Source organism: Oncorhynchus mykiss, chromosome 24, assembly GCF_013265735.2.
Source record: "Oncorhynchus mykiss isolate Arlee chromosome 24, USDA_OmykA_1.1, whole genome shotgun sequence".
NCBI lineage: Eukaryota > Metazoa > Chordata > Actinopteri > Salmoniformes > Salmonidae > Oncorhynchus > Oncorhynchus mykiss.
The window spans coordinates 4719648-4863826 of record NC_048588.1 but is presented as its reverse complement, the minus strand read 5'-3'; the positions used below and the strand labels follow the sequence as shown (position 1 = coordinate 4863826).

Sequence of the window (144179 nt, the reverse complement as noted above, 5' to 3'; positions counted from 1 at the left end):
GTAGATAATTGGCCCTCTTTCTGGGACTCACACACAAACAGGACCAAGCCTGGCCTGCTAAGGAGTGATGAACTCCATCCTGGCTGGAGGGGTGCTCTCATCCTATCTATGAACACAGACAGGGATCTAACTCCTCTAGCTCCACAATGAGATACAGCTGAAGTCTGAAGTTTACATACACTTAGGTTGGAGTCATTAAAACTTGTTTATCAACCACCCCACAAATTTCTTGTTAACAAACTATAGATTTGGCAAGTCGGTTAGGACATCTACTTTGTGCATGACAAGTAATTTTTCCAACAATTGTTTACAGACAGATTATTTCACTTACAATTCACTGTATCACAATTCCAGTGGGTCAGAAATTAACATACCCTAAGTTGACTGTGCCTTTAAACAGCTTGGAAAATTCCAGAAAATTATGTCATGGCTTTAGAAGCTACTGATAGCCTAATTGACATCATTTGAGTCGATGGGAGGTGTACCTGTGGGTGTATTTCAAAGCCTACCTTCAGACTCAGTGCCTCTTCGCTTGACATCATGGGAAAATCAAAAGAAATCAGCAACAACCTCAGAAAAAAAATTGTAGACCTCCACAAGTCTGTTTCATCCTTCGGAGCAATTTCCAACGCCTGAAGGTACCAGGTTCATCTGTACAAACAATAGTATGCAAGTATAAACACCATGGGACCACGCAGCCGTCATACCGCTCAGGAATGAGACGCGTTCTGTCTCCAAGAGATGAACATACTTTGGTGCGAAAAGTGCAAAACAATCCCAGAACAGCAGCAAAGGACCTTGTGAGATGCTGGAGGCAACAGGTACAAAAGTATCTATATCCACAGTAAAACAAGTCCTATATTGATATAACCTGAAAGGAGGCTTAGCAAGGAAGAAGCCAATGCTCCAAAACCGTCATAAAAAAGCCAGACTAACGGTTTGCAACTGCACATGGGGACAAAGATCGTACTTTGTGGAAAAATGTCCTCTGGTCTGATGAAACAAAAATAGAACTGTTTGCCCATAATGACCATTTATGTTTGGAGGAAAAAGGGGGAGGCTTGCAAGCCGAAGAACAGCATCCCAACCCGTGAAGCACGGAGGTGGCAGCATCATGTTGTGGGGGTGCTTTGCTCCAGGAGGGACTGGTGCACTTCACAAAATAGATGGCATCATTAGGGGGGGAATGATGTGGATATATTGAAGCAACATCTCAAGATATCAGTCAGGAAGTTAAAGCTTGGTCGCAAATGGGTCTTCCAAATGGACAATGACCCCAAGCATGCTTCCAAAGTTGTGGCAAAATGGCTTAAGGACAACAAAGTCAAGATATTGGTGTTGCCATCACAAAGCCCTGACCTCAATCCTATAGAGGGCGTGTGGGCAGAACTGAAAAAGTGTGAGCGAGCAAGGAGGCCAACAATCCTGACTCAGTTACACGAGCTCTGTCAGGAGGAATGGGCCAAAATTCCCAAAATAGCTTGACCCAAGCTAAACTGTTTAAAGGCAATGCTACCAAATACTAATTGAGTGTATGTAAACTTCTGACTGACTGGGAATGTGATGAAAGAAATCAAAAATGAAATAAATAATTTTCTCTACTATTATTCTGACATTTCACATTCTTAAAATAAAATGGTGATCCTAACTGACCTAACACAGGGAATTGTTACTAGGATTAAATGTCAGGAATTGTGAAAAACTGAGTTTAAATGTATTTGGCTAAGGTGTATGTAAACTTTCGACTTCAACTGAAGGGTGCAGGCCAGGCAGCAGGCTGTTAGCCAGCCTGCCAGCTTAGTGGAATCTTCCACTAGCACAGTTAGTATAGTCAGCTCAGCTATCCCCATCGAGACCGTGTCTGTGCTTCGACCTAGGTTGAGAAAAACAAAACATGGTAGTGTTCGCATTATAAATCTCACTGGAATAAAGACCTCCTCCATTACTGTCATTATTGAAAGAGATTGTCAGTGGTGTAAAGTACTTAACTAAAAATACTTTAAAGTACTACTTAAGTAGTTTTTTTTGCTATATGTACTTATGTACTATTTTTTATTTTTGACAACTTTTACTTTTACTTCAATACATTCCTAAAGAAAATAATGTACTTTTTACCCCCTACATTTTCCTGACACCTAAAAGTGCTTAGCAGGACAGTAACATTTTCCAATTTATGCACTTATCAAGAGAACAACCGTGGTCATCCCTACTACCTGCTCTGGCGCATTAACAAAAAATGCTTAGTTATTAAATAATGTCTGAGTGTTGGAGCGCGCACTTGGCTATCCATAAATTTAATAAACAAGAAAAGTGTCTGGTTTGCTTAATATAGATGCAGTCGCACCCATAAAAACAAAACACTTTTGGCACAAGAAATGTACTCCCTGGTATATAGAAAATACCTGAGCCCTGAAGGAAGTCCAGAAAATTGGAACGGAAATAGCATCCACCAAACTGGAAGTCTTCCAACTAGCTTGGAAAGACAGTACCATGTAATATTGAATAGCCCTCACTGCTGCTCAATCATTCTCTTTTTCCAACCTAATTGAGGAGAATAAGAACAACCAAAATGTATTTTTGATAGTCTTGCAAAGCTAACTAAAAAACAGCACTCAACAAGAGAGGATAGCTTTCACTTCAACAGTAACACGTTCATGAACTTCTTCGATAAAAAGATCATGATCATTAGAAAGAAAATTACGGACTCCACTTTGAATCTGCGTATTTCTCCAAAGCTCAGTTGTCCTGAGTCTGCACAGAACTGCCAGGACCTGAGATCAATGGAGACACTCAAGTTGTTTAATCCTATATCTCTTGACACATTCATGAAAATAGTCATGGCTTCTAAACCGTCAAGCTGCATTCTGGACACTATTCCAACTAAACTACTGAAAGAGCTACTTCCTGTGCTTGGCCCTCCTATGTTGAACATAATAAAATGCTCCTATTCACCGGATGTGTAATAAACTCACTAAAAGTGGCAGTAATAAAGCCTCTCTTAAAAAAGTTTTTTATATTTTCCTGGTCAAGGCTATCGGCCTCTATCGAATCTTCCATTCCTCTCAACATTTTTTGAAAAAGCTGCTGCGCAGTTCACTGCCTACATGAAGACGAATAATGTTGTATACAAAATGCCTCAGTCTGGTTTTAGACCCCATCATAGCACTGAGTCTGCACTCGTGATGGTGGTAAATGACATTTTATTTGTGCCAGACCAAGGCTCTGCATCTACCCTCGTGCTCCTAAACCTAAGTGCTGCTTATGACACCGTCGATCTCCACATTCTTTTGGAGATATTACAAACCCTAATTGGTCTACACAGACAAGTTCTGGCCTGGTTTAGATTTTATCTGTTGGAAAGATATCAGTTAGTCTCTGTAGATGGTTTGTCCTCTGACAAATCAATTTGAAGTTTCAGGGTTCCTCAAGGTTCCGTTTTAGGACCACTATTGTTTTCACATATTCCACCTCTTGGTTATGTTATTCGGAAACACAATGTCAACTTTCACTGCTATGCAGATGACACGCAGCTTTACATTTCAATGAAACATGGTGAAGCCCCAACATTGCCCTCCCTAGAAGCCTGTGTTTCAGACATGAGGAAGTGGATGGCGGCAAAACAAACAGATCTTCTGTTGGATCTGACAATTAATCTTGATGGTTGTACAGTCGTCTCAAATAAAACTGTGAAGGACGTCGGCGTTACTCTGGACCCTGATCTCTCTTTTGATGAAAATATCAAGAATATTTCAAGGACAGCTTTTTTCCATCTTCGTAACATTGCAAAAATCAGAAAATATCTGTCCTAAAATGATGCAGGCACGTTAATCCATGCTTTTGTCACTTCGAGATTAGACTAATGCAATGCTCCACTCGGGGTTCTAGAATCTTGACTAGAACCAAAAAATGTGATGATTTTACTCCAGTGCTAGCCTCTCTACATTGGCTTCCTGGGGCCGATTTCAAGGTTTTACTACTAACCTACGAAACATTTCATGGGCTTGCTCCAATCTATCTCTCTGATTTGACCTGCCGTACATAGCTACACTACGGTCACAAGACGAAGGCCTCCTTATTGTCCCTAGAATTTCTAAGCAAACAGCTGGAGGCAGGGCTTCCTCCTATAGAGCTTAATTTTCATGGAATTATCTGCCTATCCATGTGAGAGATGCAGACTTGGTCTCGACCTTTAAGTCTTTACTAGAGACGTATCTCTTCAGTAGGTCTTATGATTGAGTGTAGTCTGGCCCAGTGGTGCGAAGGTGAAGGGCAAGGCACTGGAGTGACGAACTTCCCTTGCTGTCTCTGCCTGGCCGGCTCAACTCTCTTCACTGGTATTCTCTGCCTCTGACCTTATTACGGGCTGAGTCACTGGCTTACTAGTGCTCTTCCATGGCATCCCTAGGAGGGGTGCGTCACTTGAGCGGGTTGAGTCACAGACGTGATCTTCCAGTCCGGTTTTGCCCCCTCATGCCTGTGCGGTGGAGGAGATCTTCGTGGGCTATACTCAACCTTGTCTCAGGGTATTAAGTTGGTGGTCTGTTGATATACCTCTAGTGGTGTGGGGGCTGTGCTTTGGCAAAGTAGATGGGGTTATATCCTGCATGGTTGGCCCTGTCCGGGGGTATCGTTGGACGGGGCCACAGTGTCCCCCAACCCAACCCACCCCTGTCTCAGTCTCCAGTATCTATGCTGCGTGCAGGGGGCTAGGGTCAGTCTGTTATGTCTGGTGTAATTATCCTGTCTTATCTGGTGTCCTGTGTGAATTTAAGTATGCTCCCACTAAGGATCTCTCTTTCCCTCTCTCTCTCCCTCCCAGAGGACCTGAGCCCTAGGATCATGCCTCAGGACTACCTGACCTGATGACTCCTGGCTGTCCCCAGTCCACCTGGTCGTGCTGCTGCTCCAGTTTCAACTGTTCTGCCTGCGGCAAGGGAACCCTGACCTGTTCACCGGACGTGCTACCTTGTCCCGGATCTGCTGTTTTCGACTCTCTCTCTCTGTTTACTGCACCTGCTGTCTCGACCTCTGAATACTCAGCGATGAAAAGCCAACTGACATTTACCCCTGAGGTACTGACCCTGCTGGTAATCTATGAACGTTTGAACATCTTGAAGAACAATCTGGCCTTAAATGGCCACCCCTCAGAGCCTGGTTCATCTCTAGGATTCTTCCTAGGTTTCTGCCTTTCTATGGAGTTTTTCCTAGCCACCTTGCTTCTACACCTGCATTGCTTGCAATTTGGGGTTTTAGGCTGTGTTTCTGTATAGCACTTTGTGACATCTGCTGATGTAAATAGGGCTTTATTAATATATTTGATTGATCGATTGATTGATCTGGTTGGATGCTCAGTGAGATGCTTCATCCATATTTAGTATTATGTAGTCATGAATTATAGAGAAGGAATATGGAGGTGAAATTAGAATGTTGCATCAAATTTAAGGGGTTGGGAATGTAAAAATGCGTATTTGATGTGTTGTCAATGGACATGTTGGAACCACCCTCCTACAATTGAAAGTATGTGGGTTTAATTTCACACATTTTCATGGGTAACTCAGTTTGTACATTTAAGTCGCTGACCTAAAGTTCTGTTTTTGTACTGCAGTCTACCGAGAGAAGTGAGGGATGGTCAATGGGCACAAACTAAGACCCAGTAGGGGGATGGATCGATATTGGAGGGTGTCCTACTGCTGGCTAGACACTCCGTGACGTTTTGACTCTCTGAGTGACTGAGAGTCCTTTTGCCCGATTAAAAGTATTGACATTGCACTGTTTGAATCCTTGATTGCTTACAGTCCCAACCTTGAGCCAACTCCTTCCTCAGCACCTCCCTCCGAGCAGCTTCAATATGTCTCTCACAGAGAGATAGAAGAAAAATCTATGCCATTGATCTTATCTCATTTCGTCCGTTATTTGGTACAGTGGAATTTAAATGACGAATCAATGTTTCATATGTCTAGCTGACCACATGGGGTACAATTGAACCTTTTCAGATGAATACTCATGACACCTCATACTATCAACCTTAGTTATACTTCCATTTCTTGTTTCCTGTATATGTTAAGGCATCAAATAGATTAGCATTTACATTGACATTTAAGTAATTTAGCAGACACTCTTATCAAGAGCAACTTGCAGTTAGTGCATTCATCTTAACTTAATTTTAAGGAACTGACAATTTTTTTCAATTTATCACCATAAAATAACCAAATTGAACTGCCTGTAGCACAGGACCTGAAGCAATGGTATGCATATTCGTAATACCATTTGAAAGGAAACACTTTGAACTTGTGAAATTAATGTTGGAGAATATAACACCTTAAATCTGGTAAAAGATAATAAAAACAAAAAACATACGTTTTCTATTTTTTTTAAATGCAAGAGTAAGGCCAGAGTACAATATTGTGGTTTAGGCGCAATTTAGTTTTGGCAACTAGATGGCAGCAGTGTGTGCGCAACGTTTCAGATTGATCTAATGAAGCATTGCAATACTGGACAATATTTTGTGTCAAGTCTGCCCAAATGTGCAGAATTGGTCAATTGATACATTTTCAAGTACATAACTATAGAGAACATACAAAAATGATATGGTAATACAAAATGCAAGTTTACACACTTCCAGGAATGTCATACATGATGGATCATTAGCTTATACACTAACTTTCACACATCTACATGACTGGGCAGGGTGGGTGTGGAGCCAGAGACAGCAGGAGTTCAAACTGCCGAACCCAGTTCCTATATTTGAAAACAAAACTATGCTACATTTTATCTCTGGATCCTCAGGATGACAAATCAGAGCAAGGTCACTGAATGTAAGTGCATTATTTATCTTCAGAGGTGAATGTAAAAGTTTTTTGTAGTTGTGCACACTCCTCAAACAATAACATGGTATTTTTTCACTTTAATAGCTACTGTAAATTGGACAGTGCAGTTAGATTAACAAAAATGTAAGCTTTCTGCCCATATAAGACATGTCTATGTCCTGGAAAGTTTGCTGTTACTTTTATATATTTTACTAGGCAAGTCGGTTAAGAACAAATTCTTATTTTCAATTACGGATTAGGAACAGTGGGTTACCTGCCTTGTTCAGGGGCAGAACGACAGATTTTTTACCTTGTCAGCTTGAGGATTCGATCTTGCAACCTTTCGGTTACGAGTCCAACGCTCGAATCACTAGGATACCTGCCGCACTTACAACTGTCATGCTAATCACATTAGCGCACGTCAGCTCAACCGTCCCGGTATATGGACACCGATCCCGTAGAAGTTAAAGAGATAGCTAGGTGGGACAACCACATATCACAGGCATAGAAATCACCTTTTTCCTCAGTAACATAGCTATCAGTAGAGTCAGAGCGCGGGGGGGGGGGGGGGGGGGGGGGGTGCTAGTATGAGAAAATTATACACAACCACACTACAGCTATTCCTACACTATACTATTGCTTCATTCTTAAAAGTGCTCAAAGTACAGTACTTCATCATGTACAGTAGGGGAGAACTCAACTCATCTATTGTGTAACCGCCCACCTGATTCATTATCAGTGAAGCGTTTGAATAATTGACCATTTCTTTGAAGGCCATGAGATTTGATTGAAAGTCTAGCAGCGTTGATGAAATTATATTACTTGATGGCTAGTTCCAATCGCTCCTTCATTCTCCTATATTCATTTCTTTCCATTTCCTTGGCTTATGTCTGGGAATGACATACAAAGCCAGCAGCACTCTTCTCATACACATATACACACACACACACACACACACACACACCCTTCCCTCCGCGTTCTACCATCCCCTACCCATACTTCATGGATACAGACACGTTCTTAAATTTGTCCAGACATCCGCTGAACAATGTGCAATAATTTGCCAGACAACCGCTTAATGTTAACCTATTATGACTTTGAATTAGTCCAAATTAATATTATTTGAACGCGGCCTGGTAATCCAGACAAGGGCAAAGTTTTCATTCACGTCCACCTCAAAGTGTTAATGTGATTTACATACACTTTTTTTTGATTCCCCATGCAAATTCTGCTGAATAATGTGGTGGGGAGATATCTAGAGAGTGAGCAGGAGGAAATAGGATGAGAACCAGTGTTTAGCAATAGGAAAGAAGAAGGGAAGAAGGCTGCCCTGACATTTTCCATTATGCCGTGTGATTCATTCCCTCTCCTTATTTACATCCCACGGTTTCCCTTTCCTTCCGCCTGCCTTGCAGACTCCACACACGCCTCCGCGCAGGGGAACCATACGCTAGGTGAGCAGATGCATTACATTAACCCCGTGGACCTATGGATTCAACATCTCAAGTGAAAAGCCATGGCTTTCAAAAGGATTGGCGCCAGTGACGGACAGTTACAGCGTGGATGCATTTCACCTTATTCTGTTTGAAGTAGTGGGTCAATATTCAGAGCATATTTGTCTCGTCTTCCATCCCCAAACGTCTGTATCAGCATGTCCAACCTGTTTACATCTACAAGTGACTCTCATCACCCTCACTAACCCCATTTATTTCAAGCTAACCTTTGAATCTTAGACCACATGATAATTATTGATGAACCATCAATGAGGTGTCTCCCTTTTTCCTCCTCTCAACCCCACTTGACAGTTATCACACAACAAAAGGGTTTGAGTGGTTAGCAATGCGCGTGCAGGCACGCATATTACACACGCACACAAATATACATACACACACACACACACACACAAGTATCCTTAGTGTTTAACATACAGTGTCTCTTCACTAGGTCATTATTCAATTAATCAGCTTATGTGTGGTTTATCTACACGTAACCATCTACGCTCAGGGCTGTAATTGACACGAGGCGTACAAGCTTTAAGGCGGTACACAGCTCTGCCGTAAGTCACGCGAGCGTGAGAGCAGAGGAGGACCGTGGGTGATGATGGATGGCTGGCCCTTCAGAGGACACTATCATCGCCTCTCTTATCTTTCTGGCGGCGAGGCTGAGGCACGGTGGCAGAAGCCAGAAATCATTACACAGGCTCATGTCTGGGCCAGGCACAAACACCAAGCCTCGTCCGGCCCGCCACAACCCTAATGCAAATATCTGTTCCTGAGTTGAGATCTTATTGGACAATGATGGCTTGTTTCCTATCAGGCTGCTTGATATGTGTTTAACATGGACTGTGAGAGGGCGTCTGCAGTGCATATTTTTAATGGAGCTGCAGTCCTGCATGGATTTCACCTGGTTAAGTCAAGGGCATTAGTTCATTGTCATTTGTGTTGCATTACGTTCATATTTAGAAATACAGGTCATTGCCAAAATAAAGAAAATACTTGCATTTTATAAACGACACAAAGTATGTTGAAAGGAGGTGCTTCCACACAGGTGGGGTTCCTGAGTTAATTAAGCAATTTAACATCCCGTCATGCTTAGGGTCATGTATAAAAATGCCCAGTTGCCCACTATTTTGTTTACCATGGTTAGAAGAAGAGATCTCAGTGACTTTGAAAGATGGGTCGCAAAGGAACATAGGGGGTTTAAAGCTACTGTGTGTGTGTGTGTGTGTGTGTCAGTCACCAGATCTCAACCTACTTGATGACTTATGGAAGATTCTGGAGCGGCACCTGAGACAGCGTTTTCCGCCACCATCAACAAAACACCAAATGATGGAATATCTCGTGGAAGAATGAGTTAATAATTGAGTTCCAGACACTTCCAGACTCTAATATAGTTCCAGACACTTGTAGAATCTATGCCAAGGCGCATTGAAGCTGTTCTGGCGACCCATGGTGGCCTAAAGCCCCATTAAGACATTTTATGTTGGTGTTTACTTTATATTGGCAGTTACCTGTACTTATTTAAGAAATATAACATTTTCAATCAGAGCCGTGTAATCACAAATTAATCGTAGAAACTTCAGGATAGATTTCTTAACGTTTCAGGATTTCTTAGCACATTTCATATTGTCACCTCAGACCTCCATTTATTGAAGAAAAGCGATGAAATAGAGACAGATGAAGAAGAGACTGTGATAACTGCTCCAAAGTGGAACCATGAAGGTGTACATTACGTCTGAGAAAGACCGCAGTGGGTGTGAATGGGTTCAAAATAAACTTTCCGTTTAAAATAAGTACGATGAAATTCCCTCAAATACTGCTCATCCACATATACCCATCCAACGTAACAGGAACTCCAAAACACAACACTGCATTAATAACATAACCAGACTACCTGTTTTGATTTGAAAAGCAATGTCTTCCAGACACCCACGGCAGTTGTCATTAGATCCATGCCAGCGCTCTCCATACTTCCTTCACATTATCATCCCTCCTCTCTCTGGGTTGTCTCAAAATTAATTTATTCCGCTCCTCGACCTTATCCAAGACTCATTAACATTTGAACGCTCTCGGACGGTGTTCCAAAATGCGGGTCACCAACCTGTGCATTCCTAACGAACTGGGACGTCTCGAAACGGAGAGCTGCCATTGCCACCTCATCAGTGCCCGTTTACATGGCATCGCCCAGCGCCCATTGCCGCTGTGCACACTGTTCTGACTGGAGAGTATGTTGACCTATCTCTAATACCCAGAGGAAAAGGACCAGTGACTTAGGAGAAAACTGTTGATGTTACTCTTGCAAGCTGAGCAGTCAAAGTAAGAAAATCTATTCTTCCTCTGAGACCGGATTTGTGTCCTCCAGATGAGATTTGGGTTAATTTACAAGAAGTCTTTAGTCATTTTAGGTGTTAACACGACAGTGATCTCATGTCCTGATGCCTCCACCAATCGTATCACTTTGCTAATCACTAAGGATAAGGATGATTTAGTATCCATTCAATAAATTACTAATCTTGGTCAGAGGCAAGTGCCTGAGGCTTTTCTGTTGTTCTCGCAGGACTGATTATTCAAAACCAGAACAATGCCACGGCCCAGAGTGACTTAGAGTCACAGCTAGCTTAGTTGTTCACGGATGGTACAGTAGGTCCATGTCCCACAGGACAACAGTGTCTGGAGGGCTCTGGGCTCTCATTAATTACTACACTATTGCTGCTGTTATCATTTGGGGCCAGTTACATTGAAACAATGTTTTCAACTCCAGTTTCCACCGGAATGCTTTGCGATTGAGTTGGACAGGTTACGAAACCAAACCTACTTTGGTACTTACATCACATCCTAATCACGGAGCAATGTAGATAGATAACTGAGGAGTCTGTAGTGGGCTGGTGTGGCTCGCAGTTAGTGCTTTGAAGGCTAGCTAGCTGCAGTGGAGGAGTATATCACAGGCTCGCAATTGCAGACTGCACCTCTGTGAAGCCGGCATCAGACGCTGGATTTTACATTAGAACATCCATCCCCCTTTTCCAGACCATCCTGGGGCGAGAGAAATTGAGAGCCTCCGCATTGACATATAGGTCACATTAAGGTTACATATTTGAAGCAAGTCTTGACATTCAAAGTACTGGTATCTGTAGCAATGTGTAGAAGAAACCTGTTTTTAGATGAATCATAAAACAAAATGTCCTGTCTTTGGTTTAATCGCAACAGTAATACTTACCAGTATCGTTATTATACAGCACATGAAGTTCAACAGACTGTCAAAAAGCTTCAAATAACACGGGAAGAGAATTGAAAGAAGGGAAGAAAAAAACCGAATGGTTCTTTTTCATAAAATTAAGATGGCCTTTGGAACTCTCAGGAGCTTGTCTCTCACTTCCATCAAAGACGTTCTCATATGCAAATGAACATAACTTCTCAGTCAGTTCAAACACCGTCAGACAAGTCAGAAGTTTGTCATATTTCTTCATAAGTAGAGTATCTTTTCGCCTCCGGGAAAGAGTGGGGAAAACTCCCAAGATTAAATATGTGGACAAAAGTTGTGCTGTCGTCAGGATTAAATGTGAATGTTATTTGTATCTGATAGCCTCTCGTCCGCTGTGCAGAGCGAGACACTGGGTGTTGAAGAGTTGAGTCAGATAGTCGGCTCGTTGAGATTGCTTTTCGCCCTGTTCAACAAGATCACAACCGGCAATAACTGCCTACGTTAGTGGATTTCAAATTTCCGCTACTACTCATCAACGGAAGTATTCTGCCTTTACCATCAGATCCTAATCTGCAGAAAGGTAATGAAAATATGTTGAGGCTTGCAATCGATCTACAAAACAAACCGTAACTGCCAGCAACGCCATTATCATTTTGAATTGCTTGAACACATACATGCTCTGTTTTAGTCATTAAATAATGAGTGACTCAATGTGCCCGCCCATTGTGAACAGCATATGTCCTTTCTGACCCCCACCATGAGTTCAGGCATCTCCCTGGTCATCTGTTAGGACCATAAATGTCACCTGTCACCATCGAATACATACTGAACAAAAATGTAAGCACAACATGTAAAGTGTTGGTCCCATGTTTCGTTAGCTAAAAAGAAAGATCCCAGAAATGTTCCGTACGCACAAAAAGCGTATTTTTGTGCACAAATGTATTTACATCCCTGATAGTGAGCATTTCTCCTTGGCCAAGTTAATCCATCGACCTGACAGGTCGATACCAAGAATCTGATTAAGCAGCATGATCATTACACAGGTGCACATTGTACTGGGGACAATAAAAGGCCACTCTAAAATGTGCAGTTTTGTCACACAACACAATGCCACAGATGTCTTAAGTTTTGAGGGAGCATGCAGTTGACATGCTGACTGCAGGAATATTGCACAATAATTTAAAGTTAATTTCTCCACCATAAGCTGCCTCCAAAGTCGTTTTAGAGAATTTGGCAGTACGTCCAACCGGCCTTACAACCTCAGACCACGTGTAACCACTCCAGCCCAGGACCTCTACATCTGGCTTCTTCACCTGCAGGATCGTCTGAGACCAGCCACCAAGACAACTGATGAAACTGAGGAGTATTTAGGTCTGTAATAAAGCCATTTTGTTGGGAAAAACTCCTTCTGATTGGCCTGGTCTGGCTCCCCAGTGGGCGTGCCTGACTCCCAAGTGGATGGGCCTACACCCATGGCTGCGCCCCTGCCCAGTCATGTGAAATCCATGGATTAGAGTCTAATTAATGTTTTTAAATTGAATCATTTCCTTATATGAACTGTAACACAGTAAAATTGTAGAAGCTGTTGTGTTTATATTTTTTGTTCAGTATAGACAGAGGACTCTAGTGCCAAAAAGCAAATTTTAGCATGGGCAGAGCAATTGAGGACTTTCATCATTGTGAAGTAGACAACTGGGTGGGACTTCCTATAGGTTAAGGAAGGATCACATGATTCCATCCAGGTAATCAGGAGGGATCAGTCAATGAATTATGCTCGTGAGCAAACATTCCATAAGCAACCTTGGCTTTATACCTGTTCAAACAACACACTCCAAGTGGCAGTATGCATCCTTTCAGTTTGTTTGCCAACTTTGCCAACTGAAAATGAACTACTTCAAAATGGAGATGGTCCCAATGGTGCTGCCCATGTTCTCACAGATGCCAAAAGGGAAAGATACAATGCAATGTCTGTCTACGTCTATGCCTGTCACTGACTTGTCACATCCTGTCACCCCAGTCAGGAACCCTCTAATGGTGCTTACAAGACAACTTGTGCCACGTCACAAGTTGACTTGCTAACTGGTTAAACATGGCACGTGTATAACAACAACCAGTTAACAAGTCTGACATTTTCTAGTTTCCTTGTTCCGACTACCAAGTGAACGCAGCATTGGAACTTGGGGAAAAAATGAATGGCGTCAGTGATCTTCAGGTCAGAGAGTCAGAGCCCTAGGAAGATGACAGAGTTTCAACTTGGGATTCCGAGTTGGATAATTTTTTTCCCCGAGTTCCAAGGTGCCTTGAAAGCACTGAAGTCGGAAGTCGGAAATTCACAAGTTCCCAGTTGTTTTGAACAAAGCATAATACCTGAGAGATGTCTGATGTCCTTTCCTGCCATTAATGCTTGACGACCGGCGACCACTCCAGAGAAACCTCACAACGTCCTTGTATGTAGAGAGTCTGGAGATACGATATCTATTTGTCCTCCGGTTTATTGACTGTGAAATGGTGAAACTGAGAAAAATAGATAATCACTGAAATGTAAGTTCACCAAAATAACCATGCGGTAAGTAATTAAACAAAGAATATGTTACATACCAACGACGCTATGAAAGGCACAAGAAACTTGCAGATTAATGGAGATTACAAAGGTCATGTAAATATAACACAAGTATCATCTCCCATTACTGAAAAAAAAATCATGTTTACTAAGGTCACATGACAGGTATCGTCAAGGTCACTAAATGAAGAAACTGCTTACATAAAATCACCAGCAGGGGGAGACAAGCATGTGCCAAAAAGTAACAGAACAATAGACGTGCCATTGCGTCACATGCACATAGAGACAGATGAAGGGAATAAGAGATTTATGGGCGTCTTGATTGGCACCATAACTAAATCCCTGGATAGACGGTAGTTAAAGAATTTGTTTGAAACTCTGTCTTAGTGCTAAAACTTTGGCATTTCACATGATGTGTGGGTAGAGTATGGTTATGCTGAGAGTGGAAGATTATTTGAAATTAATTCCCTGCGAATGGGCAGTGGCAACCAGATTTAAATAACGGTGAGGATGATGACGCTGAATGATGACAGTGTAACAATGACGATGATGAAGGTGATTCTTATTTATTTTGATGGAAAAGAGGAAATGGTGCGGATGCTAGTGTTGATGTCAAAGACCAAGACGACACAAACAACAACATTCCCTTTCCCTGCTCAGAAAAACAACTCGGCCCCCATTTCTCAGCCCCAATTTCCTTTGAGAGGGGTAGAGGATGTGTCTGACACATTCCCTGTGTCTTGTATAATAGATGAATCTGTTACGTTTTGTAGGAAAGGGGGGTGTGACAAACACTCTGATGACATTCCCAGACTTCCCTCTTCTGTGGAGCCAAAAGGACCTGGGCTTGATGTCAGTGATCCTTCACATAGACGAGGGAGAGACGGCTCACACCGGCATCCAGCCGGACCAGGTGACAACTGCTTGCTGCCCATCCAGGAGGCTGTTCATAAAGGATGTTCCTTTCTCACGTTTGACCATCACATTCTCGATTTGTCGATAAGGTGTTTGGTTACAGTTGTTAAACCATATAGCCGGAGGGAGAACAAAAAAGCTCACTGCACTTATTGATGCTCTCTTCTCTTGGCTGAATGGTCTCCAGTCATTACTTCGCTTTGTGATGTTACACACAGCAGCGTTCACATTTTGTGAAGCACGGCTACTATGCCCACCACCAGCTGAGACCAAAGCTGACAGAGGAAATGCACGTAAATCACTTTTCTCTTCTCATTTGTTTTCATCATCTAGGGTTAATTCGGAAGTTTGTCAGATGTTTTTACCATAGTGTATGGGCGAGTCATTAATGGGCTAAGTTTGTGAAGCAGTCATTACTACCAGTCGTTTCAATATTCTGCAGATTGCCGATGTGTGGAACTATATTCTAAAATACAGTCTGGCAGACGACTGAGCAGCAAGCGCATGTGCCGATCAGTGGAAGCTGATGGGAGGAGCAATAGGAGGACTGGCTCATTGGAATGGTTAGAATTGAATTAATGGAACGGAGTCAAACGTGGTTTCCATATGTTTGATGTGTTTGATACCATTCCATTCATTCCATTCCAGCCATTACATTGGGCCTGTCCTCCTATAGCTCCTCCCACCAGCATCCTCTGGTGCCAATAAACATGAAATGTCTGAGTATAATCCAATGCAGAACTGACAATCAGCGTTAGTGCAGAAACTGTCCAAATCTATTCCACTACATAGTAGAGAAGGACTCATTGTATCAAAAAACTGCTAAATAATCCCTCGACTGGGCCTCTCCGCAAGCCTATAAGCCCCGGTGTTTTGTGCATGTACAGAACGATGATGAGCCTGAAACTACGGAAATGGATGGCACTGAACAAGTACAGTCAGAGTAAGCAAGATAAGGAGGAAGGAAGGGAGAGATTTGCAGAGAGAGAAGATGAGAGCAGTGAGTGAATCAGAGGAGGACAGTTTAGAGGAGTTAAGCAGAAATATAGCACATTGAACCAATGGAAAAAGAAGAGAGTGCGAGAAGGGGAGGTAGGGAGTAGAGAGAGAGGGCTGGAGATGGATGAAGTGAGAGGCATGACTTGCACAGTGAATGATTTTTCTCTGCACAGGGGGCGGGAGAGTGAGTGATTCGATGAGGAATAGATTTGCATAGAGAGCATGAGAGGAGAGAAGGAGAGCAGAAGATGTGTATCCTCATTTCACTGAGGATACAATCAACATCACAAGCCTTTTTTGGGTTGGAGGGTTTGTATTTTGTCCTGTAGTTCATTTCATGTAATTGGTCTATCCAGTGGGTTCTGGTAATATTTAATATTTGATTCTAAGATTTGTATTTGATCATGCATTTTATTTTTGCTGTTTGCTCTTTGTTACAGTGGCTTGCGAAAGTATTCACCCCCCTTGGCATTTTTCCTATTTTGTTGCCTTTGTAACAGTATAGCTTCCGTCCCTCTCCTCACCCCTACCTGGGCTCGAACCAGGGACCCTCTGCACACATCGATAACAGCCACCCTCAAAGCATCGTTACCCATCGCTCCACAAAAGCCATGGCGCTTGCAGAGCAAGGGGAACAACTACTTCAAGGTTTCAGAGCGAGTGACGTCACCCCGATTGTCACGCTATTGGTATGCACCCCGCTGGATTTAAGATTGTAATGATTTTGGGGGGGTTTGTATCATTTGATTTACACAACATGCCTACCACTTTGAAGATGCAAAATATTTTGTATTGTGAAACAACCAAGAAATAAGACAAATAAACAGAAAACTTGAGCGTGCATAACTATTCACCCCCCCTCCCCCCAAAGTCAATACTTTGTAGAGCCACCTTTTGCAGCAATTACAGCTGCAAGTCTCTTGGGGTATGTCTCTATAAGCTTGGCACATCTAGACACTGGGATTTTGGTCCATTCTTCAAGGCAAAACTGCTCTAGCTCCTTCAAGTTGGATGGGTTCCGTTGGTGTACAGCACTCTTTAAGTCATACCACAGATTCTCAATTGGATTGAGGTCTGGGCTTTGACCTAGGCCATTCAAAGACATTTAAATGTTTCCCCTTAAACCACTCAAGTGTTGCTTTAGTAGTATGCTTGGGAACATTGTCCTGCTGGAAAGTGATCATCTGTTCCAGTCTCGTATCTCTGGAAGACTGAAACAGGTTTCTCTCAATAATTTCCCTGTATTTAGCCCCATCCATCATTCCTTCAATTCTGACCAGTTTCCCAGTCCCTGCCGATGTAAAACATCCCCACAGCATGTTGCTGCCACCACCATGCTTCACTATGGGGATGTGTTCTTGGGGTGATGAGAGGTGTTGGGTTTGCGCCAGACAGAGTGTTTTCCTTGATGGCCAAAAAGCTACATTTTAGTCTCATCTGACCAGAGTACATTCTTCCATATGTTTGGAGAGTCTCCCACATGCCTTTTGGTGAACACCAAATGTGGTTGCCTATTTTTTCTTGAAGAAATGCTTATTTTTTTCTTTGAGCAATGGCTATTTTTCTGGCCACTCTTCCGTAAAACCCAGCTCTGTGGAGTGCACAGCTTAAAGTGGTCCTCTTGACAGATGCTCCAATCTCCACTGTGGAGCTTTGCAGCTCCTTCAGGGTTATTTTTGGTCTCTTTGTTGTCTCTCTGATTAATGCTCTCCTTGCCTGGTCTGTGAGTTTTGGTGGGCGGCATTCTCTTGGCAGGTTTGTTGTGGTGCCATATTCTTTCTTTTTTTAAATAATGGATTTAATGGTGCTCCATGGGATGTTCATAGTTTGGGATATTTTTTTTAACCCAACCCTGATCTGTACTTCTCCACAACTTTCTCCGTGACCTGTTTGGAGAGCTCCTTGGTCTTCATGATGCCGCGTGCTTGGTGGTGCCCCTTGCTTAGTGGAGTTGCAGACTCTGGGACCTTTCAGAACAGATACTAAGATCATGTGACAGATCATGTGACAGTTAGATTGCACACAGGTGGATGTTCTTTAACTAATTATGTGACTTCTGAAGGTAATTGGTTGCACCAGATGTTATTTAGGGGCTTCATAGCGAAGAGGGTGAATACATATACATGCACCACTTTTCCATTTATTATTTATTATCATTTTTGAAACAAGTTCTTTTTTTCATTTCACTTCACCAATTTGGACTATTTTATGTATGTCCATTATATGTAATCCAAATAAAAATCCATTCAAATTACAGGTTGTAATGCAACAAAATAGGAAAAATGCCAAAGGAGATGAATTATTTGGCAAGGCACTGTATTGGGCCAAAAAGATTGGAGAAGGGGTTTACCCATACGTCTCTGTTTTGGATAGATAACTCTTCGTTTTGTTGTTTGTTTAGTGTTTTTCAATTTTCCCAGACGTGGTTAGAGTCTATGGATTCTTCCAATACATTGAGCTGATTGAGCTGACGTGCTGTTCCTTCTTTTTCTGTGGTGTATCTCTGTATTGTTTTAGTGATTCACCATAGTGAAGGCGTAGGCTCAGGGTTTGTGGGTCTCTATGTTTTTGGTTGGACAGGATTCTCAATTTCTTTCTAAGGTTTTTAGCATTCTTCATCAAACCATTTGGTATTGCTGTTGATATGTTTAGATTTGAAAAGGAAGCTGAGAGATCAAATATACTGTTTATGTTTTCTACTGCAAAGTTTACACCTTTACTATTACAGTGCAATGTTTTGTCCAGGAAGTTGTCTAAAAGGGGTTGAATTTGTTGTTGCCTAATTGTTTTTCGGTAGGTTTCCAAACGACTTTCCTTCCATCTATAGCATTTCTTAACATTATTCAGGTCCTTTGGATGTGACGCCTCATGACTGAGTATTGCTCAGTTCAAATAGACTGGGATTTTGCTGTGATCTGATAGGGTTGTCAGTGGGTTCACTGTGAGTGCTCTGAGAGACTCTGGGTTGAGGTCAGTAACAAAGTCATCTACAGTACTACTGCCAGATTAGCTATGCGTGTAACTACCATAGGAGTCCCCTCGAAGCCTAACATTGACTATGTACATACCGTGAGACAGAGCTGCAGGAGTTGTAAACCGTTTCTCTTGGTTATGTTGTTTTAAATGTGGGGGAGGGAATGCTGTCATCTCCCAGGTAGGTTTTTGTTCCTCTGTGTGCTGAGTGTGTCAAGTTCTTGTCCAGTTCTGGCATTTAGGTCGCCACAGACTAGTATGTGTCTCTGGGCCTGGAAATGATTGATTTCCCACTCAAGGATGGAGAAGCTGTCTTCATTAAAGTATGGGGATTCTAGTGGGGGGGATATAGGTAGCACACAGGAGGACATTTTTCTCTTTTGAGATCATTTCCTTTTTGAATTTCTAGTGAGTTAGGTCTGCTCTTTAACAAATTAGCATAGCCCCTGAGTCCCTTCCCTGTTTCACACCTGGTAGTGTGGTGGATGGGACTACCAGCTCTCTCTGCCCTCTGTACCATGGAAGGTCGGAGGAGATAAAAAAAAAAAAAAGCTGATAGTGTGATCTTTATCCTTGATGCCAACATTGTGCCCATGACAAGCCAGGATCAAACCTTACCTTGAGGCTATACTTAGAGACATGTAGTCAGGAGAGGGATTATGGGTACATTTATAAAGTGGGATGGGCCCGATTTACAGGTTCTCCCTGTGGCCAATCACAGATTTCATGAGTGTGTGTGGTCTCAATATTCATGACGTGATTAGAGGAAGGTGTATTAATCCTTGATAAATTATTAACAAATTGCCGACACATATGGTCAAGCTCTTATGGTAGTTAATCCCTTGCAGAGGCATTTGATATAATACTGTACTGACATCTAGTGGAATTAAATCAGTCCTACACCTCCAAAAAGGGAAGGAATATACTGTGATGGACAGATACAGTCCCTTTGATAACCTTATCAATACCCTTCCTCATTATGCTTTTATTGTTGGCTCATGATTCAGAGTTACCTTTTCTTTACAGTGTTGTTTCTATGATGTGTCCAGTCCTTTGGATCCTGTTGTTTTTCTGTCACTGCCTGGTAAGTTTTGACCAGTTAATGTAATTAATTAATTTCAGGGTTGGGGAGTAACGGATTAAATGTAATCCGTTATATGTAAGGGATTACAAAAAAACGGTAACTGTAATCCGTTAAGGTACCAGCAAAAATATCAGATTACAGATACTTTTGAATAACTAGATGGTTACCTCTTGGATTACTTTTTAATTCAGAAAGGCTTTTTGCGGGGGAAAAAAATCTGTGACACTTCTCTGTTTTCTCAATGACATTCAAATTAGCGTTGAAAAAAGGAGCAAGTTTGAGTTTGTTCCACCTGAGCGAGTCTGACCAGAAGTCAGAGACCACTATGATCAATCGTGGGAAAAGAGCAAGAATAGGCTTTCGTAGACGACAGTCCAAGCTATGTCTTCCAATGATGTGACTACTGTTGGCATCCAAAAATTATCCAACATGAATAAACGCTTGGAGGTAAGGATGTCAGAAGTAGTGTAGTCTACAGCGATACGGATATCACTTATTGTTAACATCTACACAGCGTGTTGAAGTGAATCACATTGCTGCTCTCTCATTTAGCTATTTGCGCCTTACAGATTGTGGTTGTTGTTCACAAATCTAAATGTGTATTAGAACTCAATAACGGTTGAATTCAAGAAGCTTAAGCCGCCTATTAATAACTGTTTTTGAAACCAGTGGACAGCCAGTGACAAATGTGCTCTTGCAAGAGTTTGAATCTCAGCCTATAGAATAAAAGTGGGGCTTTTATTGCTCAATCTAATTAATTCTGATAAAATATATAAATCCATAGGCCTAGTGGATACATGCTCAAACCAGCACACTTTTGATAGCCTTAAAGGGGCAAGCTGAAGTTGCTACATCCAATATACAGTGCCTTGCGGAAGTATTGAACTTTGCGACCTTTTGCCACATTTCAGGCTTCTAACATAAAGATATAAAACTGTATTTTTTTGTGAAGAATCAACAACAAGTGGGACACAATCATGAAGTGGAACGACATTTATTGGATATTTCAAACTTTTTTAACAAATCAAAAGCTGAAAGACTGGGTGTGCAAAATTATTCAGCCCCTTTACTTTCAGTGCAGCAAACTCTCTCCAGAAGTTCAGTGAGGATCTCTGAATGATCCAATGTTGACCTAAATGACTAATGATGATAAATACAATCCACCTGTGTGTAATCAAGTCTCCGTATAAATGCACCTGCACTGTGATAGTCTCAGAGGTCCGTTAAAAGCGCAGAGAGCATCATGAAGAACAAGAAACACACCAGGCAGGTCCGAGATACTGTTGTGAAGAAGTTTAAAGACGGATTTGGATACAAAAAGATTTCCCAAGCTTTAAATATCCCAAGGAGCACTGTGCAAGCAATAATATTGAAATGGAAGGAGTATCAGACCACTGCAAATCTACCAAGACCTGGCCGTCCCTCTAAACTTTCAGCTAATACAAGGAGAAGACTGATCAGAGATGCAGCCAAGAGGCCCATGATCACTCTGGATGAACTGCAGAGATCTACAGCTGAGGTGGGAGACTCTGTCCATAGGACAACAATCAGTCATATATTGCACAAATCTGGCCTTTATGGAAGAGTGGCAAGAAGAAAGCCATTTCTTAAAGATATCCATAAAAAGTGTCGTTTAAAGTTTGCCACAAGCCACCTGGGAGACACACCAAACATGTGGAAGAAGGTGCGCTGGTCAGATGAAACCAAAATTGAACTTTTTGGCAACAATGCAAAACGTTATGTTTGGCGTAAAAGCAACACAGCTGAACACACCATCCCCACTGTCAAACATGGTGGTGGCAGCATCATGGTTTGGGCCTGCTTTTCTTCAGCAGGGACAGGGAAGATGGTTAAAATTGATGGGAAGATGGATGGAGCCAAATACAGGACCATTCTGGAAGAAAACCTGATGGAGTCTGCAAAAGACCTGAGACTGGGACGGAGATTTGTCTTCCAACAAGACAATGATCCAAAACATAAAGCAAAATCTACAATGGAATGGTTCAAAAATAAACATATCCAGGTGTTAGAATGGCCAAGTCAAAGTCCAGACCTGAATCCAATCGAGAATCTGTGGAAAGAACTGAAAACTGCTGTTCACAAATGCTCTCCATCCAACCTCACTGAGCTCGAGCTGTTTTGCAAGGAGGAATGGGAAAAAATGTCAGTCTCTCGATGTGCAAAACTGATAGAGACATACCCCAAGCGACTTACAGCTGTAATCGCAGCAAAAGGTGGCGCTACAAGGTATTAACTTAAGGGGGCTGAATAATTTTGCATGCCCAATTTTTCAGTTTTTGATTTGTTAAAAAAGTTTGAAATATCCAATAAATGTCGTTCCACTTCATGATTGTGTCCCACTTGTTGTTGATTCTTCACAAAAAAATACAGTTTTATATCTTTATGTTTGAAGCCTGAAATGTGGCAAAAGGTCGCAAAGTTCAAGGGGGCCGAATACTTTCGCAAAGCACTGTATATATATATAGTGGTTCCCCTTGCCCTGCAAGGGCTTTTGTGGAGCGATGGGTAACGATGCTTCGTGGGTGACTGTTGTTGATGTGTACAGAGGGTCCCTGGTTCGCGCCCCGGGTATGGGCGAGAGGACGGTCCAAAGTTTTACTCAGCTTCAAAAGTTTCAACTCACTAGCGCACATACGTGACACACAATATATCTGGATTATCTCCTGAAGTCTCACCACAGTTTATTACCACTTAGCTGACTGTTCCAGTCCCCCCCAGATACGGAAAACCTGGAGGGGCTCTCGCTGTCTTATTTTATGTCCACAGAGTTATAGCCGGGTCGGTTCAAACATAGGTTAATGATCCTCTTTGCTTACTTTAAACACACACACATACATTCCTTCTTCCACAATGGTTATAATTTCCAATTACCCCTTGTCCATGCTACATAACCTCTTTCTTAGGAACGAACATTAATCAGATATTGTAAAACAAGGTAGAGTTTAATTAGTTATAGTTCTATTTAAATGTACACATTGTTTAGTCATTATTCATAAAAATTCCTAACAGCTTGAGATCTCAGGTCCCATGTGCTATATTGGTTGAAAATGAGGCAGCCATGTATTTGCAGCGAGTGAAAGGGTGAGAAGAGGAACCCTCCTACCTCATTGTGGTGGGTGGGTGCACTGGTTGACCCTGTGCTGAGGGAAAGGATGGATTGGCACATGGCGTAAGACCTCCACTCCACAAAAGGCCTCAGAGGAGGACCACTGATACTGTATCTGTTTGATGTATGAGAGCAGGTTGTGGGTGTTCAGCGCAGAGGGAGATAGAGCAAGGGATTGTGGGATTTCCTTCCACTTCCTTGTCTAGTTTAACCGATTGGATCAAAGCACTGCAGTTATTTTTTCTTTGCAATTTGCAAGGTGTCTGTCTTCAAGTCCTCCGTAAGACTTTAGAAATCCTGTTAAGGCGACAAATCTGAGGATGAAACTTTCAAAGAGCTTTGGCACTATGGGCAAGCTATCTTATAGCCGACCATGTCTTTGCCTGGAAACCCAACCAGTGGTGATTTCAGCATGTACAGTGGGGAGAACAAGTATTTGATACACTGCCGATTTTGCAGGTTTTCCTACTTACAAAGCATGTAGAGCTCTGTAATTTTTTATCATAGGTACACTTCAACTGTGAGAGATGGAATCTAAAACAAAAATCCAGAAAATCACATTGTATGATTTTTAAGTAAATAATTTGCATTTTTATTGCATGACATAAGTATTTGATCACCTACCAACCAGTAAGAATTCCGGCTCTCACAGACCTGTTAGTTATTCTTTAAGAAGCCCTCCTGTTCTCCACTCATTACCTGTAGTAACTGCACCTGTTTGAACTTGTTACCTGTATAAAAGACACATGTCCACACACTCAATCAAACAGACTCCAACCTCTCCACAATGGCCAAGACCAGAGCTGTGTAAGGACATCAGGGATAAAATTGTAGACCTGCACAAGGCTGGGATGGGCTACAGGACAATAGGCAAGCAGCTTGGTGATGAGGCAGCAACTGTTGGTGCAATTATTAGTAAATGGAAGAAGTTCAAGATGAGGGTCAATCACCCTCGGTCTGGGGCTCCATGAAAGACTTCACCTCGTGGGGCATCAATGATCATGAGGATGGTGAGGGATCAGCCCAGAACTACACGGCAGGACCTGGTCAATGACCTGAAGAGAGCTTGGACCACAGTCTCAAATCCTGCAGCACACGCAAGGTCCCCCTGCTCAAGCCAGCGCATGTCCAGGCCCATCTGAAGTTTGCCAATGACCATCTGGATGATCCAGAGGAGGAATGGGAGAAGGTCATGTGGTCTGATGAGACAAAAATAGAGCTTTTTGGTCTAAACTCCACTCGCCGTGTTTGGAGGAAGAAGAAGGATGAGGTCAACCCCAAGAACACCATCCCAACCGTGATGCATGGAGGTGGAAACATAATTATTTGGGGATGCTTTTCTGCAAAGGGGACAGGACGACTGCACCGTATTGAGGGGAGGACGGATGGGGACATGTATCTCGAGATCTTGGCCAACAATCTCCTTTCCTCAGTAAGAGCATTGAAGATGGGTCGTGGCTGGGTCTTCCAGCATGACAACGACCAGAAACACACAGCCAGGGAAACTAAGGAGTGACTCCGTAAGAAGCATCTCAAGGTCCTGGAGTGGCCTAGCCAGTCTCCAGACCTGAACCCAATCGAAAATCTTTGGAGGGAGCTGAAAGTCAGTATTGCCCAGCGACAGCCCCGAAACCGGAAGGATCTGGAGAAGGTCTGTATGGAGGAGTGGGCCAAAATCCCTGCTGCAGTGTGTGGAAACCTGGCCAAGAACTACAGGAAATGTATGATCTCTGTAATTGCAAACAAAGGTTTCTGTACCAAGTTCTGCTTTTCTGATGTATCAAATACTTATGTCATGCAATAAAATGCAAATTAATTACTTAAAAATCATACAATGTGAATTTCTGGATTTTTGTTTTAGATTCCGTCTCTTACAGTTGAAGTGTACCTATGATAAAAATTACAGACCCGTACATGCTTTGTAAGTAGGAAAACCTGCGAAATCGGCAGTGTATCAAATACTTGTTCTCCCCACTGTATATGAATGGCTTTTCTTTTACAATCCTATCATAATCTAGGGTTCACTTGGAGGTTTTACAGATAGTTTACCATAGTGTACGGGCAAGGGATGATACCGTTTGCGCAGCTGTCGTTACTAACAGTCGTTGCAAAAGTGCAGATTGCTGCAGTGTGGAAACATATTCTAAAATAAATCTGTGAGTCTCTGAAAGCCAACAGCAGCAAGCAGTTCATGTTCCCAATAAACCTGAAAAAAATCTGAGTATAATCCGATGCAGACACTTTCCAAAAGTACTCCACCACAGAGTAGAGGTGGACTCATTGTATCAATAAAATGCTAAATAATCCCTTGACTGGGCCTCTCAGCAATCCTATAAGCCCCTGTGTTCTGTGCGTGCACAATATTTAGCCTTTACGATGGTGAGCCTGACACTACGGGAATGGATGGCACTGAACAAGTACAGTCAGAGTGAGCCAGACAAGGGGGAAGGAAGGGAGAGATTTACAGAGAGAGAAGATGAGAGCAGTGAGTGAATCAGAGGGGGACAGTTTAGAGGAGTTAAGCAGAAATATAGCACATGGAACCAGAGGAGAGAGGAGAGAGTGTGAGAAGGGGAGGTAGGGTGTAGAGAGAGAGGGCTGGAGATGGATGGAGTGAGAGGCATGACTTGCACAGTGAAAGGTTTTGACAGCACAAAGGGTGAGAGAGTGAGTGATTCGACGAGAAAGAGACTTGCATAGAGAGCTTGAGAGGAGACGAGAGGAGGGAAGGAGAGTAGAGGGAGAAGGAAGGCTGTAATGATCGTCATGGGTTGAAGAAGGTGAGGACCAAGGTGCAGCGTGGTAATTGTTCATGTTATTTTTATTAGAACAGAAACACTAAACAAAATAACAACGAGAGGCAAACGAAGCAGTCCTGTAAGGTGCAGCAACACAAAACAGAAAACAACTACCCACAAACCCAGGTGGGAACAGGCTAACTAAGTATGGTTCTCAATCAGAGACAACGATAAACAGCTGCCTCTGATTGGGAACCATACCAGGCCAAACACATAGAAATACGACACTCAGAACAAATAGAAAGAAAAACATAGAATGCCCACCCCATCTCACGCCCTGACCAAACCAAAATAGAGACACAAAAAAGGAACTAAGGTCAGAACGTGACAAAGGCGGTGGGGTGAAAGATGACATGTAGGCCCGAGACAGATTATGGGAGGGGAACAAAGGATAGTTTGGGAGTTGCAGATAAGCAATTAAACATCCTGAACAGACAAGCGGTTGCATTCACCAATGGGTGTATTCATGAGGTGGTATACTGCTATGATCAAACATATCCCTTGTCAGCATTCTCTCTTTCTTTCTTTCTTTTTTTTCTCTCTCTCTCTCTCTCTCTCTCTCTCTCTCTCTCTCTCTCTCTCATTTCAATTCAAAGGGCTTTATTGTCATGGGAAACATATATTTACATTTCCAAAGCAAATGGCATAGATAATAAACAAAAGGGAAATAAACAAGGGAAAAATGTGTAAACATTACACTCAATAAAGTTTTGAAAGAATGTGGCTGTGGGCTTAGGGTCGTTGTCCTGTTGAAATGTGAACCTTCGCCTCAGTCTGAGTTCCTGTGCGCTCTGGAGCAGGTTTTCATCAAGGATCTCTCTGTACTTTGCTCAGTTCATCTGTCCCTCGATCCAGACTAGTCTCCCAGTCCCTGCCGCTGAAAAACATCCGCACAGCATGATGCTGCCACCACCATGCTTCACCTTCGGGATGGTGCCAGGTTTCCTCCAGACGTGAAGCTTGGCAGAGTTCAATCTTTGTTTCATTTGACCAGAGAATCTTGTTTCTCATGTTCTGAGAGTCCTTTAGGTGCCTTTTGGCAAACTCCAAGCGGGCTGTCATGTGCCTTTTACTGAGGAGTGGCTTTTGTCTGGCCACTCTACCATAAAGGACAGATTGGTACAGTGCTGCAGAGATGATTGTTATTCAGGAATCTTCTCCCATCTCCACAGAAGAACTCTCCACAGAGGAACTCTCCACAGAGGAACTCTACTCCCCCGATTGCTCAGTTTGGCTGTGCTGCCAGCTCTAGAAAGAGTATTGGTGTTTCCAAACTTCATCCATTTAAGAATGATGGAGGCCACTGTGTTCTTGGGGACCTTCAATGATGCAGCATTCATTTGGTACCCCCAAATCAGCCCCTCGACACAATCCTGTCTCGGAGCTCTACGGACAATTCCTTTGAACTCATTGCATGGTTTTTGCTCTGACATGCACTGTCAACTGTGCTACCTTATATAGACAGGTGTGTGTCTTTCCAAATCATGTCCAATCAATTGCTTTTACCATGTGTGGACTCCAATCAAGTTGTAGGATCTTCTCAAGGATGATGAATGGAAACAGGAGGCACCGGAGCTCAATTTCCAGTCTCATACCAAAGGGTCTGAATACTTACATAAATAAGGTATTTCTGTTGTTTTATTTGAATATATATGCAAACATGTCTAAAAACCTGTTTTCGCTTTGTCATTATGGGGTATTGTGTGTAGATTGATGAGGGAAAAAAATAATTCATTCATTTTAGAACAAGGCTGTAACATAACAAAATGTGGAAAAAGTCGAGGGGTCTGAGTACTTTCCAAGTGCACTGTAGTCAAGGATTTTCTGTATTTTGGGTCAGTCAGTGGTCAGGTATTCTGCCACTGTGTACTTTATGTTCAGGGCCAGATAGCATTCTAAATTGCTCTGTTTTTTTGTCGATTTTTTTTCCAGTGTGTCAATGATACTGATCAAAAATATAAACGCAACATGTGAAGTATCTGTCCCATGTTTTATGAGCTGAAATAAAAGATCCCAGAAATGTTCAACATGCATAAAATCTCATTTTTTTCTTTCTCATTTTGTGCAGAAATGTGTTTACATCCCTGTTAGTGAGCATTTCTCCTTTACCAAGTTAATCCATCCACCTGACAGGTGTGGCATATGATATAGAAAGTTTGTAATCAATAAATTTCAATTATCTTAATCGGTCTGCAACCCAGAGGTTGTAAAGTTCTGCTTTTAAATGAAACAGACAGAATTCCCAGCTCACAATTGATCAAATCCAAGTTTATTTGCGAGGCCTCTCCTGTGCATATACAAAGACGTTCCTTTTATAACAATCTCTTATCAACCTACGCACATACATACACACTAACATTTTGGATTCTCTCTTTTTCTCCTGAAGTCTCGCCACAGTTTATTACCACTCAGCTGACAGTTCCAGTCCCCCCCAGATACGGGAAACCTGGAGGGGCTCTCCCTGTCCTATCTTATCTCCCCAGAGTTATATCTGGGTCGGTTCAAACATAGGTTAAAGAACCCCTTTGTTTTCTTTCGGCACACACGTACATTCCTCTCTTCCCAGGTCCAACCTAGTTGGACCTGTGTTTATTATTTTTACTCCTTGTCCATGATACATAACCTCTAATCCCCTAATAGTTTAAGGTTCCGGGTAGAATGATTTAGTCATTAATCTTAAACATTCATAAAATCATTTAAAACATATCAAGAAGCAGATTAAACAGCATACTCATTACACAGGTGCACCTTGTGCTGGGGACAATAAAAGGCCACTCCATATGTGCTGTTTTGACACAGAACACAATGCCATAGATGTCTCAAGTTTTGAGGGACTGTGCAATTGGCATGCTGACAGCAGGAATGTCCACCAGAGCTGTTGCCAGAGAATATAAAGTTAATTTCACTACCTTAAGCCACCTTCGTCATTTTAGAGAATTTGGCAGTACGTCCAACCGTAGGACCTCCAGCACATCTGGCTCCACATTCTGCGGGATCATCTGAGACAGCTGATGAAACTGAGAAGTATTTATGTCTGTAATAAAGCCATTTTGTGGGGAAAAACCTGTTCTGATAGGCTGGCCCTGGCTCCCCAGTGGGTGGGCCTATGCCCTCTCAAGTCCACCATGACTGCGCCCCTGACCAATCATGTGAAATCCATAGATTAGGTCCAGTAGGATGAAGCCGGGTTCTGCAGACTGTTCCGGTGCCCTTGCCAATTCATTGATATCAACGAGGGCAGAGCTCAAGGTGCATCCCTGTCTCACCCCACTGCCCTGTGGAAAGAAAATGTGTGCTTCTTTTAACTGCACACTTGTTGTTTCTGTACATTGATTTTTATAATGTCATATTATTTTTTTCCCCAACACTGCTTTCCATCAATTTGCATTGTAGATCCTCATGCCAAATTTAGTGAAAAGCTTTTTTGAAATCAACAAAGCATAAGGCTTTGCTTTTGTTTTGTTAATTTGTCAATTAGTGTCATGGTCTGTCGTATGGTATTTTGGTAGAAAGACAATTTGACATTTGCTCAGGACATTGTTTTCACAGGAAATATTGAAGTATGCTGTTGATGATAGTGCAGAAGATTTTTCCAAGATTGCTGTTGACGCAGATTCCACTATAATTCTTGGGGTCATAATTGTCTCCACTTTTGTGGATTGGAGTGATCAGACCTTGGTTCCAAATAATAGGGATGTTGCCAGAACTGAGGATAATGTGGAAGAGTTTATGAACAGCCAATTTTGAATTTTTGGCATGTATATTTTTTTGTTGTATACCATCAACACCACGGGCATTTTTGTATTGGAGGGTTTGTATTTGGTCCTGTACTCATTCAATGTAATTGGAGAATCCAGTGGGTTCTGGTAGTCTTTAATAGTGATTCTAAGTTTTGTAAATGATCAAATATATGTTTTTGCTCTTGGTTCTGTGTTGTGACCGAAAAGGTTGGAGAAGTGGTTTATCCATACACTACATCTCCATTTGTTTTTGTTGAGTCTGCTCCAAACCCCTGAAAGCCGGTAAGCTGGTGATCTGTATCCTTGATGCCAACCCTGTGCCCGTTACAAGCCAGGATCCAATTGTATCCTGATGCTATGCTTAGAGACATATGGTCAAACTAGGACATGGATGAATGGTAACCTGATGAAATGGGATGGGCCCGAGGTACGGCTCCTCCAACTGTGGCGCATCTCAGATTGTATGAGTGTGTGTGGTCCCATGGAATATCCATGAGATGATTCAAGGAAAGCGTACACGTTCTTGATTCATTATTAACAAATCGTCGACACACATTGTGGAGCTCCTCTCTTTTTGACCTCCCAGAGGAGTTTGATATGATACCATACTGACATCTAGTGGAGTTAAATCAGCGTTACGCGGACAGTGTGGGGAGGAATTTCCTGTAATGGACAAACACAATACCTCTGATGACCACGTCAGTTCATTTCCTGATTATGCTTTTATTGAAGGTTCATGATTCAGATGTACATTTTTCTACATGGTTGTTTTTATGCTGTGTCATGTCCATTTTATCTTGTTGATTTTCTGTGTCTACCTGGCAATGAATTGACCAGTTAATATCTTTGATGTGACAGAAGACACTCACCTGTTTAGCAATTTCCAGATTCCATCTTTGATGTTTGATTAAAATGCTAGAATGGAACAAGCATAGGCCTACTCTGATGGATTTAGGTTTTGCAACTGCTCTGTCCCATACCTACCTGCTCAGATTATCTTCAGTTAGTTCATTCAAATAGAGTTTATGGTGGAGAGAGCTTTGATCTACTCCTGTGAGGTGTGCATGATGAGCCCCATCCATCATAGTCAGAGAAGAGGACAGTCCTACTCTCACCTGAGGCAGACACTGGGAACACCAACATGGGTGTATTAATTAGTGGACACCGTAGTGAAACGTTTCGCTACAGACAGTTTTTTTTGCATCGAAAACAAGGGTTTCTATTGGACAAATTCAGGTAGGTCACTCCCCGTTTCATTACATTTGCTTTTATTTGCTTCCGTTCGGTTCCTAGTGAATACACCCCAGATATGTGGAACAGAGAGCCAAAGGAGATGCTGCATCTCCATGGCAACAGCAGCTCTACTTCGCCTCCTCATAGACAGAGGGCACTAGAGGCTAATCTGCAGTCTGCAGAAAGAGGCACAGCTGGGACATTTAGTTTGAATGAGAATATTATTGAAGGAGCTACATATGGTCAGGACATATTACTGCTTTTGTATCCTTCCAACTGGGACATACAAGATGTGTATAACAGCCTTTAAAATGCCCATGAACTGCTGTCAAACTTCTCAGAAGACTGAGAACACACAATGTGGTTTAGACAGCGGGTGTTCTGGGGAAGGGGAGAGGGAGGGAGGGAGAGAGAGAGGGAGGGAGAGAGGGAGAGAGGGAGGGAGAGAGGGAGGGAGAGAGGGAGGGAGAGAGAGAGAGGGAGAGAGAGAGGGAGAGAGAGAGGGAGAGAGAGAGGGAGAGAGAGAGGGAGAGAGAGAGGGAGGGAGGGAGAGAGGGAGGGAGGGAGAGAGGGAGAGAGGGAGAGAGGGAGGGAGAGAGAGAGAGAGAGAGAGAGAGAGAGAGAGAGAGAAAAAAGATAACAACTTGACATGTTGGTAAGAATGAACAAAAAAACAGAGTAAACTAGAATGCTATTTGGCCCTAAACAGAGAGTACACAGTGGCATAATATCTGACCACTGTGACTGACCCAAACTTAAGGAAAGCTTTGACTATGTACAGACTCAAGTGAGCATAGCCTTGCTGTCGAGAAAGGCCACCATAGGCAGACCTGGCTCTCAGGAGCAGACAAGCCATGTGCACACTGCCCACAAAATGAGGTGGAAACTGAGCTGCACTTCCTAACCTCCTGCCAAATGTATGACCATATTAGAGACACATATTTCCCTCAGATTACACAGATCCACAAATAATTTGAAAACAAACCCGATTTTGATAAACTCCCATATCTATTAGGTGAAATACCACAGTGTGCCATCACAGCAGCAAGATTTGTGACCAGTTGCCACAAGAAAAGGGAAACCAGTGAAGAACAAACACCATTGTAAATACAACCCATATTTATGTGTATTTATTTTCCCTTTTGTACTTTAATTGTTTGCATATTGTTACAAAACGTAAAAAAATATACATCGTATGACATTTGAAACATCTTTCTACTTTTGGAACTGCTCTGAGTGCAATGTTTTCTGTTCATTTTGATTGTTTATTTCACTTTTGTATATTATCTACTTCACTTGCTTTGGCAATGTTAACATATGTTTCCCATGCCAGTAAAGTGTCTTGAATTGAATTGAGAGAAAGAGAGAGGGGGGGGAGGTAGAGAGAGAGAATTCAGACAAGTAATATGTTCTCTTTATGAATTTCCTACATAGTACACACGTGATCCCAATGTCTATAATGTACATAGAAAGAGAAAGTGAGTGTGTTAGTGGGTCAGTCAGAGGAAAAAGGGAAGATTGATTCAAGAGAAGCAGAACGTAAAGTCGTATTTCAGACGAAACCGATGTGTCCTTGAAACCATTTATTCACGGCGCCTCTAAGAGGATGTGAGAAAGTGGGACTATTTGAGTCACAGTGGCGAGTAGAAGTTTCCATGGCGTGTTTGTTTTTGTCCCATGACATGCATTACTTTTAAGGGAAAATGTCATGTTTGTTTTTGTCCCATGACATGCATTACTTTTAAGGGAAAATGTCATGTTTTTTTTTTTTTTTTCTTCTACCAAGTGGGATAAAAGGACCCTTCGTCACACGTGAATAAACAGGCATAACTAAACAGTAGTCCAGACGATGCTCGCTAAATATCTCACGGGTGTATCAAGAGAGTCTCACCGCAAAAAAAGCAGATGTGGTTTTTTTGCAGCTCTTTCATGGTGGCATGCGTGTGTTTTCTGACGTACTGGCAAAAAAAGGACACATCTGAGGCACTTTTTGAAGGTGTGTGTTTTTCTTCTTCTTTCCTGAAACGAAACAGTTGACCACAGCCAGACATGCAAATCTGCCCCCCCCCCCCCCCCCGTCCCCCCGTCCCACCTACACACACATATGCACAGTTCAGGGAAGGTGGACCACCAGTATCTTGCTGTGACTTTTTTGAACCTTGTAGCTGTAAGCATTTCCACTGTGACAAAGAGAAGAGGCCCATTGACCATTAGAGACCAGGGTGGACTTCCTTTAAAATCCAAAACAGAGAAACAAATATGTAAACCATCAGAGAGGCAACTATAGGTAAGACAATGGTAATGTAAAAAAAAAAAAAAGGAGCATTATTGAAAGTGTTGGTCACCCAAGAATATGGAAATATAATGGTTGGCACATTGGCAACATGGCTGTTCTATCTGTGAAGGAGATATACTGTAAGTATATGATAGGCAGACTAGTGCAAATCACATTTTGAATCCTTGTGTATGTCTAAATGGTAATAGTCTAAATGAAGAGTTCATTTCCGAAACAATACATCCACAACTTTTATAAATTGTTGATTTTTTTTTGTCAGAAATGATTGCCAACGGGCACATTCATGGTTGTGTAAAATATTTCTGTTCTCAGATTTTTTAAATTATTGATTTTAGATGTGTTTGATACATACTACCGTTCAAAAGTTTGGGGTCACTTAGAAATGTCCTTGTTTTTGAAAGAAAAGCACATTTTTTTTGTCCTTTAAAATAACATCAAATTGATCAGAAATACAGTGTAGACATTGTTAATGTTGTAAATGACTATTGTTGCTAGAAACGGGAGATTTTTTATGGAATATCTACATGGGCAACGGAGGCCCATTATCAGCAACCATCACTCCTGTGTTCCAATGGCATGTTGTGTTAGCTAATCTAAGTTTATCAATTTAAAAGGCTAATTGATCATTATAAAACCATTTTGAAATTATGTTAGCACAGCTGAAAACTGTTGTTCTGACTAAAGAAGCAATAAAACTGGCATTCTTTAGACTAGTTGAGTATCTGGAGCATAAGAATCTGTGGGTTCGATTACAGGCTCAAAATGTCCAGAAAAAAAGAACTTTCTTCTGAAACTCGTCAGTCTATTCTTGTTCTGAGAAATGAAAGCTATTCCATGAGATAAATTGCAGAGAAACTGAAGATCTGGTACAACTCTCTGTACTACTCTCTTCACAGAACAGCCAAACTGGCTATAACCAGAATAGAAAGAGCAGTAGGAGGCCCCAGTGCACAACTGAGAAAGAGGACAAGTACATTAGAGTGACTTGTTTGAGAAACAGATTTCTCACAAGTCCTCAACTGGCAGCTTCATCAAATAGTACCCACAAAACACCAGTCTCAATGACAGCGGTGAAGATTCGACTCCGGGATGTTGGCCTTCTAGGCAGAGTTGCAAAGAAAAAGCCATATCTCAGACTGGCCAATGAAAATCAAATATTAAGATGGGCAAAAGAACATAGACACTGGACAGAGGAACTCTGCCTAGAAGGCCAGCATCCTGGAGTCACTTCTCCACTGTTGATGTTGAGACTGGTGTTTTGAGGGAACTATTGAATGAAGTTGCCAGTTGAGGACTTGTGAGGCATCTGTTTCTCAAACCAAACACTCTAATGTCCTTGTCCTCTTGCTCGGTTGTGCACCGGGGCCTCCCACTTCTCTTTCTATTCTAGTTAAAGCCAGTTTGCACTGTTCTATGAAGGGAGTAGCACACAGCGTTTTACGAGATTTTGAATTTCTTGGCAATTTCTAGCATTTCCTTCAAATTACTAAAATGTCAAATGGAAATGTTTTACATACATGTAAAGGCACTATTTAAATATTGATGTCACAAATGTATAATTTGTACATTTTTTATATTAAAAATGTAGTTATTTGTTACATTTGACAGTGTCAAACCTAGCAGTACTACTTATGTCTCTGAGAGTGAGACGGATGTATAGCAATTTGCAATTAAAAACATGATTATTTGTCTCTCTGAAATTAAACCAGTGACAGATTTTAAACAAATACATGTCTGTCATTGAACAAACCCATGCCATGATTAGATAATGGAAAAACACACCAATCTCTTTCAGAATTTCTTTATACAATAAAAGCTCATTTACCAACATTTCTGAACGTAGATGTATTCTGTTTTGGAATGAATCTCTTGAAATGTATTCACGTTTAGTGAAACACGAGATATAATGAAAGTACTCTTTGTTTGTTTCTTTTGTAGAGCACAAATATTGTCAAGCAATGGGGAAGACCACATTGAGAACCGTAATTGTCTGTGGTGAGCAAGTATTTATTCATGTGTGTGGATCTTGAATTGCAGTATCACTCTTATGTACCTCAAACGAATAAATATGCATGTGCATGTGCGTGTGTGTGTGTGTGTGTTTTAGTATCCACAGTGTATAGTGCTTTAGGTTGTGTAGTGACAGGCCCAGACCAGAAGAAGGTTCCTGTGGGCTCTAATGTTCGACTGTCCTGCGACCTCACTCAGTGTTTGAAAAGTCTGGGACATCACCAAATCAGTGCGGAGTGGGAGTTCATTGACAAGGTAAATCCCTCAAAATATATAATGTCACAACAAATGTAGCGTTTAGGATTGCTGGTGTAATATCATGTTTTCTAAAAAGTGACATGCAGTTGAAGTCTGAAGTTTACATACACTTAGGTTGGAGTCATTAAAACTCGTTTTTCAACCACTCCACAAATGTCTTGTTAACAAACTATAGTTTTGGAAAGTCGGTTAGGACATCTACTGTGTGCAGGACACAAGTCATTTTTGTAAACAATTGTTTACAAACAGATTATTTCACTCATTGTATCACAATTCCAGTGGGTCAGAAGTTTACATGCACTAAGTTGACTGTGTCTTTAAACAGCTTGGAAAATTCCTGAAAATGATGTATTGGCTTTAGAAGCTTTTGATAGGCTAATTAACATAATTTGAGTCAATTGGAGGTGTACCTGTGGATGTATTTCGAGGCCTACCTTCAAATCCAGTGCCTCTTTGTTTGACATCATGGGAAAATCAAAAGAAATCAGCCAAGACCAAAGAAAATTTGATTTAGACCTCCACAAGTCTGGTTCATCATTGGGAGCAATTTCCAAATGCCTGAAGGTACCACGTTCATCTGTACAAACAATAGTTCACAAGTATAAACAACATGGGACCACGTAGCCATCATACCGCTCAGGAAGGATACGCGTTCTGTCTCCTAGAGATGAACGTACTTTGGTGTGAAAAGTGCAGATCAATCCCAGAACAACAGCAAAGGACCTTGTGAAAATTCTGGAGGAAACAGGTACAAAAGTATCTATAACCACAGTAAAACGAGTCCTATGTCGACATAACCTGAAAGGCCGCTCAGCAAAAGCCAGACTACGGCTTGCAACTGCACATGGGGACAAATATTGTACTTTTTGGAGAAACGTCCTCTGGTCTGAGGAAACAAAAATAGAACTGTATGTCCATAATGATCTTCGTTATGTTTGGAGGAAAAAGGGGGAGGCTTGCAAGCCGAAGAACACCATCCCAACCGTGAAGCACGGGGGTGGCAGCATCATTTTGTGGAGGTGCTTTCCTACAGGAGGGACAGGTGCACTTCACAAAATAGATGGCATCATGAGTAGAGAAAATTATGTGGATATATTGAAGCAACATCTCAAGACATCAGTCAGGAAGTTATAGCTTGGTCGCAAATATGTCTTCCAAATGGACAATGACCCCAAGCATACTTCCAAAGTTGTGGTAAAATGGCATAAGGACAACAAAGTCAAGGTATTGGAGTGGCCATCAAAAAGCCCTGACCTCAATCGTATAGAAAATTTGTTGGCAGAACTGAAAAAGCATGTGCGAGCAAGGAGGCCTACAATCCTGACTCAGTTACACCTGCTCTGTCAGGAGGAATGGGCCAAAAATCACCCAACTTATTGTGGGAAGCTTGTGGAAGGCTACCCAAAACGTTTGACCCAAGTTCAACTATTTAAAGGCAATGCTAACAAGTACTAATTGAGTGTATGTAAACTTCTGACCCAGTGGGAATGTGATGAAAGAAATAAAAGCTGAAATAAATCATTTTCTCTGCTATTCTGACATTTTGCATTCTTAAAATAAAAAGGTCATCCTAACTGACCTAAGACAAGGCAGTTAACCCACTGTTCCTAAGCCACCATTGAAAATAAGAATTTGTTATTAACTGTTAAATAACAGTTAACTTGTTAAATAAAGGTAAAATAAAATAAAAAAAACAGGGATTTTTACTACGATTAAATGTCAGGAATTGTGAAAAACGGAGTTTAAATGTATTTGGCTAAGGTGTATGTAAACTTCCGACTTCAACTGTAAATATGTAGTATATGTTCAGTACTATTTGTATTTGTACTAATCTTGAGCACCAAAAAATTCACAATAACAGGACTCAATGGATAAAGCCCGGCACTGTCTCATATACCACTACCATAACCAAACTGTCACCGTTGAACCCAGAGTGTCTCTGGTTGGGAACATCTCTGAAGGTGACTTCTCGATCCTGCTGGTGTCGGTGACAGTCCAACGTAGTGGCACCTACCTGTGTCGCCTGCGTTCTCCACATGGCTATTCAGACATTCATGAGAGTCACACACAGGTCACAGTGGTGGAGAGATCAGGTACATACTTCATCTTGAACGATAACAACTGGACTTGCTAAGCAAGCATTAAAAACAATTACATGTAAAAAATAAATGGTGTATATGTTGTGTAAGTGTATATGCTGAAAAAGGAGTTGGGCTATACAAATCAGGTTGACAGATTTATCTTTCGTCTTTACACCTTGATTTTCCCAGGGCAGCACAGGAGTTTCCCAGGAGATCTCCATAAACCTGGTGTAAACCATCCGGATTGGCTGTTGCCTCTCTGCTGCGTGCTTTTTTCACTCTTCCTGGTGGGCGGAGTCACAGTGGGAATATGCGTGTGTCGGAGGAGGTCACCGCGGCAACAAAATGACAAGTGGTGAGATAATGCTAAGAGAGACCAGCAGGTGGACATGAGAGAAAGGAGAAGACAGGGAGAGAGCAGAGTCAAAAAAACATGTACAAGATATGCCTATTTTAGAGGCAGAGATAAATAAGACAAATATATTGGAGACATGAAACGCCATACAAAAACCAATGAAAGCTACATTTTTTTTGGTATGCTCTTTCAGTCACATCCAGGTGAACGTAACACGCGGAGAAGACACACGGGAAGCCAATGGAAACAAGGTAACTGTTCTTACCTGACTTGCCTAGATGAATAAATGTTAAATAAAAAAATAAAAAAACACATGCAAACAATAACATACAAGCAATTAATGCAAACACACAAACCCGCATGCAAAAACTCAGGTAACACTCGTCGTCTGAGTCTCTCTCTCCCTCACTTCTTCTCCCTGCTTCCCTCGCAGTCAATGAATAAACCAATGATAACCCATCCCTATGTGCTGCACTGGTGTCTTCACCCACTCTGATTTCCCAGCTGTGTAACATTTCCCTCTGTAACACGGACTGTACCTGCTCACTCTAACACGACCACAGGACACAAACTGCTATGTCACGCTCCAGAGGCTCAGGGCCCCGCCCCCTCCCACACCCTCTAGAGGAGAGGGCATCTACGTTACCATGGTAAGCACACTGTGTACAGAACAGAGGCTTTAATTAATCTATTTTGAGATGACAATACAGCCATTTCTGACATACAATAGACAGGTTTTAAAAATGTTTTTATCACTTGCCTGTCCTTGCACATGAATGTGTGTGTGTGTCTACGTGTGTGAGCTCGTGTGCATGTATGCATGTTTGCGATGCATCAGAGTAATCTCTTACGTATCTCTCTCCTTCCTGAATCTAGCACGGCACTCCCGCTGGGCCTTCAGGTGTCCATTCCAAGCCCCAGACTCACCCCAGCAGAAAGACTCTCCCAGAGGAGTGGCGGCAACAGGAAATACCCACAAAGCCCCAACACTGCCCTTGAACACCTCCAACCAACCCCTCCTCAGAAGACTCAGACACAGGGAACTGCTGTGTTGAGACTATCAGCTCGGCGATTTCAAATCACCATTGATCCTTTGCGCCATTGCCGAAGAACCACTATGTTTGGTTCATTTCAAAAGAGGTGAAAATCTGTTACTTTGGAAGAGAATCCAGAACCACCTATATCCAAATTGATCTCTGACACTATAATCAGAGTGGTTATTGAAGTTAGGAAAAAGAAGATTCCTATAATTTAGCTATATCAAGATAACGTATTACGATTACTTAGAAGATCCTTCCTTCTTGCTAATAGTCCCATGGGTGCAGACGAGCCCTCTCAGCTCTTAAGTGTAACCCTAACAGAGATGAAACAGTTATTATTGTTTGACCGGTAGGGATTTTAAAAACAGGAAGTGGGGAGAGAGGTAATCGTGCACATGGTTTCCTCCACCAGCTGTAACACTCTGTAGCAATTACCCAGGGGACATCCCACAGGATATATACAGGACATTCGCAGGACATTGCATAGGACATTCACAAACCATGCACAGGACAATCCATTACATGTGCCCTCCCTATAGATACTTTTTTGCAAGGGTGTGATTTGTTTTTCCTAACTTACTGTCTTGGTGTGAAGTTTGTAAGTTGTTTTTTTATCGATAAAAAAAATCAATCAATCAACAATGATTTTACTAAAACTGTTGTTCAAAAGTGGCTTTCCCGTCTTGCACGTGGCAGTTCGAGAAATAGGTAGATACTTTCACTTCCACTTCTGTTGAGATGCTAGATTGTTTTTGTTTGATTATTCAACAAGCATACCATCTCTCTGTTATTGGTAAGCTGATTTGCTATATAACCGATTGGTGAGCAACATTTGATGTAGCCTTTGAAAATAGGTCATGTCACCATCTGCAATGACTTGACCACTACACAACGTGTCCTTTGCCTTTAGGTCCAGAGTGCTCCTCTCTCAAAGTTGTGGCTGAACGCTACACTTGTAGATCAACATTATTGGGCAGCTCAGTTTCAATACAGATCAATGGTCATTGATGCCCGTCGACAGCAGACTTGAAAAAGATTGCATTTCAAAATCATTACACCACTGGATTGCACATCACTGGATTGCGTATCATTACGCCACTGGATTGCACACCACTGGATTGCGTATCATTACACCACTGGATTGCACACCACTGGATTGCATATCACTGGATTGCATATCATTACACCACTGGATTGCACACCACTGGATTGCATATCATTACACCACTGGATTGCACACCACTGGATTGCATATCATTACACCACTGATGGGGCATGACTGCAGTTAACACGTTGTATTGAAGTCTTAAAAGATGCAAATCATGATAGTACATACAAAAAAATGCATCATATCATCTTCCCATCAATCTCCTCCACTGTTTATCTAATGCTTACCCTTCCCTCTCTTTTTTTGCCTCTCTATCTCTCTGCCCTTTTCCAAGTGTGATGTGTGAACGTCCTTGTTTATTTACTTGTTTCTGCTCTAAAGCCTCTCAACTCATCCCCTGAATCCCCAGAATGATTGCGTTCTCATCTATGGTAAAGGTCTGTGCCAAATGGCACCGCCTGCTGTCAAATGCTGCCTTCTCTCAAAGGGCACACGAACAAACACACCACCTGCAATCTGTTGGGATGGCCAAACTAGAGCCGTGGAGTCCTTTACACTCATAGTTACTCCTGTAGTGGCACACCTGAGTACCCCTGTGGGTTTTGGGCTGTTTTTACTGTAGCAGGAGGAATGTTCTACAAAGAATGATAGGGCTGTATTTGACAAGATTAGATCCCATCCTCATGATTTTTCCATGATTAATTGCTCATCCCTGTTTATATTTGTATCACTTTCATTTAATCCTCTATCTTCAGTATTTCCCATTATGTTCCCTGCAGTAGCTATTCGTGTCTGGCGCCACTGTGCTTGACTGATCAGTAAGGGGTTTAATACCGAAATCTCTCTTTTGTCGGTATTGATCTTTTCATCCTCATCCGTTCATCCCACTCTTTCCCTGCCATCTATCTCTTCCCCACACCCGTTAACCTCCATATTAGAGCTCCCTTACTCCCTTGCGTTCTTCCTCGGTACCTATTTGTTCCTGAACTTGCTATTGATGAACAGAAAGGGAGGGGTAAGGTCTTGCTGCGGAGCAGGTTGAATATTTTGTTTGTTTAGCTACCACGACCACTCCGTTCTTCACATTATCTTTTTCCCCAGACTTCCCAAACTCCTCCTCCCAGGAAACGGAGAGACAGTGCTCATAAACACACCCTTTGCCTCTTTACATGTCTCTGTTCATTCTATGACCCCGTGTAGAGATATCACGAGTAAAATGCTAAGAATCAAACATGACCTTAATTAAAAGATCATCTATAATTTCCTGGGAAGCTTTCTGATGCTATATCGGAGTTGCTCTCCTTGTGAGGTAATAACACATGTCGACAGACAGCAAAGTGAACTCCTCTCAATAGTTGCAAACAAAGACTTTAATAATGCTAAGCCTTTTATAATCCGATTCAGCGCAGACTAAAAGGCCCCGAGGTCTGTTGTCCACAGGCTATGCTGAAATATGGCCAGTATTCATTCAAACTGTGCTCTACCGGTGTGAAAGCGCATCCTACCTCTGCACACTGAACTACCAAACAATGCACCCTTTTAAAGGGAATTTCCCCAATCTTCACGGAGATCGTGTTCATGGTGAACGCTGCGAATGCCAGCTCAAGTGTGGGTGAGCTTTTAGAAGAGTCACCTGTGTGTCAATCTGAACCACACAGTAAAAAAAATAATCTAAATGTGTCCGTTTAAGCGAAAGATATCTGCTGTTTTACGTGGGCTGCGTCTCAGTCCACCACGTCAGCCCACGCCGACCTTCCACATCTGCGGTGGAAAGCGGCAGAGCTACGGCGCTGTTTGTCAGAGCAGGAGACATCCCACGAATCCGTCCTTCCATGAAAACGTCTGTAGTGTCCAAACGGTTTGGCCTATGGACTAATACGACTATTGAAAGACGAGACTCTCACAAACACGATGGTGTTCTCCCGTTTGCTCTATGACCCCCACACGTGTCATGGGACTCGTCTGAAGGTAACCCATACAAATGATTGGGAGTATGGAGGTAGTTTTCTGCCAACAAAAAAAAAAAGAGATTACATTTGTGTCCCATAAAATTTTCCGGAGCTTTCTTACATCTCATAGATTTAGGACAGACACCTCAACACATTATTCCTTCTGATTTGTTGTTTTACTGTCTTTTTTTAGAAATGTGTTATTCAATGCATTTTTTGGGCCATAGTAGTAAAGGCCAGAGGCTTTGACTTTTAGAGGTTAAAAGGCACCTCCGACATCGCCTAAACATGACCAATGCATTTGTCGGATTGAATCCCGGACGGTGTTATTGTGCGTTGTTTATGTGTATAGCAGTCCAACTGCTCAGTGAATAATTAGGACAGAAATTGTTGACAAAACAACATCCTTAATTCATGAGAATTCCCAGGGCACTTCGAAAACTGGAAACTCTATATACAAATACACATGCTCACAAAGTAAGCAGAGTCGTAACTTTGATAGAAAAATAGGGGGGAGGGCATTTGATTTGCCATTCAAAGCTAATTTTGTGCATAACCTCTAGACACAAGTGTCAAAAATAGTGCAAAAATACAATTTCAAAATTACATTTCTATGACTGCAATCAAACAATGGTCTTTATTAAATTGTCTCGGGATGATGACGTCATGAAAAAATTCCTGTCCTTTCCTCAATGGTCAGACTATCTCTGTGTGTTCCCGACGAGGAAACTTGGCCTGTTCCACTGACTCTGACTCTCTTTCCAGCTAGACCACAGCACTGTCTTTGGTGGGATTAGCTCAGCACGGGCACACACAGATGTCCCACAGAAAGAGAGAGAGAGAGAGTGAGAGAGAGAGAGAGTGGGGTGGGAGAGAGATAGAGAGATAGAGAGAGAGTGGGGGGGGAAGAGAGATAGAGAGAGAGAGAGAGAGAGAGAGAGGGAGAGAGATGCAGGAGTGAAAAGAAAAAAAGAGGGTAACACACAAAGACTAAAACACAGTCCAATGCAAAGACTATCACTCACTCACACAGACAGACAGACAGACAGACAGACAGACAGACAGACAGACAGACAGACAGACAGACAGAGCCACACTGACTGTCATACAGGTGAATCAGTTATGCTGACCTGATTCACCTATTCAAAGGCTTGATGATTACTTGACAAGTTGAATCAGGTGTGTCAATAACTGTGGAATAGGTCAAGTACATGGAACTGCTGTCGGTCCCCCAAGGAAAAGTTGTAAAATCCCTGGTCTCGGACACACAGAGATAATAGGAGATCAGTATAATTGTTTCAGTTAGCTAGCCAATAGCATATTTATATTCCATATTTATATTCATCACCTATACTGAAAGCATGATCCACATAGTCTACTTCATGGGAGAGTGAGAGTCGACACATGTGAAGTGATTCTATTTTGAGCCCGATCAAACAAACAAGGAAAGACGCGATTATACTGTATGATTAAATCCCAGTAGTTTATCTAAGGGCATCAGTGAGTTATGAACATCAAGTGCTTTTCCAAATGATTATGTTAAGTTGAAACGGTAGATCATTGCGAGTAAATGTAGTTTAATGTTTGTTCATTGAAATAGGAGATATGAAAGGGGGAAATGGAGAGCTAGAGAGGGAGGGAGATAAGAGTAGGGGATTTGATTCAATTTCCAACCTCCCTGCCTTCTTTTGAGAGACACCCACAACCATATAATCAACTATTTCTACAGCTACAGTCACTGCCAGCCATATCATAGCACTGAAAAAAGAACACATATTTTAAGATTTTTTCTAAAGTAAAAAGGAAGATTTTACGACATTTCTATTTTATTATATATCGTGACGTTTTACTACAAGGAGATACAATGCATTTTACATTACAAAAGCGAAATAAGACGTGGATGCCAGCTATCAATCTGAGCATCGTGGGATTGATGGTTTATATTATGGGTAAGTAGGCTACAACGGAAGCGTCTAATGTAAAGTTAACAGCGGATCGATATTTGGAAAGATGAGTGACAGAGGCGCAATTGTACTCACTTGGATCAAATGTGCTCCGTTTTCTCCCGCGTTGTGTGTGTAAGTGTGCGTGTGTTTGTGTGCGTGTGTAGATGAGCGACATTTAGATATTCCTGAAATCCTGTATGATTATGGTAGGCTACCTAATTAATAGACTGGTGGCTCACGAAATCCGCCGCTTGTCATCACTATAAATTACCAACTTCCTCACCTCCAAGGCTAACACTTTACCCTCGCCATTAGTAATAATATCTAATACGCCTTTATGCTATGTCAACAGACTCTGTTAAGTAACCTTAACAGTAGACTAAACGAAGGTTTTTTTTTTTTTTACTCCAGAGACAAACGTAGTGAATCACAATAAGCGTAATTCCAGTGTCCCAACGCCTGATCTATATCGAGGAAAAACCGAAACAACGTGGGGATTTATTATTGGCCCGCTATCTACCCATAGCTTAGTCAGAATGTGTAACAGTCGTGTAAGTATCAGGGCTCAGGCAGATCCAGTGATGCTCTCTCTACTGATGCAGGTGCGGGGTGGAGTGGATGGACGCTGACGCACGGACACCGCGTGTCTCCATCATCTCTGCACTAGAGACGCATCACTAGCAACATCGCCTTGCGTACAGGCTATTTGTAAACAGGCCTTGAATCTGAAAGAAATTGTCGTTTATCCTCAATTTAAAATAAAGAACTCTTCATAGTGTTTGCTTTCTCATAATAGCGGGTCTACGGTCAACTGGCTATGACGAAGCCTATACTGAGTTTAGCGCATCTGGGCGGATACAATAATCTATTCACATTGCCTCACTAGTTTAGCCTATATTTCTCGTTCATTTACATAGCCTACACTTACACTTACACTTACACCTACACTATTATTCGTATCCCAAATAGCACTCAGGTAAAGGTGGATAGTGAAAGCTCTGTTTTGTGCTCAGCAGAGGCCTGCTTGGCAACAGGCTACGGATGCGTAATGACAGCTCATGAGATGAATATCACGACCTGTATTAATGTTGATGCCATGACACCATTAAGCCTATGCAGTAGCCTAAACCGTTATGTTCCACACGTGCCTGTTGATACCTGTGTTATCATAATGCTGTAGAATATTACAAATAAAAAAGTAGGTTAAAAATGTGGAAAATATATATTGGAAAAAATAGCATTGGCATGCAGTGCCTATGGCCTAACACTTTCAAACTGTTGTGATGAAGCAACTGTGTGTGTGTGTGTCATCTGGTTCACACTGTCTGGTCCTTGTGCAGTATGCAGCAGAAGAGATGACTAATACCACACCAGCCTCTGAAACCTTCACCATTTTAGAACGGTCATAGTATTGTCATGCTGCTGCGCCTCCTAGACTTCGACACCAGGGGGAGACAGTGCCACGCAGACATTGTACTTCATAGACCAACAGCAATGTCTAGCAGGCAATGCTGGCATGCTGAGCTCACACACACATCCTCTCATGCTGTTTCAATGAGCAATTGGTAATCATAGACGTTTAGGAGCTCACAAATGCTATTTAACAACAGTATGGATTATTGATATGGAGGACTAGGCTACACTGGATGACTAACAACCAAGAAAATGTGTATTATCCATTCGGTATTGGGATCTTTGAGTGCACCTTATAATTTCATCCACAAGGGGGCAGGCTAATCCACAGCCGCTGTATAGCCCAGACTGTAGCCTGTACCACACCGTGGCTATGCAGCATTTTAGTTTGGAGCTGGCAGCATTTATTTCGTAGGATAGATCATACATTTTCATTCTCAGGATAGTGCCATGAGGCTGCTCCTTTTGAATGTGAGGAAGCCGAGAGTAGGAGTAGCTGCTCCGTCATGGAAGGGATGCTGTCGGGTACATGATTAGATAAATCTGTAAGGTACAGATGCGTGGTGCGGGGTGTCGTTTGTGATCCCATAGACTCCTGCATCATGACCTTGCCTGTCAGCAGGTTCACCTAATATTGTGCCCTGTGTCATATCAAAGACACGTACCTCAGCCATCAAAAGACAGAGATCCAATACATTTTGACCACTGTTGCCTCCATAAAGCCAAACGTAAAAACATTATGACCAGCATATTAAGGCCAGTCCCTCAGTAATGTATTACACCACATCATCCTTTCCCCTATTGAACTCACCAGTCATTGAGTATGCTGAGCCATTGCCTACAGCCAAACACACACACACACACACACACACACACACGCATTCACACTGAACACACACAGGACCAAGGACATTGGCAGTCACTTTTATTCGGGGCTATGTATCACTGGGCAGCTAACGGGCACCCGAGGTCACGGGGAGGTCACGGTCTATGAGACAACCTGGTCCATCAACCACCTTGTCAGCAGGCAGGTAGTGTTTAGAAAGTTGTGCCCTTGAGGTTTCTGCATTATGGTACATTTGCAGAAAACGCACAAATTCTATGGTAGCTATGTCAGACATAACACCCCATTACTTTACATGTAGAGTATTTAAATAACCCTATGTAACTTGAATGCCTAGAATTAGAAAAACTCTCAAAATACATGGCTCTGGTCCGAACTAGTCTTGAACCTGGTGAAAGAGCAGAGGCAGAACCACAGTCTCAGTGGATTGGGGATGTCTGTTAGTTCGTGACATTTCCTAACACTGACAAGTATATTTAAAACCAAGTACTTTTAGACTTTTACTCAAGTTGTATTTCACTGGGTGACTTTCACTTGAGTCATTTTCTACTAAGGTATCTTTACTTTTGCTCAAGTATGACAATTGAGTACTTTTTCCACCTCTCTCTCTCACTCACACACACGCACACACACACACACACACACACACACACACACACACACACACACACACACACACACACACACACACACACACACACACACACACACACACTTATTGAACCATTAAGTTTGAGAGTAGCAGCAGCGTAAAATAAGTTGGGGGGCAATGCAAATATTCTGGGTAGCCATTTGATTAGATGTTCAGTAGACTTGTGGCTTGGGGTTGGAAGCTGTTTAGATACCTCTTGGACCTAGACTTGACACTCAGGTACCGCTTGGTGTGCAGTAGCAGAGAGAACGATCTATGACTGGGGTAGCTGGAGTCTTTGACAATTTTTAGGGCCTTCCTCTGACACCGCCTGGTATAGAGGTTCTGGATGGCAGGAAGCTTGGCCCCAGTGGTGAACACACTACCCTCTGTAACACCTTCAGGTCGGAAGCTGAGCAGTTGCCATACCAGGCAGTGATGCAACCCATCAGGATGCTCTCGATGGTGCAGCTGTAGAACCTTTTGAGGATCTGAGGACCCATGCCAAATCTTTTCAGTCTTCTGAGTGCCGTCTTCACGGCTGTCTTGGTGTGCTTGGACCATGTTAGTTTGTTGGTGATGTGGACACCAAGGAATTGAAACTCTCAAGCTGCTCCACTACAGCCCCGTCGATGAGAATGGGGGTGTGCTCAGTCCTCATTTTCCTGTAGTCCACAATCATCACCTTTATCATCACCTTCTGGCACCACACGGCCAGGTCTCTGACCTCCTCCCTATAGGCTGTCTCATCGTTGTTGGTGATCTGAAAACATAATGATGGTTTTGGAGTCGTGCCTGGCTGTGTAGTCATGAGTGAACAGGGAGTACAGGAGGGGACTGAGCATGCACCCCTAGGAGCCCCCTTGTTGAGGATCAGCATGGCGGATGTGTTGTTACCTACCCTTACCACCTGGGGGCGGCCCGACAGGAAGTCCAGGATCCAGTTACAGAGGGAGGTGTGTAGTCCCGGAGTCCTTAGCTTAGTGATGAACTTTGAGGGCACTATGGTGTTGAATGCTGAGCTGTCGTCAATGAATAGCATTCTCACATAGGTGTTAGGTGTAAAAGGGCAGTGTAGAGTGCAATAGATATTGCATCATCTGTGGATCTGTTGGGGCGGTTTGCAAATTGGTGTGGGTCTACGGTTTCTGGGACAATGGTGTTGATGTGAGCCATGCCTTTCAAAGCACTTCACGGCTACAAACGTGAGTGCTACGGGTCGGTAGTCATATAGGCAGGTTACCTTAGTGTTCTTGGGCACAGGGACTATTGTGGTCTGCTTGAAACATCTTGGTATTACAGACTCAGACAGGGAGCGGTTGAAAATGTCAACGAAGACACTTGACAGTTGTTCAGCGCATGCTTGGAGCACATGGCCTGGTAATCTGTCTGGCCCAGCGGCCATGTGAACGTTGACCTGTTCTAAGGTCTTACTCACATCGGCTGCTGAGAGCGTGATCAAACAGTTGTCTGGATCAGCTGGCGCTCTCATGCATGTTTCAGTGTTATTTGCCTTGAAGCGAGCATAGAAGTAATTTAACTTGTCCGGTAGGCTTGTGTCACTGGGCAGCTCTCTCCCTTCGTAGTCTGTAATAGTTTGCAAGCCCTGCCACATCCGAGCCGGTGAAGTACGATTCAATCTTAGTCCTGTATTGACGCTTTGCTTTCATTTTTGCTTGTAAGCACGAATCAGGAGGATAGATTTATGGTCAGATTGGCCAAATGGAGGGCGAGGGAGAGCTTTGTACGCGTCTCTGTGTGTGGAGTAAAGGTGGTCTAAGAGTTTTTTTCCCTCTGGTTGCACATTTACCATGCTGATAGAAATGAGGTAAAACTGCATTAAAGTCCCCGGCCACTAGGAGCGCCGCCTCTGGATGAGTGTTTTCCTGTTTGCTTATGGCCGTATTCAGCTCATTGAGTGCGGTCTTAGTGCCAGCATCGATTTGTGGTGGTAAATCGACAGCTACGAAGAACATAGATGAACACTCTCTCGGTAGATAGTGTGTTCTACACACATGTATGCTCACACACACAGACACACGCACGCACGCACACACACAGTGGATGAATGCAATGTCCTGTTAGCTAAGAAACCACAGGAAACTACAATCCTACTCTCCCCGCAAAACACACTCAGAGTTTAGTGGAGGTATGGTAGAACCTCAACAAAAGCTTGCATTCTCTCCCGTGCTATTACAGTTTTTTTTCGATTGCTAAACGACAGTGGACACAACTGGAGTCACATGTGCAAAACTCTAACTACAGTCTGCACAGCAGCAGTTCATGTGGACCAAACTCTAGTTCGTTTTTCATTGCTTGAACACAGTTTTCAAAACTCTACACACTTATCCCATGACTTTAACCACAACCTGCACAACACTGTGGATTTACAGCACTTTGTTCAAATGCTAACACACTGCTGTCAAAACTGTGAACCACACATTCAAAACGGAATAGATTTCAGCCTTGTGCCTTTCAAACATTGCTGATTGCAATTTCAGCTGAAAGGCTAAGCAGGTGTCTTGTTTTAGACTTGTTAGTGAACACACACACATATTACAGTATATATACTATTGAAGCAAACTGCTAATTTTCATTTACCTTAAAGAATTGTTATGTTCTAAAAAAAAATTATAAATCATGTGAAAGAATGTCACTCTTTTCTTTGAAGAAAATATTACTTTGTATGAAGTCACTGAAATTGTTAAAACTGTGAAAAGTTTGTATTTTCTGTATTGGTGTTTGATGCTAGTGTTTTTACTCTCAGTGTGTTCTGAGTGACAGTGTGTGTTATCTCAGTGAGGGTTGTGCATAGTGTTTGGCTGCACTGAGCGTGTTTTGAGCCATGTGTTAAGAGTTGTGTTGCTTGGAATGAGTTTAGCAGGTGATGTGAACTGTTTAGCTCAGGTGACTGTTGGTAGTGCAGACTGTAGTTAGAGTTTTGCACATGTGACTCCAGTTGTGCCCACTGTCGTTTAGCAATCGAAAAAAAACTGTAGTGTTTAGGCTAGCTTCGCAGCTGCATCTGAAATGATAGGTGTAGTAGTGCAGTTTTGCATTTACACTCTTAAAAAAAACAGGTGCTATCTAGAACCTAAAAGTGTTCTTCGGCATTCCCCGTAGGAGAACCCTTTGAATAACCCTTTTTGGTTCTAGGTTGAACCCTTTTGGGTTTCATGTAGAACCCTTTGCACGGAGGGTTTTAGAATTAACCAAAAAGGGTTCACCTGTGGGGACAGCCAAAGAACCCTTTTGGAAACATTTTGTCTAAGAGTGTAACCTTTCTTTATTGTATACGCCATATGTTATGTTAACTGTAGAGAACACATCTTGATGACCTGAAGTTATCTTGGTGCATGTGTGTGTGTGTGTGTGTGTGTGTGTGTGTGTGTGTGTGTGTGTGTGTGTGTGTGTGTGTGTGTGTGTGTGTGTGTGTGTGTGTGTGTGTGTGTGTGTGTGTGTGTGTGTGTGTGTGTGTGTGTGTGTGTGTGTGTGTGCGTGTGTGTGCGTGTGTGTGTGTGTGTGTGCGACCATATGTATTTAGCTGCCTCACAGCAATCCAATGACATTTGAAAGTCGTTTCTACAGCACCACAGAGCATCTCGTCCTTACCTTCACTTTTACGATGACCTCGAGCCTCTGGGGGGAAAAAATGAGCTGAAAGACAGAGAGAGTGTGAGAGTGAAGAAGGGAGGAGGGAGGGAGAGGGCCCTACACTGCAGTATTTCCTGCCTTGTGATCGCAGATGAAGTAGTGCAGCATGAGCAAACGGTCACATGGGTGTTACACACCATTGACACACTTGCCTTATAGGATGAGACAATCTCTCTCAGAGTGCTACACATATTGTGGTATTATAGTTCAATATGTGTGTGTATCGGCCTATAGTTTTAGACAATGATGTTGGCATCAGACATACTCTCAACTCCCAGTAACACGTACGGAAAACATGTACATTTGTCCAAGATAGCGTTTAACTCAGAGATCACCTTCAGCGGTGATGAAGTGCGTCAGAGTTTCGAGCCAGGCACTGTTCGTGTATGATCAACGTCAACTCCTCATGCATGTGCTCCCCACTGACGTGATGTAACTCTCCCAACCAAAGCCTCTTGCACAAGACTTTTGTTGGACTCCCCCTTTAAATTACTGCAGAACCAAGTGCTACTCAAGTTTGGTTAGCTAATCTCTTGGTGTTGGCAGTGAGCTACAGTAGCTTCCAATTACTTCCTATTATGTAGACTTTGAGTGTCGTTAAGACATGCCAGCTGGCTAAGCAGGGATGGGATCAGCTGATTGTGTATGTACAGTGTAAGGATGTGATGGACATAATGTAAATTAACCCCCCCTCGGTGTGGGAATGTACTCACCCTATAGATGCACAAGATACAGTACAGTGTACGATCTTAATTTGATCACTCTTTTGTTGCTGAATAATTTCCCTACACGGCAGAAAATGCAACCTTGTAGGGTATTTGAGGTTTGAAAAGGCTTCTAAAGTTTGTAATTTCCACTTTAAACTACAAGCATACTTGAAAATGTATCAACCCTTACTGTTTTCTGTTGATGCAGGGTTATTTTTTTCTGCTGTAGCAAACAGGCTCAAATCCTACATCTGTATATAGCTCATTGGAAATATACAAGGGCAAGGTATAGGCTGGGAAGACATTCACATATCACTAGTAAATACTAGCGCGCAGGACTGAGTGATGACTCTGCAAGTACATGTGCTGTGGGCTGTGTGCTGTGTGTGACGTACAACTTGTGCATATGTTTTGCCAATGTGTAGCTATGGGTCGATATATGAGCATATGTGTGCGCGTGGGGGGGGGTGCGTCATGTTTGTATGTATATTGTGGGATGTCAGCCTATTTGTCCCCCCCCTCTCTAAGAAGGTGCTGTGCTGCAGTACTTCCAGAGGACACCTGATTCAGAGAGAGGAAGGGAGGGGAGGGAAGACAAGAGGACAGGGAGGCTTTGAGGGAGCCGAGGGACAGGACACTAACTGCACCACTACAGCACACAAACAGTGAGAGAGAGAGAGAGAGAGAGGGAGAGAGAGAGGGAGAGAGAGAGGGAGAGAGAGAGGGAGAGAGAGAGAGAGAGAGAGAGAGAGAGGGAGAGAGAGGGAGAGAGAGAGAGAGAGAGAGAGAGAGAGAGCGTAGAAGGTCTATCTGCAGCAGAGACCCGTACGATGAAGAGTGAGTGCAGCAGCAGTGGGAGCTTGTCCAGGAACACAAAACTCGGCAGACTGCAGAGGGAACGAATGGTGCAGAGCCAACACACCCATCCCACCCCGGCATCATGCACGTGCTTGCACTCACTAACAGCCACACTCAGACCAATACACACACATCCCACTGAGGCACCCACAGAACACACACATGCATGCACACACAGGGCACCCTTAGGGGGTCCTACTGTACCTCCTTGCCCGTCCAAATAAAAGATTGAAATAAATATTTATTTGACCGAGACGTGCGCTGACAGAAAGACGCATCAATCTCAGATAAAGCATCCGACCGAGCAAAACAGCACCCCTCTGTCTCAGTATGTATAGACCATGAATTTGATGCTGTCTGGACCAAAAAAGGGTGACATGTAATACTAATTCTGTCCAGACAGCATCAGACACATGGGCTACATATAGTAAGACAGAGGGGGGCACTGTTTCGCTCATTCAATGCTTTCTCCGATGAGAGAGTTTCAGCAGAGACGAAGAGGTGAAGCGAGCGGGCTCACTCTCGCCAAAATTACTGTGGATTGTTTCAAATCACACGTGTGTAGGCCTATGCCTATTTGGGAAGCCCACAATTTGGGCAGTGCATGTTGCAATATGTCGAGCTGATTGAGTTGCGGCAGTCAGTGAAAAGCATCTAAAATAGGTGTGAAGATAATGTGTCTTGGGAATAATGTAAAATGTTGCAACAAGAAGTAAGGGAGGGGTGTGTGGCAGAGATATGGCTTGTCTTTTTCCAAAAGTAAGACATGGCAGAAGCTCTGCTTCTAGCTCTTAAACAACTTTGCAGTATTTTTCTTTTTTGTGGGTTGTTTCTTACATTATTAGACCAGAACATTTTTTGTGTTATTACATACAGCCGGTAAGAACTTTTGGATATCAGAGTGGCGTTAACTCACCAGCATTATGACCAGGAATATGATGGAGAAGAGGTATTCGGAGTGGACTTCTATTCTGACTCAGGGGGTGGGCACACCATCCACCGCTTCCGAGTATATTACTAACTCATGTTAATCTCTGGATGTAGATGAGCTCAGTACAAGGATCTCCTTTCAGAGAGACATCAGGGACTGTAACATACTCTGTTTCACGGAATCATTGCTCTCTCAGGATATACTGTCCCCATCCAAACAGCCAGCTGGGTTCTCAGTTCTCATCGCACTTCTAATCACGCAGATAGGAATAAAGAACTCTCCAGGATGAAGAAAGGCGGTTGTGTATATTTCATGATTAACTACTCATGGTGTGGTTGTGATAACTTACAGAAACTCTAGTCCTTTTGTTCACCCAACCTAGAATACCTCACAATCAAATGCCGAACATATTACCTCCCAAGATAATTATCTTCGGTTATAGTCACAGCCATGTATATTCCCCCTCAAACCAATACCACGACAGCCCTCAAGGAACCTCACAGGACTTTCAGTAAACTGGAAACCACATATCCTGAGGCTGAATTTATTGTAGCTGGGGTATTTATCAAAGCAAATTTGAGGAAAACGTTACCGAAGTTCTATCAACTTATGGACTGTAGTACTCGAAAAACATTAGATCACTGCTACTCGCATTTGGCAAATCAGATCACAACCCCATTTTGCTCTTCCCTTCCTATAGGTGGAAACTCAAACAAGAAGTACCCGTGCTAAGGTCTGGTCAATGCTGGTCTGACCAATCGGAATCCATGCCTCAAGATGGCAAGGGGACCGGGAATATGGTTGAATACAAACAGTGAAGTTATTCCCTCCGTAAGGCAATCAAACAGGCAAAATGCCAGTATAGAGACAAAGTGTCACAATTCAACGGTTCAGAGAAGAGACGTATGTGGCAGTCTACAGACAATCACGGATTACAAAGGGAAAGCCAGCCATATCGCAGACAATGACGTCTTAATCCCAGAAAAGCTAAACACCGTCTTTGCCTGTTTTGAGGATAACCTAGTGCCCGCTCCCAAGGACTGTTGGCTCTCATTCTCCGTGGCCGACTTGAGTCAGACATTTAAGCGTGTTAACCCTCGCAAGGCTGACGGCCTTATGGCATCCATAGCCGCGTCCTCAGAGCATGTGAAGACCAGCTGGCTGCAGTGTTTACAGGCATATTCAATCTATCTTTTGGTAAATCCGACCACAAATCTATCCTCCTGATTCCTGCTTACAAGCAAAAATGAAAGCAGGAAGCAACAGTGACTCGTTCTATAAAAAAATGGTCAGATGAAGCAGATACTAAACTACAGTAACGTTTTTCTGGCACAGACTGGAATCTGTTCCGGGATTATTCCATCACTGGCTTTATCAATAAGTGCATTGAGGACATCGTCCCGACAGTGACTGTATGTACATACTCCAACCAGAAGCCATGGATTACAGGCAACATTCGCACTGAGCTAAAGGGTAGATCTGCCGCTTTCAAGGTGCGGGACTCTAACCCGGAAGCTTATAAGAAATCCTGCTATGCCCTCCGACGAACCATCAAACAGGCAAAGCGTCAATACAGGGCTAAGATTGAATCGTACTACACCGGCTCCGACGCTCGTCTTATGTGGCAGGGCTTGCAAACTATTACAGACTACAAAGGGAAGCACAGTCGCGAGCTGCCCAGTGACACGAGCCTACCAGACAAGCTAAATCACTTCTATGCTAGCTTTCGAGGTAAGCAACACTGATGCATGCATGAGAGCATCAGCTGTTCCGGACGACTGTGTGATCATGCCCTTTAAACAGGTCAACATTCACAAGGCTACAGAGCCAAACGGATTACCAGGATGTGTTGTCCAGGCATGTGCTGACCAACTGGCAGGTGTCTTCACTGACATTTTCAACATGTCCTTGATTGAGTATGTAATACCAACATGTTTCAAGCAGACCACCATAGTCCCTGTGCCCAGGAACAGAAAGGCAACCTGCCTAAATGACAACAGACTCGTAGCACTCACGTCCGTAGCTATGAAGTGCTTTGAAAGGCTGGTCATGGCTCACATCAACACCATTATGCCAGAAACTCTAGACCCACTCCAATTTGCATACCAATCGAACAGATCCACAGATGATGTCTTCTCTATTGCACTCCATACTGCCCTTTCCCACCTGGACAGAAGGAACACCTATGTGAGAGTGCTATTCATTGACTACAGCTCAGCATTCAACACCATAGAACTCTCAAAGCTCATCATTAAGCTAAGGATCCTGGGACCAAACACCTCCTTCTGCAACTGGATCCTGGACTTCCTGACGGGCCGCCCCCAGGTGGTGAGGGTAGGTAGCAACACATCTGCCACAGTGCTCCTCAACACTGGAGCCCCCCAGGGGTGCGTGCTCAGTCCGCTCCTGTACTCCCTGTTGGCCAGGCACGACTCCAACACCATCATTAAGTTTGCAGACAACACAACAGTGTTAGGTAGGCCTGATCACCGACAACGACGAGAAAGCCTATAGGGAGGAGGTCAGAGACCTGGCCAGGTGGTGCCAGAATAACAACCTATCCCTCAACGTAACCAAAACTAAGGAGATGATTGTGAACTACAGGAAAAGGAGGACCGAGCACGCCCCCATTCTCATCGACGGGACTTTCGTGGAGCAGGTTGAGAGCTTCAAGTTCATTGGTGTCCATATCACCAACAAACTAGAATGGTCCAAACACACCAAGACAGATGTGAAGAGGTCACAACAAAGCCTATTCCACCTCAGGCAACTAAAAAGATTTGCCATGGATCCTCAGATCCTCAACAGGTTCTACAGCTGCAACATCGAGAGCATCCTGACAGGTTGCATTACCGCCTGGTACGACAATTGCTCGGCCTCCGACCGCAAGGCACTACAGAGGGTAGTGCGTACGGCCCAGTACATTGCTGGGGCTAAGATGCCATCCAGGACCTCTACACCAGGCTGTGTAAGAGGAAGGCCCTGAAAATTGTCACAGACCCCAGCCACCCCAGTCATAGACTATTCTCTCTACTTCCGCATGGCAAGTGGTACCGGAATGCCATTTCTAGGACAAAAAGGCTTCTCAACAGTTTTTACCCCCAAGCCATACAATTCCTGAACAGGTAATCAAATGGCTACCCGGACTATTTGCATTGTGTGCCCCCCAACCCCTCTTTAATGCTGCTGCTACTCTCTGTTCATCATATATGCATAGTCACTTTAACTATACATTCATGTACATACTACTACAATTGGCCCGACCAACCAGTGCTCCCGCACATTGGCTGGCAGGGCTATCTGCATTGTGTCCCGCCACCCACCACCCGCCAACGCCTCTTTTACGCTACTGCTACTCTCTGTTTATCACATATGCATAGTCACTATAACCATATCTACATATACATACTACCTCAATCAGCCCGACTAACCAGTGTCTGTATGTAGCCTCGTGTCACGCCCTGGTCTTAGTATTTTGTGTTTTCTTTATTATTTTGGTCAGGCCAGGGTGTGACATGGGTTTTGTATGTGGTGTGTTTTGTCTTGGGGTTTTTCGTATGTATTAGGATTGTGGCTTAGTGGGGTATTCTAGGTAAGTCTATGGTTGTCTGGAGTGGTTCTCAATCAGAGGCAGGTGTTTATCGTTGTCTCTGATTGGGAACCATATTTAGGCAGCCATATTCTTTGAGTGTTTCGTGGGTGATTGTTCCTGTCTCTGTGTTTGCACCAGATAGGGCTGTTTAGGTTTTCGCACATTTATTATTTTGTTAGTTATTTCATGTATAGTGTCTTTATAAATTAAAGAACATGAATAACCACCACGCTGCATTTTGGTCCGCTTCTCCTTCACAACAGGAAAACCGTTATACCTCGCTACTGTTATAGCCTCGCCACTGTATATAGCCTCGTTACTGTTATTTTTACTGTTTTTATTTCTTTACTTACCTATTGTTCACCTAATACTTTTTTTGCACTGTTGGTTAGAGCCTGTAAGTAAGCATTTCACTGTAAGGTCTACCTACACCTGGTGTATTCGGTGCACGTGACAAATCACTGTTGGTTAGAGCCTGTAAGTAAGCATTTCACTGTAAGGTCTACCTACACCTGGTGTATTCGGTGCACGTGACAAATCACTGTTGGTTAGAGCCTGTAAGTAAGCATTTCACTGTAAGGTCTACCTACACCTGGTGTATTCGGTGCATGTGACAAATCACTGTTGGTTAGAGCCTGTAAGTAAGCATTTCACTGTAAGGTCTACCTACACCTGGTGTATTCGGTGCACGTGACAAATCACTGTTGGTTAGAGCCTGTAAGTAAGCATTTCACTGTAAGGTCTACCTACACCTGGTGTATTCGGTGCACGTGACAAATCACTGTTGGTTAGAGCCTGTAAGTAAGCATTTCACTGTAAGGTCTACCTACACCTGGTGTATTCGGTGCACGTGACAAATCACTGTTGGTTAGAGCCTGTAAGTAAGCATTTCACTGTAAGGTCTACCTACACCTGGTGTATTCGGTGCACGTGACAAATCACTGTTGGTTAGAGCCTGTAAGTAAGCATTCCACTGTAAGGTCTACCTACACCTGGTGTATTCGGCGCACGTGACAAATCACTGTTGGTTAGAGCCTGTAAGTAAGCATTTCACTGTAAGGTCTACCTACACCTGGTGTATTCGGCGCACGTGACAAATCAACTTTTATTTGATTTAATTTAGTAGGCCTGATGACCAATGATGAAACAGCCTACAGGGAGGACGTGAGGTCACTGACGGAGTGGTGCCAGGAAAATAACCTCCCTCTAACGTCAACAAAACGAAAGAGCTGATCATGGACTTCAGAAAACAGCAGAGGGAGCACGGTTACAGTAGTTAATGCATGTATGTATTAAATACAGTAATTTCTGTTAATGCATGTATTAATTACAGTAATTTTCCTGGCCTGTAGGAAAATGCCCACTTGGCAATGTCTGATGTCTAAACTCACCACGTCCACCACTAATAAGCCCATCTTCTCAGTAATCTTTTCTTCACATCACACGTTCTAAACGAAGTCTGTTTTTTTTTCCATTGCGAATGATAGTTCCTCAGTATTTGAAAACTATTTCCAACACTCCTGTCCTCGATCACCAAGCGATTATCCCATTGGAAACGTTATAAAAATCGCTGTCTGTCCCAAGCTCACTGGCGTGGGAACCTCTGAGAGTCTGGAAGGGGCTAGTTGATACAATGCTACAAGTTCACAAGCGACAGCTTACTGCCGGACCCAGTTGATGATTTGATACATTTTTGCACTATCAATAGCTCAAGTCAAAGGGAGGCAGAGTCGAGAGATTAATGCTAATTTCTTTAGCCGCCAATGGACCACAGTGTATCAACGTGTCCATATGGCCTTAGTTTAATTTCTACTTTTATATTTTTGTAATTTTACTTCCGATTTTTATGACTAACCCCGTGACAATGATTTGAAATGCTGAGCTGAGGATCTCAGTAATAGTTTCTTCACCTCATACATTGTAAACAAAGACAGTTTTTTTAAACATCCATTGCGAATGATAGTTCCTCAGTATTTGAAAAATCTTTCCAACGCAAGCAAGCGGGTGCACACATAGGAGGACCCGTGAAAAAACGTGCCCACCTATGGATATCAAAGGCCCTTCCAACCTATTCGTTCTGGTGCCTAGCCAGCACACACACAACACACACAAACACACACAGAAACAAACAGACGTGCTAATGTTCACACTAATACTGTGCATTGTCATCATACGCAGTACACAGACACAGCACTGTAGGCACACACAGGTATACAGCACAGTTCTGCCTCAATGCCTCAATGAGTTATGTATTCAGGAGATTCAGCCAGACTCGTTTTCGGCAGCTTTAAACAAATGCTCATGAAAGGTGTGTCTGGAGCTGCGTTAGGAGTAACCGGGAGCAGGAGTGAGTCACTGTGTGCATACCGAGATGTTGCTACGGTTCTGGTTCTGGGCTGCGCAATGCCTCCCAGGTTGTGAGGACAACTAGTGTCCAGAACACGACTGCTAAAGCATTATTCTAATACCGCTCTCACCGTCTGCTAATGGTGGTCACTTTACAGAGGATTTCACTGACAAAAAAATTAACCCTTTGAAATACGCACCGTGCGCGTTTGTTTATGTGACGATCGCCATACATATGTGTGTAATCGGAATGGTCTTTCTCCTGAATGAACTCACTGCTTCCTGCGGAACAGCAAACAATCAACACCCATACTTCCATGTGTAGCCGATCTGTGTGTTTCTTAACCAATCCTCTCCGTCTCCCTCCTTCCCCCAGCCTGCCCTGCGTCCAGTATGGATGTGCTGGTCCATAACCGCATCAACGTCCTGAACGGCACCATGGTGAAGATCCAGTGCATCTTCACCTCCTGCTACAAGGTGGACGTCAACAAGTTTGCCATGAACTGGACCTACCAGGAGAACACCAACGAGACAGAGGAGATGGTGAGAGACCAGACTGTGTGTCTGCCCTTGTCTTGTGTCAATGTCCGGCAGATGCACAGTGTCCATTTCAGGACACCCTCAGTCTCAGATTGACTCAAGGAAGGTGAGGACTGGCTCAAGGAGGGGTAAGCTGTAAGGCTAAAATGGACACCATACGCCTGGCTCTTTCTTCACTCTGCCATGATATACAGTAAGACAATTCTTTTTTCTTTTGCATTCTCCATCCTCCTTACGTTTCCGGTGTCAACTCCCTCTCCTCTCTCTCTCCTGTCTCCGATCTGCTTTTTTAAAAGCCAAGCTTTCTCCAACTATTTCGACGTCTTTCATTTGACTTTTATTTATTTCGCCAGGATAGTCTACAGATGTAGGATCTTAATTTGTTCAGCATTGCCGTAGCAAAATCATCCTGCCGCAACAGGATTTTAACGTTAGGTCCATAATGTTGCTTCTTCAAGTGGTTAGGCTATGAGCTCGACAAAATTAGACTGCAGTACCTGAAAAGTGCAATACTGTTAATATAACCGTGTATTATTGCGGGTTTTCAGTGAATGTATGTAAATCACGAAGCTCATCTGGATTTCCTGCAGTGCGGGAAAATTCTCAATAGCAAAAAGAGTGAAGAAATGAAGATCCTACATCTGTTCTCAGTAATAATTGCCACTGTTTTCCAGGGAGTCCTGGGTTCAATAACAACGACATGTTTCCTGTCTATCTTTCTGCTAATCACTCTCTTCTTCCTCCTCTCTCCTCCAGTTCATGACCTATAAGAAGGGGATGATGCCCATGCGGACAGACCGGTTCAGTGACCGGGTGCAGTTTGTGGGTAACCTGGAAAAGAACGACTTGTCCATCACCCTCTCTGATGTCCAGCTGTCGGACGAGGGAGTCTATAACTGCTACGTCCGTAACCCCCCTGACCGCATCCAGGGCCACGGAATCATCAACATGTTTGTCGTCACAGAACGTAAGGGGGAAAGGCGGGGAGCAAGAAGAGGGACAGGGGGCAAGGCGGGGAGCAAGAAGAGGGACAGGGGGCAAGGCGGGGAGCAAGAAGAGGGACAGGGGGCAAGGCAGGGAGCAGGAAGAGAGACAGGGGCAAGGCGGGGAGCAAGAAGAGGGACAGGGGGCAAGGCGGGGAGCAAGAAGAGGGACAGGGGGCAAGGCGGGGAGCAAGAAGAGGGACAGGGGGCAAGGCGGGGAGCAGGAAGAGGGACAGGGGGCAAGGCGGGGAGCAGGAAGAGGGACAGGGGGCAAGGCGGGAGCAAGAAGAGGGACAGGGGGCAAGGCGGGAGCAGGAAGAGGGACAGGGGGCAAGGCGGGGAGCAAGAAGGGGGCAAGTTACTTTGCTGTTGCTTCGCGAGTCTGAAAATACATGATCTAAGTGATTGATTTTTTGTTGTGTCCTCACACTGGTTAAATCAGCCCTTTGCCAACTGTACACTCTATTTACAGAACTATCTCACCTCCCCCCCCCCCCCCCACAGTGCCTCCCCCACGGGACTCGACAATAGCGGTGGCGATCGGGGCATCAGTCGGCGGTGCGCTGGCTCTGCTCATCCTGTCCATGGTGGTGGTGAAGTGTATAAGGCGCCACAAGAAACAGGAGCTCATCTCTGACGAGCAGAAGATGGAGGAAGAGGGCAAGCTGGATGCAGAGGGGGGCACCGAGGAGGGAACCAAGTGAGAACCGCCCTTTTGTTGAAGTTCTCTTCAAGTGATGTCTTCTTCTTTAGCCGTCCTATGTCTTCCTCGATACCTCTACAGATGTAGGATCTTGATTTGAGCCAGTTTGCTGCCGCATTAAAATAATTCTGCAGCAACAGGAAATGGGAAGTTGGAAATTCTTCTGGAATTTTACATATGTGTAAGGGAAAATCAAGTTTGAAATTTCTAAGTGGAAATTACAAACTTCAGAAACCTTTTTAAACCTCAAATACAGCACAAGTGTAACATTTCCTGCATTTCCAGGAAAGTTGTGCTGCAACAGGGTGATCATATTAAAATCCTACATCTGTATATTGCTTTGCTCTAGGACTCTTTCTCCAAGGTTGTGAAATTCTAATGACGCGTCCCCGGATTTGCGCTATTCTCCTCTTTCTTTCTTTCAATTCTCTTTGCTGTTTGTCCTTCTCTCTAGCGCTCTCGCTCTCGTCTTCTGTCATCTACTTGAGGCAATGCCTTTGAGGCAAAACTGGAGAGTCTTAAAATCTACTTCAATTAGCTTTCTCTTTCAGCTGTACGTATGTGCGCTGACGAGGGTGGTCCATCGTTTATACCTAACAAGTCACAACATTCTGGAATAACCCCAGAAACGTCACAAAATATAGATGCTATGGAAACACGTGCCAGAAATATGTCCGGTGTAAAGTGGATTCATACATTTCTCTTAAAACATCCTGACAATGTGTGTGTGTGTGTGTGTGTGTGTGCGTGCGTGCGCGTGCCCCCATATGTATGTGTGTATATTGCCATGAGCCAGGAAGCTATAACCGGCCTGCATGGTCCTGGAGGCCCAAGGTTCGCTGGAGCCACACCCCCTCCCTCACGCTGGTAACAATTTGTGATTGGTGTTTTGTGCTGGTCATGTGACCCCCGTTACCCAAGAAAAAGTGGCCAGTTATGGCCTTCTACCCCAAACCTTGATGTTTATCCCGCTCTCTCATTACCATGGTGATGGGAACTTCCAATTCTGTTTGCTATTTAGCTACGATAATAGTAGTGTGTCCTTGGCTCATGTCCTGTATGACCACTGATGTGAAAGGACAATAGATTAAAACAGTGTGCTGTCGTCTCATGTATCAGTGGCCGTGAAGGACGGGAGACATGGAAAGGACTGTTGAGACACAGTCTCACTCTCAACCTCTGTCCTGATCTCATCCAATAGAACGGTCAATCCTATCCTACCTTTCCCCCTCTGGTCTGCTCTCCCTTCTACCTTCAACCTATTTTCTACCTGATGATCTCTCTTCCAGGCCTTAGATCGGATCAGTTCTGATTCTGAAAGCCTGTAGGGGCTCAATCCTAACGTCAGATACAAACACAGAACTTTTCTGCACAAATCTGTCGTCGAACACGATTCATGGGGGAAGGAAAAGTTACGTGTTCTCACTGTATCTCAAGTTAGATTTGTGTCCATTCGTTTGCAGTCAGGTGTTTGTTTGACCTGACACGTGGCTGTAGACTCCGCCATGCAAGGTTCCAGGATGAATTTCGGTCCTACTTTATTTGGATAGGCCTGGATTTTCATGGTCATACTATCAGCAAACCGTCTGTTGATAAGAAACTGCTTGCTCGTGTTTTAAGGTTAGGTTTAGAATAAGGGTTAAGGTTAGGGCTAGGATTAGGGTAAGTGTTAAGTTTAGGGTTACTATAAGAGTTAAGTGAGAGATAGGGTTAGTAGATAGTTAGTTGAAATATTACTGATAGTAGATAGTAGATGGTCTTTAGAGCATCTTCAAAGGGACTAAGCACATGTGTCACAGCTTTTTTGTTTGCAAGCTATGGGAGTCTACAGCCATGTCTCAGGGCAATGTGTTTGCATGTTTTTTACTAGGTTTTGAGTGACTCGTATCTAACCTGTTTCCCACACTAACTCCATGAGAGATCCAACCCTGCCTGCTTCTGCACAGTAGCTATTGCTGTGTTTGCGTTGTGACCCTAGCCAATGTGGTGTGGTGATGGGTGTGTGTGGTGCAGTCTGTGTTTGGTGTATGGGATTGTACAAGTTAGTCCACGGCTCTTCCCCCTGGTCCTACAGTGGGATGTAAATAATGTACAACAACAATAGCATGGAAATCAGATTTTAAAAAACAAGTCCGGTTGGCTAGACAACCAGTGCCTACTTTAGAAAGCACTGACCTAGACGTTTAAACCATCTTGTCTTCTACCCTCACGTGACTTTATTCTGTGGGACATATCTTCAGTGTGTTGATCTTAGGGGTGCTGTTTCCTTGTATATGTTCAATAGCTGGATGTGATGTACTATATGTACTGTATCGCTGAGCTCATATATATCTCTGCTCTCTTCTCTCCCTGCCCCTCTGTTTCCGATGAACCATAACCTTCAGGAAAGCATTCCTGCCTGAAGATGTATAGCGACCCTTCCATGAATCCTTGTCCAGCATCTGCCTCACCCCACGCCCCCTCCTTCCTTCCCCTTGCCCAGCCAAACAAAATTGCCGTTGTGGGAAGCCGACGCCAGCCACGCTACCCACGCCACCCCTGCCTCTGTCTTCAGTCGGCCATCTTATCTTCTCTGACAAGAAGCCACAAAAGGCGGAGGAGGCTTGTGGACGGCAGCCTCCAAACGACATTCCTCTTTCCCCTTTTTCCTCGCTTCTAGTCTCTCTTCAAATACAGACGTAGGACATGTGAAGTGCAATGCAGGACATTTAAAATGTGTACTGTATTTGAGGTTTAAAAAGTGTTCTGAAGTAATTTACACTTGGACATTTGTAATTTACACTTGGATATTTTAGACCTGATTTTCCCTTACGAAAAATGTATCAACTCCTAGAGAAATATCAATTCATTATGATTCACGTAATAATTAACATGTCCTGTCGCTGCAGGATTATTTTCCTACTGTAGCAAACTGGCACAAATTAAAACAGCCGTGATTACTGGGAAAGATCCTGCTCTCTCTCTCTCTCTCTCCCTCTCTCTTGCTCTCTCTCTCTCTCGTTCTCTGACTCTCTCTCTCTCTTTTTCCTGCTCTATCACATTACTTAGAGATGCATAATGGCTGGGGCAAAAAAAGTTCCCACAGCTAGTGTGTGTCCAAAATGACAACCGTTCTGTGTGAGAATGGTATGGATGGATTGTTTTTGTCTGTGTGTGTTTGTTTTTTATGTACAAGGGTATAAGCTTGTGAATGACCTTCAGATGTCACTGCGGGCAGTGTGGGTGTATACACGTGTGTGAATATGCGTTTGAGTGTCCTTAGAGTGTTTGAAGCCAGGGATGATTTTATCAGTCGCCAACCCTTCTGAACCCTCACCTCCAATATGATATTTTATCCTGTGTTGCTTCCTCATACTAAGTTACTACTGCATCATATATTAGCATGATGTTTTTTTGTACACATATTATGACTGGCACAATTCTGCCTACGATGGATGGATCATTAATCTGTTGGTCTTTGATGATATTGTAATACACATTGCACAAAAAGCCCAATCCCCAAATGATGTCCCCCTTTTATCCACCTGCAGTAACCCTTGACACTCAAGTGAGCACGCAGACACATTGACTATACGCGAACCAACACGTAAGCTTCGACCACCACATACAAGCCACGTAGCTGTTTTGCACGTAGCTGTTTTTTCCACAAAAAGAGGCCTACACATACACACAAGCTGAGCACTTTCAGGGAAAACAGAATAAGAGTAACATTTATATACAGATACATATATTTCTAAGTTTTGTCCTAATACCAAGTTGTACTCTAGAGGTGTGCTTTGATTGCTGTCGCTAATTCAGGTGTGGTTGTCGCCGTCTTAAACGATCAATGTTCGAATGTATGAGACCTCTCTCCGCTGAGGTACTTGATCTGGGATGTTCTTCGGACGTTACATATTTAGCTGAATGAGCATTGCACTTGGTTGTGATTGTATTTGGGAGACAACGTGAGATGTAATTACTATACAATCAATCATTCCACGTTCCACCCATTGCGTTTCAAACTACCTTCTGAGACGTAGGGCTTTAATTACATTATCATGAGAGCGTGATCATGTATGCAAGTCTGTGAAGGATCACAAAAAGTATCCAAAAGGACAGGTGAACGTTGGAATTGCTCAACAACATCACAACCGCAAATGAGTAACATTATTTATTGTAGACAATGTTTGTAATATGTCGTCTTCATTTGCTCCTTGTGTCTAAAAGTCTTGGCTTTGTATTTTTTTTTCAACAGACATTGTTGGGGGAGCAGACAGGCTATGGGAGTGTAACTGTAGTTATATGACTGGGTGCCTCTGGTACTGTCCGATGTGGTTTAAAGGGCTAAAGCCAGGGGCCACGCTGATTCTGTGCCCAGGAGTGCCCTACCTCATCTGGAGGTAGTCTCTGCCTGTCTCTGCCTGTCATTGGCCGTCTCTGCCTGTCTCTGCCTGTCATTGGCTGTCTCTGCCTGTCATTGGCTGTCTCTGCCTGTCATTGGCTGTCTCTGCCTGTCATTGGCTGTCTCTGCCTGTCATTGGCTGCCTTTACGTTATTCACTGCCAAAGCATGTTTCCTCTTCTACTTTTTATTTGTCTCCTCAGATCTCCTAGCCGTTCTAGTTTTAGATTTCTCTTGGGTCGAGTATTGTACTTTGACATTGTTGAATTTTGTACTTTATGCCATGACGTGGTGGTTGTTCTAGCTGTGGAAACTGTTGTAGCCATCATTGCTTGGTCTTTGGGAAGTTGGCCTGAGTTTGAGGAGCTCACATCTGAACGATCATTAATTAAACAGTGGAAGGTCAATGCTGATCTCTACCTGTAGGGCGTACACGCTACCATTCTAGACTTACTTAATGGCTAATGTAAATTAATTCAACTTATGGGCAATTGTGAGTGTGGTGTGTAAATCAGCATGTAGGGAGTCTGAGACATCAGCTGGAATCATGGTGAGAAATGAGTCTGGGAAGATTGTTGCCACAACCAGAGACCATAACTAAGTCACAATCTGACTTACTTATCCAAAGTAACCTCAAGAATTACAAATAATAATCATTTATATTGTACTGTATTTTATACACGAACACACACCGACACACACTGCTACCGACGGCTAGGGGACAAAGCAATTACATGTAGCCTGATGAAACAAACATCACCTCCATTTCCCCTGTCACTCACTCTGACGTCTCCCCTGGACTCCTGAATGCCGGGATAGCTAGCCGGGATAGTCCCAGAGTTTTGCGTTTTGACTGTCTGTCTCCGTGTGGTCATGCATGTTTTTGCTGCAGTTGTTCCTCTGTGACGCATGGCTCTAACCAGGACCCTCTCGCACCGAACACCAGAAATGCTTGTCTCTAATAATGAGCTGTATTCATTATTGTATTTTGAAATAAAAAATGAGCATAGAAATATTACAGTGTGCCTTTTATTGTCAGCAATTGTTTTACGAACCCCTGACAAATGAGCTCTAAAACGTCCCCGTGGAATTACTACCGGTGAGAAGGGGTGATTAATGATAGCAGGTGAAGTGTGGAGGCTGTGAGGCTGGGTTATGGCTGATGCACCAGTGTGCTGTGTGTAGCTACTACTGTTAGACAGCACCGTAGCAACATCCAAATACTTAATCTTGCTGGATAGAGAGACAAAAACAGCAACTCAAGCTGCAGTTAGGTTCTCTCTCTCTCTCTCTCTCTCTCGCTCTACACTTCCTTTTTTTCTCTCCCTCTGGCTGTCTGAAAGTGAGACAAATAGAGAGAGGAAAGTCAACTTTTCTGCTGGAGCCTGGAGAAGAAGAGAGGGGGGGGGGGGGGGTGAGGGAGAGAGGATGGATATGTAACACATGTAGTGCAGGTATCTGGGTCTCAGTGGGAGGGTTCTTAATAAATGGGCCTGGCAGGGGTTAAGATAACAGCAAGGCCAAAAGATCACTGCAGAGTGTTTCGCGGTAAGCCAACAGAGGGGTCTCCGGCACAGACAGGACTGAAGGTGACACACACATGCAAATTAATGCTCACAAACTCAGTTATAGACACACACTCTGTTTCACAGGTCAAATCCTACTCAGACGTGCTTGGTCAAAAATGCAGCAGCTGCTGTCCAGTGTCAGCAATTAGGTATAGCGCTAGTCAGTTAGGCGTGTGTGTGTGTGTGTGTGTGTGTGTGTGTGTGTGTGTGTGTGCGGAAGGAGAGGGAGCTGCCAACACTAAAAGTATTTTGCCATGAGTGCACTACTTGAATCAGTCAAAACTCCTAAATAGCCCTCAGTAAATCTGGTCTCAGAATATAGAATTAGGAAGAGCCTAGCCAAGCTGCATTATTCATTCGTTTCTCTATTGGGATCTTAACTGTATTACATAACAAACAATACAACTAATTCCTCCAGCTCTCCAGTCCTCAGCTCTTAAGTCATCAGCCCATTGGAGTTATTCTCGCTTTCTCTTTCCTCCGCTCCCTTAAAACACCTCTCAATTCCGGGAAATCCTGATCAAAAGAAATAAAGCTTATCTGAAATCGGACTCCATCTCTAAAATCTATATTTAGTTCCCGGTTGTCATGCGGATTATAAAAGACATTCCTCAGCCGAACTGGGTCTGATGAGAGCCACATATTGAATAATAAGCCCAAGTTTAAATTATTGTTTTCACAAACTGACAAATATACTGTATGCACTTGTTGGTCTCAGACAAAAGTACTATTTCTGTGAAAGGTTAGAATAGTTTCAAAACCACTCTTGATGAATATTAATAACACGGAGCATCACTAAATGTAAACAAATTTGAAACAAAATTAAATAGTTATGAATTTACCCAAACATGCAACAACATGACTGTTGTTTCTCAGTGCTAGACAAGATTGGTCTTGTTTACTTGGAAAACTCTATGTTGTGGCCTATTGATAGGTTCAGCTCCGTTGTGCATAACTCTGTCTGGTTTGCCCATTCACTATTGACCATGAAAATAGCCAACCCCACATGAGTCCTTGCCTCCTCTTTCCCAGAGTACCAAGGCTTTGGGCAAGTCTGAGGAAGCCTCCTAAGAGAACATGGTGGTGGATGCTGGAACTCTGTCGGGCTGAGGATACATCCCTGCTGGACCCCAGCCATTTAACACAGTCATCTGACTGCAAAACCAGCAACCTGGACTTCCAAACACCTCAGAATGATACTGTTAACTGCTTTAAAACAAACACATCAGTGTTTCTTTACTTGCCTATTTTGACGATTGTGGTGTTGTCAAATTGTTAGTGGGTTAGCCGTCAATGCACATAATATCTTACCCATCACAATAAAAGCTTGACTCCCCCATGATGACATGACGACAATTAATGGTAAATCCTGTCTCGCAAAAAAAGTTGTCTACAGACGACTCCCCAAAATGCATTGTGTCCATGCAAAGATTGCGGCCAATTGTAACGGATCATGTCCATCAGAAAAACAAGCTGTGACTCTTACAGCCCAGATGTTTTAATTTAGTGCCGTACCAAGATAGACAAAACATGTTGATCCTGGCATCAATCAGGCACCAATCAGATTTGTACGTCATTCAAATCATCAGATGTTTGGGTCAATGTTTGTCCCAAAAAATGTCATCGGTAAAAAAAAATCACGCTGATGTTTTACCGTAGTCCATCAATATCATGGGGTTATTGAATCTCTGACATACTGTACTCCATTTCCTTACAACAGTCATACTGACTCCAACTTCTAAATACACCAACGAGAACACTGCAGTCCATCTCACTGAACAGTACATTTGCGAAGCTCTTAGCAGACATACACTTCAGTCTCATCTGAGACCCGGTCTTCAATTATGGATGCCACAAACAGAGGTTATTGGCTGAACGTAGTTTGCGTACACTATAGTAATAGCACTCCGTGCAAACTCTTACTCTCCCACATAGAAGCACACCACACAGTGCTGAAAATGAAGACACTGAAGTTATCGTGGAGCCGTCACCTGAGAGGATTCAGTTTACAATTGCTTACCGAATACAGACGAATACAAAGTTGAATGTATCGTGTATTGTACGACGATGATTCTTCAAATATTGTAGCCGGTGTAGCAAACCACACTTGTTCTGAAATCTCAATTTTTTTGTTGTTGTTGTTGCCTCACTCATGACATGATGCTGCAGTAAAATGCAGTAAAGCAAGGCATGCCTCCATCAGAACTTACAGGTACACACAGTATTAGTTCTTACACAATGACGTCACTGCCAGCAATTACACAAGAACATATCATTTGAACAAACTACCTCCTCAACCTGTCGCTATTTTATTTTACTCCACACGTACAGCAATCCCGCATACACACACACGTTGGATTACCATCCCCCGATGCAAAACACTGAACATACACGAGGATAACTATAATTAGGTCTGTGTGGCCACAACCTTTCACCAGAGCCCCGACGTAGCGGTTCAAACCTTCAGACAGGACGGTCACTCACCTTGTCACGGCCCCCGTGGCAAAAAAAATGAAACCGACTCACTGTCAACAGATGACTCCTCACACGCATAACAACGAGTGAAAGAAGGAACAAAAATGAGAACTTACGGGCCCACCCTATCCACATCCCTGTCCTCGCATGTAGGCCTTGTTCTGAGCACTGTACCTTCACCGGGTTGCTACGAGCAAGAGATAGAGTGTGTGATAGAGAGAGTGTGTGTGATAGAGAGAGCGTGGGGGAGAAGCGGAGGGAGGGAGGGAGGGACGCTCTGTCCTCCATGCCTTTCTTTGTCTCGTTGAGTTCTTACTGGGATGGCTAAGGTCACATTCTTACATCTCAGGTAGATGAGGCTCGAGGCACCATTTTACCTTCTCAAAGGGAGGGGATACAGTGAAGGCAGAGACCAAGAGGGAAGGAATGATAGAACGAGAGAGACTAAGGCGAGTGAATGCTAGGTCAGTGCTGAGCATTCTGTATGAGTAAATGTCTCTGAAGACTTTTCCCTCCTCTGTCTCCCCTCCAGCTGTCTTCCAATGCTGTCCTCCCTCGCTTCCCCTCCCCTCTCCTCCCCTCTGCATCCCTCTGCATCCCTCTGCATCCCTCTGCTGCCCAACCCTCCTCTACTCTCTCACGCTGCCAAAGAGTGCTGCTTCATCATGCTCCCCTCAGTTGCAGTAGCACAGGGAAGCGGTCACTTTCTTGTCCCTCCCACCACTTCATGTTGTTCCGTTCGTAGATTTACAGACAGTAGTTTCACAGGATCGCTATGGTTCCCTCTCCTCAGCACCCATAGCTCTCCTTTTTGGTCTGTCTTCAGGTGAGGGGGGTATCTCTGGGCGTTTCTTTCTCATACTCCGTAGGGCTCCGTTGTGTGCTTCAGAAATCCAAATTCTCAGTTTGTTCCGTTTAAGTGCAGCGACAGCGCTCAGTGACAGAGTTCAGAACCCCGTCTAGTCGGCGTTGTTTTGCTTGCTGCTAGTCATGAGCGCTATAGCTACTAGGGCATGTATCACCCACTGTATCCACTCTCTTCACTGTCCGTTCCCCCAAATATCCTCTTTTCATTTATACTCTATCCCCAAACCACCCCCCCCCCCCCCCCCCCCCGCCACACGCCATGGTCTCACCTATCCCGTCCCGACCGTCCGACTCCCCTCCCTCCTTCTCTTCCTCTCTCCCCTATCCTATCTCTCTCTCAGTTGCTAGCAGTCACACCTGCACTACTTCCTCGGCCCAGCCCTATACTGCAGAGTACATTATGGGAATTGCTTTCTTGCCCAATCCCCCCCCCCCCCCCCCCCCCCCCCCCCCCCCCACCCCCGTTCCTCAACTAACACACATAATCACATAATGCTGCAATATGTATCCCAAGGTCACATCTTCCTGAACTCAGAAGGACTGCATGTGTGTTTGTGTCGATGTGTGTGTGTGTGCGTGCGTGCGTGTTGGCTTTGTCTACATGCACGTGTGCACGTATGATTTATGTGTGTGTGGTGGGAAGGTGCCGAATCCTAAATCTATCCAAACCACCTGGAACATGTCACTTCTACAGCACTGTAAACTGCCTCAGTGACGGCGTCAATATCAAACCACTCATACAGCTCCTCACGGCCATTGTCAGCTAAAACAATTGCATTATGGTGAATGAGGTGGTTTTATTAGAACGGAACAATGAATAATTCAAGTCGATGATCCACTGCTGATTTGCTAATGTAATGTGTTATATGAGGAGTGTACTGGAATGTGGAGGGCATTGGAGTGTTTCCACAATATATAATTCAATTAACACACACACACACAGTAATATGAATTATTTCTGTGATTCTGCTCTGTTATTGGACTGTGCCTGGCAAGGTTTTTCCTATATATTAATAATCGAAATATTGATTTACAAAAAAAGGATGGAGTCACCTTCCCCGGGAGACCCCTGCATTGCGTGCCGCACACACATGCACGAACGCATACACGCAAGCACACTCACAAACGCACACACACTTTCCCTGCCAGGGTGACAGCTGTTCCCAGTTCAAGGTTGACATCATGTTGAATGACAAGCATAAATCACCTCATATAGAACAGTTCACACACACACACACACACACACACACACACACACACACACACACACACACGTTTACACATTCAAGAGTATTGGTTGGAAGGACTGAATTGGAGTGTACAGTATGGGAGTGTCTTTATCAAAGTGCCCATGTTCGGCTACAATATTGCTTAATATTTAGCATTTTTCTTAGTATCCTCATTTACATAACCATTTACCCTTGCCCCTTGACCCTCTGGATTCTGTCACGTGAACCCTCATAGGTCAATTACAGTGACACTTATTAGGGGGTCTCTCTACCTCTCACCTTGCAGCACCCCTCATCTCCACATCCCTCTCACACCCCTACACAGCAACATAGTTCCCCCCAGGCATCAAGCGCCCACCGCCTTGGGAATGGGTCACCCGACACCTACTCCCACTCAACCGGTGACAGGGGGTGGAGGCCACGCTTTCAGGGCCCTCAATCATATGGGTGATAGGGTAGGGTAGGGTAGGGTGGGGGTGGGGGTGTGAGAGTGAGAGAGGCAGAGAGTGAGGCGTGGTCAGTCAAGTTCAAAGCAAAATGTACAGGACATTCTGTACGTGCACACAGGAATCAATCACCGTGATTGTGATTACGATAGCCTTAGTGGTATTTTCAGATTTTCGTCATTATTTGGAGAGTTTGTTGATAGAGTGAAACGCATTTGTGATAAAGTACGATCAATGCGACAGAGATGTTTTAGCAGTGTTATAAAGACCCATACAATCTGAACGTGTATCAATGACGGCATGTTACTATGCATACATCAAATATCTGGCGTGGCATCTGATCTGGCAGTCGACCTCAATGACTTCACTGGTTACAACCTGCGTTGCAGGAATCCCTCGGATTTTAATCTCTCCGAGAGAAAAAATGAACTATCCTTGTTTGAAATCCAACTGGATTGAACATGAACTGATGGAACGGTACAAGGAATTAGATGAGTCATGGAGACAAGACATGGCAAATCTGACCATAATTCTGACCATATTTCTAGATTTAGCTTACAAGCTAAATCTAAAGCAGGAAGTACCAGTGACTCACTCAATATGGAAGTGGTTAGATGATGCAGATGCTACGCTACAGGACTGTTTTGCTAGTCCAGACTGGAATACATTTCAGAATTCATCCAATGGCATTGAGGAGTATTCTACCTCAGTCACTGGCTTCATCAATAAGTGCATCGATGATGTCATCCCCACAGTGACCGTATGTACATTTCCCAACCAGAAACCATGGATTACAGGCAACACCTGCACCCAGCTAAAGGCTAGAGTTGCCGCTTTCAAGGAATGGGACACTAATCCACACATCTATAAGAATTCCCGATCTTATGAACAATCAAACAGTCTAAGCGTCAATACAGGACTAAGATTGAATCGTACTACACCAGCTCTGATGCTGGTTGGATGTGGCAGGGGTTGAAATATATTACAGACTACAAAGGGAAACCCGGCCGCGAGCTGCCCAGTGACGCGAGCCTAACAGACGAGTTAAATGCCTTTTATGCTCGCTTCGAGGCAAGCAACACTTAAGCATGCATGAGAGCACCAGCTGTTCCAGACGACTGTGTGCTTACACTCTCCATAGCCGATGTGAGCAAGACCTTTAAATAGGTCAAGATTCACAAAGCCGTGGGACCAGACAGATTACCAGGATGTGTACTCAAAGCATGGGCGGACCAACTGGCAAGTGTTTTCACTGACATTTTCAACCTCTCCCTGACCGAGTCTATAATACCTACATGTTTCAAACAGACTACCATAGTTACTGTGCCCAAGAAAGCAAAGGTAACCTGCCTGAATGATTACCGCACAGTAGCCATGAAGTGCTTTGAAAGGCTGGTCATGGCTCACATCAACACCATCATGCCAGAAATCCTAGACCCACTCCAATTCGCATACCGCCCCAACAGATCCACAGATGACGCAATCTCAATCGCACTCCACACTGTGAGAATGATGTTCATTGGATACAGGTCAGCGTTCAACACCATAGTGCCCACAAAGCTCATCCCTAAGCTGAGGACCCTGGGACTAAACACCTCCCTCTGCAACTGGATCCTGGACTGGCCGTCCCCAGGTGGTAAGGGTAGGCAACAACACATCTGCCACGCTGATCCTGAACAATGGGGCTCCTCAGGGGTGCGTGCTTAGTCTCTTCAAGTACTCCCTGTTCACCCACGACTGCGTGGCCAAGCATGACTCCAACACCATCATTAAATTTGCACAACAGTGGTAGGCCTGATCACCGTCAACATTGAGACAGCCTATGGGGAGCAGGTCAGAGACCTGGCAGTGTGGTGCCAAGACAACAACTTCTCCCTCAATGTGATCAAGACAAAGGAGCTGACCATGGACTATAGGAAAAGGAGGGCCGAACAGGCCCCCATTAACATTGACAGGGCTCAACTGGAGCAGTTCAAAAGTTTTAAGTTCCTTCGTGTCCACATCAGCAATGAAGTATCTTTGTCAAAACACACCAAGACAGTTGTGAAACCTTTTCCCCTTCAGGAGAATGAAAAGATTTGGCATGGGTCCCTAGATCCTCAAAAGTTTCTACAGCTGCATCATCGAGAGCTTCCTGACCGGATGCATCACTGCCTGGTATGGCAACTGTTCAGCATCTGACCGTAAGGTGCTACAGAGGGTAGTGTGTATGGCCCAGTACATCACCGGGGCCAAGCTTCTTGACATCCAGGACCTATATACTAGGCGATGTCAGAGAATGGCCCAAAAATAGACTGTTCTCTCTGCTAGCACATGGCAATGGAACCGGAGTACAGGACCAAAAGGCTCCTTAACAGCTTCTACCCCCAAGCCATAAGACTGCTGAACAATTAGTCAAATGGTCACCCCCCCCCCCCCCACCCCTTTGTTTTTGGCTATGCATTATCACTACACATGACCTCAACTAACCTGTACCCCCCCACATTGGCTCGGTACCAGTACCCCCTGTATAGAGCCTCGTTATTGTTATGTCATTTTCTTGTTACTTTTTGATTTGATTTGATTTCTTTTTTTAATTTTCTGTTTAGAAATGTTACAATTTTGAAATGTGACTTTAGTAACAATATTTTCTTAACTCTATTTCTTTTGTGTAATCTTGTGATCTTGTACGCATTTCACGGTAAGGTCTACTCCCGTTGTATTCGTCGCATGTGACAAATACAATTTGATTTGATTTGATCCAGGATGGAGGTGGGTATAGATGGCAGAGTACCCAGGGAAACCTTCCTAAACCTGGTCAGGGGTGCAGTGGTAGACAGGTTGGATTCCAGGACCCTCCAGTGCAGGGCTGAACCCAGCACTGTGTGTGAGATAGCCCCCAGATGCATTCAGCCTGAAGGCCCCCCCTTCTACTCCTCCCCTCTCCCCTCCGTCCCCCTCCCCTCTTTCCCTCTCACTCTCTCGCTCTGTCCTCCATGACTCTTCTGTAGTGGCTCCCCCTCCCCACTCATTCGTCCCTGTGCCGGCTAGGGAGACACATACTGCCTGCCTGCTGCCTGCAGCATTTGTGCCTGAGCTCCAGGCTCTGCTGTCCCCTCCGCTCCCTCCCCCCACATGCAGCTCTCCATCAGAGGGAACGATGACATCCTCTCTCCCCTGACTGCCTCCGACTGCTCCACAGCTCTGCGGTGCAGACGCTCACTCTCTCTGAGTGAGTTTTTTCCCTCCCCTCTGCCTGGTCTAGCTCTCAGGCTGTGGGATTCAGTGGATAATCAGTGTGTCGGCGAGCAAGAGTGAGGGACTGAAGCAAAGAGAGAGAGAGAAAGCCTGGATCAGGTGCAGCAGCCTTGACTTCGTCTGTCTCTTTCTGTCTGTTTTCTGCCTGGCACATACAGAAGTGTAGACAGAACTCATAATTCAGCAATTAGCCTTCCTTCACCCTCTTTCTCCTCCTCTGGTACTCATCGCAAAGAAGGAGAGAAGAGGAGGGAGACACTCATCGCAGGACTTTGCAGAGTGACAAGTATTGTTTTTTTTTATTTGCTCGCTCTGCGTCCTACTTTGCCCTACCCCTCCCCTCTATCCCACCCGCACCCCTGCTTGCTCCAGCCAACACACACCCGCACACCCAGAGTGCGTATCCAGGGGCAGACAGACAGATAAACAGACGGACGGACAGATAAACAGACGGACGCAGTAGGATATGGAGTCCAAAGGAAGCGGGAGGTTCTCTATGTCCAGGTGTTTGAGCTCAGGAGACACCGTCCATGCCAGTGTTGTCGTCACACTTCTGCTCGGTGAGTCCAAGAGCTGACTTTATACTGCCATTTCTCCTCTCCTCTCCTTAACCCTCTCTCTCTCTCTCTAACTCTCTCTTGCTCTCTCTCTCTCTGCACCCGTCTTCCTCCATCTACCCCTGGGGTGCCAGCCAAATCACTACAGTTCCTGCCGAGCTTGCAGAAATGTGTCCGACGCCGGCAGACAGGGTTGCATACTTATTGCTTGTAAGCCATGGGGTTTATTTGGATACATGGCTCCTGCTTTTCTATATTGGGAGACTCTGAGTCGTGTGTTTTAGCCACGCCGGGGCAGCGAGTGCTGGTTCTTTGCTATTTTACGGTTCACTAAGAGAGTGTAGATTCTGAGTCATTAAGAAGATGCTGGTAACAATGGATCCTGTTTAGAGAAAGTGGAATTATGGGCACTGCCAATGGACCTGCCAAGTCAATGAGTATGATCATGTCCAATATTTACATCTTTTGCCATGCTTTAGGGGGGGTGATGGAGAGAATGATCCATGGGACAAGACAATATACATCTAGATGAGGCAGTGGGATGGAAGATGTCATGTGAGGTACACAGTTTAGTTGTCAAAAGATAGCCCTTTACACTGTCTTCCCATCAGAGGATCTAGTGATGCAGATTCTACTGCACACTTCATTCTGCCACGCTACATTTACACATGCCACTTAATCAGGCACACATTTACATTGGTGTTAATACAGGGAGGGAAGTGTATCAGAATGTACGGAGGAATATCATGTTTTGTATTTACACATTTTGGGGAAAACATATTTAATATACAAATAAAAAGTCTGATTATGAGCAGGTTGGATCAATAACTACTCAAAATCGCAGGATATCCGTGCATTATCATTCTCTGCCATCTTCTTCCTGCTATGTTTTGTACAGACTAGTGTGACCACTAAGAATGGTCCAATAACCACATGGTACCCTACATTTAAATATCTGGGTGATTTGATGTTTTTTTGATACAAATTGCTGTAGTATATAGATTAGCTTTGTAGTAGAATACCCGACAGCCAGATATTGTATCATATTCCATATTGTTTTAACATATAGTGCTGCATAATGCACAATAACACAGTATAGTTACTCAAGCTTTAGACAAACTATGCCCTATGTATTGGAGAATCCACACATGATCACGTCAGTTTGCTATCGCTAATTGTTAGCACGTACTGTAATATGGACACAATTATTCGTGGGATAACTTAAGACTCCTCAGCATCTTTTGAGGTGAGTGCCTTTTTGGCACCGACGCCAATCCAGCATCAAATAAGAACAAGATCACACAAAACATCTTAAAATATGTTTACGAGTCTAAATTAGCATACGATTCTAAAGAGGCCGACACAGCAGAGAGCTACCGATAATAAATAGGCTTTTTTCATATTTCTTTGAGATGGAATCTGACATGATATTAGATTAAGATATACCTGATAAGTAGCATCTCTTGCCTGTGTGTATCACTTGGCCAGTTGTCTCTGGATTCTCTGCCAGCCGACTCATCCTTGGCTCTGCGTCAAGGGGAAGTACAGGTATTTTTTCAACAGCTGGGGGGCGAAGGGTTAATGTGCTGGGTTAATGTGCATATATATCCCCCAAGCGTACAGTGGAGGGTTTAACCTCCAATAAAATGAGTGGGGTTCACATATCAACCAACCAGGCCTAAGACAAGCCAACACCCCATCGAGACATCCATCAGAGACCCGGGAAGGGTCTTTAATGTTGCTGGAACGTTTGTGCGACCAAAATGTCCCCATAGAAAGGCCCGGCAGTTATATCATTAGATCCTATGGTCGTTCTACATTAGCAGAGTTGAGACTATTTGACTACAGTATGAGAGATGTTTGCTGTGAGACTTGCACTTCACATCAGGTGATGGACAGAAGGTCAGGGAATTACGATATTTTAGTTGCACATTAGGTTGTAGCCAGGCAAACACCCAATATAAGGCTTAAAGATGCGATCTCAAACTTTGGGATAATTTCAGCCAGTAGTTTTGAAAGTGGTGCTCACGAGCCAAATGCGGACCCCATTTTTTTGTATACTATGTCATCCAATTCTGTACAATGTTATCCCATTGGTACGATATGTTACTTGCTGCATTTTCAACAAAGAAAATATTGCAATTTGTATGATATGTTACAAATTTGTTGTGCTTAAAGATGCCATATGTAACTTTTTGAGTAACCCGACCAAATGTACATACAAATGTGAATTACAGTTGATATATCTGTCATTCTCATTGAAAGAAAGTCTAAGAAGTGGTAGACCTGTTCTGTGTGCACTATTTCTATGCTCTTCGTTCTAAAGTTTCATAATTGAGTCTTTTACATTTGGCTTTGTACATCAGCTTCAAACAGCTGAAAATGAAATATTTTGGGGTTATTGAAACTATAGGTTACACCGGTTTAGATAGTACAATGATTCTCTACATTATGAATTCTTATTCTGTTACGTAAACTGAAATTAAGCAAACTATTTGATTTTTTTTTTGCAACCAGAAAATGGCAGAGCAATTTCTGCACCTTTAAGATCCCGGAGTGCATCCTTACTAAGGTCTGTGCAGTCCTGATGAAAAACCAAGCCCCTTCTCGTCTGTTTGTGCTTGAAGTGAGTGAGCAGGCGTGAAATGGCCAACATCTCTTCTGACATTATTGATCTATTTTTCCTGTAAGTCTAATGGATGAAAACTACTTGTACGACACACAGGAACTCTCACCCTCAGCAAGACAAATGGGTAATCAACGTAGGGGAGAGTGGACTAAGTTGAGACATCTTTACTATGTCAAGTAAATATAGTGTTCTTTGTAACAAAGATATCTACATATATTTCAGGACGTTGTGTATCCCTGGAAATAATCAGAATTGATGTAAACATAACAGTTTTGAAAACATAGCTTGTCCAAAAAAAAGTGGTCTCTTGGCACAACTTACGTATGGAGTAAGTTGAGCATAGGGATAGGATAAGTTGAGCTGCCTTGGGGTAAGTGGGTGTTGGTGTCCTGTGACAGTGAGTGATGGTGCTGGTAGGTCAAAGTTAAATTCATGGAATGGGGGTATGGTATATTGTATATCTTAAATGTATGCCTACATTCATATATAGATCTCTCTGTTCAATATCACTTACCCTTTCATTTATTGACCAGTTGTCTGGGACAGGGATGTTGTTTCAATGTGCATATTCGTAGGGCAGTAGTCAAGGCTTCTAAGCCCATCCGACTGGGCACACACTGGATGAATCAACGTTGTTTCCAAGTAATTTCAATGACATTAAGTTGAACCATCGTGGATTTGAGGACTGTGCTCAGTGGGATGAAACTGGTCTGCAAAATTCTTGATATGTTTAGCAAGCTCTGACTCCATGTTATCAGATGGGATGGCGTATCGCTGCAGAATGCTGGTTAAGTGTGCCTTGAATTCTAAATAAATCCCTGACAGTGTCACCAGCAAAGCACCCCCACACCAATATATTTTGATTTGTTTAAAACACTCTTTTGGTTATTACATGATTCCATATGTGTAATTTCATCGTTTTGATGTCTTCGCTATTATTCTACAATGTAGAAAAACCCTTGAATGAGTAAGTGTGTCCAAACTTTTGACTGGTATTTGTGCATATTTTTTCAATGTACTTCTTCAGTGTCATTCAGTCTATTTTTTCATCATGTGTTGCTGCTTCAAAGGACTTCTTCCCTTCTCTTGTTTCCTTGGCTGTTCTCTCATGGACCTCAAGGGGGGCTAAACCACTACTTGTTTTACATGTGCATGCACAGGGCATGATGGTGTCTACTCTGTAACAATAAAACATGCATCTTGAGTTCATGTGCATGCACAGGGCATGATGGTGTCTACTCTGTAACAATAAAACATGCATCTTGAGTTCATGTGCATGACACATTGGAAAAATACTATGCATATTATGCATAGAACTGACTAAATGCAATTATCATTTGTATGGGGTATGTGGCCATTGGCTCAACTTGCCCCATGGACATTAGCTCAACTTACCCCAAGGCAAACATTTTGACCATATTAACCCACACAGCTGTGCACTTTCATGCTTGATTTCGGACCTCCTCTTGTAGCTTATAGAGACCCCGACTGATGCATAAAACAATCTTAAAACAACCTACTTTGGTTAAGATACAGTACTCGCATCCTAAAACCTATGACACAGTGCACTCATTTGAGTTTGTGACAGACTGAAAAACAGCTTTTATCTCCAGGCCATCAGACTGGTACCACTCGGGACTCTACCCTGCACCTTAGAGACTCATTGAACACGGGTCGTTTTAATACTGTTTACAAACTGTTCTACCCACTTCATATGTATATACTGTATTCTGGTCAAGGCACATCCCATATAACTACTGCTGTGCACACCTTTTCTATTCATATACGGTCTATACATACCATCATATACATATATATTTATATTCCGGACTCTGGCATTGCTCATATTGATATTTCTGAATAGTATAGTGTCTTGACTTGACTTTAACATTCATCTGTATATTTATATAATCAACAACTGTTTCATTTTTACCTGATTAAAATGATCATGTAATAATTAACTCATTCGGATTTGGGGCACCACGAGAGCGGTTCTTTAAAGAGTTACCATCTCCCGAATGAAACTCTAAAAGGTCTTTACTTATCAATCTATAAACAGTCAACGTATTAATCATAACCTCGTATCACACCATCATTCGGAACAGCCATAAACTCCTTGCATTTGCAAAAACCCGAGCCTTACTATGATTCAGTACTACACAAATAGGTTTAATAATTTATTTACTAGCTAATTAAATGGTAACACAGGATAAACATACACACTTAATATCTTAAAAAAGGGGGGCAGAGAGGCAGAGAATGACACTTAACATTGATTGGTACATTTAGAAACTACTCTCACTTACAGTAATCATATACTTTGCACATGAACCGCCGCCCTCTTTGAGTAAGAAATCATGAATGTATTTACATGAAATGTCTTGGTTTTCTGGATTTCTCTCAGTGGACAGGGCCGCCTTGGAAAGGGAGTTGGACCTTTTCGCTTATAAGGCTCTGATTGTTCAAAATGGTTCTGGCAAGTTTCATACTGTTGTCCTTTTGTATAGTTGTCTGTTATCTGGTGACTTGTCATGTAGTCCTGAACAGAACTACAGAGTTTATTTTCCTTCCATTCGCTCCTTGAGTTGCTGCTTTGAAGATAGGCTAACCAGCCAGGTCGATTGGAGAGTAATACACTGGTTTGAGTAGAGTAGTAGGATGGTCCTACTTAAATTTGCTTTGGTATTTACATTACTTAGAAATTACATTACTTAGGGCAGCTAATCAACCGCACCAGTGATTGTCCTGGAGGTGAGTTTAGCATATAATTGACAGCTTTGGAAAGAAAACACTCTGACGTTTCCAAAACTGCAAAGATATTGTCTGTGAGTGCCACAGAACTGATGTTACAGGCGAAACCCAGATCAAAATCCAATCAGGAAGTGCCACATTTTTTGAAACCGCCTCATTCCAATGACTCCTTATATGGCTGTGAAGGAGCTAGGAGTCAGCTTTCGTTTTCCACGTTTTCCCCAAGGTGTCTGCAGCATTGTGACGTCTTTTTAGGCATTTCCATTGGAGAATGGCTGTAAGAGACCATATAGGGCGAGTGGACGCATGGTGTCTCCCGGAGAAAACCTTGCGTAAAATACTGAGGTAGCCATTTTTCCAATCGTTTCTTATGAGAAACCAACTGCCTCCACGGATATATTAGCGAATACATATGTTAAAAATACCTTGGGGATGGATCCTAAACAACGTTTGCCGTGTTTCTGTCAATATTATGGAGCAAATTGTGAAGAAAGTTTGGCGTTATAGATAAAGTATTTTCGGTCGATTTCTCAGCCAAGCAGGATGATCAAACGTGACGTTTTTCGCCTACAAAAATATTATTTTTTGAAAAAAGGAACATTTGCTATCTAACTGGGAGTCTCCTGAGTGAAAGCATCTGTTGTTCTTCAAAGGTAAATTATTTAATTTGGTTGCTTTTCTTATTTTTGTGAAAATGTTGCCTGCTGCCAGCACAGCCTAGCATAGCATTATGCCATGCTAAACTTAAACAAATGCTTGTCTAGCGTTGGCTGTAACGCATATTTTGAAAATCTGAGATGACAGTGTTGTTAACAAAAGGCTAAGCTTGTGTTTCAATATATTTATTTCATTTAATTTGCGATTTTAATGAATAGAAAAAGTTGCGTTATGCTAATGCTTATAGTTGAAGTATTTTTCTGTCCATTTCTCAGCCAAGCAGGATGATCAAACGTGACGTTTTTCGCCTACAAAAATATTATTTTTGGAAAAAAGAAACATTTGCTATCTAACTGGGAGTCTCCTGAGTGAAAGCATCTGAAATTCTTCAAAGGTAAATTATTTAATTTGGTTGCTTTTCTTATTTTTGTGAAAATGTTGCCTGCGGCCAGCACAGCCTAGCATAGCATTATGCCATGCTAAACTTACACAAATGCTTGTCTAGCGTTGGCTGTAACGCATATTTTGAAAATCTGAGATGACAGTGTTGTTAACAAAAGGCTAAGCTTGTGTTTCAATATATTTATTTCATTTCATTTGCGATTTTCATGAATAGGAAATGTTGCGTTATGTTAATGCACTTGAGGCTATGATTACGCTCCCGGATACGGGATTGCTCGTCGCTAGAGGTTAATTATCACCGTGTATTTTATGGATGGGGCACACTGTCCTGGTTATGAGCACATTGTCCTGGTTATGAGCACACTGTCCTGGTTATGGGCACACTGTCCTGGTTATGAGAACACTTTCCTGGTTATGAGAACACTGTCCTGGTTATGGGCACACTGTCCTGGTTATGAGCACACTGTCCTGGTTATGAGCTCGTGACATCCTGTTGATCCACAGATTAGTCTGGACTGAGCCACAATCATGGGGAGGGCCGGCAGCACCAGCTGCCCTGGTGTTCATAACCATACTCGTCTTAAGCTGGTCTGTGCCCCTGCCAATACCAGCACCCACACCCCGGGCTGATGTCATTTCCTCTTCAGACACACGCCACTCTTTCAGGCCGAATAGTTATTACAGCCCGGCCAATACCGTAATAATTCTCCCTTCCCCCACTCGCAGAAACACATGTGCACACACACACAAACACACCCAGAGTGAGAGCGAGAGACACACAGTTTTGAATGTCATCAACCCTCACCCACATACAGATCTACTGATCTACTCCCCAGAGCTACATAACTCCACTGGCCACACACGGACACTCAGCACTCCTCCCCAGTGTGCAATTACTGCACCGTGCTGACGGCCTGTACATAGCAACGTGTTGTAATACTAACACTATGCACTGGCATTGTTTGCGACATTAATCTACATGGATTGTAACATGTAATCATAGACTCCTTGCTGTGGTCCGTGGTTGTAATGTTAGACTGAAAAACTGCAGTGGCATTTGTTTTTGTATTGCACACCTGCTGAAGTGATGGTTTGAATTGCTGTACTAAAATCATAGGTGGTTGGGCCATGGTTGGGCCATTTAGATTTACTGGAGGTGTAATGGGGTGCGTACTGGCGGCAGAGAAGTCAGGCGCAGGAGAGCGGAAACTGATTTACAACGGTGTTGTTTAATCAACATAAAACCACCGTCAACAGAACAATACATGAAATGGGTCAAACCAAACCCGGTAATCACCAGCATACCGTGCACAAGCACTACAAGAAACAATTCCGGACAAGAACATGGGGGGGGGAACAGAGGGTTAAATACACAACATGGAATTGATGGAATTGGAACCAGGTGTGATAGAAGACAAGACAAAACCAATGGAGAAATGAAAAGTGAATCGGCGATGGCTAGAAAGTCGGTGACGCCGAACGCCGCCCGAACAAGGAGAGGGACCAACTTCGGCGGAAGTCGTGACATGAGGATTGTGTCTGTCAAGGTTATGAGGGAATGTTTGATGACATCATGAATTAAGGTACCTTGGGAGAATAGGGTTGATTAGGAAAAAATGAAAACTAGGACTGCATCAAGCGTTTTTCTTGAATATTTCCTTTAAAAAAAACAGTCCAAATGAACCAGAAATCAAGTTCCGTTTTTTTATTTTGTACGAAATGTACGTTCTAGTAAATCGTCCAGAGATTTCCCATATAGGTTACAAGGGAAATGAGTTATGGCTGTAAATTGAGAGCCTAAATACAGCACATGAAATTTTACACCAAAAGGTCAGCGCTGAGGAGTTTGTTTTAATGAATTCTCATCCCCTGGGTTGGAGGATGCTTGCTCTGGTACGTGGGTCTATTGTGGACTTGAATTCTTGTGTGTTCCTGTTTTCAAATAAGTTGAAAGGTGCCTCACACAGTCTGTAATAGTACCCCTGCAATTGGAAACAATTTCAAAAGATAATGACTAAGGGCTGATGTGCTCAACAAAAACTCGTAGGAAAATGATCTCCGTCTTGGCATCCCAGGCCATTATGCTCCACTTTCAGTGTTTTATCGTTACGTTAGACCACAGGTAAAGGTAGACAATAGTTCAAAATCTGCCAAGACTCACATTTACTGGGAAAAGAAGATACCGTCTTTCAGAGAAATCCAAATTCTGTTCTGTTCTAATAGGGGTCCGTTGTCATTATGTGGTGTTGCTGCTGAGGTGAGTCGTGTTCTCTTGAGAGGGTTGGAGGGTTCAGCTAAAATGACACTGGATACCTCTAGCATACGCGTGTTTCCATGTTTGTTTGTTTTTTTCCCTCCAAAACAACCTTTCCTTGGCTTTCTCCAGTGTAGCTGAAGCAACGTTACCGAATTGTCAAAGACACCATCCACCCCAGTCATAGACTGTTCTCTCTACCACCGCATGTCAAGTGGTACCGGAGTACCAAGTCTAGATCAAAAAGGCTTCTCAACAGTTTTTACCCCCAAGCCATAAGACTCCTGAACAGGTAATCAAATGGCTACCCGGACTATTGGCATTGTGTGCACCCCAACCCCTCTTTTTACGCTGCTGCTACTCTCTGTTTATCATATATGCATTGTCACTTTAACTGTACATTCATGTACATACTACCTCAATTGGGATGACCAACCAGTGCTCCCACACATTGGCTAACCGTGCTATCTGCATTGTGTCCCACCCACCACCCGCCACCCGCCAACCCCTCTTTTACGCTACTGCTACTCTCTGTTCATCATATATGCATAGTCACTTTAACCATTTCTACATGTACATACTACCTCAATCAGCCTGACTAACCGGTGTCTGTATGTAGCCTCGCTACTTTTATAGCCTGTCTTTTTACTGTTGTTTTATTTCTTAACTCACCTAATACCTTTTTTTTTGCACTATTGGTTAGAGCCTGTAAGTCAGCATTTCACTGTAAGGTACACCTGTTGTATTCGGCGCACGTGACAAATAAACATTGATTTGATTTGATTTGACAGCGATCCAAGAAGGAACAATGTCTTCCCCTCTGCACTGTTGTTTGGTGTGCTGTAGCTGAGAGAGCAGTGTGCCTGTAAGAGGGCCAGAGAGACAGAGAGAGAGGCCTGCTGCACAGGCTGCGTGTACTTACTGAACTTCAGCCTCACTTTCAGGTCTATGGAGTGACTCACGGGCTTCTGTTTGACTGCGTTATAAAACCCTCCTGATGCATGTCCATATGCAATAGAGCAACCTACATCTGTAGTCACCAAGTGGAGGGCTCATGGGACCAGATGGATAACCAAGCGCCAGGCTAAGGCCACACGGCCACTAGTAAACGCACACGGGGAGGAAGATGGAGGAAGAGAAATTGAATGAGAGAAGGGTCAACTCAGTGAAGAGGTAGGAACGTGAAGAGAGATGGAGAGAATAGAGAAATAGATGTATTTTGCCGGAGCTTGGTTACATTAGGAGCTCCCATGAAAGAAGGGATGAGTTAAAGTTTGAGTGGAAATAGAGAGTCTTCCCCAATGTCTGACGCAGCCTGTAGAGACAAGTGGTGGCGGGCCTGTAATGAAGAGGAGAGAGAGACGAGAGGAGAGGGGAGAGCCAAGGGCAGATTAATTATTAAACAACTCTTTGAGTTTTTAGTGCAATGAAGGGATGTACAGGGCAGGGGTGAGGAGAGGAGGAATAGTTAGCGAGAGATTCTGAGTGATGGTGGGACGGAGGTAAAAGAGGCAGGGGCTAATGGTTTAGATGGGGAAGAGAGGGACAGGGACAGGGGGGAGTAAGACTACACAACGAAGAATGATAGAAGGGAGATAGCTAAGTAAATGGAGGGCTGTGTTCTTTCTGTTATTTGTTTTCTGTTCTTTCTGAAATGCATCACTCCTACGACCACTTCCTGGGTTCTGGTACAGGCAGTTCAGATGGGGATGTTTTGAAGAAGGGTGCCCTTTCTCTGTTCCCAACTCCCTTGGAATAGAAATTACAACAGCAGTTTGAATGGAGCATCTGACAGGGAGTTCCAGGCCAGCAGTCACTTTACATTAGTGATCAATCCCCGGGCGAGATGAAAATGGCAAAAGGATGAGATTAGGAATATAATCCAGCCTTGTCCCCACACAAACCACTGTCTCTGTCGCTCATTTTAGGATCATAACTGATCTAACTTTAGCGACTGGTGTATCCCCTTGGTCATCGGATGTGTGTGTTTGTGTGTGTGTCTGTGTGTGTGGGGGGGGGGGGGGGGTTTAAGGACAGCTGTTCTTGATTTAATCTGAGATTAGCATGAGATAACACAGCTGTGATGCATTCACAAGGGCCACTAAAGGAGTCAGGAGAGGACAGGGAGGCTACCAGCTTGGGTTGCTAGTCCAGACAGATGTAGTTTAGAGGACAAACAAGTAAACACCTCACAGAGACGCAGACAGGTAGGTTTAAGAATTTAGGCACACACACACACACCCCACATGCTTAAAAATGTGCTTAGTCGTGAAATGAGCAGTGCGATAGACACTAGCTCTTAGACTACAAGGCAAATATCATGTATCAGGTGCGCAGAACCCTTCTTCATTCACTGGATATTACAGTGTTGTACAGCGGTAATGTAAAACTCTCAGACTACGGTAACAGCAGTGTCACCACAATTGTACGTTGACTGTGTCAACAGAACAAACAGTCTGCCGAGTCACAGCTAATCGACGAGGAGTCAAGCCTTCGCAGTAAACACACCGGTCCAACGGCAGCCTGTTTCTCTCTCTCTCTCTCTCTCTCTCTCTCTCTCTCTCTCTCTCTCTCTCTCTCTCTTAGAGGCAACGATTGTGTTGTGTGTCTGTGTGTGGGTGGGTGTGTGTGTGTGTTCGTCTGGGCACGTGTGACAAAGTGATTGGAGGTAATATATTTGCCAGGCAGCAGGCAGGCAGTCGAGGCTGGCGAGCAAAAGGGTGTTTCTTTAATTAAAACCACTGAGAGATTAGTTCTGTCCTGCCCTCCTGGGACCCACAACACACACACGTGACTGACCGGCCATGCTCTCCCCAACCGAGCTAGCCCAGCACTGCTGGCATCATACAGCTCAGAGTGTCGGCCAAACCCGGGCCTCAGAGCCCTTGAGCCCCCTTGGGCCCAAACCAACACCACCACAAAACAGTTGCCTATAAATTGTGTAAAGATGAGGAGTGGATGAGCAGAGAGAGCGAGGGAGAAGGAGGCAGAGCGAGAAACAGAGTATTTTTGAGCTGCTGCAGCATTACTCTGCTGCATTACAGAGAGAGCGTGAGCGAAATGGATGGAGGGAGGGATATATTGCGACGCTGAAGAGGGAAGTGTGCGTGCGTGCAAGGGTTTGTGTGTACCATATGCCTATGCATCCCTAGAAATAGGTAAGGGAGATAACCCGGGAAGGCAAAATTGAAATAATGCAAAATAGAGAGCTTGGATTGTTTTGCAGGGACCCCTCGCTCATTCTCCTTCTGATTCCCTCAGTCAGTTCCCTCTCTTTGCTGAACTGTGATTGATGCTAGCGTCTGTCATTCTCAACACTGTCATTCTCAGCCACAGCGGCCCAGTAAAAAGAACAATCTGTCAAGATCTGACAGTGGATTGGGTGGGTATAAACTATATGCCAATAGCGGCAACTAGCCCCCTAGGTGGAATTCACACCATATTGATTACACAATGCAGATTACAGGGTTTAGATTTCAGATGCAATATAAATATGACCGAGACTATTTGGACTGAAGCGGCTAGAGGCTAGGGACTAGGGACAAGGAGCTAGTGTCATGTCCGTTGCAAGGAGGAGACCAAGGCGCAGCGTGGTAAGCGTACATTCTTAATTTATTAAACAAATGCAACACTGAACAAACTAACAAAAGTGAAGCTATACAAAACGAGTGCTGACAGGCAACTACACATAGACAAGAACCCACAAAATAACCAAGGGAATATGGCTACCTACAGTGCCTTGCGAAAGTATTCGGCCCCCTTGAACTTTGCGACCTTTTGCCACATTTCAGGCTTCAAACATAAAGATATAAAACTGTATTTTTTTGTGAAGAATCAACAACAAGTGGGACACAATCATGAAGTGGAACGACATTTATTGGATATTTCAAACTTTTTTAACAAATCAAAAACTGAAAAATTGGGCGTGCAAAATTATTCAGCCCCCTTAAGTTAATACTTTGTAGCGCCACCTTTTGCTGCGATTACAGCTGTAAGTCGCTTGGGGTATGTCTCTATCAGTTTTGCACATCGAGAGACTGACATTTTTTCCCATTCCTCCTTGCAAAACAGCTCGAGCTCAGTGAGGTTGGATGGAGAGCATTTGTGAACAGCAGTTTTCAGTTCTTTCCAGATTCTCGATTGGATTCAGGTCTGGACTTTGACTTGGCCATTCTAACACATGGATATGTTTATTTTTGAACCATTCCATTGTAGATTTTGCTTTATGTTTTGGATCATTGTCTTGTTGGAAGACAAATCTCCGTCCCAGTCTCAGGTCTTTTGCAGACTCCATCAGGTTTTCTTCCAGAATGGCCCTGTATTTGGCTCCATCCATCTTTCCATCCATCCATCTTCCCTGTCCCTGCTGAAGAAAAGCAGGCCCAAACCATGATGCTGCCACCACAATGTTTGACAGTGGGGATGGTGTGTTCAGCTGTGTTGCTTTTACGCCAAACATAACGTTTTGCATTGTTGCCAAAAAGTTCAATTTTGGTTTCATCTGACCAGAGCACCTTCTTCCACGTTTGGTGTGTCTCCCATGTGGCTTGTGGCAAACTTTAAACGACACTTTTTATGGATGTCTTTAAGAAATGGCTTTCTTCTTGCCACTCTTCCATAAAGGCCAGATTTGTGCAATATACGAATGATTGTTGTCCCACCTCAGCTGTAGATCTCTGCAGTTCATCCAGAGTGATCATGGGCCTCTTGGCTGCATCTCTGATCAGTCTTCTCCTTGTATGAGCTGTAAGTTTAGAGGGACGGCCAGGTCTTGGTAGATTTGCAGTGGTCTGATACTCCTTCCATTTCAATATTATCGCTTGCACAGTTCTCCTTGGGATGTTTAAAGCTTGGGAAATCTTTTTGTATCCAAATCCGGCTTTAAACTTCTTCACAACAGTATCTCGGAACTGCCTGGTGTGTTCCTTGTTCTTCATGATGCTCTCTGCGCTTTTAACGGACCTCTGAGACTATCACAGCGCAGGTGCATTTATACGGAGTTCAAGTTCAAAGTTCAAGGGGGCCGAATACTTTCGCAAGGCACTGTAAATATGGTCCCCAATCAGAGACAATGATAAACAGCTGCCTCTGATTGGGAACCAATTCAGGCCACCATAGACATACAATAAACCTAGACTTACAAGAAAATCTAGATATACAAAACCCCTAGACAAGCCAACTAACATACCCACCCTAGTCACAGATTGGTAACAGATAATTCTAACAGATAATTCTGTTACAATTTCAGATTTGAAAAGCAAGGAAGTAGACCAAGATGTTAAACCCTCAATTTTTGTCTAAGTTGTTGGCAAAGTGGTCAAAGTAGATGATTTGTGTCAAAAGTTGCATTGACATTGAATGGAATGTCGAAAGTGATGATGTCGCAATGGGAAATCTCTTGAAAGTGGACGGAGGACAAAAAAAAAGACAAAAAGTTTCATAGTTTAAAAAGTATAAAATATATCAAGAAGTTGGATACAAGTGAAATGAATACTCAGGGAGAAAAATGTGTAGATTCACATGCAGAGCACGGCAGATGTTTATTAAGCCTTCGCAGAAGGCCGGAATCGTGGTCGCAGGCAATGGTCAAACACAGGCAGGCAATGGTCAAACACAGGCAGGCAATGGTCAAACACAGGCAGGCAATGGTCAAACACAGGCAGGCAATGGTCAAACACAGGCAGGCAATGGTCAAACACAGGCAGGCAATGGTCAAACACAGGCAGGCAATGGTCAAACACAGGCAGGCAATGGTCAAACACAGGCAGGCAATGGTCAAACACAGGCAGGCAATGGTCAAACACAGGCAGGCAATGGTCAAACACAGGCAGGCAATGGTCAAACACAGGCAGGCAATGGTCAAACACAGACAGGCAATGGTCAAACACAGGCAGGCAATGGTCAAACACAGGCAGGCAATGGTCAAACACAGGCAGGCAATGGTCAAACACAGGCAGGCAATGGTCAAACACAGGCAGGCAATGGTCAAACACAGGCAGGCAGTCAAACACAAATATCTCACAACCATACATACAGGAAAAAAAACTTAACTAAATAGGGAGCTGATGAGACTAGGTGAGAAATGAACACAGGTGAAATCAATGAACAAAAATGAAAGACAGGGCTACCTTCCAGAACACAAAGAAACAGGGCTTCGTTCCCAGAACACAAAGGAAAAGAACAGGTTGACTAGGAAAAGAAAAGCAGAACCTTACAACAAGCAACTCAGTCCAGACCAGTCTGCATGTTTTAAAGTTTGAATGACACGTTCCAGCTTAAATGGCGTAAGAGGAGTAGCGTGCTAAAGAAAAATGATAAGAAGAAGTCCGTTGAAGATTTTAAGTGGGGACTCTTGCTTCGCAAGCCCCATGAACTAGCTGAAACAAGCCGTCTGTGTTCACGCTTCGAGTCATTTCTGCTAGCTGTCTGACCGACCAAAGTAACAACAACACACAGCCTTTTGCGTTTTTCGTCGTGGCGTTGCCAACCCACTAGCCTGGGTACCAGTCTGTTTCTGCTAACATTCCAGTCCTTGCGTCTCATATGCCTTGTTTAGAGTGGAATGTTTACAGAAACAGACTGGTACCCAGGCTACCAACCCACCTGTCTATTGACAGAAATTATTTTCATTGATTCATCGTTTCAATTATTTTGGAAAGGGCAATGTTTTATTTCATTTTCACTTTATGCTTATGGTAACGCAGGGGCTAGGCTGAGCTGAGCTAAGCTGAGGTAATTAGCTGATTGGATTGCTTGGTTCTTCTGATCTGATCTATTGCCATGTTGTGCAAGGCTTGTGGGACTGCAGTACTATAGTCTTCAGTCATTTACCGTCCAGAAAACACTCACTCGTACCAGGGTTGGTAACAGGCCCACCCATACACTCGGCACACACACTCACTATTTCTTTTCCAGAATGAAATATTGAGATGGGATTCGAGAGGATTTAAAAATAGCCCCTGTGCAGTCCTCTCAGCGCTGACGCCAAGCCGCGTGGTGAGAATACCACCGCCCGCCATGCTGCAGCGTGCTGCACGGCATGGCCCACAGGACCAGACAGAAAACAACCTGCCTCTTCTCTCTCTCTAGCTTTCTCTCTTTCCTCCTCCACTCTCCCTCTTTGTCTCTCCCTCTCTCTCTCTCTCTCTGTCCCTCCTCCTGCTCACTCCCACACACACGCATTTCCTCTTTTCCTCTTTCACCTTCCGTCTCTCACTCGCTCTCCCATGAAAACATGTTTGAGTAGGTTACTTGATTTGGATGCAGTAGAATGCAGAGGACTCAAATATTTTGGAGACCACGCGGGTTCTTTGACTAGGGGAGGCATGATGACTTATCATGGGCACACACTCAAACACACACACACACGCACACTCAAACACGCACACACACACAAACACACACACACACACACACACACACACACACACACACACACACACACACACACACACACACACACACACAAACGCAGACACACACCGGTGTGTCATGTTAAACAGGTCTATGTTGGCCTAGGTTGACCAGCCAGGTCACGTGATACAAGTCAGTATTTGACGTCCATCCATGTCTGAGGACGTCAGGTGATGGCATAGAAACCGACCACTAGGGGGCAACGGTGAGCGCTGTTACCTTCAAGTGGGTTTCTGTTTTGCTAGAGCGTTGTGGGCGGTGATAACAGATTGGTGTACCCATCCGCCTCTTATTCCAAAGGTTGAGATCCAGCAATAAAAAGTTAGGCTTAAAACAAAACTATCTCATTCCTTAACCCTTAACCCTTGACCCTTAACCCTTCCTTAACCCTAAGCCTCATTCTTTAACCCTTGATTTCAGAGTTAATGCCTAAACTTCACCTTAAACAACTTCGAAATTTGACTTTTGAGGAACATCGGTGAATATCTCATTCTGACGTGAGACTGTGAGAGCTTGTTGAGGTTGACTGCGTGTGTGTGTGCTGTTCCCCAGTGCCAGCTCCTTGGGTAAGTGATGATAGTAACAACCATTTAACAGCCAGGCCTCTATAAAAATAGCCAGAGATAAGAGAAGACGGTAATGTAAGCTACTGCTGCTGGTGAAAAACAAATGATGTCCTCACACTTTCCCTTCCTTGTTCTCTCTTTCTCTCTCTGTAGAGAATTTACATTTCTGTCTTCCAGTCTGCCACATCATTGGATCCAAAATTGTTTAATTACAAATCTAATCACATTCTCTCTCTCTCTCTCTTTCTTTCTCTTTCTCTCTCTTCTTCCTTCCCTCCCACCTCCGTCCTTTCCAGGGGTATGGTGTGCTTCAGCGCTGGAGGTTTCAGTGGGGAAGGTGCCCTTCATGGAGGCAATGAACGGCAGCACGGTGCTGTTACCATGCACCTACTCCAGCTGCATCGGCATTAAGAACCTCTACTTCAACTGGCAATACAACGACAACGGCACCTTCATGAAGGCAAGACACTGACCGAGAGGAGTTATCTCCGTCACTAACACCCCCTCAGTGAGCAACTTGACCTCCCGCTCATATCTCAACACCTCTCCCCCTCACCTCTGTTCTCCACCTCTTTCCCCCTCTCCTTCTCCCTCCTCTTCTCCCCCTCCCTCTCCCACCTCTTCTCCTCTTCCTCCCCTTCTCCCCTCTCCCTCTCCCCCTCCCTATTCCTCTCCAGCTGTGTGAGGCAGTGATCCCCATGGAAGGTGTGGAACCACGGGTGCAGGTGTACCACGAGCGGATAGAGTTTGTGGGCAGCAGTAAGCACAACAACATCTCCATCCTGCTGTTCAACGTGACCTTCGAGGACGAGGGAGAGTACACCTGTTTCGCCCGGAATCCCAAGGAGAAGCATCGCAACCATAGCGCCATCTTCACCCTGTTCGTGGTGGATGAGTGTAAGGCACTGCACCTTCCCTTGACTGCATACAACATACTCACCGACGACATGTTCATAATTTAGGTTTAGGCCACATGGTCACCAGTCGGTTTGATGCCTTCAGGTGGAAGTAGAGGCAAATATCTGATTCTTTTGTCATGTGTCTAAGTTTCACATTGTATATTTAGGCAATGAGGCACGAGGGGGTGTGGTTTATGGCTGCGGCTAAGGGTTGTTCTTGGACACGATGCATCGTGGAGTGCCTGGACACAGCCCTTAGCCGTGGTATATTGGCCATATATCACAAACCCCCGAGGTGCCTTATTGCTGTTAGAAACTGGTTACCAACGTAATTAGAGCAGTAAAAATAAATGTTTTGTCATACCCGTGGCATACGGTCTGATATACCACGGCTGTCGGGCTAATCAGCGTTCAGGACTGGAACTACACCGTTTATAATTAAGCAATAATGCATGAGGAGGTGTGGTACATGGCCAATATACCACGGCTAAGGGCGGTTCTTACGCACGATGCAACGCTCGAGCCACCCAGCATATAATGGCTCAAGAATAGCTTGATATCAGTTCCATGGTCAAGTGTTATGTTGCAGCATGATCTATGTATTTTTTTTATACACTAGAATCAATTCCTTGGAAGTAAACGCTATATGGAAAGGTATCATACCTCTTCATGAGTGGATTAATCGATCACCGAGCTCTGTGGTTGTGAGACTGACCACACCATCTCTATCCTTCCACCCTTCTCTCTCTTCGTTGCCTGGTAAAAGATGTTTGCTGGTTGGTTTTTCTTCAATGTTTACAGATTCACCTTTGACCTAATGTCAAAGATCTGCGTCAAATGACTTCTTCATATTCTCCTAGAAGGTACGCCTGGCTCTCATTATAGGGAAACAGCTGAGTGCTATTCTTATAGAACCCTCTCTTCCTCTCACCATCCCATTCTTCCCTCCCGTCCGCCCTCTCTCTTGTCTCCCCAGTGAAAGTGGTTGACAATACCGTAACCACCATCATCGTGTCTGTCGTGGGCGGGGTCATTGGCTTGATCGTCGTTGTCATGGTGACAAAGACTGTGGTGCTCCTCATTCTAAAAAAGTCTGCAGAGAAGAAGTAAGTGATGACAACTCAGTTGCATAAGTGATGACAACTCAGTTGCATAAGTGATGACAACTCAGTTGCATAAGTGATGACAACTCAGTTGCATAAGTGATGACAACTCAGTTGCATAAGTGATGACAACTCAGTTGCATAAGTGATGACAACTCAGGTGTATAAGTGATGGCAGAGTATAAAGTTAGGATGTATTATGTGAGTGTGTGCAGCTGAAAAAATAAATAATACATTTCAGATACAGAGATAGCGCACACAGGCTGGGAGCAGCACAGGAGCAGCCACAGAGTGGCGCCCGTTGAGCTGTTTGGGAGTTAACTGCCTTGCTTAAGGGCATCTGAGATATTAATGCCAGCAACCCTCTGGTTGCCAGCTCACCCCCTTCACATTTTTCCCGTCAGCGCTGGGATTCGAACCGACAGCTCTTCGGCTACCACCTCCCCCCTTTGAAACTGTCATGGAACATTGGTATGCATGCCTTTATCAACATTTCTTTACTTGCCTTTTGTTTTTCACACTGACTCTGACCTCTCTCTCTCTCTACCCCTCTCTTTCTCTCTCTCTCTCTCTCTCTCTCTCTCTCTCTCTCTCTCTCTCTCTCTCTCTCTCTCTCTCTGTCTCTCTCTCTCTCTCTCTCTTTCTCTCTCTCTCTCTCTCTCTCTCTCTCTCTCTCTCTGTCTCTCTCTCTCTCTCTCTCTCTCTCTCTCTCTCTCGCTCTCTCTCTCTCTCTCTCTCAGTAAAGAGTGCCTTGTGAGCTCAGGACAGGACAACACAGACAATGAACTCAATGCAGCCAAAGCGGACAACAAAGCCACACCGAAGGCATGAAACATATACACCTGTGTATATGTACATACAGCATATGTCTGTACATGTACACATGCAAATATATTGCACATACATAGAAAGAAAGCTATTATCAATGGACTGTTTTATCTTTATCTAATGACACAAGTATAACATGAACCAATGTGAAATCAAATGTCATATGTCATATGTGCTTGAGATTTGGGGAACATGACAGGTGATCGGGGCTGGATCAGACACACTCCAATGACACACCTTATGTGTTGTGTATTCAGATTGGGGTTTAATTGCAGCATTTATCTGAATCAGCTCAAAGTCAATTTACTGTACAAGCATTTCTGGAATCAACATCGACGTCTCACCAGTTACTCATTCATGTTCACGACGTAAAAACGGCAGATTGACGTTTATTGGGATGAATCTTGTCATGGGGGCAGAGCTGAGCATTTTCCGCTAGGTTTAAGGTTAGGATTTATATATAAGGTTAACAATGTAATTAAGGTCAGGGTTAAGGTAAGGTTTAAACCAGAGGAGGCTGGTGGGAGGAGCTATAGGAGGACCGGCTCATTGTAATGGCTGGAATGGAATTGATGGGAGGAGCTATAGGAGGACCGGCTCATTGTAATGGTTGGAATGGAATTGATGGGAGGAGCTATAGGAGGACCGGCTCATTGTAATGGCTGGAATGGAATTGATGGGAGGAGCTATAGGAGGACCGGCTCATTGTAATGGCTGGAATGGAATTGATGGGACGGATTAGAACGTGGTTTCCACATGTTTCATGTGTTTTGATACCTTTCCATTTATTCCATTCCAGTCATTACAATGAGCCCGTCCTCCTATAGCTCCTCCCACTAGCCTCCTCTCTGGTTAAAAAATGACATTTTAAGACTTTGTGGCTTGGCCAGAAGTGACCACCCTGCAGAACTGCCTCCAGGACAAGATTCATCCCGATAAATGCCAACCTGCATTAAAAACACAAACTCACACAGTAACTCCCATACTGTCAAGTTTTACTAACTGCCATTTTGTATATCTATAACAGCTATATAATATATACTATATATAATATTCTGACCATCTCTTCAGCTCTTTTGATTAAGAGCCATATTTAAGGTTGCCAATGGAGATTCTTTATACTCTCTGCAAACCTTTTACAGGGAGCGAACAGCTTCCCTCCTTTAACTATAAGGAACGTTTACAGTCCATTTTTGATGCAGAACAAATTTCATACAGTGTCAATTGTGCCTATTCCATAGGATACACAGTAACTGAAAGATGTTTGCCACAATTCTCAACGATACAGTTACTGAGGTCAAGGCTCTTCATTAGATCTGCATACTGAACACAAATACTGTTCAGAAGCTTCGGGAGGCAAAGCAGTGGCCTGGTCATGAGGACAACGTCACTGCAGAGGAAAGGAGTGTGATAAAGGAGAAGAGGAAGAAGGGAGTCATTGGAGTGTAATGTTAGATCCAGCACAGAAATGGTTTGAGTCATTTTTGCATTAGATGAAGCACGGGTGCCTGTTTTCACTGCCTGCTCCCTTCGCTTTTCGGGAGCCTCAAAACCGCTGTGAAAAACACACCAAAAAACGTATATATATATATATATATATATATATATATGAAAATTAATTCAAGTTTATGATGCCGCTTCTAACAAATAACAAATGCATTTTCCGCATGTGAATGTTGCTTATATATGAAACACGTCCATACCCCGGGAAAGACTGCTGTCTAGTGTGCTGTCATCACCTGGCCTGTATGTATAGTGAATCTGTAGGCTACTTCATTCACATCCACTTCACCCCCATAGGACTAACATGCTAATGAGGCTATTGGCCTAATACAGGACAATGCCCCACGACTTCAACAGTGCAAAACATCGTATTGATGACTCTGATGCCAAATACCAAGCAGGCTCATCATCAATACCCCTTGACCTTGTGTCCCGTATTCAAATCACCATATGAACCAAATTCCCCATTATTAATGTGCATGATTATTTTATGAATACCCACTGTTGTTGGTTGTTCCCCCAGAAATAGAGACAGCTGTGGGCGTCGGGATTTGAGCTACGGACCGCAATGGCTCAAGTAGCACAAAGATCCATTGTCACTCAATCCAAGCATTCCCCTTAGGACTCTGTCCCCTCAAGAATGAATGTCATCTTGCCTCGCTAATGAAAATCATGCAATTCTCAGAGCGATAATAGTCCACGACAAAACCAGGGCAAAGCCATAACATATCTGTTTAAATGCATTTATTTCCAACCTGTTTCGAAGGCAAATGTGTCATTAGTTTGTCCACATTTGGGTCAAATTCAGAGGTGCCACTTGAAATGACGGGCCACACCTCTATACATCCACGTGAGCATAAAGTACCATTGTGGTTGCAGAGCCAGGACTATACATGAATGTCCACTTCGTAGGGTTTACTCATCTGAGATGGAACTGTAAATAGGCCCCTCCATCTCCTCTCCACACCTTCTCCTCGCCCTGAGATCATACAATGGGCAGGGGTTTTAGGGAGAGGGTGGTGCTGTAGACCTAGGAGGAGGGGCATGGTAGGCACTTTACTAACATAGGGTATCCTTATCGACGTCTGGAATGTGGTGGACGTGAGGAATAGAGAGAGGTGTGCTAGGAGACTTTGCAGGTAGGGTTGACTGTAACCAGATTGTGTGTGGTGATAGCGAGATAACGGGTTTGAGATGGACAAGTGGTCTGTCCCGGCGTAATCCGTTCTCGAACCTCCCTCCTTCTATTCCCTCACCGTGTTGAGGTTGGCACCTTCGGAAAGGTCTTCCTTATCACCTGACCTGCAGTACCTTTTTTCCTTATGTCACCACAAGGGGCCCCGGTGACGTGGAGAGCCAGGGCACGCTGTCAGGCAGAGCACTGCCGTACCCATATCCCACGGTTGTGATTTTAATCCTATAGGATGGGTTGATGGATGCACTAGTGGCACTGGACTTACGTTTGCCAAGTAATGTCGTAGCTTTAGAGAGCACAAGGCAGCCGACGGGATACAGCAACGACATTTCCGCGGGTCCTTGCAGAATCACGTATCACCTTGTTCACTATTTACCCGCCACCGTGGTTTCCATATTTCATTCGTACTTTAATGGGCGCAACGAGGTTGACAACTTGAATTTGTTGTGGCCGCGAGACAGCTTGTGAATCCGCTCATGGATCTAGGATATTGGGTAAGGTGGTGCGCTGTCTGTTCTATGCACGGTTGTACCAACTGTTTGTGATTATGTGGTCCATGGTGGCTCTTCTGTCCATTGTGGTACCCCGTAGAAAACCAGAAACACGCAGAGTCGTGCGCACACACACACACACACACACACACACACACACACACACACACACACACACACACACACACACACACACACACACACACACACACACACACACACACACACACACACACACACACACACACACACACACACAATATTGGTTCCATGTGAAGTCAGTGAACCGTTACTCCTTTGACATTGGAGGAAAAGCACCAAAACCTGCCTCTTGGGAGAAAAGCAATACTGTTCAGTTGATCCTTGTCTGTCAGTGTCTTTGTATTATCAAGCCTCTGTTGGTGTATTCAGAAGGATCGCGTCGATGAAGAAAAATGATTCCTAAGGCTAGTTACTGCGTTTGTATCTTGTTTTCAGCAGATTCATTTTCCCTTCTCTAACTTCAATCAGATCTGAGAATGTCCAAAAGAATACCATCGGTATTTCATGTCTTGTGTGTTACTAAGTACGGAGTTATCGTTCACTGTTTCAGTATCTCTAGAAGAACACCGTCTGTTCAAGCCCCTCAGTATGTTCAGTTCCGCAAGCTCTGCGCTCGACTAGCCATGTCTGAGCTGAGATCCACAAGCTCTGAGCTCGACTGTGCGTGCCTGAGCTGCGGGGCGCAGCAGTGAGCACGCCCAGTGTAGTGCTGCTCTAGAGGCAGTCGCATAGCAGCAGTGATGCATTGTGGATCGCATGTTATGGTGGACTAAAAGCTGCGATCAGCTCAAGTCTGCCTCGAACCGTGGCAGATCCACACGACTCACCCTGAGAGCCAACGCCTCAGGCAGCACAGACTAACAGCATGGCTGGTAGTATTATGAGTACTGTTATAGCAGTCTCATTAAGCCCCATTTGATACACTCTCATCAAACTTGCACAACCTTGAAATTCAACAAATGACGTTATGTGAATGTTCTGCAGCTCAAAAAAAGAACACTCCAAGTTTCTAACAAAGCATTGTAGATTACATTGCCACAGGGTATATTTATCCAATATAAAGATCGACAATGGCAGTCAGGGGACAGAAATAGATATATATCCACTCAGTCCTAACATTGTCTGCTTCGTATATAGTAGATGTAATAGTCGTCTGATTTGATACTGATATGGGTCTCCTGCGGCCCACTGCCGGAGCGACTCCTACTCACACTGCCAGGCCAAGAGTTTGTGAAGTCTGCTCTCTGCTTCCCACATTCCAGTGCAGAGAACACCCACTGTTCCAACCTGCAGCATGCCGTACAGAACAGTACAGGTCCCCTGGCCAAACTGCATTCTAAAACTCCTTTTCTATAGGCTCAGTTGTGCGCTGTTTTAGCCCACCAAGGCCAAGTGAAACAAACAAGCCAAAAAAAAAAGTATATATTTGAATCCTTATTACAATGGGTGTGCATGTGCATTTGTAGCCAACTCAAGCTACCCGCAGCACAGTTTACTCTATATTTAAATAGATGTGACTTTTACTCTGAGCTCACAGGTAGCCAGGTTACTGCTTGTTAGAATCACAACATGCACCTATAGGTGTACACCGTTTTTACCCATCATCCTCTACTCCAAGGAGCTGTCCAGGGTTCTGAGGAGGGGCTGTTTTCACTCCCTCACTGGCCTCACCCACGGCGTTTACTGCCTGTGGGTAGTAGTCGCTACACGGCCAGGCTTGAATGGACTCAAGTGGCAATATCACCCTAACTGATGACTAAGTGCACTACAAGTGCTGTACTTCCATAATGTCTTGCTAAATTGTAACGACCACTGTCAAGCCCAAGCTGAGTATGAGGGCTATAATGTGGCTCGTGCTGAAGAAAACAGCTCGCCCTCTTACCCACCAAAACATACTCACCCACTTACTGTGAGGCAGTCCATGACTGACCCAACTCAACTCCCTCGGTCTCCAACAAGACGCTTCGTTGAACTATAAAGTGAATGTGCAACTCCCCTTAATATTTCTCTGTAGTAATGTCCCACATTCTCCCCTCTCATAACTATGCACCTCAATCATTTTTTTCTCTCTGGATTGTAGAAAACAAGTACATATATATATATATATATATATATATATATATATATATATATGAAATAAAGGTTTGCATAAAAGGAATTATTGTCGTATTTGTGTCTGTCTGTTGCTGAGGCTGTGGAGTAACTTGACTGTCACTACTGTCTTGTAACTTCCCCATATAGCCAACTGGATGACTCAGGCTTACACGTCATGAATACAGGGTTTAATCATTACAGTCACATACTTCCGAGACATCCAATTCCTCAAAGTTCATCCCAATCTGATCATTTATTTAACACAGGCATCCCTTTATAAAACATACCAACAACGTGTGCAATACAGACATTCTGATCTTACACAGACAACAACGTCTGCGTCGTAATACAATATGTACAGCTATACAAAGAAAGGAAATGTTCACAATGTCAACAACAACAAAAAAAACACGTCATTAATCAGAACCTTGCAAATGTGCATATTGTAGGGATTATTCCAATTGCACACTGGAAGTCTATTGGCAGACCGTGAATCTGACCACCTGAAAGTGCACAAGTGAATCCATGATGGGATTTACAGCACGGTATTTCGATGAGACTAATGACCCCTCCATTGACATATACTATGAAGAGAGCTTCACGTCACGTCACAGCACCCATACTCATTTAACATTTGGTTAAAAATGCACATTTTCACCTGCATGGCACATATACTTTATCTACACATATTTTCATGAAGACATTTCACCCATGGAGAGTCTTCTCGCCACCTCGTTGACCAAGAGAGACGGCAGAGGCACTTGGTGAGAGTCCTGTCTCAAGTGCTCAGCCATGTGAAAAGCCCAGGCTTCGTCCCAAATGGACCCCTATTCCCTTGACAGTGCACCACTTTCACCCGAGTGTTCTGATCAAAAGTCGTGCACTTTAAAAAGGCAATAGGGTGCCGTTTGGGACGCGGCCCCAGACCGACTGTCTGTCTTACACTGCCACGTCAGTGGTCCCTGAGATACCTAAAAAATGGCACAAGCCACTCTGTGAATAACCTGCTATAGTAAACAAGGAGTGCAAGTGTGTTTGCGTCGGTGCACTTTTGTGCCTATCTGAGTGTGCGGGCATGTGTGTGCGTGTTGGTTTGAGTTATGTATTGTTGTAGGGGTTTTAAAATTGCACTTTGAAGAGGATTCCTCTTCTATTCCCATGACAGAGCACTATGTAGATCCGCTGAAATTCGGGTAGCCCAACGCGATAGAGCCTCTTGGTCATGGTTTGAGGCTTCAAGGGTTTTTCTAGAACAATAAAGTACACATGGTCAAACCATTACATTGTGTAAAACACACTATCAGGGCAGCAGCATACCTCATCTAGACTTTACATAGAACAAAGTGCAAAGAAACACTACTGAAATGCACTAGCTCCTTGCCTCTCCTGCATGAACAGACATATATTACATACCTCCATGACAGTGTGGATCCAGTTGAGCATATCGTCCACGTTACAGTAGACCCCTGGTCGACCCTCTCTGGCACAGCCGATCCCCCAGCTCACCACCCCCACCAGCTGCCATTGTTCTGACAGGTACACAAGAGGACCACCACTGTCTCCCTACAACACATGACCCAACAATGGCATTAGGTACCCCGGAATTACGCACTATACACATATGGCAACTGCCAAAGTTGAGGGTGGATACTCGACAGAGTGTCATAAGGTCTTCGCGTTTTGTTTTCTTACAGGACGAGTCCATCAACGTATTCACGCCAAAATCTATCTTAGTCTCTCTTCTGTTTTTCGCAAAGCGAACATTCCACTTCGTACCTGACATGCGTCCACTTTGCCCTTCAGGTAACCAGCGCAAAGCATCCTGGAAGTGATTGAGGAACCGTAGACAGTGGGACTGGAGCACTGAGCGCTGTCTATAAGGGGAAGGGTAGCCTTCTGGAGGACAGGAGACACTTTACCTGAGAGAGAAAAGGTGACAGAGGGATGAGAAGGAGAAGAGGAGAAAGTGACTACTAACATTCTGTGAGAATCACTTTGAGCATGTGTGCTTGTTGGATAGAGATGAAGAGGGTAATAGAAAGGCAAGTTTTGTTTGCTCTGTGCTCACCCTTCTCCTCCAGGTAGCCCCAGCCTGTCACCGTCATAGTGTCTCCTGCCTTCAGTCCCAGGTTCTTAGGGGGCAAACACACGGGCCGACGAGAGTCTGGTGGAGGAAACAGAACTTTAATGACATAAATCAATCACAGTCTACTCTCATTACAGTCTAAATATACAGTATTTCCCTAGAGGGATGTCCCATGCTGCAAGACTCATTGAAATTGACAGTTTGATAAATTGGCCACTAGAGGTCAGAATCTACCATGAATGCATTCTCTCTTCCTGGAATCGAACTGCTTTTACGAGTAGATATTTCCATGTCATTATGTAGTGCTTTAGCATTCATTTTGAGAGTGCTGGGAAATGTTCTTTGTGTTAAGTCAATTCAAAACAAGAATAGGTGGATGTGGGGCTTTTGTTATGTCTAGCCTTTGAGAAACCGGGAACTGTCCAGCAAATTCAGTACCACAGTCTGTGCGTTGCTAAAATGTCACGTTGGGGACATACTTCCTACAGTGATGGGTTTGGTCAGCCTCATCATGGCCAGGTCGTAGTCGTTGCGGGCTGCGTTGTATTGTCCGTTCAGTATGATCCTGTCTACATATGAGCCTCCCAGGGTGCCCATGTATGTCCTCCCAGACACCACCTGCCAGCGACTCAGCTCTTTCTTACTACTGTAGGACCAGGAGAGGGATGAGGTACAGGAGTTAACAGCAGAACCTCTGTCTCTAGATGCTTAAGCATAGTATACGATTGCTTACTTTATGGGAGTTTCCACATTGGACGGTCAGAGTTAAATCGTTTATGTCTGGTTAGCTGGTTAGCTGTAGATATCCAGAGTGGATACGCACACATTCTAGGGTGTATGTGATTTTACATTTTTGTAATTTAGCAGACAGCAATTAGGGTTAAGTGCCTTGCTCAAGGGCACATCAACTCATTTTTCACCTAGTTGGCTCAGGGATTCGAACCAGCAGCTTTCCGGTTACTGGCCCAACGCTCTTAAACGCTAGGCTACCTGCCACCCTATTGGGTGTCCAGTGGTACTGACCCAGAGAAGCAATGCGCTGCTGTGACGACCCAGCGCGGTGACACCAGTGACCCTCCACAGGTGTGTTGTCCGTTCTGCTGCAGGCTCACCTGCCACGGCCACTCTTCTATAGATGCATCCACACCCCCCACGATACGGTCCGATCTCCCCCGCTCTCCACAGTCTGACACACACACAGGGGAAAGACAGTTTAGTAAAGTACAGAAGTTGCCTTGTACGCAAAGGTAGTTTGACGAGAAAATATAGAATTGGCAGTGGGGTAAAACGCAAATTAGAACTTTGGCAGTTAGCGTTGCTACCTGTTAGTTAAGTAACACACTCAATCTAGCACGGACCCTTTACAAAGTGGCTTGTTGCTTGGATCCTGTCATGTTTGCCTGCACTCTCCATCACTGTCGGAGATGGAGATTGTAGTCCGAACCTATCTGTCTGTCTCTGTGTGTCAGTCTTTCTGTTGCTATCTCTTGTATAACTCAATTCCTAGAGAACTTGGATGATAAATATCACTCAAGTCTTTTACCAATGATCAGTCGGGGGAAAGAGTGGGGGAGTCCAGTAGAGTGGGAGAGGAAGGTGACAAAGTGCATTCGGAAAGTAATCAGACCCCTTGACTTTTTCCACATTTTGTTTGTTACAGGTTACAGGTTACTATTCTATAACGGATTCAATAGTTCATTTTCCTTATCAATCTACACACAATATTTTTACAAATGTATTACAAATAAAAAACAGACATTTCACATTTACAGAAGTATTCAGCCCCTTTACTCAGTACTTTGTTGAAACACCATTGGCAGCCATTAGCCTCGAGTTGTCTTGGGTATGACGCTACAAGCTTGGTACACCTGTATTTGGGGAGTTTCTCCCATTCTTCACTGCATATTCTCTCAAGCTCTGTCAGATAAGATGGGGAGAATTGCTGCACAAATATTTTCAGGTCTTTCCAGAGATGTTTGATCGGGTTCAAGTCCGGGCTCTGGCTTGGCCACACTTGGGCATTCAGAGACTTGTCCTGAAGCCACTCCTGCGTTGTCTTGGCTGTGTGCTTAGGGTTGTTGTCCTGTTGGACGGTGAACCTTCGCCCCAGTCTGAGGTCCTGAGAACTCAGGTTTTCATCAAAGATCTCTCTGTATTTTGCTGGGTTCATATTTTCCTCGATCCTGACTAGTCTCCCGGTCCCCGCAGCTAAAAAAACATCCCCACAGCATGATGCTGCCACTGCCATGCTTGACTGTAGGAATGGTGCCAGGTTTCCTCCAGACGTGTCGCTTGGCAATCAGTCCAAATAATTCTATCTTGGTTTCATCAGACCAGATAATTGTTTTTCCATGGTCTGAGAGTACTTTAGGTGCCTTCTGGCAAACTCCAAGAGGGCTGTGATGGTCCTTTTACTTAGGAGTGGCTTCCATCTGGTCACTCTACCATAAAGGCCTGATTGGTGAAATGCTGCAGAGATTGTTGTCCTACTGGAAGGTTCTACCATCTCCACAGAGGAACTCTGGAGCTCTGTTAGAGTGGCCATCGGTTTCTTGGTGATCTCTCTGACCAATGCCCTTCTCCCCTGATGTCTCAGTTTGTCCAGGCGGCCAGCTCCAGGAAGAGTGTTGGTGGTTCCAATTTTATTCCATTTAAGAATGATGGCGCAAACTGTGTTTCTGGGGAACTTCAATGATACAGACATGTTTTGGTACCCTTCCCCAGATCTGTGCCTCGACACAATCCTGTCTCAGAGCTTTACGGACAATTCCTTCAACCTTGTGGCTTGGTTTTTGCTCAGAAATGTACTGTCAACTGTGGGACCTTATATAGACAGGTGTGTGTCTTTCCAAATCACGTCCAATCAATTGGATTTACCACAGGTGAAACAGGATGCACCTGAACTCCATTTTCAGTCTCATAGCAAAGGCTCTGAATACTTATGTAAATAAGGTATTTGTTTTTTATTTTTAATAAATGTGCAAAAATGTCTACAAACCTGTTTTCACTTTGTTGTTATGGAGTATTGTGTGTAGATTGTCGATTTTATTCAATCCATTTTAGAATACTGTTGTAACGCAGGGGTGGTCAACTCCAGTCCTCGAGGGTCACATTTTCGACCACTTTTCCTAGCAAACACAGCCGATTAATCAAATTGCATTCTAAACTGAAGCTCATGATTTGGTGATTATTGGAGTCAGGTATGACCCTCGAGGACAGGAATTGCCCACCCTTGCTGTAACGTGACATCAAGTCAAGGGGTCGTGACTACTTTCCGAATGCACTGCAGTGTGAGGCTGGGCATCAGAGGCAGAGGCTTACCGGAGCAGGTCAGGGAGATCACAGATCCTGAGTTACACACCTGGCTGGAATCAAACAGAGAGGGGAATTCAACACAGAGTACATACACACATCCCATGTGGTGTGCATAGAAACACATTCAAAACGCGACTACCAAACATCATAGGTCGACATTGAGACAGATTCCAGAGTTAATCTTCAGTGTTGGTTTAGTGTCAGTCAGACATCACATACTCGTACTTCTTGTTTCCTCTAATTACGGAAACAAGGACGGGGAAAGAACAGAAACTCCTAAATGGTTTGTGTCAGAAAAACAGAGAGCATTGCACAGTCAGAAACACACGTCTCTCTCTCGAGAGAGATGACTGTAACGTGTACGCTGGGAGTTGGAGAGTGTGCGTAACAATGACTCAGTTGTACACGTCACAAGTAGAGAGAGAGACAAGAAAAGGAAGCAGAAGAAAATAAAAAAAAGAGGACCTGTTTTTCCAGTTCCTTTGGCTGTTTTAGAGTAAACAGACATGGTGGTGCCATCCAATCTGTCATGAGTGGCATTCATGCCTTCTATTTGGCATGTCACATCTGCCTGAGCCGAACTAGCCATCTTACTACAAACAGTGGCAGGGGGATGGGCGTGGACCAACAGTAACACTACATAGTGAACAGTGCAACAGTGATGCAGGCATAGCTGCATGGTCAATATAGTCATTGACTTTTATTCAACTTTTATTTTACAAGGCGGTTCAATACAGAACAAATGACTGTTTACAATTATGGCCTGGCGAAAATAAGACAAGTACCATAGGAGGAGTACAGACAGAAGTACCCAAAGTGGGATCATTCATTTAGACCTGTTTCAATTCTCCATTTATTAAGATAATTATCCAACCGTATTTGATACCAAGGAACTGTGTATATTTTTACTGATTCCGTTCTCCTTTCTGTTGAAACTGAATCTCACAGCTGGAAAGTGTCCGAGTGAGCGTCAGAACACAGTAGAGTCACACCACGGTAACAGGCTCAATTACCACCCGGCTTCTAATGCTTACCGGTCAATGACAGTCTGGTAAATGGGCGTGGTTTCGGCTGCGACCCTGACCCCTGAGAACGGTCCTGTCTTCAGGGACGAGGACAAGTTCCTCACTGAGATGGTACTACTGACGGGTTTACTGTGGGAACGAGTGGAGACGGAGAGATATTTTAAAGACATTTAAGAGAAACTGAATATGTTAAGGGGGAAACTGTAGCTAAGCTGCTAGGTGAGTGAGTGAGTGAGTGAGTGAGTGAGTGAGTGAGTGAGTGAGTGAGTGAGGTTGGGAGGAGACCCACTAGGTGTAGCCCAGCTGTTGACAGGCTTTCTCTGTGTGTAGCTGGGTCCAGTCCTCACTACACACACTCCTCCATCCTGTCCCGGCACTGTAGATCTGGAGAACACTCTGCTCAGAGACCAGACGCACTGCACAGAGAAATGATGAGAGAGAGAGAGACAAAGAGAGAGAGAGAGAGAGAGAGAGAGACAAAGGGAGAGAGAGAGACAAAGGGAGAGAGAGTGACAAAGAGAGAGACAGAGACAAAGAGAGAGAGAGAGAGAGACAAAGAGAGAGAGAGAGAGTGACAAAGAGAGAGAGAGAGAGAGAGTGACAAAGAGAGAGAGAGAGTGACAAAGAGAGTTAGAGAGAGTGACAAAGAGAGAGAGTGACAAAGAAAGAGAGAGAGAGCGAGAGAGAGAGAGAGCGAGAGAGAGAGAGAGAGAGACAAAGAGAGAGAGAGAGAGAGAGAGAGAGAGAGACAGAGAGCGAGAGAGAGAGAGAAACAAAGAGAGCGAGAGAGAGAGAGAGAGAGAGAGAGAGACAAAGAGAGAGAGAGAGAGAGAGAGAGAGAGAGAGTGACAAAGAGGGAGAGAGTGACAAAGAGAGAGAGAGTGACAAAGAGAGAGAGAGAGAGAGAGAGAGAGAGTGTGAGTGTGTGAGTGAGTGAGTGAGTGAGTGAGTGAGTGAGTGAGTGAGTGAGTGAGTGAGTGAGTGAGTGAGTGAGTGAGTGAGTGAGTGAGTGAGTGAGTGAGTGAGAATAAGAATGAGAGGAAACATATAGAAGTGACACAGAGACAGATGTATAAAGATGTATAGATGGAGTGGTGTGTGTGAGTACCTGTCCGTGTGTGTGTGTACATGTATGCATGCTTGTGTGTTTGTGCATGTGTGTGTGTGTTTACCTGGAAAGGTAGTGTTGACCGTCATGTTGGTCACACAGGTGAGCTCGTCCTCTCCTCCTGAACAGTCCGCCATCCCATTACACGCTTTGTCCAGGGGAATGAACTTCACAGACCGGGAGCAGAAAAAGTACTTACTGTTGATCAGCTGTGCGACTGGGGACAAAATGGAAGGGGTGGGGGGTGAAAGGAGGAGAGAGTACAGAAGACAGATACAGGTTCTTGAAATAATATGGTTTGGCGACTGAAATGAAACATTCTCGCTACTGTTTGATTGTGAATCATTGAGCATTTGCACAGAGGGGGTAAAGTACTAGTATGTCTTGTGTTAGCAAAGGCTGGGAGAGGGTGCAGAGGTGGGCTTGAGTCCCAAACGGCACCCTATTCCCTACATATTGCACTACTTTTGACTGCGCTACTCTTGATCCCTACTACGTAGGGAACAGGGTGCCGTTTGGGATGCAGGTATGATGGGTGTTGAAGCTGGACTCACTGAAGTATCCAGCCGTGACCAGGATCCCCAGCACTACCAGTACCATCAACACGGTGATCAGGACCCTCTTCCTCGACGAGGACTTCCCTTTCTGGGAGTTCGGCGCCGTCATGACTTTTCTTTTCCGACCAGGCCGCACTACAACTGAGAGAGAGGAAGATAGAGACAGAGCAATCAGCATTTTGTAGCTATTTCAAACGTAGACACGTGCAACTAAAGCATAATTGGACAGTATGACATTGCATAGTATTCGGTACTTGTGCAATATTATTTCAAAATGTATCAATTCCACAACAATGGCTTACCTTGTTGTCTAGGATTTAATGGTCTATTGCTTTCTTCAGCGAGCCAGGTGTCAGTCTGGAGAGAGAGAGAGAGAGAGAGAGAGAGAGAGGACAGTGAATGAGACAAAGGGAATCTTACTGTGCTCAGTGCAGAATGTGTGACAGTGTGTACGAGTGTGAGGTTCTCGGGCCGAGAGAAGGGGAGGCATGACAGATTGGATCAGGAGCACACACACAAAACACAGTGTGCCTCCCATCACAAGGTTGTGTTTGACTGTCACGCCTAGTGCTGTGGGCACAATTCCAAGGCCCGGTCCGACACAGAGACAGAGACAGTCATATGACACAGGCTCAGGTGTGGCTCTCTGCTCTTTATGTAGTTGCTTTACGCTGTTCGATTCCACTCCATTTAAGGACAATAGATCTTAAATGGTGGAGCATGTTATATACACACAGTAATATAATGAGTCAAGCTATAGATTACTTAATTAAAGTTATGCAATTGACAGCTCTGCCCAGGCTTTACTGTTCTCTAAATGACACTGTGTTCATGATTATATAATTGTTCAGTTGTACAACAACGCAAGTACCTGCCATCATAGCTGTCATGAGTCATAGGTCATTACCCCGGTGGATGAAACCACCTGACGACTGGTGAAACAACCGTCACGACCCGAAAGCAACAACATCCCAAAGTACCAATGACAGGCCTCTCAAGCAGTCTGTTAGGTATCTACAGTACTGGCTGTTTAGTCAGATCTCTCCAACTGGCGGCACAAATACTGTACAAATCTGTCACCAGACTAATACACTACGTGTAAAGTCTGCAGACTGTCACCTGGTCCTTTCTGACACGCTGAGCAACAGCGAACTCAAGTCCTGCTGAGACTGAGGCTGTCCTAATATGGCTTCCCATACAATACGCCATCCCGCAGATATGGAGGGTCATACTGACGGAGGGACACTGACGGAGGGACACTGACGGAGGGACAAGGAAAGTGGTTGCTATAGGGAGGGACAGGGCTCTTAGTGGCTGGGTAAACACAGTTCTTACCTGCTGCTGGTCTTCTGTATTTACAGTTCTGTGCTTTTGTTTACAGATTATACCATTAAATCCCAAATCCAAAAAGACTTCTTTTAGTTTTTTTATTGGTACAGTGGCTTGTGAAAGTATTCACCCCCTTGGCATTTTTCTTATTTTGTTGCCTTACAACCTGGAATTAAAATAGATTTTTGGGAGGGTTGTAATCATTTGATTTACACAACATGCCTACCACTTGAAGATGCAAAATATTTTTTATTGCGAAACAAACAAGAAATTAGACAAAAACAAACAGAAAACTTGAGCGTGCATAACTATTCACTCCCCCAATGTCAATACTTTGTAGAGCCGCCTTTTGCAGCGATTACAGCTGCAGGTCTCTATAAAGTATGTCTCTATAAGCTTGGCACATCTAGCCACTGGTATTTTTGCCCATTCTTCAAGGCAATACTGCTCCAGCACCTTCAAGTTGGAAGAGTTCTGCTGGTGTACAGCAATCTTTAAGTCATACCACAGATTCTCAATAGGATTGAGGTCTGTGCTTTGACTAGGCCATTCCAAGACATGTAAATGTTTCCCCTTAAACTGCTCGAGTGTTGCTTTAGCAGTATGCTTATTGTCATTGTCCTGCTGGGAAGGTGAACCTCCGTCCCAGTCTCAAATCTCTGGAAGACTAAAACTGAATTTCCCTGTAATTAGCGCCATTCATCATTCCTTCAATTCTGACCAGTTTCCCAGTCCCTGCCAATGACAAACATCCCCACAACATGCTTCACTATGGGGATGGTGTTCTCGGGGTGATGAGAGGTGTTGGGTTTTTCGCCAGTCATAGTGTTTTCCTTGATGGCTAAAAAGCTCACTTTTAGTCTCATCTGACCAGAGTACTGTCTTCCATATACATGCCTTTGGCGAACTCCAAACATCTTTGCTTATTTTTTTCTGGTCACTCTTCCGTAAAGCCCAGCTCTGTGGAGTGTATGGCTTAAAGTGGTCCTATGGAAAGATACTCCAATCTCTGCTGTGAAGCTTTGCAGCTCCTTTAGGGTTATCTTTGGTCTCTTTGTTGCCTCTCTGATTAATGCCCTCCTTGCCTGGTTCATGAGTTTTGGTGGGTGGCCTGGCAGGTTTGTTGTGATGCCCTATTCTTTCCATTTTTTAATCATGGATTTAATGGTGCTCTATGGGATGTTCAACGTTTCAGATATTGTTTTATAGCCCAACCCAACCCTGATCTGTATTTCTCCACAACTTTGTCCCTGACCTGTTTGGAGAGCTCCTTGGTCTTCATGGTGCCGTTTGCTTGGTGGTGCCCCTTGCTTAGTATTGTTGCAGACTATGGGGCCTTTCAGAACAGGTGTATATATATATATACTGAGATCATGTGAGAGATCATGTGACACTTAGATTGCACACAGGTGGACTTTATTTAACTAATTATGTGACTACTGAAGGTAAATGGTTGCACCAGTTCTTATTTAGGGACTTCATAGCAAAGGGGGTGAATACATATGCACGCACCACTTTTCCGTTTTACTTTTTTTTCTGAATTTTTTTAAACAATTGTTTTTTTCTTCACAAATGTGGACTTTTTTTGTGTATGTCCATTCCATGAAATCCAAATAGAAATGCATTTAAATTACAGGCTCTAATGAAACAAACTCGAAAAAACGCCAAGGGAGGTGAATCTTTTTGCGCTGTATATGTTGACATCAAGCAACATGGTAGTGAGCCATTCTCAAGTGGTATTCATATACAACGTCCCCTATTTTCACAAATCAGCTTCCAGTGAAATCCCATCATTTGCATCAAGTCTTCCTGTCTATTCTCCATGGAGACGGGTCTAAATCTGGAAACTAAAACAGAGGGATCTACCAACATAGAGGAGAAGAACAACAAAACAACTTCAACTTCGTAGAAAAAGAGAAGTCGGACAGAAACGTTCAGAAACGTTACAGCCTTATTTGAAAATGGATACAATTGTTTTTCCCCCTTATCAATCTACACACAAAGCAAAAACAGGTTTTTAGAAATATTTGCAAATGTATTAAAAATAAAAACTGAAATATTACATTTACAACATAAGTATACAGACAGTTTACTCAGTACTTTGTTGAAACACCTTTGGCAATGAATGCAGTCTTGAGTCTTCTTGGGTATGACGCTACAAGCTTGCCACACCTGTATTTGGGGAGTTTCTCCCATTCGTCTCTGCAGACATACTCAAGCTATGTCAGGTTAGATGGGGAGTGTCGCTGCAAAGCTATTTTCAGGTCTCTCCAGAGATGTTTGATCGGGTTCAAGTCCGGGCTCTGGCTGGGCCACTCAAGGACATTCAGAGACTTGTCCAGAAGCCACTCCTGTGTTGTCTTGGCTGTGTGCTTAGGGTCGTTGTCCTGTTGGAAAATGAACCTTCGCCCCAGTCTGAGTTCCTGTGAGCTTTGGACCCGGTTTTCATCAAAGATCCCTCTGTACTTTTCTCTGTTCATTTTTCTCTCGATCCTGACTAGTCTCCCAGTCCTGACCGCTAAAAAACATCCCCACAGCATGATTCTGCCACCACCGTGCTTCACCATAGGGATGATGCCAATTTTCCTCCAATCTTGATTTCATCACACCAGAAAATATTGTTTCTCATGATCTGAGAGTCCTTTAGGTGCCTTCTGGCAAACTCCAAGCAGGCTGTCATGTGCCTTTAACCGAGGTGTGGCTTCCGTCTGGCCACTCTACCATCAAGGCCTGATTGGTGGAGTGCTGCAGATGGTTGTCCTACTGGAAGGTTCTCCCATCTCCACAGAGGAACTCTGGAGCGCTTTGATTGTGACCATCGCGTTCTTGGTCACTTCTCTGACCAAGGCCCTTCTCTCCCAATTTCTCAGTTTGGCCGGGTGGCCAGCTCCAGGAAGAGTCTTGTCGGTTCCAAACTTAATTTTAGAATGATGAAGGCCACTGTGTTCTTGGGGACCTTCAATGCTTCAGACATTTTTTGGTACCCTTAACCAGATCGGTGCCACGACACAATCCTGTCTCGGAGCTCTACGGACAATTCCTTTGACCACATGGCTTGGTTTTTGCTCCGGCATGCACTGTCAACTTTGGGACCTTATATAGACAGGTTTGTGCTTTTTTCAAATCATGTCCAATCAATTGAATTGACTCCAATCAAGTTGTAGAAACATCTGAAGGATGATCAATGGAAACGGGAGGCACCTGAGCTCAATATAGAGTACCATAGCAAAAGGGTCTGAATACTTATGTAAGTAAGGTATCTGTTGTATACATTTGCAAACATTTCTAAAAACCTGTTTTTGCTTTGTCATTACGAGGTATTGTGTGTAGATTGATGGGATTATTATTTATTTTTTAAATACATTTTAGAAGAAGGCTGTAGCATAACAAAATGGGGAGGGGGGCTGTGTGTGTCAGAGAGGCGGACACACTGTGCCTGACTGTAAGCGTCCTATGGCAAAGCCTCAAATGAAGTAACTGCTAGACATGGGTTTGCGTTCAACTTGCCTTGGAGTTCTTCCACATGTAACACAACAGTAAGACCAGAGAACACAAGTTTACCGAAAAAGCTAATTTCATATTGATATTTGATTCACATACTGTATAATCTTCCATTATATAAACATAATTTGGACGGCTACAGGGTATGGTACCAGTCTTTCATTAAGGAAAATGCTTACTCGTTTAGGAAAAGTGTTGAACGACAATGGCAGATAAGTGAAAGAGATCGCTCCCGTACGATTAGCATTAAACACAACACGGGATTGCATGCCTGTGCACACGGACCGTATGGAAATGTTGATTTGAATTACACGCTCACACGCACAGAGACGTGCGAGTGTGTCATTCAACACTCTTTTATGATTTGCATGAGTCATAGGGACGCTGCTGGTTGGTGGAACTCTGCACGTAGATGTACTGTAAACACAAACGTATCTAGGTGAACATCAGCAGGCTGTGTGACCAGGAAATATGGTTACAAAGAGCGAGCAGAAAGGAGAGAAAGAGGTGGGAGAAGAGGAGGGTGAGCCAGTTCAACTTGACATGTGACTATACACATCTTGGAGCTGACTGCTGACTGCCCAGTACCAAACTCAACAGAAAAGCCTGCAAGGTTTCATCAAAGGTGACCAGCAATATACAGCGCGTAGCAAACTATCGAAAACAGAGACTCCTAGTGACGGGTAGACCATATATAAACTAGAGATCACTAACTGCTGGCCCTTCTCCATTCATTGTGCATCTTGAAGGATCGCCTACTTTGCAACACGATATCTAAAAGCACAACCAAAACCTGACTCAGACAATCTGCTGTATGTCAATGATGACCTCATTGCAAGAATTCAATTTGACAAACAGTTGGCATACACTTACAAGGTGTGGTGGAATAAAATCCCAGAGAGAGAGAGAAATATGCAGAGCGAGACAGAGACACAGAGAGAGAGAGAGAGAGAGAGAGAGAGAGAGAACGAGAGAGAGAGAGAAATATGCAGAGAAAGACAGAGATAAAGAGAGAGAGAGAAAACGAGAGCGAGAGAGAGGATAAGTTAAATATATAGAAGTGACATGTAGACAGATGTATGCAGATGTACATGCTTGTGAGGGAGCAAGACAGAGGTGTGTTCAGGTAGTTTGGCCCATTTGGCTAATGCAGTAGAGTAAACACTGGGACTAGACCCAGTTTGCATTTGAGGAAGCACCTAGGGAAGCAGAGCTGGGCCACAGAAGGTTTCACTGATAAAATCACTTGGCATGTTTCACCTTGGCGTATTCAAAGGTGCTCTCTCTCCTTTGCAGATTGCATTTTAATGTGAGAGAGCAAGAAAGGCCTTTAGAGAAGTTACTTGTGAGTTTTAATCTCCAGCAACAAACACACAGACACATTCATGCATACACACGCAAATGCACACCAGTTCCGTACACGAACTGACCGCTGATCACTTAGTCTTTCTGGCACCAAGGCACATCGTCTTCCCTACGTAATGCTGCAGGCTGACCACAAAAACTACAGACGTGTACAATCCCAATAACCCGAATCTACGTCTATTTCACACATATCGATCTCACAAGAATCTAGACATTGTCAGAACAGTCGCCTCAAAATGAGACTTTAAAACTTCAACATGGTAATACTTTAAAATGCACTTGAGGATCGCTTTGCTTTGCAAGGGACTATTTGCATATATAACAATTGTTCGCTAAACACACGGACTGTACTTTCATAGACAGATACACATGGCCATGTCATCCCATATGTTTAGTTTTTCTCTAAAGTCTCACCCCTGTGAACCTGTAAACCACAACTGAGTCCACAGTAAGAGCTGAGTGACAGGTGATTGATGATACTCCACCGGCGATTGGCCTGATCCCCTATCTTCACAGACTGTGGTCTCCATCTCTACTCACACTCATGGTGCTGAAGTCCCCTCTCAGCTGGCCCAGACTCACAGGTCACAGGGTACAGAGGATGCACTGCCCTTCGGTCTCTGGAGCGAGTAGAACTCCCTTCGACAGAGTCTCCCTTCCCCTTCGTCTTGTGCCTCCTCTCCCTCTACCTCCACAGTTTTACCTCTCACAACTCTGTGCCGGTCCGTATGGTTATTCTCGCTTCCTTCTCTGTCTCTCTCTCTCTCTCTCTCTCTCTCTCTCTCTCTCTCTCTCTCTCTCTGTCTCTCTCTTTCTATCTTTCTCTCTCGCCCTCTCAAAACCCTGTTCTTTGTCCCTCAATTCACCTGCGGCGAAACTCGATCTGTCCTGCAGGCTGCCTAACTTGCCCTGCTGCTGTAAAAGTATGCTGCTGTATTAGCGACTGCCGGTGTGTTCCTGTGCGTATCCGTGTTGCTGAAATCCACAGGGATTTGTTGTGAGTGACCCAGCCCCATGCTCGCCAAACAACACCAAACCATTATCTGTAATAGGACACCTTATGCCCTCCTCTCTCTCCATGTGTACTTCCTCTATCTCTCTCCTCACACAAACTAGCTCGACTGATCTGGTGGCGCTTTCTCTCTCTTTTTCTGTTCCCCTATCTCTCGTCCATGAATGTATGAAAAAATGCACGTGCACAAATAAGCGCGGACACACAGGAGCAGACACACGCAGACGGGCAAAGAGCGCACGCGGGCGTACACACGCGCACGCACACATTCAAACACAAGCACCTGGTGTGTGTAGTGAGTCGCCTTCAGGTCAGGGCGTGGGCCAGTCCTGTCCTGTTGTTTTGACTGAATAATTAGGAGTCTGTAGAATCAGTCGGAGTTCCAGTCCGACGATGCTCTCTGAGCCAGAGGACATATGTCTCATAACCCAGGAATGCATACGTGATCACAATCATATTTTGGGACGGAGACTGTTTTTTCTACTGTAACTCCCCTTGTTCAAAAACCCTCCTCACTCGGGGATTTGACAATCGTATTGCCATAAAAGCTTGATATAATATCCCTCCACCCCTCAGGCTAAGTGTGGCACAGAGGTGACATTTCTGGAAATGTTTTAATTGTGTCACTGGAGTAAATAATCGGTCCGTTTCCTTCTGGGTTCTCAATGTTTCCTTCCTTCCAGTCAATGGTCAACAATAGGTCCATTTTCCTTTGATGTCAACTAACAGCTTGCATACTCTAAGTGATTCATAACCCAATAACTTACTTCACTGTGAGCCCGACTGTTTCCTCATTGAACAATGCTAACAAATGAACTCTGACTACCAATACAGATCTGTGGTTTTGTGGTCATGCTACACAAAAGCATCAAGGAGTCATACCTAAGGTTTACATATGTACTCAAGGGATCAACACAGTCAAAAACCAGTCTATGTTCGTGCAAATTGCCTGGTTTACTTTTGCAGAACCTATGCGGTCTCGCGTTGTCCGAGAGGTTATGTGAGAGTGAGCAAGAGAGAGGGACAGTTAGAGAGAGAGAGAGAGACAAAGAGAGGACAGGATAAAAGAGAATGGTCCTCTGTTGAGAACAGAAGCTGATTGTAATCCACGATGACCCACGGTGTGACCCCTGGCCCTCTCATCACACTACTGTTTTCCAACTTCAGAACAAGGAAGTAATGCAAGTGCAGAGCTTTCTATTGGTTTCAAAGTTCGCCTCCATTAAATAAGCCCCGCCGAACCCAAATATCTTCTGAATAAGACGTTAATATGTCAGCAATAGATAGCAAAACGCTGTTCCATAGTACAGTACAAATCGACGTGTCACCGTGAACTGTTCATGTTATTGCCACCCAACTGTGATAAAAAAAAAAGTTCAGACACGGAAAGGAGGGAGACAGAGACAGTGAGTGAGGGATGCAGAGCGAGAGAGAGTGTGAATTTGTGACAGTAATGACAGTATCTGACAGTGTCAAACCAAAGATGATTTGACCGTCAAAAATACCCAGTCAACATATAGGAGCTATCCAAACCAAATTAGCTGCTTGTGAGTGTTCCTGACCAGTGGATATTTGCATAGCTAAATTACAACAGACGAAATTTCCATGAGGTCGATTCATGGGATTTGGACGGCATTTTACAAGTACACTATGTATGCATAGTCTGTACAAAATTGTCTGGGATTGGTTAAATATTATCCAGACTGGCACTGCTGAACTAACGTTACCCTCAGGGCTCTATAGTTGTGTGGAGTGGTTTATTACGTTTGCTTTAGTGTCCCAATACCTAACCTTGAGTATCTCACAATCACTATATTTAAATCTTAGTGCAAGCTCAATCAAAATGGACATTGACCGTCCTCTTACCGAATATCATTTTTATCAATGTTCTCTCCTGACCTGGCGTGGCTTCTGTTAAACAGACATACCAAACATCATGAGGTTCTACAGCCATTGTTCACTCTCAACACTCATATAGAAATACAATAAAGCCTGCACAAGCAATGGTGCCCCCACATAATTGCATTACACTAAAATGCACAATAATGCACAGCCTGGCCTCATAGACAAGACGTAACATAGTAAATGTAAATCTGGGACCCTCAAATTAGTATGATACGTTACGTTTGGTATGGTTACACGAGACAGAAGGTTACTTATTGCAAAAACAAAAGTAGGGTGGTTGGACGGGGTGAATGGGTAGGTGTATAAGTAAACATCTAACAACCCAAATGTTTTGTGTTCATCAAGGACAACTTGAGCATTTTAGCTTATTACCACTTTTAGCTACTTTGCATCTAACCCTTCCCCTAAAGCCTAATCTTAACAATTGAACCTAACTCCTAACCCTAACCTTAACCCTAACCTTAACATTAATCAGCCACACAAATTGGAATACGGAACATATAATACATTTTGTAAATTCGTAACGTTTTATATGAATTGAAATTCATAAAATATTGAATGAATTGCAAATCGTAACGTATCATGCGAATTGTAATTTGTAACGTATCGTACAAAATGGATGAACCATATGTACCATTTGAAACGTAACATATCACAATAATTGGAGTTTCCTGAATTTCATTTTACTATGTTACGTCAAGCCCTGAGTCCAGGTTGCAAAACACAACAATACACAACACAACATTGCTTATTGAACCCCATAGAGTCTATTGACGTACCGGTGCATCAATCTAAGTAACACAATATAAAAATCCCCATCAAAATCTGTCAGTTTTACGTTAGAAATATCTGCAATCTGTGGCAGCCTTCTGCATTTGCATGGAAGGTGGCTGAGCAACAGCGGTGTTTGTCAGACCATGAGACATCCCAAAAATGTGTCTTCTCACAAAAACCATCTGTAGTGTCCGAACGTTTTGGCCTACAGATTATTATGTCCATTCTATGGAAAAGGGGGACTGTCAATAGCACGACCCCCACAAGTGTGAAGGTAACCGGTACTATAGTTAAAAAATGTATGGAAGTATGAAGGTAGTTCTGTGCCTACCCATATATATATATATATATATATATACATATATATATATATATATATATATATATATATATATATATATATATATATATATATATATGTCAGCCACTGTATATATATATTCCTGAGCTTTCTCATATTTCCTAAATATAGGACAAACACTTCAAGACCTTATTCCTCATTATTTATTTTTTGACTGTCTTTTATGAATGTGCTATTCAACGCATTTCTATGGGCTATATATTTAATAAAACATTTAATAAAATAGCTTTTGATAAATATTTGCATACCTACAATTCAAAATCAAATAGCTCAATGATCTTGAAACAAGATGGTCATTCCACGGCTTAGAATCGTAAGAATTAAATGATCAAATTGTGTCACTTACATGAGGTTAACCAGATCACTATTGACTGTCAGTCTTTCACCCTCGGTCCTAATCAGGTGGTCTCTGGTTGTTGGAGTCGATGTGTGCCTGGTGGTCTTTAGGGGTCCACCTGGATCCTTGTAGTAGGACTGCAGAGGTAGAAGTGAGGCTTTGAATATGCTTGCACTTCTCCACACCTCCTCTGTCCCTTTGACTACAATGTTGAATATAAGGTTTTTACATGCCAGAATCTACTCTCTCTTCCTGCTTCCTTCCCTCTCTCATTGTTTGTGTTGCTCAAGCCTGCCTACCTAGGGAGAAACCTTCATTTTATGCGATCCCACCTCTCTCTCTCTGTTTAAAAAAAACAACATATTCAGACTCGTTTCTGGTCAGTGTGTTGTGTCCTCTCACTCTCACGTTACGCACCACCTCCTGTCTGTGTGCTTGGAGGTTTTGGATATAAGGAAGCAGTTCAGGGAAAATACTGCTCTCTGAGGAAGATTTCAAACGGAATTGGATCATAACATTTTAAGTTGTCGAACGTCAAGGTTAAAATAGTTAACAGGCAGGTCATGCACGATACTCATACTCTCTCTGTGAAGCTTTTTCTTTGCCACCTGAAGGTATCCCCTCTATACACAGCGGTGTAGGTGTATGTAGTAAACGGTCAGACCCCTACCCCCGATGCCAACACTATTGATCAGTAACTATGGGCTCAGAGATGGGAACACAGTCTCAATAGTCTCGTTCAACAGTCGTCAGCTCTGTGTAAGTGCTGTGTCGACAGTGCCTTGTCTTTTTTTTACACATTTTGTTGTGTTACAGCCAGAATTTAAAATGTACTAAATGTAATAAAATCCTATCACAGGCCTTAATACAATACCGCACAATGTCAAAGTGGAATTCTGCCCCCCCCCCCCCCCCCCCCCAAAAGAAAAATAATACAAAATGTAAAGTTGAAGTTTCTTGAGTCAATAAGTATTCAACCCCGTTGTTATGGCGACCCTAAATAAGTGCAGGAGTAAACATTTGCTTAACGAGCCACGAGATAAGTTGCGCGGTGTCACACCCTGATCTGTTTGAACTGTCTTGTAGTTACCTCCATCCCCCTCCAGGTGTCGACCAATTTCCCCCATCTTCCACTGTGCATTTATACCTGTGTTTTCTGTTTGTCTATTCCCTGTTTTCTAGTTTTCTGGGTTTTGACCATTTTCCCTGCCCTGACCCTGAGCCTGCCTGCTGTTCTGTACCTTGTGACACTGCCCTGGATTACTGACCTCTGCCTGCCCCTTGACCTGTCGTTTGCCTGAACCCCTGTTTTTGTAAACAGGGTTATCCTGGGGGCTAACTCTGTGGTCAATAATAGCATGATTTTTGAATGACTACCTCATCTCTGTACACCAAACATACAATTATCTGTAAGGTCCCTCGGTCAGGCAGTGCAATTCAAACACTGATTAAACCGCAAAGACCAGGGAGGTTTTCTAATGCCTCGTATTGAAGGGTACTTACTGGTAGATGGGTAAAAAAAAAAAAGACATTGAATGTCCCTTTGACCATGGTGACATTATTAATTACACTTTGAATGGTGTGTCAACACACCCAGCCACTACGAAGACACAGGCCTCCTTCCTAACTCAGTCTTCATTTTTGCCAGAAACAGGGAGAATAATTCACCTTTCAGCAGGACAATAACCTAAAACAGAAGGCCAAATCTACACTGGAGTTGCTTACCAAGAAGCTAGTGAAAGTTCCTCAATGACCGAGTTACAGTTTTGACATGAATGATCAACTACCAATTTGACAGAGCTTGAAGAATTTTGAATTGACAAATCTTTCACAATCCAGTTGTTGAAAGCTCTTAGAGGATTACCCAGAAAGAGTCACAACTGTAATTGCTGACTCAGTGGTGTGAATACTTATGTAAATGACATACTTCTGTATTACATTTGCAATACATTTGTAAAACAAATTGTCCTAAAAACACGTTTTTCACTTGGTCATTACGAGGTATTGTGTGTAGATGGGTCGAGAGAGGAAAACACATGTCATCACTTTTGAATTCAGACTGTAACACAACCAAATGTGGAACAAGTCAAGGGTCATGAATACGTTCTCAAGGCACTGAATATCTCCTGAGGCACTGAATGGGCTCGTGGCTTTGTGTGTAATCTATATTTGTGTGTCTTTTGTGGTTGACGGGAACCAGTTTATTGAAATCATTCATTACACGGCCTCGGTTTCGTGTGTCTTTCAACCCACCTTTCTCCATTATTATTGTATGTCATACTTATCACATTGTCTTACCAAAACGTCTCCTTCCTGGTGTGAGGTAAATCACTACTCTCCCTTACTGGCAGCCGTGCCTATCTTACCCAGAAATGAGCCAGAAGAGGAAATGCTCCGATGATTAGCATGTAGCCTAAGAGTCTTCCTCAGGGGGAACCGTTACCTCATTCTCAAGCTCGTCTCTTCACCCTTTCCATCCCTCTTCTTTCTATATATATCTAGCTCCACCAAGGCAATAAAACACGAAAGACTATGAATTCATTTTCAACTCTTTCCAATGGTGTTGTGCAAGGATTACTCAATCATTTGGGCCATGCTCAAGGAAGGATGTGATGATCACACAGCATTGGGGATCATTCGGGAAAGCTTCGTGGGTTTGGTGAGTCGGGGTTGGTGACACAAAGGTTCCGCGGAGACAACACAGACAGGAGTAAAAAAGACAGGAAGTTAACGGAGAGAGGACTTTTGGGTTGAATTGTTTGGGTACAAATAAAACATAATTTTTAAAAAAGCTCATAAACACATGTATGAAAAGTATCTGAGAACCCCAAAATGCATGTGTGTAGGTGGTCAGCATAGGAACTTGGTAATGAGGGGTTAAAGCCCTCTCCTCTGGGAAAACCTTCATACATTACAGGGGTATGAGGGTTGTCTCTCCTTTCTCCCCTTTGTGGGCTTAAAAGGAAATTACAGGTATGTGGAAACTCCCACTAGCCCAGGCCTACGCCAATGCAATGCTTCAACTATGTGGAGCGCAGTCAACAAGTGCACACTTCAGGACGAAGGAGATATTATTGAGATGCAACAATGGAAATTCCGACATCAAATCACAGATGCACAACATGCAGTATCACAGTCAGCCAGCAGGTGTCTCCCTTACCTGGACTGTGAGTAAGGTGGCAGATACACCGCTGTGTGTCAAGCCTACCATTGAAGCCTCTTGTCAACAGAGTGTGAAATGAACAAACCCCAATGCTGCTCTACCCTTAAGACAAATAGTATATGCGAAGAGGATGTCACTATGTTAAGGGAATACATGCATGGGGAATTTTCAAGGCACGTTGTAATGTTCAAATTATTGCAGGCAAGGTGTTTCTGGCCTGAGTCTGAAGGCTACTCACAGCTCTAAGATGGCTGCAATGTTTTTGCCATGTCAATACCTCTGCCATGTCAATACCTCTGTATCAGTGACGGATTTGTGGTACTCCATTTAAAATAACATTTTAAAAAACGTAGCGTTTTTAAATGACCGCTAAAAGTGACCTGAACTTTTAGAGTAAGAAAATGAATGCCAGATGGCATTGCTTACCCGTTCACATTGTCCCAAGTACGAGAGTGAAACAGAGGACACAGAGGAGAAGGGAGAGAGAATGTCTGAATGTGGTGCTGAATAAAGAGAGTCAGGATCAGGTGATGAAATGTCACATGCTAAAATAATAAACGGCTAAAAGAATAAACGGCTAAAAGAATAAACGGCTAAAAGAATAAACGGCTAAAAGGATAAACGGCTAAAAGAATAAACGGCTAAAAGAATAAACGGCTAAAAGGATAAACGGCTAAAAGAATAAACGGCTAAAAGAATAAACGGCTAAAAGAATAAACGGCTAAAAGAATAAACGGCTAAAAGGATAAACGGCTAAAAGAATAAACGGCTAAAAGAATAAACGGCTAAAAGAATAAACGGCTAAAAGGATAAACGGCTAAAAGAATAAACGGCTAAAAGAATAAACGGCTAAAATAATAAACGGCTAAAAGAATAAACGGCTAAAAGAATAAACGGCTAAAAGAATAAACGGCTAAAAGAATAAACGGCTAAAAGAATAAACAGCTAAAAGGATAAAGATGGACCAGTTCCCAGAGGGATCCTAGCTGCGAAGGAGCTGGGAACGTATTGAAATACACATGACAAAACATTAGAGTCGATTCCCCGGTCCAAACATCTAAGGACAAGGGTTTAATAAAGGACACGTGTGCCAAACACGAATCAAGTGATTGACAGAACATTCAGGAAAAGGAGAAGAGAGGAGAGGAGCGAGAGAGGGGGACATCCAAAATGAAAGCCTGGCTATTCAGCGATGGAGAAGAAAAATCTAAGCCACTAGCTTCTACTAAAGGAGCATAACGGTTCAAATGTTGACTGTGGTGTGTGTTTACTTCCTTTACTGCAGTATGTGGCCTAAAGTGCCCAGTATATTCAACTTTATTTCTGCTACTCTTAAAACTTTAAGTACGTTGTTTTCTCAAACTGTTGGATACTGTTGGTGATTTACTGCTTTTGAGTTGTCAACTCCACAGATGTTTAGTGATACCTGTAGAGTAGCGGAGAGAAGTTCCACAGGACACGTCTTTGCACTTTTACTGAGGGATTCAGATTGTTGGCTAATTGTTCTTTTACCGCTCGAGCACGGAAGCTTGAACTCTGTTGGCCAGGTTTCCGGGATTACACAGCCATTCGTTGAGCTGCTGCTATTGTGTCTGTCACACATTAGCCTTGAAAGCTACTCAAACATAAACAGGTACGTAAACAGGTACATAAACAGGTACATAAACAGGTACATGAACACTTAGCTGCCGTCAGCTGATGTAACTCTTCATGTAAAAGTCACCCGGGGAAACATTGAGGGACTCCTGGGATGTACAGTGAGTCAACACTGTGAGTGAAGTGTAACTCAGAATGCGTCTTCGAGTCCTTCCCCATCTAGAGTTGTTGATGTGGATAGATAATACATGTGTTGGGTGGTTAATATACTGCCTGTCCAGTGTTTCTCCTCTCAGACCCTGATGGGAGCTACGAAGATGGTGGTGTCTGGGTGCCAATTTGCCGGTCTTCCCAGCCAACTAATTCCGACCAGATTTAAATGAGACTGGGGTGTGTGTGTGTGTGTGTGTGTGTGTGTGTGTGTGTGTGTGTGTGTGTGTGTGTGTGTGTGTGTGTGTGTGTGTGTGTGTGTGTGTGTGTGTGTGTGTGTGTGTGTGTGTGTGTGTGTGTGTGTGTGTGTGTGTGTGTGTGTGTGTGATGATTCATTTACCCATTCATCTTCAGACAGCTCGTTCTAAATCAATAAGAAAGCAGTTGAAGATTTGGGTGGTCAGGAAAAAATTATCTGTGACCTTGAATTGACCTTGTGATCGGTAGTGTGTGAGTAAGCAATAATGTACTGTTACTAACTGTCACTTTAACCTCCTCCACGAGATTGTTTGGCTCTGAACTTCTCCACGAGCATGTCACGACCATGTGGGATTTACCATATCCTCTCTCTCTCTCTCTCTCTCTCTCTCTCTCTCTCTCTCTCTCTCTCTCTCTCTCTAGAGCATCACTCTCTCTCTCTCTCTATAGAGCATCTCTCTCTCTCTCTCTCTCTCTCTCTCTCTCTCTCTCTCTCTCTCTCTCTCTCTCTCTCTCTCTCTCTATAGCATCACTCTCTCTCTCTCTCTCTCTCTCTCTCTTGAGCATCACTGAAAGACAAAGTGCTACGTGAATGTGTTGACAACCAGTTTACTAATGGGGATGGTAATGGTGGTAAATCGTTCCTCTACAGAACGACACTCCCTCTTGTGTGAGCGTTTGTGTGAGAGCTGTGTTGTTTATTAAATGACCTGATGTGTGTGTCCACAGGACGGTAGACCTAAATAAGTGTCCCCCTCCCTTCTCCGTCAGCGGCTGTATGAAGTTGAGGACCTGCGTCACACAGGAGAACATCTCTGTTGACTACAGTCTCTCGCTTTCTGTCTCTCGCACTCTCTTGCTCGCCGGTATCGATCTGACCGTCGTCGTGTGTTTGAACATAAAACGCTGTCTCCTGTGAATATTCTGCAGCACGCCTCTGTAGAGGGGGCAGCAGTAGCCTTGAGGTTAGAGAAGCAGGCCAGCGACCGGAGGATTTGCCGGTTCAAATCCCAGGGCTGATGCGGAGGGAGCTGGTAACAAGAGGGTTTCTGGCATCAATATCTCAGGTGCCACCTACCGCTAATGTTCCCTTGGAACTTAACCCCCTAACTCTTTATATGGGTCCTGCGCTACGGTTGCCCTGTGCTCCAGCCTCTCTAGCCATGTGCACATATATCAAGGGGTTGGATATTTTAAAATAGCAGAAGACAAATGTTCGTCTCGCGTGGACCAATAAAGTTGACCTTGGACTTACATAGCATAACCTTTGTGTCGCTTGAGTGTGGCACTGTAGGCTGATGCAGAGTAACGGAGGAGGGTGTGTTTGAAAGCATGACCCCCCTGGTACGCTCACATAAGACGGAGCATACCAGTTATCTCGATGTTCCTAATGTTCTCTCTCTCTCTCTTACTCATATCTCACCACACAAACCTCAAACAACCCACTCTCTCTTCACGGCATACGCCAAGCAGAGTTAATACAAAACAGGGAGTTCATTTGAACTTTGGAGCAATACCACATTTTTGTTTCAGTCGCAATACAAAAAAAATAATAATAATAAATGTAACTACTATTCCACCGTCACGCTTTGTCCTCTTTGGATGAACCAACAAAAAAAAAATGTGTGGGTTCGGGTGTCTCTATCGATCGTGGGAAAACATGGAGAAGTGTGAGACTAAGGGGTTGGTTGTGGAGGAAAGAGTGATGATGACGAAAAAAAGAGAATGGCGCCTTAGCTGCTCGTCAACAAGTTAACCACAGAAAGTCACACATCTCCTTTCTTATAAGCTGGAGGTGACATTCCTCTGAAGTCTCCTATCAGGTCGGTTTGATCGTTTATGCATCATTCTTTGCCTTTGTTTTTCCCACGTACCTGTCTCTCGGATATGTGTTTCTATACCCAGTTCTGGTATTTGGAATCAAGCGTATTCGTTAAGGACAGATAACACTCATTTGTAAATGCATGTGTGACTGTGACTGTGTGGGTAAAGCAATTGACATGTTGAGGATATTTCTTTGAAGTCTCGGCTCCTTGTGTTGTTGAAATATGTTTTGCAAATATTTCCCTCTCCGATATTAACTGGCTATCTTCCTCTAAGATCTTTTGGCCTGTCCCCTCTGTGTGACAGAACAGAGATCGACCTGGCTCAGAACATGTACAGAACTTCGTGGAACACTGGATCTATATGAGTGACGATCGGTGTCCATGTAGTCACAGTAGGCAGATCCTCAGTTTGCTCTGACGAAGGAGACGGTCTCTGATCTACAGCAGCTTCTGAGTGGAAAATACTGCACGACGTGTCACCAGTGCATTTCCATACTCATGGCCTATCCCGATCCCATATGATATATTTTCATCCTCGTGTTTTTCCCCCTGCAACCTCTGCTGTTTTCTATGGAAACCCATGGCAATCAGGAAACCTGAGAGAGGTGTGGTGGGAGTTTCGAACAACCTCATAAGATATTGGAAAGAAAATTGTAATTTGTTTGTTTTGTTCTTAATCTGTGGTTGAGCTCGTGTTGGAGTGATATGCCTGTGATGGTGAGAGTTTAATAAGGCGGTGTTTACCATCACAGGTGACACTGCATATATAGGGGTGATATATCAGGTAATCTGAGGAGGAGATTTTTTGGTTTAAATCTCTGCTCCCTTTTAGAGCAGACAAGAGTTCCTCACCCTCGTGGCTGCTGTGCAGGTCACAGATAGCCCTGGTGGTTTAAATATAGGTCCTACGGTTCTCAGTGTGTGGGACAAAATAAGAGAGAAATTATTCCATGTGTTTGATACATGTGAAATGACAGTCAATATTCGGCATGTGAAGACTACATTGATTCTGATAATGTCAAGTGTCTTCTTTTTTTGTGTGTGTGGGGAGGGGGGGGGGGGGGGGGGGGGGGGTCATGCTCTTGATTTTAGTGAGAAAGTGCAAATACCTGTACAATATTCTGATCTTTTCTATTTCAATAAAACTAGGTTATAATGTGTAAATGGTATTGCATGAAACTGTATGTTGGTTAATGAATACAGCTGGAGTTGTCTGCTTATCATTTGATAAGGTGTAACCCCTGATAAAAAACTTTCTGAGTAGTGTTAGAGACTGAAAGAGGAAGTGGCTATCTATTTTGGCCCCCCTCTAACCGCCAATCTAGTTTAGAATCTAGTTTGGGAAACCACTAATCTAGTGAAGAATTTCCCCAGTATCAATATTGGCCCAGGGTCATCCCGGTTTGGCCGTGGTAGGCCGTCAATGTGAATAAGAATTTGTTCTTAACTGACTTGCCTAGTTCATTTGCCTAGTTGTATGTCTGTTTAACCTGACTTGCCTAGTTGTATGTCTGTTTAACCCCATTCACATACTGTCTGTCTGTTTAACCCCATTCACATACTGTATGTCTGTTTAACCCCATTCACACTGTATGTCTGTTTAACCCCATTCACATAGTGTATGTCTGTTTAACCTCATTCACACACTGTATGTCTGTTTAACCCCATTCACACTGTCTGTCTGTTTAACCCCATTCACATACTGTATGTCTGTTTAACCCCATTCACATAATGTATGTCTGTTTAACCCCATTCACATAATGTATGTCTGATTTACCCCATTCACACACTGTATGTCTGTTTAACCCCATTCACATACTGTATATCTGTTTTAACTATTGTGTGTGTTTTTTCACGTGATTTGTAAATTATTTAGTACAGAATGTTTCTGCCACTGTCTCTTGCGACCGAAAATAGCTTTTGGATATCATTACAGCGATTACTCACCTCGTACTGGACAACGGCTTTTTTTATTTAACGAGTCAGACGCGAATGATTTATTTCAGACACCCGTCAAGGCCCAAATCCCTGTCATTCGCATGAAGAAGAGACGGAGATATCGGGGACGTAGGTCGGGGTGCCTTGTAAGGATCCGACGGCGAGTGAGTAATCCCCCTCTACCATCAGTCCTATTAGCCAACGTGCAATCATTGAATAAACAAAATGGATGAGCTCCGATTAAGACTATCCTACCAACGGGACATAAAAAACTGTAATATCTTATTGTTCACCGGCTGAATGACTACATGGATAACATACAGCTGTCTGGGTTTTTGGTCCATCAGCAAGACAGAACAGATGCCTCCGGTAAGATAAAGGGTGGCAGACTGTGACTATTTGTAAATAACACCTGGTGCACGAAGTCAGAGGGAAAAAAACTCTATACCACCTATACTCCACACATAGAGATGCGTACAGAGCTCTCCCTCGCCCTCCATTTGGCAAATCTGACCATAACTCTGACTCGCTCAATAAGGAAGTGGTCAGATGACGCAGATGCTAAGCTAAAGGACCGTTTTTTTCTGGCACTGACTGGAATCTGTTCTGGGATTCTTCCGCCACTAGCTTCATCAATAAGTGCATCGATGATGTCATCCCCACAGTGACCATACCCCAACCAGAAGCCATGGATTACAGACAACATCCGCGCTGAGCTAAAGGGTAGAGCTGGCGCTTTCAAGGAGCAGACTCTAACCCAGACGCTTATAAGAAATCATGCTAACAGCATCAGCTGTTCCGGACGACTGTGTGATCGAGTCTGTAATACCAAATACGTTTCAAGCAGACCACAATTGCAAATAAAATACCATGTTTCTTCACTCTAGTTAATCCTGAGTAGTCACTTACAGCAGTCACTGACAATGTCAACTGTTGTTGACAAAGTGATGTGCGGCAGGACGAAAACAAGGGGTTGAGCTGCTTTTCAAAACGGCAGACAGCTGTCGCCTGCTGGCTGCTGCTGGTTGGTGGGTTTGAGCAGGAGATTTGAGCAGGAGGCGGAAAGCCCCCTTTCTGACACCCCTTCACCCATTTCAACTGACAAGAAGCGTTTCACCACAAGTGAAACAAGTGTGGGAGGATAAGGAGAGAAACAGTTGACTTGGTAGACGGGGTGGATTACAATGACAACGCAAAGACGATCATTGTAAAGGACTCTCCATGCTCTCTGCGAGTACACATTACACAAGTTAGAATGTTCAGATATTTATCAATGTTGTTCGGACCTCTCTGATGAGTTTTCTACAGAAAATGCACACATTTTACCTCATAAGCCCCCCCCACACACACACTATAAGAAACAAAACACTGTGTGCACCATAAATGAGAGGGCTCTTTCTAACGGGTGGTTTATAGGTAAATTATTACTAATAACTGCAGCTACTGAAAGCTCGAACAGAGTGTCGTTTGGCCTGTAGTCCACTGACCTTAGCTGTGAAAATGTTATTAACGTGTTAATCTGAAGTAATGTTCTATATTGTCTTTTTCTGAGGAAGGATCTTAAATGTGTATATATTCATCTCCGTATGGAAAGATCATACACACAGTGTGTGAATGGGCTTAAACAGACATACAGTATGTGAATGGGGTTAAACAGACATACAGTATGGGAATGGGGTTAAACAGACATACAATGTGTGAATGGGGTTACATAGACATACAGTGTGTAAATGAGGTAAAACAGACATACAGTATGGGAATGGGGTTAAACAGACATACAGTATATGAATGGGGTTAAACAGACATACAGCATGTGAATGGGGTTAAACAGGCATACAGTGTGTGAATGGGGTAAAACAGACAGACAGTATATGAATGGGGTTAAACAGACATACAGTATGTGAATGGGGTTAAACAGACATACAGTACATGAATGGGGTTAAACAGACATACAGCATGTGAATGGGGTTAAACAGACATACAGTGTGTGAATGGGGTAAAACAGACAGACAGTATATGAATGGGGTTAAACAGACATACAGTATGTGAATGGGGTTAAACAGACTTACAGTATGTGAATAGGGTTAAACAGACAGACAGTATGTGAATGGGGTTAAACAGACAGACAGTATGTGAATGGGGTTAAACAGACTTACAGTATGTGAATGGGGTTAAACAGACAGACAGTATGTGAATGGGGTTAAACAGACAGACAGTATGTGAATGGGGTTAAACAGACAAACAGTATGTGAATGGGGTTAAACAGACATACAGCATGTGAATGGGGTTAAACAGACATACAGTATGAGATGGGGTTAAACAGACATACAGTATGTGAATGGGGTTAAACAGACATACAGTATGTGAATCGGGTTAAACAGACTTACAGTTCAACAGACATACAGTATGTGAATGGGGTTAAACAGACTTACAGTATGTGAATGGGGTTAAACAGACAGACAGTATGTGAATGGGGTTAAACAGACAGACAGTATGTGAATGGGGTTAAACAGACTTACAGTATGTGAATGGGGTTAAACAGACAGACAGTATGTGAATGGGGTTAAACAGACAGACAGTATGTGAATGGGGTTAAACAGACAAACAGTATGTGAATGGGGTTAAACAGACATACAGCATGTGAATGGGGTTAAATAGACATACAGTATGTGAATGGGGTTAAACAGACATACAGTATGTGAATCGGGTTAAACAGACTTACAGTTCAACAGACATACAGTATGTGAATGGGGTTAAACAGACTTACAGTATGTGAATGGGGTTAAACAGACAGACAGTATGTGAATGTGGTTAAACAGACAGACAGTATGTGAATGGGGTTAAACAGATATACAGTAAGTGAATGGGATTAAACAGACATACAGCGTGTAAATGGAGTTAAACAGACAGACAGTATGTGAATGGGGTTAAACAGACAGAAAGTATGTGAATAGGGTTAAACAGGCATACAGTATGTGAATGGGGTTAAACAGACTTACAGTTCAACAGACATACAGTATGTGAATGGGGTTAAACAGACATACAGTATGTGAATGGGATTAAACAGACATACAGTAAGTGAATGGGGTTAAACAGACAGACAGTATGTGAATGGGGTTAAACAGACAGACAGTATGTGAATGGGGTTAAACAGACAGACAGTATGTGAATGGGGTTAAACAGACATACAGTATGTGAATGGGGTTAAACAGACATACAGCATGTGAATGGGGTTAAACAGACATACAGTATGAGATGGGGTTAAACAGACATACAGTATGTGGATGGGGTTAAACAGACAGACAGTATGTGAATCGGGTTAAACAGACATACAGTATGTGAATCGGGTTAAACAGACTTACAGTTCAACAGACATACAGTATGTGAATGGGGTTAAACAGACTTACAGTATGTTAATGGGGTAAAACAGACATACAGTATGTGAATGGGGTTAAACAGACTTACAGTATGTGAATGGGGTTAAACAGACAGACAGTATGTGAATGGGGTTAAACAGACAGACAGTATGTGAATGGGGTTAAACAGACATACAGTATGTGAATGGGGTTAAACAGACATACAGCGTGTAAATGGAGTTAAACAGACAGACAGTATGTGAATGGGGTTAAACAGACAGAAAGTATCTGAATAGGGTTAAACAGGCATACAGTATGTGAATGGGGTTAAACAGACTTACAGTTCAACAGACATACAGTATGTGAATGGGGTTAAACAGACATACAGTATGTGAATGGGATTAAACAGACATACAGTAAGTGAATGGGGTTAAACAGACAGACAGTATGTGAATGGGGATAAACAGACAGACAGTATGTGAATGGGGTTAAACAGACAGACAGTATGTGAATGGGGTTAAACAGACATACAGTGTGTGAATGGGGTTAAACAGACATACAGCATGTGAATGGGGTTAAACAGACATACAGTATGAGATGGGGTTAAACAGACATAGAGTATGTGAATGGGGTTAAACAGACAGACAGTATGTGAATGGGGTTAAACAGACTTACAGTTCAACAGACATACAGTATGTGAATGGGGTTAAACATGTTTATGTTTTATCTGTCGGCCCCAGCCGCACTTAGGCTCTGTGTGTAGTTAATCCGACCCTCTCTGCCTAATCAATCGCCATTCTACCTGCTGTTGTTGTGCTAGCTGATTAGCTGTTGTTGTCTCACCTACTGTTTTAGCTAGCTCTCCCAATTCAACACCTGTGATTACTGTATGCCTCGCTGTATGTCTCTCTCAAATGTCAATATGCCTTGTATACTGTTGTGCAGGTTAGTTATCATTGTTTTAGTTTACAATGGAGCCCCTAGTTCCACTCTTTATACCCCTGATACCTCCTTTGTCCCACCCCCCACACATGCGGTGACCTCACCCATTACAACCAGCATGTTCAGAGATACAACCTCTCTCATCATCACCCAGTGCCTGGGCTTAACTCCGCTGTATCCGCACCCCACCATACCCCTGTTTGCGCATTATGCCCTGAATATATTCTACCATGCCCAGAAACCTGCTCCTCTTATTCTCTGTCCCCAACGCCCTAGGCGACCAGTTTTGATAGCCTTCAGCCGCACCCTCATACTACTCCTTCTCTGTTCCGCGGGTGATGTGGAGGTAAACCCAGGCCCTGCATGTCCCCAGGCACCCTCATTTGTTGACTTCTGTGATCGAAAAAGCCTTGGTTTCATGCATGTCAACATCAGAAGCCTCCTCCCTAAGTGTGTCTTACTCACTGCTCTAGCACACTCTGCTAACCCTGATGTCCTTGCCGTGTCTGAATCCTGGCTCAGGAAGGCCACCAAAAATTCTGAGATTTCCATACCCAACTATAACATCTTCCGTCAAGATAGAACTGCCAAAGGGGGAGGAGTTGCAGTCTACTGCAGAGATAGCCTGCAAAGTAATGTCATACTTTCCAGGTCCATACCCAAACAGTTCGAACTACTAATTTTGAAAATTACTCTCTCCAGAAATAAGTCTCTCACTGTTGCCGCCTGCTACCGACCCCCCTCAGCTCCCAGCTGTGCCCTGGACACCATTTGTGAATTGATCGCCCCCCATCTAGCTTCAGAGTTTGTTCTGTTAGGTGACCTAAACTGGGATATGCTTAACACCCCGGCAGTCCTACAATCTAAGCTAGATGCCCTCAATCTCACTCAAATCATCAAGGAACCCACCAGGTACAACCCTAACTCTGTAAACAAGGGCACCCTCATTGACGTCATCCTGACCAACTGGCCCTCCAAATACACTTCCGCTGTCTACAACCAGGATCTCAGCGATCACTGCCTCATTGCCTGTATCCGCTACGGAGCCGCAGTCAAACGACCACCCCTCATCACTGTCAAACGCTCCCTAAAACACTTCTGGGAGCAGGCCTTTCTAATCGACCTGGCCCGGGTATCCTGGAAGGACATTGACCTCATCCCGTCAGTTGAGGATGCCTGGTCTTTCTTTAAAAGTAACTTCCTCACCATTTTAGATAAGCATGCTCCGTTCAAAAAATGCAGAACTAAGAACAGATATAGCCCCTGGTTCACTCCAGACCTGACTGCCCTCGACCAGCACAAAAACATCCTGTGGCGGACTGCACTAACATCGAATAGTCCCCGCGATATGCAACTGTTCAGGGAAGTCAGGAACCAATACACACAGTCAGTCAGGAAAGCTAAAGCCAACTTCTTCAGGCAGAAGTTTGCATCCTGTAGCTCCAACTCCAAAAAGTTCTGGGACACTGTGAAGTCCATGGAGAACAAGAGCACCTCCTCCCAGCTGCCCACTGCACTGAGGCTAGGTAACACGGTCACCACCGATAAATCCATGATTATCGAAAACTTCAACAAGCATTTCTCAACGGCTGGCCATGCCTTCCGCCTGGCTACTCCAACCTCGGCCAACAGCTCCCCCCCCCCCGCAGCTACTCGCCCAAGCCTCTCCAGGTTCTCCATTACCCAAATCCAGATAGCAGATGTTCTGAAAGAGCTGCAAAACCTGGACCCGTACAAATCAGCTGGGCTTGACAATCTGGACCCTCTATTCCTGAAACTATCCGCCGCCATTGTCGCAACCCCTATTACCAGCCTGTTCAACCTCTCTTTCATATCGTCTGAGATCCCCAAGGATTGGAAAGCTGCCGCAGTCATCCCCCTCTTCAAATGGGGCGACACCCTGGACCCAAACTGTTACAGACCTATATCCATCCTGCCCTGCCTATCTAAGGTCTTCGAAAGCCAAGTCAACAAACAGGTCACTGACCATCTTGAATCCCACCGTACCTTCTCCGCTGTGCAATCTGGTTTCCGAGCCGGTCACGGGTGTACCTCAGCCACGCTCAAGGTACTAAACGATATCATAACCGCCATCGATAAAAGACAGTACTGTGCAGCCGTCTTCATAGACCTTGCCAAGGCTTTCGACTCTGTCAATCACCGTATTCTTATCGGCAGACTCAGTAGCCTCGGTTTTTCGGATGACTGCCTTGCCTGGTTCACCAATTACTTTGCAGACAGAGTTCAGTGTGTCAAATCGGAGGGCATGCTGTCCGGTCCTCTGGCAGTCTCTATGGGGGTGCCACAGGGTTCAATTCTCGGGCCGACTCTTTTCTCTGTATATATCAATGATGTTTCTCATGCTGCGGGCGATTCCCTGATCCACCTCTACGCAGACGACACCATTCTATATACTTCCGGCCCGTCCTTGGACACTGTGCTATCTAACCTCCAAACGAGCTTCAATGCCATACAGCACTCCTTCCGTGGCCTCCAACTGCTCTTAAACGCTAGTAAAACCAAATGCATGCTTTTCAACCGTTCGCTGCCTGCACCCGCACGCCTGACCAGCATCACCACCCTGGATGGTTCCGACCTTGAATATGTGGACATCTATAAGTACCTAGGTGTCTGGCTAGACTCTAAACTCTCCTTCCAGACCCATATCAAACATCTCCAATCGAAAATCAAATCAAGAGTCGGCTTTCTATTCCGCAACAAAGCCTCCTTCACTCACGCCGCCAAACTTACCCTAGTAAAACTGACTATCCTACCGATCCTCGACTTCGGCGATGTCCTCTACAAAATTGCTTCCAACACTCTACTCAGCAAACTGGATGCAGTTTATCACAGTGCCATCCGTTTTGTCACTAAAGCACCTTATACCACCCACCACTGCGACTTGTATGCTCTAGTCGGCTGGCCCTCGCTACATATTCGTCGCCAGACCCACTGGCTCCAGGTCATCTACAAGTCCATGCTAGGTAAAACTCTGCCTTATCTCAGTTCACTGGTTACGATGGCAACACCCATCCGTAGCACGCGCTCCAGCAGGTGTATCTCACTGATCATCCCTAAAGCCAACACCTCATTTGGCCGCCTTTCGTTCCAGTTCTCTGCTGCCTGTGACTGGAACGAATTGCAAAAATCGCTGAAGTTGGAGACTTTTATCTCCCTCACCAACTTCAAACATCTGCTATCTGAGCAGCTAACCGATCGCTGCAGCTGTACATAGTCTATTGGTAAATAGCCCACCCATTTTCACCTACCTCATCCCCATACTGTTTTTATTTATTTATTTTTCTGCTCTTTTGCACACCAATATCTCTACCTGTACATAACCATCTGATCATTTATCACTCCAGTGTTAATCTGCATAATTGTAATTATTTGCCTACCTTCTCATGCCTTTTGCACACAATGTATACATAGACTCCCCTTTTTTCTACTGTGTTATTGACTTGTTAATTATTTACTCCATGTGTAACTCTGTGTTGTCTGTTCACACTGCTATGCCTTATCTTGGCCAGGTCGCAGTTGCAAATGAGAACTTGTTCTCAACTAGCCTACCTGGTTAAATAAAGGTGAAATAAAAAATGTAAAAAAAAAACAGACATACAGTATGTGAATGGGGTTAAACAGACTTACAGTTCAACAGACATACAATATGTGAATGGGGTTAAACAGACAGACAGTATGTGAATGGGGTTAAACAGACATACAGTATGTGAATGGGGTTAAACAGACTTACAGTATGTGAATGGGGTAAAACAGACATACAGTATGTAAATGGAGTTAAACAGACAGACAGTATGTGAATGGGGTTAAACAGACAGAAAGTATGTGAATGGGGTTAAACAGACATACAATCTGTGAATGGGGTTAAACAGACAGACAGTATGTGAATGGGGTTAAACAGACTTACAGTTCAACAGACATACAGTATGTGCATGGGGTTAAACAGACAGACAGTATGTGAATGGGGTTAAACAGACTTGCAGTATGTGAATGGGGTTAAACAGACATACAGTATGTAAATGGGGTTAAACAGACATACAGTATGTGAATGGGGTTAAACAGCCAGACATTATGTGAATGGGGTTAAACAGACATACAGTATGTGAATGGGGTTAAAACAGACATACAGTATGTGAATGGGGTTAAACAGACAGACAGTATGTGAATTGGTTTAAACAGACATACAGCAAATAAAATAACATTTAGGGGCTCTCCAAAATAACATTTTATTTGTCACACCCACCAAATACAACAGGTATAGGTAGACCTTACAGTGAAATGCTTACTGACAAGCCCTTAACCAACAATGCAGTTTTAAGAAAAAAGTGTTCAAGAAAGTGTTTACTAAAATGACTTCTAAAAGGACATTTTTAAATGAAGATGAAAAAAAGTATACAAACAAAAAATAATTAAAGGAGCAACAATAAAATAACAGTAGCGAGGCTAAATACAGGGGGTACCGGTTAGTCTGGGTAATTAAGGTAATATGTACATGTAGGTAGAGTTCCCGGAGAGAACAGTCAATGACTAGAGTAGCTGGAGTCTTTGGCAATTTTTTGGGCCTTCCTCTGTCACCGCCTCGCATAGAAGTCCTGGATGGCAGGAAGCTTGGCCCCAGTGGTATACTGGGCCATATGCTCTACCCTCTGTAGTGCCTTGCGGTCGGAGACCGAGCAGTTTCCATACCCGGGGGTAATGCAACCAGTCAGGATGCTCTCGATAGTGCCGCTGTAGATCTTTTTAATTAAGGATCTGAGGACCGATGCCAAAAAGCTCCAAAAATACTTAAATAGCCACAAATAGAATTAGGATTGCTGATCTTTTCAGTTAGGAAAAGGAGTGTTTACTTGAAATTACATAAAAAGGGTGTGTAGACATATTGCATGACTCCCCGCAGTCTAGAGTGCTAAACAAACCCTTGTGTGTGTGTGTCTCACAGTGTCCTCCGTTTGTGGACCTTGTCAATCAAATATCACTTCCAAATCACCAAGAGAAGGAGGCATAGTGTTCACGCTGCAGTTCAGTCCTCCCTCCGCTAGGGGTAACTCTGATAAAGCTGCCAGGAGCGGGAAGGATTCCCCTATGCATGTAGGCAGGTAGGAAAAGGTTACTGAGTCCTCCAAGTTTACCACTGTGTCTATGTGGAGATTGTTATTTTTATAACTAGAGCTTGTAGATTCCATCTCACACATGTCTCCTGTGAGATTGCTGCAGTTTAGCTGCTCCTCTGTCAAACTAAACAGGGGTACAGACTGTCCATCGACACTCCTCTCATTGTGTCTTCTTGTCTGGCACCAAACACATTGGCTTGCCCCTAAACAAACGCATGCCACGTGACCAGACCTGTATCCCACAACAGGATCAGCCATAACTGTTTCGCATGAGATTTGTTGAAAACTCTGCTCTGTCTCAACAACATGGGCGTCCACCGAAGAGGGACTCTGGCTCTGGTAGCCACCCCCTGTGACCATTACCATCTCAGGCAAGATTTCACAGTCCCCCTGTAGACTTCCAGCACACCCTAACTGGCAGCCCATCCCCACCCCACTGTCCTCTTTCAGGTCGATGTCGGTGTTTGTCTTCCCATCCAGCAGGGGTGGCTCTCCAGTTCCACTCCTGCTGCTGATGGCACTCTCTGGTGCTCCCAGGCTTCCACAGCCACTGTCTTCTTGCTTTGCCACACTCCCTCCATTTCCATTCCCAGAAATGTGTGATTCGGTGCAGGCCCCACTGTCCAGACCCGCTCTTCTGTCCTCTCCTTCTTCCTGCTCTCCCTTGCCTGCTGTAGTTGACCTCTCGTCAGCCAACCAGACCATGGCATCAATTCTGGCAGTGTTCATGAACCAGCCTTTGTCTGTGACTATCTCCACTGGGTCGTTTCCCACACAGAGAGGCTGCCAGCCGCTGCCTGTGGATTTCTGAGGTAAAAAAAAGGACCAAAAAAAAGGAAGTGATTGATAACAGGAAATAGAATGACAGTTTTTAGTTTTTATTAATATCATCAGGGTAAACAGACAGTTTATATGAAGACTTATTAAAATCCTGGGTGTTTTCCATCTGTGGAGTTGCAGGAAATGAATATACTGTACGTGGTAGAACAAAGCACCACTGAACTTCTCTTCTGAGCCATTCACATTGTGTTCATATTCTTATATTTGATTATTGTGATTATTTCTTATTGTTGTTTGATTATAGAGAAGGAACCTGCAAGTAAACATTTAGCTGAAGTGTCCTTTCCCTCAAGTGTCTTTTCCCAGAAGTGATAGACATATTCAGTTCTGCATGAGTGAAACTGTTCAAAGAAACTTACCAGTGCAACAGGAATTTTCTCAGGGCGCCTCAGGAAGTAGCAAAGGCAAAGGGACAGGATGACCAGGACCCCCGTCACACTTAGGATGGAGAAGGACACCACAGCAAGGATATACCACTCTGATGAGAAACAGAGCATGTTTTTAGCCGCATGACTTTGAGGCAGTTTGGCCGGTGCATGACACATCAAAATGTCGAGCCATATATGGCCATGTAGGGCTGTGTAGTCTGAGTTGTATTTACCTTGCTCCGGCAGCAGGAGGCACTGTTCAGGGGAGAGCTCACTGGTGAATTCTCCTCCGTTGCCTGCGACTTTGAGGCTGACACAGTACTCCTGTCCCCAGTCAAGAGACCCAAACCGAACCTCCGCCTTATCCTCGTCGTCTTCGTCCTTCAAATGCCGGATGACGGTCTGCAAGCCAATAAATGAAAAAGGTCAGTCAATACAGTAACAGGAACAGATGAACTAGGATGAACCGCACGTCATAATAAATGCTATGACTTTAGAAGTACCGTTACTGGTATGTTTTAAGTGTGATCTGTGTTTTACTGTCCTTTACCTTCTGGCCCTGACCTTTTCCCTGTAGGTAGATAGTGTAAGTAAGGCCATATGGGAAGATCTTTTTAAGTAATGGCTTCCTGTGAACACGGACTGTTACTGAGCTGGAGGTGGCCAACAGCGTACTGGAGGGATGCTGCAGTTTACCTGGGAGAACAGGGGTAGAGGAGAAAGGTAAGCAATGGATGAGCTTTTGGCAGTGTGTCACTATAAGCTAGGAAGAAATGAGCACATTTCCGAACGCAATACCTATTCTACTCGGCCACTAAAACGTCGCTGTGCTTGACTTACTTTCTCTGGGGTTGAACTTCTTCGACCGTGACCATTCAGAGACGTTGTTCTCGGTGACCAGTCGGACCCGGACCTTGTAGACCATGAAGAAGTCATCGATAAGGTAGGACAGGTCACAATATGTCAGCTGGGTCCTGTCACAGCTGGTCACGTTGGTCCAATTAATATTGCCATACCTGAGGAAAGACACATCAACGTAGCTAGATTAACCTTTGTTTTTTTTTTCAGATATGAGGAGAAGGTGGTATGCAGGAATGATTGAAAAGGAGAAAGGTGATGGTGCGGATCGGGAGGACTCGTAAGATGGATGCAGGCTGAAGTGAGGTAGCTAAGTGACACGTCTGAGAATGAAAGGATGAGTGAATTAGTTGGAGGTAAGGAGTATGGGTTATACCTGGCCATCTGCACCTGGTACTGAGCCAGTGGCGGGGCCCCTTCAGGGGGCTCCCAGAGCAACGTCACCTCCCCGTCCCATATGTCCACCATCAGATTGACTGGCATCATCAGTAGGTCTTCACCTGTCACAGTTAAAACATTCCAAATGTTACGGAATATCCAGGCATATTTTTTTTATGAGATTTTGAAAGTACAAACAAATTTATAGGAAGACCGGGTGTACAGAAGAGCAATAAGTTGTTGGCGTGTTTCCCAAAAAGGACAGAGTTTCATCAGGGGTTTTCTAAACCAGTTTCGCTATGAAATGTCGCAATGTGTTTATTATTAATACATCGTCAAATTAGAACTACATCACAGGATGCCAATTGAACGACACATTTTCTCTGTTGGCTCAAAGTTGAACTGGGTTAACATTGACTAATAATTGAATTATCAACCCCATTCAGAACTTAGTTCGTTGTTCACGTAAATGGGCATTTACACGTTTAAAATCGAAGTGTGTCCAGAAACATGTTCCATTTTGATAGGCAGGACACGTACACACTGAAATAATGTACATCGTGCTGCCTCAAGCACTCTTGAAAGCCAGACTAAGATGTACATTTCAAAGTGCAATATTAAAGTTCTTACATTTAGAGAGTCTATTAAGAGAACAAGACAGCCTTAGCTAGCCATTTAAAATACCTGGTAAAAGCTTTCATTACCTGACACACAGTCTGAGATGACCAGGAGAATGGAAATCCAAAAGGTCCAATCCATTTCCAAAGTATTTTTTGGTTCTCAGATAACCAGGGTCATACTACTGTAGATGATGTCAGCACACGTCTGGCGTCCCTCATCAGCTCAGCCTTCTCTCTGACGACAGGAGACGGGAAGGCTCAGTTGGACTCCTACGTTATGATCGGAGAGGCTTTACTCAAGCTACAGTTAATAGTTGACATGATCTGTGTGACGGTGTGAGGAGGACGTGTGTTTTATTTCCCCTTATGACCTCCCAGCTCTCTCTCTCTCTCGCTCAGCTGACAACGGGCTTCCTGTTCTGACTGTAGCACGGCACTTCCCTCCTCTCGCTCTTCGCCCCCCTTTCTGATTTGTCTCTCCCTTCCTCCTTTCTGACAGCCACCTCTCTTTCCATCTCCCCTCATAGAACAAGGGGGTTTTAATCACTGCTTGGGACATGTCATCCATTTGTACGTGGATATTTATTGCAGAGATTGTCATTTGCTCATATTTATCTGATGGGATAAATGAGTGTGTGGGTCTGTGTGTGTGTGTTTGTTTGCGTGTGTGCGTGTGTGTTTCACTTGTCGTACTGTTGTTTTAACATAACGTAGGGGTTCAAATGGGGTCCTAACCTGGAAAGAAAAATGTTACAGTATGTCTCAATGTTCAATTCATGTGAAAAATGTTTTTTGTTTTTTTTTGCGAGTGTTAGCCATGAACGTCGCCCACCCAGTTGATTTCTCAATCACTGGAATAACGGATTCAGAAAGGAACTCCAAAATATATCTGTTCGTTCCATGACTAACCATCTCAGTACTGCTGATGTATGTAGAAGGGGCCTTTTTTCCCCCCTGGGGCCCAGAGTTTTTCCTTCTCTGTTAACCTAACCAGGAAAACTCTGGATCATATGGCATTGATAAGTCAATTGTAAAATGGTTTCATATGGGCTATGATGGGAGCAGTTTTTCCTTATCAGGTCACACGTCTTTTTTTTAACTCCTGAAAAAAAAAAACTCCTGGCCCTGGGGGGGATGAAACCCATGTCAAACTGCAACGACCTTATATTTGTTCATATTCATTATATTTAGACTATATTAAGAGGGGGATTTCCTCTACCCAGAAACAGAGACAACAACTGATAGACAATAGAAGTCACAGGGCTGAGCTTGCTTTATGCTTGTTTGCATCACGCAGGCCTATGCAACTGTAGGCCTAATAAAAATGTACTCACGTCTGTCATCACTATTATGTTGACTGATTCATTCCAGTTAATTATTTTGGATTGAAAATGTATATAAGTTTGAATATAAACCACATTTGATCACATTCACATTTTCTCCTGACACACAAATGGACTATAAATACATAACGTTACCAAATAGTTTACCCTGACCAGATGTACTGGGCGCGTAGGCTGTATGCAGCTGGTCTAATTAGTAGCCTACAGTTGATCAGACTGAAAATACTCTCGTTTTCATCCCATACAGCAAGTCAGATCTGTAATGTTTCGGTGTAGCCTAGGCTGCTGCAACATTTACATCATTCGTTTTTTTCTTGTGTCTGGCCGGAGTGATTTTGTGTTATCATCTTTGCTAAATAAATACAGAAGGGAAGTGGAAAGCCTGCTTGAGCACGAAAAAATGTGCTTCGCCAACCTCTGTCTTTAATGTCACCTTTTAATGGATTTTCCCAGAAGCTTGATTCTGATGTGGGCATTTATATGCTTCCTGCTTTTGTTATGCATGTTAGCTGAACGATCGATGTTCTTCAGGTTACTGAACATCCCTTCCACCCAAAGCTCAAGACTTTCCAAAAAGCAGGAGAGGCCAGCAATACAGGCGGCTTGATGAAAGGCTCCCTGTTAACCACCTATACTTTTGATACCAGTTGGTCTTGAACCCTCTCACCTTCTCACCCTTCTTCACGAAACTGATCTCAGGCAGAGGTCCACCCTCGCTTTTAATTCACACTTTGTCCTGTGTACCCCAGAGAATGAAAGTGGTTCTTCAGCAAAAAGTCCACAACATTTTCGGTAGCGTTGGTCATTCTGCCATTCAGGCGGTGAAAACTGCACGCTCGCCGCTTGCGCTGGTATCTAGTGCTACTGCTACTTGCTACTGGAGATAATATGCAGTTGCAGCAGTGTATATGGTGACTGTGAAAGTGTGTGTTTGTGTGTATGTGTGTGGCATCAGTATGCATGTGTGCGCTTTACGTGTGTGTGTTAGGGTGTCAGTGGAAGTATGTGTGTGTAGAGTCCAGTTTGTGTGCCTACAGTCAGTGCAAGAGAGTCAATGCAGGTAGTCATTTGATTAGCCATTAAGGAGTCTTGTTTAGTAGCATACTGAAGCCACATGGCTTGGGGGTAGAAGCTGTTCAGGGTCCTGTTGGTTTCACACTTGGTGCACTGGTACCGCTTGCCATGTGCTAGCAGAGAGAATCGTCAATGGCTTTTGTGGCTGGAGTCTTTGACAATTTTTGGGGCCTTCCTCTTACACTGCCTGGTGAAGAGATCCTGGACAGCAGGGAACTCAACCCCAATGATGAACTGCACAGTACACAGCACCTCGCGCTTAGATGCCGAGCAGTCTTAGATTAATTATTTTAGATTAGTGTGGATTGTTGTGAATTGTTAGATCCAACATCTGCTAAATATGTGTAAGGACCCATGACAAATCTTCTCCAGGATCCAGTTGCAGAAGGAGGTGTTCAGGTCCCAGGGTCCGGAGGCTGGTGATGAACATGGAGGGGACTATTGTATTCAATTCTGCGTTGTAGCCGATGAACAACCTTCTTACATTGTTTTTATTTTGTTCAAGTGGGAGAGGGCAGTGTGGAGTGCAATAGAGATGGCATCATCTGTGGATCTGTTGCAGCGGTATGTGAATTGGAGTGGGCCACGGTGTTTAGGATTATGGTGAGCCATGACTTGAGCCATGACCAGACCTGTAAAGCATTTCATGGCTATAGATCTGAGTGCTTTGAGGCGATTCTCGTTTAGGCAGGTTACCTTGGCGTTCTTGGGCACGGGTACTATGGTGGTCTGCTTGAAACAACTTTGTGTTACAGGCCGGGTCAGGGACAGGTTGAAAATGTCAGTGAAGACACCCACTAGTTGGTCAGCGCATGCTCTGAGTATGCATCCTGGTATTCCGTCTGGACCCGCGGTCTTGCGAATGTTAACCTGTTTAAAGGTCTTATTCGCATCGGCT

At 43.7% G+C, this 144179-nt stretch overlaps 5 protein-coding genes and 1 long non-coding RNA gene across 9 annotated transcripts; 4 read left to right on the top strand and 2 right to left on the bottom strand.

Moving 5' to 3' along the window:
* The first annotated feature begins 33039 nt into the window (after positions 1-33039).
* LOC118944070 lies at positions 33040-35678 on the top strand. Its single transcript, XR_005039379.1, has 3 exons — positions 33040-33223; positions 35171-35227; positions 35340-35678. It is a non-coding gene; the product is annotated as an uncharacterized LOC118944070 (long non-coding RNA).
* A 1689-nt stretch (positions 35679-37367) lies between these two features.
* LOC110503573 lies at positions 37368-39630 on the top strand. The gene is made up of 5 exons (XM_021581969.2): positions 37368-37593; positions 37771-37936; positions 38130-38187; positions 38500-38586; positions 38813-39630. Exons 1-5 carry the CDS (start codon positions 37368-37370, stop codon positions 38933-38935), a joined length of 660 nt encoding a protein of 219 aa, XP_021437644.2. The 3' UTR covers positions 38936-39630.
* A 4135-nt stretch (positions 39631-43765) lies between these two features.
* LOC110503572 (sodium channel subunit beta-2) lies at positions 43766-66633 on the top strand. The gene is made up of 5 exons (XM_021581968.2): positions 43766-43982; positions 59332-59498; positions 60252-60462; positions 60983-61178; positions 63566-66633. Exons 1-5 carry the CDS (start codon positions 43898-43900, stop codon positions 63591-63593), a joined length of 687 nt encoding a protein of 228 aa, XP_021437643.1. The 5' UTR covers positions 43766-43897; the 3' UTR covers positions 63594-66633.
* An 8505-nt stretch (positions 66634-75138) lies between these two features.
* LOC110503570 (sodium channel subunit beta-4) lies at positions 75139-100091 on the top strand. Of its 3 annotated transcripts, none has more exons than XM_021581965.2 (6): positions 75139-75943; positions 92909-93072; positions 93290-93509; positions 94488-94617; positions 95019-95085; positions 95355-100091. In XM_021581965.2, exons 1-5 carry the CDS (start codon positions 75850-75852, stop codon positions 95065-95067), a joined length of 657 nt encoding a protein of 218 aa, XP_021437640.1. In that variant the 5' UTR covers positions 75139-75849; the 3' UTR covers positions 95068-95085; positions 95355-100091. The 3 variants fall into 3 exon arrangements, with proteins under 3 accessions (XP_021437640.1, XP_021437642.1, XP_021437639.1); XM_021581967.2 differs by having other exon boundaries at positions 95360-95476; XM_021581964.2 differs by lacking the exon at positions 95019-95085.
* A 904-nt stretch (positions 100092-100995) lies between these two features.
* On the bottom strand, positions 100996-120194 carry tmprss4a (transmembrane serine protease 4a). 2 transcript variants are annotated; one of them, XM_036961804.1, is made up of 13 exons: positions 119452-120194; positions 109161-109215; positions 108856-108999; positions 108366-108518; positions 107483-107609; positions 107203-107322; positions 106175-106218; positions 103877-104039; positions 103333-103499; positions 102836-102931; positions 102544-102686; positions 102181-102330; positions 100996-102014 (listed from the first exon to the last, which is right to left on the bottom strand). In XM_036961804.1, exons 3-13 carry the CDS (start codon positions 108965-108967, stop codon positions 102003-102005), a joined length of 1287 nt encoding a protein of 428 aa, XP_036817699.1. In that variant the 5' UTR covers positions 108968-108999; positions 109161-109215; positions 119452-120194; the 3' UTR covers positions 100996-102002. The 2 variants fall into 2 exon arrangements, with proteins under 2 accessions (XP_036817699.1, XP_036817698.1); XM_036961803.1 differs by lacking the exon at positions 119452-120194 and adding an exon at positions 115594-116227.
* A 16702-nt stretch (positions 120195-136896) lies between these two features.
* il10r1 (IL-10 receptor-1 precursor) lies at positions 136897-141188 on the bottom strand. The gene is given in 7 exon segments (NM_001281374.1): positions 136897-138607; positions 139000-139118; positions 139242-139410; positions 139559-139704; positions 139849-140024; positions 140243-140366; positions 140949-141188. Coding segments are annotated over 7 exon segments (1746 nt in total). The 5' UTR covers positions 141004-141188; the 3' UTR covers positions 136897-137650.
* Between the last annotated feature and the right edge of the window lie 2991 nt (positions 141189-144179).

Excerpts from the sequence above, each read along its gene's own strand:
- LOC110503573 (XM_021581969.2), top strand. The coding sequence starts at position 37,368 with ATGGATAAAGCCCGGCACTGTCTCATATACCACTACCATAACCAAACT. Across the intron at positions 37,937-38,129 it reads CGGCAACAAAATGACAAGTG|TCACATCCAGGTGAACGTAA; the intron begins GTGAGATAATGC and ends ATGCTCTTTCAG. Across the intron at positions 38,188-38,499 it reads GGGAAGCCAATGGAAACAAG|GACACAAACTGCTATGTCAC; the intron begins GTAACTGTTCTT and ends ACACGACCACAG.
- LOC110503572 (XM_021581968.2), top strand. The coding sequence starts at position 43,898 with ATGCATTTTACATTACAAAAGCGAAATAAGACGTGGATGCCAGCTATC. Across the intron at positions 43,983-59,331 it reads ATTGATGGTTTATATTATGG|CCTGCCCTGCGTCCAGTATG; the intron begins GTAAGTAGGCTA and ends TCCTTCCCCCAG. Across the intron at positions 60,463-60,982 it reads CATGTTTGTCGTCACAGAAC|TGCCTCCCCCACGGGACTCG; the intron begins GTAAGGGGGAAA and ends CCCCCCCCACAG.
- LOC110503570 (XM_021581964.2), top strand. The coding sequence starts at position 75,850 with ATGGAGTCCAAAGGAAGCGGGAGGTTCTCTATGTCCAGGTGTTTGAGC. Across the intron at positions 75,944-92,908 it reads TGTCGTCACACTTCTGCTCG|GGGTATGGTGTGCTTCAGCG; the intron begins GTGAGTCCAAGA and ends CGTCCTTTCCAG. Across the intron at positions 93,510-94,487 it reads CCTGTTCGTGGTGGATGAGT|TGAAAGTGGTTGACAATACC; the intron begins GTAAGGCACTGC and ends TTGTCTCCCCAG.
- tmprss4a (XM_036961803.1), bottom strand. Across the intron at positions 107,610-108,365 it reads GGTCAACACTACCTTTCCAG|TGCGTCTGGTCTCTGAGCAG; the intron begins GTAAACACACAC and ends TTCTCTGTGCAG. Across the intron at positions 102,331-102,543 it reads GCAAAGTGGACGCATGTCAG|GGAGACAGTGGTGGTCCTCT; the intron begins GTACGAAGTGGA and ends CATGTGTTGTAG.